The 114,182-nt window shown below is 43.4% G+C and overlaps 1 protein-coding gene across 1 annotated transcript; it reads left to right on the top strand.

The window, feature by feature from the left end:
- Window positions 1-31,745: 31,745 nt before the first annotated feature.
- On the top strand, window positions 31,746-104,105 carry LOC118882004 (SLX4 interacting protein). Its single transcript, XM_036827480.1, is given in 8 exon segments — window positions 31,746-32,160; window positions 36,180-36,269; window positions 40,844-40,964; window positions 77,100-77,177; window positions 81,699-81,787; window positions 98,123-98,223; window positions 99,271-99,736; window positions 99,738-104,105. Coding segments are annotated over 8 exon segments (1,410 nt in total). The 5' UTR covers window positions 31,746-31,944; the 3' UTR covers window positions 99,987-104,105.
- Window positions 104,106-114,182: the final 10,077 nt, after the last annotated feature.

A 114,182-nucleotide genomic window follows, 5' to 3' on the forward strand; every position in this document is an offset into this window, starting at 1 on the left:
AACCAAGATTACTCTACCCGGCAATGAGATCATTTAGATTTGATGGAGAAATCAAAAGCTTTACAGACAAGCAAAAGCTAAGAGAATTCAGCACCACCAAACCAGCTCTACAACAAATGCTAAATGAACTTCTCTAAGTGGGAAACACAAGAGAAGAAAAGGACCTACAAAAACAAACCCAAAACAATTAAGAAAATGGTCATAGGAACATACATATCGATAATTACCTTAAACGTGAATGGATTAAATGCCCCAACCAAAAGACATAGACTGGCTGAATGGATACAAAAACAAGACCCATATATATGCTGTCTACAAGAGACCCACTTTAGACCTAGGGACACATACAGACTGAAAGTGAGGGGATGGAAAAAGATATTCCATGCAAATGGAAATCAAAAGAAAGCTGGAGTAGCTATACTCATATCAGATAAAATAGACTTTAAAATAAAGAATGTTACAAGAGACAAGGAAGGACACTACATAATGATCCAGGGATCAATCCAAGAAGAAGATATAACAATTATAAATATATATGCACCCAACATAGGAGCACCTCAATACATAAGGCAACTGCTAACAGCTATAAAAGAGGAAATCGACAGTAACACAATCATAGTGGGGGACTTTAACACTCCACTTTCACCAATGGACAGATCATCCAAAATGAAAATAAATAAGGAAACAGAAGCTTTAAATGACACAATAGACCAGATAGATTTAATTGATATATATAGGACATTCCATCCAAAAACAGCAGATTACACGTTCTTCTCAAGTGTGCACGGAACATTCTCCAGGATAGATCACATCTTGGGTCACAAATCAAGCCTCAGTAAATTTAAGAAAATTGAAATCATATCAAGCATCTTTTCTGACCACAACGCTATTAGATTAGAAATGAATTACAGGGAAAAAAACGTAAAAAAGACAAACACATGGAGGCTAAACAATACGTTACTAAATAACCAAGAGATCACTGAAGAAATCAAAAAGGAAATCAAAAAATACCTAGAGACAAATGACAATGAAAACACGATGACCTAAAACCTATGGGATGCAGCAAAAGCAGTTCTAAGAGGGAAGTTTGTAGCTATACAAGCCTACCTAAAGAAACAAGAAAAATCTCAAGTAAACAATCTAACCTTACACCTAAAGAAACTAGAGAAAGAAGAACAAACAAAACCCAAAGTTAGCAGAAGGAAAGAAATCATAAAGATCAGAGCAGAAATAAATGAAATAGAAACAAAGAAAACAGTAGCAAAGATCAATAAAACTAAAAGTTGGTTCTTTGAGAAGATAAACAAAATTGATAAGCCATTAGCCAGACTCATCAAGAAAAAGAGGGAGAGGACTCAAATCAATAAAATCAGAAATGAAAAAGGAGAAGTTACAACAGACACCGCAGAAATACAAAGCATCCTAAGAGACTACTACAAGCAACTTCATGCCAATAAAATGGACAACCTGGAAGAAATGGACAAATTCTTAGAAAAGTATAACCTTCCAAGACTGAACCAGGAAGAAACAGAAAATATGAACAGACCAATCACAAGTAATGAAATTGAAACTGTGATTAAAAATCTTCCAACAAACAAAAGTCCAGGACCAGATGGCTTCACAGGTGAATTCTATCAAACATTTAGAGAAGAGCTAACACCCATCCTTCTCAAACTCTTCCAAAAAATTGCAGAGTAAGGAACACTCCCAAACTCATTCTATGAGGCCACCATCACCCTGATACCAAAACCAGACAAAGATACTACAAAAAAAGAAAATTACAGACCAATATCACTGATGAATATAGATGCAAAAATCCTCAACAAAATACTAGCAAACAGAATCCAACAACACATTAAAAGGATCATACACCACGATCAAGTGGGATTTATCCCAGGGATGCAAGGATTCTTCAATATACGCAAATCAATCAATGTGATACACCATATTAACAAATTGAAGAATAAAAACCATATGATCATCTCAGTAGATGCCGAAAAAGCTTTTGACAAAATTCAACACCCATTTCTGATAAAAACTCTCCAGAAAGTGGGCATAGAGGGAACCTACCTCAACATAATAAAGGCCATATTAAAAAAAAAAAAAAAAAAAAAAAAAAAAGAAATCTTTGCCTAACCAAAGTCATGGAGGTTTACACCTATGTTTTCTTCTAAGAGTTTCATAGTTTTAGCTCTAACATTTGGGTCTGTGTTCCATTTTGAGGTAATTTCGGATGTGGTTTGAGGAATACATCCAACTTCATTCTTTTGCATGTGATATCCAATTGTCCCAACACCATCTGTGTTACATGTGTGAACGTGTATTTTCTTTTCTTTCATTTTTAATTCTTTCCCTTTTTAATTCTTTCCCCTGTGTAATTGTCTTGGCATCGCATGATAGACTTTGAAAGAAAAGCAATAGTTCCCTGCTATACCCCCTCCATCCTCTGTTCTCACTCCTCAGAAGTGATCACTCTAAACCCTTTTAGCTGTTTTTTCTGATTTTTACCTCCATATTTCTAAATACCATGCTTACATGGCTATTTCTTGAGTATTATGATAAAACTCAATATATTTAAATTTGAACCATTTTGATATAAATCCATATTGTGTTTCATTATTATGATGATATTTTATATTATTATGACAGTGTTTACTGCTGAGCCAAGTAGTGTACTCTGAGTACATTTCTTTTTTTTCTGTATCATTTTTGTTTTCCTTTGCGTTAATTCCCTGCCTCCCCCCAACCCCCATTTTGTTTGCATTTGCTTGATGTCTCCTGCAGTCTGGTCTATCTGTCCCCCACCCCCCAGCAGGTCTTTAAAGTGCCTGCCAGTCCAGTTCTCCACATGATCAGACCCCACGGGTAATCTTTCTATTCTGTTTTTCCCCTTTGTCTTTCTGTGTTCTTTGTTCTGGGGTTCATCCTTCCTGGAGTCCTCTCTTGCTTTGTTCATTCCAAGCTGGCTGCTCTGTGTATTGCTGTCTCCCAGAGACTCCTATTGCTCTTCTTTTAGGAGTTCCTTTCACTTCTCCTCTATTCTCTGCCTGGGACCCCTGCTTCCTGGATTAGCCAGGGATCCTTTACATACAACTGAGGAACCTGATGTCCAGATTAATGAAATTCCTTACTAATATCCTGTTTCTTTTACTGCTCATGGCTACTGAAAATGAATTAAAAGCAGTTAAGAATCCTGAGTCAAGAACACCTTCCTTACCCAGAACAAAAGTCTTATCCATCAGAACCATAATTCTAGGAACCAGGAGGTTACCTGGAGATACAGAAGTGGTGCTGCGTCCCCAGACATGGCCACTGAAGTCAGACACTTTCCTCACCGTGCCTGTCTTCATCAAATCTGCTTCTCTTTTATATACAGTTCTAAGGTGCTTGGCCGTTTGGCTTTCTAGGGCACGTCAGAGAAGAAGTTGAAAAAATTTTCAATTAGGAGCAAAGGGAGTGCTAGAAACAGGCACACGGTGAGCTGTAACAAGTGCCAGTTAGCTAAGGGACAGAAGGCGGAATTACTTTTAAAATCAGCGTATAATTGGTAGAGACCTGAATTATACATCATTTAATACATAATTTAATGTTATTACAGAAAGTCCTGTAAGAGTCAGGCTCACATAGAGGCGTCGCTTCATTATGGCTGGCCTCCTCCCTCCCCACCCCCCTCCCTCCCCCTTTCCTTTAAAGGAATAAGTTTTAATTTTCTGGAAAGTAATTTTATGTAGAACAATCCATTTGTCACAATTACAAATAAAAAATTATTACCTTATATCCTTATGAGAATAGAATACCTGCTTGGACTTTACCCCCTTTCTCTGCTTTTAAAAGCACAGCCTAATGACTGTCCTTATAAATGGCATTTCTAGCACTAAAACTATTTGTGTTCAATCAGTTAAAAAGAAGTATATATGTACATATATATGTATATAAGTATATCAGTGATATTTTAAAAAATCTTCTTATCTCTCTCTCCCTACCCCCCTCTCCTTTTCTCCTTATGTCTTATTGTAACATCATCTTACTTAACCAGGAAATCTATTATTAGAGCATGTCAAGATTCTAAAAAAGAAAGTTTTGCACAACAGGTTGAAATAAAAACATACTGAATGTGTCCTTTGGGGTACTATCTTTAAGGCTGGCCACTTCTTAGAACCAAAAGTCTGGAAGTGGTTTTAGCCAGTAGCAGGACCGACCCCTTCAGATTGTCCAAAGGAGGAAATTGAGGTTAAGATTTTTCCAGAGAATACAGGACAGAAGTGGAACCAGAACCTCCCTGACTACGCCAGGTCTCTCTAACATCAAGAGGGTGCAGCCTCATTCTGGGGGCTGATCAAGTCCCTGCAAAGTAAATGGAACTAATTAGCACTTCTATTAACCACATTCACAAACATGGAGAAGCCACTGTGGCAAGTGACAGAAATCACGAGGTAGAGTGAGCAGCGGCCACAGGCTGGGGAGAGGCGTGCTTTGTAGTGCAGAGACGCGGAATAGCTGTTTGATTCAATGTGTGGTGACTTACAAGCCTTAGAAATGATTATTAGTAAGAAAAAAAAACTGGAAAATGTTTTGATCTTTTGCTGAATAGAAAATGCAGGTTGTGTTGCAGTCAATGGGAAAGGATTATTAGTTCTCCCTTAGTGTTGCATTTCTCTTGGAATCTTAGATCTTTTGTAAAGGCTTATTAAAGCCCCCTCCCCCAAAGCTCAGTGATCCAAATTGATGTTTTTCATACCTCTTCTCTGTGTCCCCCCCCCCCAGTAGAGTGGAGGTGCCCTGTGGGTGGGAGCTTGTCCTCTCTTCCCCCCACTCCCCGAGGCAGCTCAACAGGGGGCAAAGGGGAGTACGACGGAGGGAGGGACGAGGCTCCTGGCCTCCTGGGCCTGTGGATGAAACCACATGATAGCGTGTGAAACAAAAACCTGGATTTTGCTGATCCGTTGGTCCTCACCTACATGCCTCCCCCCATTAAAATGTCCTTCCCCCACCTGCTCCGGGTGTTCCAGGGGAGGCGGGGTCGTCTCACACGTGCTGTGTTATCAGCCCAGGCGGCTGTTACTGGTCTTCCCCATAGAGCATCCTCCTCGTTCTTGTTCGCTGCCACTGACGCTCTTAACCCGCCCGTGCCACCTCCGCCCAGGTGCAGTGATGCAGGGAGCATCTCTCCTGCTCCATGGCGCCGCCTGTTGGTGGGGAACAGGTCCCACCGCAGGGTTGCTTGGGTCTTTTGTGAACACAGTTTGCTAGAATGGCAGGTCACAGCCACCAGACTGAGCACACAACCCGCTTCCCTTCTGCTGCAAACTCTCACCCAGCCCTGCAGTCTTTCCTTGCCATTTGGCCTCTAAGTCTACAGCCCTCTGTCCCTCCCTAATTTTGCTAGAAGTTCCTGTGTGTGTTTAAACCCCAAGTGCAAGCAGAGCTCAGATCTTTCCTCTGCACCAGACCTCTCGGGAGGACCTCTTGGGATAGTCAATGGGTACAAGCATATGGAGAAGGTGGCAGTCACTGCCTTCCTGGCCGGGTGGATCTCAGCTCAGTTCCACCTGGAAGGGACACTCTGCCACAAGATGCCGTGAGAGTCACTGAGAGGTGGAAATGGTTGATAGCTTTCTCCTCATGGTAGCAGTTTATATTAGATTTGTTTCTAATGATGAAGTTGAACTTAAGCCAGTTTATGGGGAAGTTGAATTCATTCAAGTCACGTTTAACTGGTTTTTATGATACTTGTTAGATTATCTTTTAACCCCCTCTTTTAACGGACCTCTGTACGTGGACATGGTGAAATGCTTTTGTATTTATCTCTCCAAACCTATAGAGGTATGGTTATGTGGAGAGAGATTAATTAATTGTAGGATAAATAAAGTAATAGCCCCTTCACCTTTTTAAATGTTACGTTAAACTCTAAAAACTATTTCTAAAGTTTGACTCTAAGCATCACGGAAGTCGGGGACCACAGCTGCCTATCCCCTTCATCCTCCCCAGCACCTGGCACGATGCCTGGCACCAAGGACCCAGTGCTGCCTTAGCGAACGAATGAAGAATTTACTGCAGGAGATGCTACATTGGAGCCGTCTTGCTAGAGGATGTATTTTGTGAGAAGCTCATGTGAAGCTTTAAAGTCATGAGCAGATTAAGTAGGTGAAGTATTTTTTAAAAAGTGAATCAGTAGGAGGAGGCTGTGATGTTGGGTGGTTTGTGTCTGTTCCTGCCTGACACAGGCCCAGGAGGGCCGGCTGGCTGGTCTAAGGTAGAGACCCAGCAGGCCCACAACCCACAGCAGGCCCATGGGTTGGGAGGTCGGAGGAAGCCCAGCGGCAGCAGGCCGAGGCTAGTCCCAGGGCTGTGTGAGGGAAGAGGCAGGCCTCGTGGGTGTGGTAAAGTGGACTGGCCAAGTCCATTTGGCATTGATTACACAGTTACAGGGCTGGTTCACAGAACTCCGGGCGGGGGATGGAGGGACCCTCTGCATCGTTTCTCATGTCTGCTTCTCTGTGGGCATCAGCTTGGCCCTTCCCAGACTCTGATGCAGCCCCAACGGTTCCCAGGTTTACATGTTACAGGCGTGGCCATGGTGGGAGACGCTCTTGACCACCCGCCTTGCCCTAGTTCCGCGTTGCTGAGCAACATGAAATGATTGTTCCATCCGGTACAGCCAGGCCTGGGGCTGAAGTCAGAAACACACAGGGCTCCCAGGGGCCCACTCAGTGGTAATGAGTAAATAGTCATAGGGAAGAGATTTAATTGGAAATTCAGTTAACTATATATATACAAATGTCTTTGATGTCTAAAATAATTAATATTTTTGCGAGTTGCTTTCAAGTTTTTATTTGACCCAAGGAGGCACAGGATGGTAGTGGAGCTACAAAAGTGTCAGGAAAGATACATACGTTCAGAAGGCAACAAAACACAGTGTCGAGAAGGAGAAGTGGGGACCCACCAATTACTCACCGTTGGATCTTTTCAAAGCCTCCATATTGTAAGATTCTGGTGAAGATTAGGTGGACGTTTTGCCTCAAACTCTCACCTTCTCTCATTCTGTATCCTGTCCCTAGATGTCTTATGTTACTAGCTTCTGTCATTACCTACACACTGATGACCTCAAGTGAGTTCATCAAGCCTAAATTCTCAAGTGAAGCCTTTCCATCAAACATCTGAAGCTCAGTATGTCCAGAAATCTGATCTCTTGCCTTGTTGCACTTGCTTGTTTCTTGGACATTTCTCCCTTCCCCTCTCTTTATTTCTGCTATCATTGTCTTAGTTCAGGCCATCATCTTCTGTTTCCAGTATCTCTTGTAGCCACTTAACTAGTTTCATGCCTTCAGTTTCTCCCTTTGGCACCAATCCTCACCTTTGGAGTCAGGGTGATCTTTGTTATTTATCTGTGTGTGTGTGTGCACGTTTATCCTGTGTGATAAAAAGTCCTTAGCATGTTATTTAAAATAAAAGGAAAGAAAGAAAACGAGAAAATCTTTACAGCCTTGTCCATTCTACCTTGTTTTTTTTCTTTCAAATGTGGTTTCTTTATTGTTGATATTTTTATCATTTCATATATGTATATAGTTTCAAATATCAAATAGCAGTACTACGATTTTATTGAACAGTAGCAGGCCCCTGTTCTCCCATTTCTAGCCATCCCCAAATCCTGTACCCCAGAAGATACTTCTTTTTGGTTGTTTATATTGTAATTTCTTGATTTTCCAGATTTTGACATTATCTATTTACTTCTGTAGATGGGAATTAGGACTGTTATACCTCTTGCTTCCCACTTACCCACATGGAAACTTCCCCTCTTGGTGTCCTCCATAGTTGTATCAAAATGTTTAGTTAAATCTATCTTTAATGTTTATATTATTATAAGTATACAAGTATTTTCATTGCTGTGCCAAACTGTGTTCCATGAATATTTTCTTATTGTTATAATGTTTTGTTTTTCCTGGAGTTTAGAGTTGCTTCTTTTTTTTTGGTTGTTGTTGGTATAGTTTTCTTTGTCTCTGTTTATATCCACAATTATCCAAACGAACTATAAAGTCCTTCCAAAGAGTATTTTCCCACAGTCCACTGGCCCAGGTAGTGTGTCAGGGCATTTCTTTGTCTCTTCCTGCGGTTGTCACCCTGCTGCTTTCTCTGGACTGGTGACATGTAAGGCTCAACACACAGGCATCATCCTCGATTTATCTTCACCCCTCTCCTATGTTAGATCCTCTCTTTCTTACATTACTCTTTTCCACTTTCTTGGTTTATTGTTTGTTTGGTGCAACACACTTCTAATAACTTCCTGAGGAAGAACTGTGAATGTAAGGGGTAAGGGCTCAGGGGTCTTGTGGTAACTGCCTCACTGCCAGGATTCCTGGAGCTGGGCATCCAAAGGGTCTCACTGTTCACTGAAGTCCTGTCCCCGACTCTTTGCCAGACCCACTGGCTTGTCCTGTTTGTTCTTGCTTACATTTAGAGCCTCATCTTTCCAACCATACCCTCCTGCATGGTTCGACATCACTGTGTACTTTCACACCTTTGCATTTGTTGGTGCTATTCCCTTAGCCTGGAGGGCTCTTCTCCAATTTTCTACCTGGTAAAAAAGTATAGTCATCAAACCAGATATCTATTCAGATGATATCGATAAAATTGTAGTTGAGAAAGAACATTTCTACTTTTGTTTGGCAGAGCATGAAATGACAGTTTTATAGCAGGTGTATGGCAATTGTTGGGTTTGGGTTTGTCAACTACCTTGATCCTTCTTGGAATGAACTAGGGTATAATTCACTAACAAATACAGTTAATAATGTTCCCTCAAATAAGATAATTTCAGTGTAGCAGGTAACTTCGGAGACAGTAAGCAGCAAACTAACAAATGCTGACTGTTTGTCTGAAATGTATCTTCAAGATTGCTATTCAGGGGTTGTTTCCATCAAATTATTTTTGATCTTCTGAGATGTTTTTAGTAGACCTCTGTTTATTCTCTCTTAGTTCTGGAAGCCAAAAGTCTGAAATCAAGCCTGAAGTTGGTAGGGCCATGCTCCCTCTGGAGGCTTTGAGGGAGAATCCTTCCTTTGCCTCTACCAGCTTCTAGTGGGGGCCAGCTTCCTTGTCTTGTGGCCACATCTTTCTGCTTTGTCTCTTTGTCACCTTCGCATCTGTGTGTCTGTATACTCTTCTATGTTTCTTTTAAAAGGACACTTATGTTTGGATTAAGGCCTGTTTGGATAATGCAGGATGATCTCGTCATCTCAAGATCCTCAACTTAATAACATCTGCAGAGACCCTTTTTCTAAAATAAGGTAACAGTCACAGGTTCTGGCAATTAGTCCATGCACAATGGGGGTCACCATTCAACCCACGATAGCCTCTGAGGGGAGGTGCCCTTTGAGATATGTGGTGTCCCACGATAATCAAAAGATACATTGTTCTTTGGTCATAATGACCACACCTCAATCAATACGTTGCAGGTTCATTAACAGATAAATGGTACCACAAACCAGGCCCCGTGCCAGGTCCTGGCTTTATAAACACCAACACAGACAGAACCCTGCCCTTCAGTAGCACACAGTGTTGCGGGAAAGGACAGCTTTCCCCAAGGATCCTCATCTATTATTTGGATACATTTCTGAATAACAAGAGAAATAAGGAGTTAGAAATACAAAGAGAAACTCTGGCAAGTATATTATTATTTATTTATTTATTTAATAAATGTGTTTATTTATTTATTTATGGCTGCTTTGGCTCTTTTTTTTTTTTTCAGACACCATCTGTACGGTTTATTATTAACAACTTTGTTGAAATATAATTCACATACCATACAATTCACCCATTTAAAGTGTACAGTTCAGTGGGTTTTAGTATATTCAGAGTTGTGCAACCATCACCACAATCAATTTTAGAACGTTTTCATCACTCCCCCAAAGAAACCGTGTACCCGTTAGCAGTCACTGCTCCTTCCCCAGACACCATTCTCCTTGCTTTGGGTCTTTGTTGCTGCACGCAGGCTTTCTCTAGTCGCAGCAAGCAGGGGCTACTCTTTGTCGCGGTGTGCGGGCTTCTCATTGCAGTGGCTTCTCTTGTTGCGGAGCACGGGCTCTAGGCACGCAGGCTTCAGTAGTTGTGGCTCGCGGGCTCTAGAACGCAGGCTCAGTAGTTGTGGCTCACGGGCTTAGTTGCTCCTCGGCATGCAGGGATCGAACCTGTGTACCCTGCATTGGCAGGCAGATTCTTAACCACTGCGCCACCAGGGAAGTCCTCTGGCAAGTATTTTAGACACATGGAGAAGGTGCAAGAGGGAACTAGTCAAAGGACTAATTTCATGCTTTACCAACCAGAGGTGTCCTGAGCAGACCTCTAGTGTGCAAAGTGGCTTTGTGATAGAAACACAAACCCTTTGGTAAACCCAGACGATGAACTCTCTACAGAATCCTCTGTTTATTTAACATGAGCCCCTTGACTTCTTGCCCTAAAAATTTACTCCATTCTATTCCCAAGAAAGATGTTTTTATAAGGTGCAAAGGAAATGGAAGTTAGTCTTCAGCCTTTGGAAATGCTTTATTGCTTTCATTTGTTTTAGGATACTTGATTGCACTCAAAGTGATTTCTTTCATTTATTCTTATAAGGCTCTCTTGGACTCAGGTAATAAGGAAGAATAACTTACAAATCCAAAATTATCACTTCTATTAGAGGTTCTAATCCAAGGTTTCTTTACAGTGCAATGTGTTTTAGACAGGTTGTTATCACAAATAAAGGACCTAAGTTTGTCAGTGGTTTCTTTACTAGGGAAAAAAAAAGATTGATACACATTTAAGGTTATCCATTAATATAATTACTTATTTTCATTTGCTCTCCATCCTGCATTTTCATTTGGGAGAGAAAAGGGTGGAGGGACAGCTGGTGCCTCTGTAATTGAACATAACCCCCAGCCTGCCTATCTGTGCACTCCCGGGAGTAGGGGTCACAAATGTCACCCTCTGCCTTGCATGTTCCAATAAAACAAAAAGGCTGACAGACCTGGTGGTTCTACCTTCCCTGAGTAATTGATCATTATGGGTTCTGTAGCCATTTATCAGGTAAGAGTAGAACTGATTTTATATTTACCTTTTGAAGCTAATTAAAAAATAGTGTTAAGTTCTTAGAAGATAATTTAAAATGTGCTATTAGGAAATTTTCCAACTTTGTACTGTTCTCACAACTTTTCTAAAGTTTGAAATGATATCAAAACAAAAGAGCATCAAAGCAGTTTGTAGAATCTTTGTGCATATTGCAAGAGCTGGACCCTTCATGGGAATATGACATTAGTCTCATAAACATCATCATTTCTGAAACGGAATTGATTTTCATGGTGAGAGTCATTCAAGTAGGATTTGTACCTTCCATTGTCACTCATCCTCTTGCCCCTCTTTTTCCCTCTCCTTCATCTGATACTCACGAGTAATAACAAAAGCACCAATTACATTTAGGAAGTGGGAAATAATTTTACTAGGTCACCTGGGAGGGTTAAGAGGCTTGTGGACTTAAGCTTCATTGGCCTTGCTCTATTTGTGGAGTTTTCTTTTTTCTTTTTTTTTTAAACTCCTGGGAACTTGCATTATTGTACCAGACTAGGTCTTTAGAGTGAGCCCTCCTTACATCTCAGAACAAGGGAGTAGGGCCCAGATTCCTCAGCCTCAGTCTGAAGACCCAGAAGAGAGAACCCTTGAATCCAGGTTATGACCCACACCGGCTATAGTGGCTGGCCAGTATTTGCCCTACTGGTCCTGTTGCCCTGGCCTGGACGTGTTTGCCTGGTCATGTTAGATGTTCTTGCAATTTGGGATTTTCCTTTTAAACATAGATGTAAACATCTCGATACCCTTAAACTACGTGGCCAAATGCAGCCCAGCTCAAAGGTGAAGCTGTCGGAGATGCCTGGAGCTTTCTGTTATGTTGTGTGACTTACAAACATGGTGCTCTTTATTATTTCATTTTGAGCTGTGCAAAGAAGATACCTGGTGATACATTCGTGATTTGTCTGGATGGATTTCTGAGTCTCTTTGCTTTGAAGTAATAAGTTTAGGATGATGTCTAACCAAAAGTAGATTCAGATTTTGTTCACTGCTTTAACTTTATTAAAAGTCCAGCTTCGGGAGGAGTAGGTGAGTCTAATTTTCCTATCATGCTAATAAGAGATATTTAATTTTTATGTTTATATCATATGTTTTGCTCTTTAGCCTTGTGGAAGAAGAAGATAAAATAAATGGCTCCTTGTTGAAAAGTGATCCTGATCACTCACATTGTTTCTTTTTAATCCCAGCTTTGTTAGAATTCCATATCACTATGAAAGGAGCAACCAAAGCCTTTGCAAATTCAAAGACCCTTTCCCACCATTGCCGTCGTGTAAAATGTTCTCTTCAGTTCTCGTCCACCGGGATATAAATTAACTTAAGCCAACATTAGCAATATTCTTGATGCCAGGAGAATTTCATGAGTTCGGGAAGGCTTTTTGAGTCTCTGCCCTCGGAAAAGTCTCATTTTGGCAGGTGTTTTATTTCTCCACTAATGGAAAGCCCAAAACCACGTGAAGTCCACAGAGCTTTCACCTATGGGACGGGAGTTGGGATCCGCCAGCAGAGCTGGCGTGTGAAGATGCTGGGTCTCTCTGTCACAGTTTTGGCTGCCTTGGCAGTGCTCAGCCACAGAGCACGGTGGTTCTCGGAAGTTTTGGGAATCCATACTGGGATCCAGTTATGAACAGGCTGACACTCTTGTCTACTTAATATTGAATTTAAGTGAAGCCACTTTGTAAAGACCAAAAAAAAAAAAGGGGGTCAAGAAGCTTTGCAGGGAGGTGAATAAAGACTGTTTTTGGAAACAAAAATAGCATAGAAAGACTTTTCCTCTGTTACCTGCCCCAGAGTAAGGCAACGAATACAGTAGTGGAGGTACGACTTTGGAGGTTTGAAGCACAATACTCCACTGGTTGGTACTTTGCTTTATTATGTCTTTATGTTTCTGGTATGAGTTTGTGTGTTTAGATGATTCAGTGAATCTTTGAGCTTTTTTCTTTGTGAGGTCTGTTTACACATTTGGAAATATCAGTGAACATAGTACCCTTGGTGTTTTGTGGCTTTGAGCTTTTGATTTTTTTTCTGAGGCTGCCGCCATGACGTTAACCTTTGATGAAGTCAAGAGCATCAGAGGGTAGAAGAAAATGATTACCAGTGGTTAATAACATCCCAGAGTTTTAGGAGTTTGGGAAGAGTGCCCATTTCCATGAAGGAATCTGAGAGCTCACATGGTGAGAAGCTCCCTGACCACATGTAAATTGAGAAATAGATTTCAAAATCAGTTTTGATTAAAATGGGAATTTGAGCCTGCCGCTGAGAAGCAACCCTCTTGCTATGAATTATTTATGGCATGAGCATAAGGGTTTGGTATAGAGGCTGTAAGCCTTTTTTCCATCTTGCTTCAGAAACTGGTTTGATTATAAAAAGAAAATAATTAATTTTGGTATTGAAACAAATTTTTTAAAGGGGGATTCTGTTCCTACAGTGACTCTAAGTTCGAAAAATAAAGAACAATTACTAATACTTTTCAAAAGAACCAATGTTGGCAGCTGCCTTCTACCTGAAAATGTAAATGGCAGGGTCCTGATTAACACAGTTTACCGTGTTAGATACTTGATGAGATGTTTCTTAAAGTGGGCACATCAGTGGTTTAAGGAGCATATGTTTGCAGAGTCGTCGGCTTTAAACACATCTTTAGGTTGATTCCTGGCTAACTGGGTTCTAGCGTGTCTGTCTCCCTGTTTAGACTGTATGTGGAGAGTCTGCTGAGCAACGTGACACTAGGGTTGGAGGGGCCTAGTAGATGGGTATCGGGCAGTGGCCCAGCCTTTGGCATTGATCCCCTTTCTAGGATCAGAACCCCCACCTCTGGCTGCTGTATCTTGCTATGGGATCAGACCCTCGCCCTCACCTCCTGCCTACAGGGAAGTTCAGATATTTTTTGAAAACTGGAAGTTAAGACTGACAGATCCAGAGACCATTTCGTGAATGTTTCAAAAGATGGTGTATTCTCTGCTTTTATTGTATAGGGTTTGATATATATATATATATATATATATATCAGATATGTGTGTGTGTGTGTGTATATATATATATATATATATATATATTTCAGATCAACATTATGTTTGTAAGTCCTTTTTGGTCTTATTTATGTTTGCTTCCTTGATCCGGCGTGGGCTGAAAGAAGTGGATTCAATCTTCTACAACTCGGGGGTTTCTCTTGTTTTTAAACATTTTATTTATTCATTAAATATTTGTCGCTTGCCTCCCACGTACCAGGAATGGTTCTCAGCTGTGGGGACACAATTTTGAGTAAGACCGACAAGGTCCCTGGTCTCATGGAGGTGACCTTGCAGACGGGGGAAGACAGACGCCGCACAAGGAAAGAAACAAGATAATTTCAGATACGGAGGAGAGTGATGAAGAGAATGAAAGATGGTAGTTTGATGGCAAGGGAGTAGATAGAGGTGGTTCCAGTTTAAGTAGGCAGGTCAGAGAGCCTCTCGCAGGGAGTAGCATTTGAGTGGAAGTCTGAGTAGAAAGAGGGAGGCACCTCCCCAGGGAGCTGTAGCCGAGAGACCTGAGGGGCAAAGGCATCGAGACAGAAACAAACGTGGCGTTTTAGATGAGCGGGTTTTGTGGGGTTTTCTCTCTGCATCTGTGTGCTGTGTGTGACACTGGATTCTCAGGAGAGCTTTCGTTTCCTTGTAGCTTTTATCCTCTGTCACTGTCAGTGTCCCCCCTGGGCTCATTCATCCTCCTGTACGATTTAGCGGTTGCGCGGGCATTGCTGGGTTTGCCCCTGCCGGCGGGGCTGTGCCCGTACTGACTCCCCGGGCTCCTCCGAGTCATCCAGATGCTTCTCCAGTTGACCGCAGCGGTCTCCAGAGTTACGTGTGCGCGCGCGCCAAGGTGGGACTCGGAGGGAGGGAAGTGGCCCACCGTGCTGTAGGGAAAATATTAGAGCTCTTCTCTACATTTAGCATGATAAAAAATTAATCAAAAGATTACCACCAGCACCCTCACTAGGCGGGTGCAGCCGAGGCTCCTCCGTCTGGGAAGGTGGGGTGACGGAGGAAGGGGGCCCCTGTGGAGGGTGTGCCTGGGGGCCCTCACCTGCTGTCACTCTCCTGGCTGGACGCGGTGCGGCACGGGCTTCGGGTGCTGTCGGTGTGGTGGTTTCATAAAACACAACCCGCCCCCACCTCACCCCACCCGCCTTGGTGGGATATTGTGGTGAAAATAACCAATGTGTTGCTTTCACATTGCATAGAGCTTCACACTGTTTAAATGACACCCCCCTCCCCCACCCTCCCCTGCAGATGGGTGGGTGTACCAAGCTGAAATTTGCACTCAGATTTTAATCTATAATGGGTAGAAGTGGAAGGAAAAAAATGGACTTTTATAAGCCACAAGCAATGTCTTTCTGTCAAGAGGGGGAAACTTCAATATTTCTCTTCGGGAAAACTGCTCAGATGAGCCTCATACTTGTGCAAATAAAGCAGAGATCTACTTTGAAATGGAGAGAAGTTTGAGATCACTATGGTAGGGAGAAGAACACTGTTCGGTGCATGAAGCTTGTGACTCGTGGCTTCTGGATGGGTTGATCGTTTTAAATGAAACATCTCTCAGTTTCTTTGAATGCTTTTCGCCTTTAATGCTACCTTGTCCCAATTTTCATCTTGCTGTCCCTTTTTCCTTTGGCTACTGTTTGCCAGGCAGCCCTCTGCTGGGCATGAGAGTCTGTGCAGAGCACAGAGTGCGTCTCAGCTGAGGAGGGGTGACGGTGATGGAGGGGGTGGGGGGCTTCTGCTCCCTGCCCCTCCCCCCCACCAAATAGACGCAGACTTCATCATCTCTTGGAAGAATCTGGCAGTCAGATGAATCACACAGAAGCAGGAAAAATTGCAGCCTTGAACCATTGTTTCAAAGAGAGGCACATGATACTGCTGGCAAGGTGAAGGGTGGGATGCCCTGGGCCTCAGAAGGTTTCCGTGATGAAGAGGCTGAAGGACGCCCCCGTGTGAGCCCAGGGGCAGGTGGGTGCAGGCTGGCTGTGGCCGAGGTCCTGCCTCTTCTGTTCCCTGCCCTGTGTTCAGCTCCTGGCACAGGGCTGGCGTCTGGTGTACAATCAACAAATAAGAGTTAGTGAATAAACGAAGGCCAGCAGAGAGTGCAGGGGACAGTGGAGTGACATGGGGCTGGAGAGGCTGGCAGGGGCCAAGCCTCACAGAGGCTTGTTGCTAAAGAGATCATCTGGGTTGCTGTGAAAATTGGGACAGCTTTTAGATGAAAAGAGGGTACTATTAATAATTATGTTTGAACAGTAGGACGTAAAATGAGACTGACCTGGGCAAACTAGGATGTGTGGTCAGCCTCTTACAGGCCACCATAGGGAGTTTAGTCTCCTTTCGGAGAACAGTGCCAGGCCTCTCGAAGGGGTTTTAGCCTGGGTGCAAGCGTGGAGGAAAGGCAAGACTCGATCGCTCTGGCCACGGCCTGTAACAGATGGGAAGTGATTAGACTTAGGAGATCATGGGACTGTTGCATTTAAGGGCCAGGCAGGGGAGGGTGGCGGCCCGGACTGGAGGCCGGGATGGCGAGGGGGATGGACCACAGGACGTGGTGATGGGTTGCCCGTGGCTGCTGAGCAAGGAGCGGTGTCAGGGTCTCAGAACTGGACAGGTTTTGGTGCCTCTGGTGGAGCTAGAACAGGGAGGAGGAACAGGTCTGGGGATAATGTGCAGTTTGGGACAGGTGGGGAAGTCAAAGTATGAACTTGAGGTTTCATCCTTAGGCTTGTGAATTCCCAAACGAGGAGAAAATAACCAAACTCCACACGTGCTGCTGGACTCATGTCCCACCTCTGTTAAAACTGCCGCAGCCCCTCCCACCCATCCACTACTCGCTTATGCCTAAAATTTTATTAACCAAAAACAAATCCTTTGCTTCATAAAAAGCAAATATTGAGTAAGCCCGCACAACAGAGTGAATAGTTTGTCAGGGAGAGGAGGTTGGAGAATGCTCTTTCCCGAAAAGATCAAAGACGCTGAGCTGGAAAAGCACCGTTTCGGAAGATGAACTCGGAAACATGGTGAGGGAGAGCAGGTAGCAGAACTGAGAGCCCAGCAAAGGGGTCTAAAAAGCCAGGGTACCGCAAGTAAACTGGAGTCTGTATTTAGAACGGCTCTTATGGTCTGTCTAATTTACAGACTTCTAATGTACTATTTACATAATATTCATCTCCATTCAAAGATCTTTAAAGCACCCTCTTGTTTTTAGAATGTGAAGAGTTTTATAGTTGGTATGACCAGAAAGAGATGGTAACTTTAAAATGCTTTGGTTGGGTTGCACTGAACCGTAGTTCCGCATCATCAGTTGGAAACACTGGAATGGTTTGGTCTTGCAGCTGTCTGTTAATTCATCCCAGGAAAAGGAAAGGCAACAACACCTTGCACGCGTGATATGTAGAAGCCTGCGCTTCTTCAGGCTGTTTCCTGAGGTCTGATTCCCTTGGCAAGTTATTACCTTGACTGCAGGTAACTGCCAGGGCTTTGTGTAATGCCAGCTGGGCCGCCATTGCCCTCTTCTGGTAAGGGGCTAACGCTACAAATGTCCTGAGTTTTACAAGGAAGGAAAACTCAAGCTCATTTTTCACTTTTGGTCAACTACACTTTGCCAGCTGGCAGAAATCCCTATAATGAAATGAATGTTTGGTTTAAAATGTTGTAACATATACTCAGACCATGGAACCATGCGAGGGTCTAACCTTATTTACAGTTTTGGCTTGTGGGGGCTACCTTAGACATCCATATCATTTTCCACAGTTGGGCCACTTTCTCTTTGGCAAAAAAATATTTCTTTCAGCCTTTTCTCTGTCTATGAAACCCTGTCTGACTGCTTCATTAGCTCACACACGTGTGAATTAGGATACTGATAATAGCAGCAAATGTAAGGAATATGGTTTTAATAAAATTTTAGTATCTAATATCTCTGGAGCATTAGGGCACAGAACATTATAGGCCTGGGATAAACAATTCATATGCAATAGGGGCATTTTAACATTTCTTGGTGACATATTTACACAGTTTATAATTTAGAGATGAGTTTAAGTTACATGGGAAAACTTAAGAATATATTAAAATAACTAACTCTATTGGGAAGGGGCAATGAGAATATGGGGTTACCGTATATGGTGGTTTAGGCCGTAACTAAAAGACAGTTCCTGTTGTCCTACTGGTGCTTGTTCTTTTCTGATCAATCTTTGATTGGCAACCTGTCTTTCCCTCCCCAACTGGGAAGGAGGTAAGCCCTTGAGTGAGCCACGTGGGCTTTGCTGTTTAAAGGAACCCTGTTGTGAGTACCTGGAATGGAAATACTATTTTGTGAGGCATTTAAGTACTTCCTTAATATAACACCATTTAATAGATTTTTAAATGACCCATTAAGTAGCTATTTGCCATTTAAAACCTGAAGAGTGTCCCAAATCAAAGCTAGCTACCATACTTGTTTTGGTTACTAAGGATCCAAACACATAATGTTGACCTTTTTAAGCTGGATCAGTGTGATATTTGTGGTTCTGTTGACCAGTGTAATTTTTCTAGGAAGTTAATGGTGACAGGACATACATCTAATAGTCATGATCTCAGTATGATATTAATGATGCGTGAGAAAACTCCTTCAGTGTTACCCCATCTACCCCTATGCTGAGACCCTCTGTAAACTGCCCCAAATAAAAATGTCTCTCCAGAGAATGGGCAGTACTGCCATTTAGATTTTTACAAAAGTAGTGATATAGTCGATTTCTAAAATGATACCTGTTCAGAATTCCTGCATTTTTTCATTCATTCATTCATTCATTCCTTAGTTTAGGCCTTTTTCAAAGTTAGTGATGATACAGAATGCTTTATAGAGTGGAGGTAGTCTGTCAGTTGGCCATGTGATGAATCATGGAACAGAACTGTTACCAAACTAAATCTTTAACCTCATTGAAAAAAGCCCTCATTGGCCATGTCTGGCAAGGTCAAGGCTGAGAAGACCCTTTCTGTGTTGTTCTGGGCAGTTGGGAGGAGGAGCCGCAGCCCCAGCTCCCTCCTCGGCTGGGCATTTTGTAGGACTTCTTCAACTCTGGACCCTCAAGCCCTCTGTCTGTTCCTCCTCCCGGCTGGCCTGAGATCCCTGCCAGTTCTCCAGTGCCTGAGAAGTCAGCTGACTTCACGTAGCAGTTTCCAGAGCAGGGTTTCTCTACTTAGGCACTAATGACAGCGTGAACCAGATGATTCTTTGTTGTGGGCTCTTCTGCGTATTGTAGAATGTTTAGCAGCTTTCCTGGACTCTACCCCACTAGATGCCAGTCGTGACAACCCTAAATGTTTCCAGACGTTGCACATTGAGGGGGTGGAGGGGAAGACAGGGGTGGTTTGGCGTCAGAACCACAGTTCTAGATTATGAATTGTATATTCCTTCTTCTTTAGCTTTATCACTTGGAGGTAAATTGCACTGTTACACTTTCTCAGTAGGTGCTGATGTATGGCACATGGTGTATTTTAGCCTGAAGATTCATTAATTTGAGGAATTCAGGATGGGGAATAGGTTTCCTGTTGAGTGCTAATGCTCAAGGCAGAGTTAATCAGGGGGTACATACCAAAAGTAATTCAATTTAGCTTTTTTGTTCTCACCAAAAAAAAATATTTAGTTCCCCAGTTTGTTAAAGGAGGAACAGGCATCATAAAACATTATTTCATAGGAATAACTAACTGTAAACTTCATCCTTGCCATAGGATCCTTGCCATAGGATGAGGAGATGAGGGAAGGGTAGAAGCAGTCAGATGCTATGTAGAGATGAGGAAGAGGAGAATCTGATTTGGAAAGAAGGGAAAGGAATTCGAAGAGAATAGAAAAGATATTTGAGGAAGAAATGTTACATGATTTTGAATGTCTTAAAAATCGTTACCTGCTGCTCATCTAGCTGTAAGGTTCTCATTTCAAAATTTATTACTTGTTACCTACTCTGTTTTCAAATGATTAGTAGATTTATCAGTGTTCATAGATCTTCAGTTGCTCTCATTAGTAAATCGTCAGAGAATTCTTGGAGAGAGAGAGAGAATGTGTGTGTGTGTGTGTGTGTGTGTGTGTGTGTGTTTTGCTAGTACCATGAGGATCATTATATTTTGGCTTGTAGAAAAAAAAGAAATGAACAGTGAAATATCACCTCCAAGAGTTGGTGGAATCAAGCGGATGCCAGGATCTGCCTCCCTGTCTCTAGTTTGTAAGGGTGGATGTAGTCTCCAAATTTAAATGGTTTGAGGCTGATCTTTTCTGCATTGGTTCTCAACCCAGCCAGCATTATTACAATCAGGTAGGGAGATTTTAGAAGAATACTGATATCCAGGCCCCATCCCACTCTCTCCCGGGTCTGATTTAATTGGTCTGGGGTAGAATTAGAACATAGGCTTTCAGTATTCCCCAGGTGATTCTGACGTGCTGCCAGGGTTGCAAACCCCTGTTCTTAGGCTGATGGTTCTCAGAGTGTGGTCTCCAGCAGCAGCAGCATCACCTGGCAGTGTTAGGGGCACATTCTCTGCCCCACCTCCAGCCTGTGAAATAAGAAACTCTGGGGCTGAGCCTTGGCAATCTGCATCTGTCACCTGCTTCCCTGGGGAATCTGATGCACGCTCAAGTTTGAAAAACACTGTTTCAGGCAGTGGGTGGCAGTGCTTGGAAGACATTGAATCCTGAGAATCAAGGGTATGGAATAGTGGCTGGTGGAGATACTACCCTACAGTTGATGAGACTATCTTCAGAATTCAGTCACCTCAGGAGACTTCACTTATCCAAGGAGGACCGCCTGGAAGCTGTAACTTTCCACCGAGAGCCTTCATAAGGCTTAATTGCTAACGTGTAGGTAGCAGCTGATACCGAGTTGTCCCACCCCCCACCCCCCACCCCCGCACTCGTTTCTGCAAAGCTTTCAACCTTGCTCTCAATATTCTTATTTAATGATCTTCAGTTTCTGAAGCCATTTCATCAGTGGTCTCCTGTCCCAGCACGTTGCCCTTTGAGCAGTCCTTGAAGACGGTGTTATTCCCAGCAGTCAATTAGAAAAAGAAAGTCGAGGTGGCTCTAAACAAGTCCTGTGACCAATTAACTGCCTCCCTTCATTACCCTTTGTAGTTCTCTAAAAACGGGTCGGGAAAGAAAAACTCCGGCTCCCCCCAGCAGACCTCGCCTGTGTTTGTCTAACATCCTTCTGTCCCATTTGCTGTTTCAATTTCCTGCCTTAGCCATGAATTGGTTGAAAATTCCCTTTGAACTCGTGTTCATTTTGTAGAAACCTGATGAAGCAGTGATGAAAGTAGTTAGAGGATTGTTTCCTGAGTCCTGAGACGCAGGGCAGAGTTGGAAGGGAAATTCAAGCACCAAATTTTAAGGTTCATTCTCAGTGAAAGCCAAGGGATTAGGAGCAATTATAGTGGCTGCAATAATAACTTTAAGAATTCTCCTTGAATTTTGTTTTCTGATTTGATAAAGCAGGGTCACGGTGAAAGGGGTGAAAGGTGAAGGGAAACTTAAACTTCTTAATCCTCTAATGGCCAGTAACAGCTTTTATGGCTTCATTTTCTCTTTACAAGGAAAACACCTTGAACTAAAACAGTTCTATTGGATCAGCACCGTCCTTGGTAAAGTTCAGAGAAATTTCCCAGGTTAGTCCCTATCATTCCCTCCCATGCCATCCTGAGGAGCCTTCTGGAGTTCCCTGCGGGATGGGAATCCCCTCGCATCACCGGGCACTTCCTATTACGGGTTTCCTGATGTTGTTTGCTCTTTTGGTTTTAGTCTCTCATTAAAATTATAGAACCAGGACTTCCCTGGTGGGGTCCAGTGGTTAAGACTCTGTGCTTCCAATGCAGGGGGCACAGGTTCGATCCCTGGTCAGGGAAGTTCCACAGGCCATGCGGCGTGGACAAAAAAAAAAAAATTATAGAACCAGGATTTCTGAACCAGGAGTCACTTTAGGGAAGTAGCTACACTGTTCAGGAGAGTAGCCACTAGCTACATGTAGCAATTCAAGTTAATTAATAAATTAATTGCTAATAAACCAACTTAATTAGAATTAAATCAAACGCCAAAGTCACACAAGCCTCAATGCAGGTGCTCAGTAGCCACACGTGGCTTGTGGCCAAGGTGTTGGACAGCGAAGATAGAGAACATTTCCATCATCACAGGAAGTTATCAGGCAGCGCTGGTCAGTTTCGTCACCCCCATTATAGTTGGAGTACTGGGACTGCAAATGATGTCATTATTTGTTGACTACTCCCAATTTATTAGTTAACTACTCTTTCTTAACTACTACTCTACTCTATTTTTCCTCTTTGAATTTAATCGTGAGGACATCTAAGGACATAAGGCCTGAGGCCTTACGGCCAGTAAAAGGTACAGCCAGCGGTTGGACGCACACCTGCTTGATTCCAAAAGCCCATGCTTTGTATGTTAAATTGTTTCCGAAGGTAACTTCTCAGATTCTTGAGGTCAGTAAGCCCACATCCTTAGGCATACACTAAAAAAACAAAAACCAGTAACCAGTGCTGCACTGGATGATTGCAGTGGCCAATCAATAAAATGCAGCAAGTCAGTAGCATACCCTTTCCTGTGTCATTTTCGTAACTCCTCACAACTAGCCCAGTGCCCTGTGATAACAAAGCAATATTTATACAGTTGTCCATTTTCATGTGTTTTATGTCAATACAGTGTGATCTCCCGGCTTGGCTGGTGAACATACCACCTCCCATGGCAGATCATTTCCTGGTTGGAAAGCCTGCTGGCCAGGAAGTCTTCCTTATATGGAAGGCAATACCTGTCTCCTTGGGGTTTCTCTGCTCTGTATCCCTTAAGGCCCCAAAGAACTAAAAAGGACCATTCTTCCGCCTTTAAATGTCCCGGTAACATTATTTTATCCTGGTGGTTTTCTTTTTTAGGTAAATCATTCCACTTTTTTCAACTGATCCTCATAACATGATTTTAAGTGTTGGTCTTACCCTGGTCACTCTTATTCTGATACATGATTGTTTGTCTCTGTTTGTGTGTTGAGACTAATTGAGTACTAAATGCCTAAAAAGCATAGCCACCGTAATGCTTATTCTGGCTGCTACTGTTAAGGCAGCCTAAAATGACATTTCCATCATCGACCACAGCATTTTGCTGCCCACTCACAGAGCTTTCTCTTGACCAAGACAACCTCTGTGCTCAGGCTGTTAGTTTTTTTGGAGCCAAATGTTGACCTTTACATATATTCTTGTTAAATTCCATCTTCTTAGGTTGATCTCATCTTTCTGAGTCACAGAGATCCAGGTTTTTTGTTTGTTTCTTGTATTTGTGCCAGATTCAGTTTTTGCTATTCCAGATACTCACTCTCCCCTCCTGTGCAGCTTCATCCATCTAATTTGTGGCATGTCCACCTTCATCATGTCACTGCTAAGAATGTGGACCAAGACCAGGGTCAAGGGAAGAGCTCTTCACCATCTCCTTCCATGCTGTGGTTTGGCCATTAATGACTCTGGGGGTTATGGTTGTTGAGCTAGTTATGAATCCATCTGATTGTCATTTTCACCCATGATGAAATTTTTCTGTTTTATGATGATACTTTTCTGTTTTTTCTTTACTAGGATTCATTTGTTCATTCATAGATTTGTCCAGTTAATATTTATTGAGCTCCTGCTGTGTACCAGGCAGGCTGTCTTGAAGGTAGAACTGTTAGGGTTTGTTAACAGAAAAGCTGTAGAATATGAGAGAAGGAGAGGCATCCAAGGTGACTCCAAGGTTTTGACCTGAAAAGCTGGAAGAGTGGAGTTGTCATTTACCAAGCCAGTTCAACTAAACCTGCTGGGAGCACATTTGAGGGTAAACAGTAGTAGTTTGGGTTTTGAACTTGTGAAATCGTAAATGTCTATTTCACATCGAAGTGGAGATCTGGAGCTGGGAGGAGGTCCAGGCTGGAGCAGAAACACTGGGCATGGTCAGTATCTGAAACCTTGAGACGAACGGGAGTGTAGGTGGAGACAAAGAGGTCGAAGGCCTGAGCTCTGTTTGGATGTTGGTGCAATGGGGACAAGCCTGCACAGGAGACTGAGGAAGAGTGGCCAGTGAGGAGGGAGGAGAACCAGGAAAGCACAGTGGCCCAGAAGCGAGGGTTTCAAGGATCAAGTGAATGAACCACTTTGTTAAGATGGTGCTGAGAGGTCATGTAACGTGAGGACTGAGACCTGTTCATTGGATTGGCTACATGAAGGTCATAGGTAACCTTGACAAAAGCTGCTGTGGTGCAGTGGTTTGGACAAAAGGATGTCATGGGAGAGTCTGCCTGATTCCTGGCTGAGGTTCATGTCTTCTTTGTCAATCACATTTCACCAGTTGTCACAGTCTAGGAACCTCAGCAAAGAAGAAAATGAGATTAGTTTTTCATAACTGGAGTTTTTTTCTGGATCCCATCTGATAATCTATCAGGGATTAAGTTGACTGTTGCAAAATCTATCTTCCTCCCCCTTTTGCAAAGAGCAATGTCGTTTGCCCCTCTCAAGGATCTCATTGCAACTCATCATCCCAGTGGCCAAGCCACGTGCAGAGCCCATCCTCTTTATGCTTTGGGGTGGGTTCCTCTGAGCCCAGTGATCTGAGCTCATTTCAAGGACTTAAGTGCAGTTGTGTGACCTCCCTGTCTGTTTTGGGCTTACAACTTCCTTCCTTTCCATTTCTGGCCTTTCCTTTCCATTTCTTCCTAAGGCTCTACCTTGATCCAGCAGGTAGATTTCCTTTTCCCTTTGGATTTCCATCACCATCATCCTAATCCAGAGGGCAGTTTTTAAGATGCTCAGGGAGGCATTATTATATCTGTGGTTCTCAACCCTAGCTGCACATCACATTTACCTTTGGAGGGTGTTTGTTTTTTCTTTTTAAAGAAAATCATAATTTAAGTTTCTTACAACTCTAAGAGAATTATTTTCTTATCATCATGATAAAATGGTGATGTGTTTTCCTAATGGGTTTTAGAATTGTAATATATTCTGGTGAGCTGTCGCCTTCTCTTGTGGTACATTATGAAACCTAATCAGATTTTTTTTCCCCTTCCTTTTCTAATGTAACCTCCAAAAAATTTCCTCTGTTGTACAGAGCATGCCAGAGTAGTCCTCAAAGAGATATAGTAGCCTACAGCAGTGGTTCTTAGACTTGAACCTGCACCAAAATCATCTGGAGGGCTTGTTAAAACACAGGATACCGAACTCCACACCTAAAATTTCTGATTGGCTAGGTCTGAATTTGCATATCAAACAAGCTCCAGGAGATACTGATGCTGTCGATACTTTGAGAGCTAGATCTCCAGACTCTAGTGGACACATAGCCTTAAGGTTGTACACACAGAGAGCTTTCCTGAACTGGCAGAACCAGGATGATAGCCATGGCCAAGCGCAGAGAGAGGGCTGGCACTTGACTTGGTTGGGCCTCTCTGAGACGTCGGTAACCCTGAGCCCTGCAGAAGTGGAAACTCTTCAGGTGCAGTAGGCCTCAGGAGGTCCTCGCTCTGAGGTGATGTTTCGGTTGCAGCCATATATTTGGATTCTCTTTGCCTTCCTGAAAATGTTACATGTAGCCTTGTCTTTGGCCTGTCAGAGGTGGCTTGGAAAACACTACCCCTATGCAGTTCAGAATAGCAAATGTAAGCCCCCTTTATCAATAGTACCTACACAATATCAATACTCCAGAGAAAATTAAATGACAACTGGATTGAACAGAGGGTGTCTGTCGCAGCTCTGGTGGGCAAGCCCTTTGTTATACTTGAACATAGACGGGAGGATTCCAGAGGAAAAAATACTGATCGTGGGGGATTCCTTAAATTATTTTACATTAACCATACGAACAGAATTCCTCTGAGTCATCCAGAATCTCCAAAGTACTCATCCAAGATTCTTTGGTTCCCCACCCCCTGCTCCCCAGAGAGGTAGGAAAATTGTGCCCCCTGTCTTTTATCTCCCTTCCTCTTTCAAGAAATCTCCCTCCAGGACTGACCACCCTTTAGAATGATCCACAGATTCTAAGCATTGATCACTAAGGGAATATTTACAGGGTTTTTGTTTTTATTTGTGTTTGATTTATTTATAATTTGTCATAAATTTCTTTAACTCATAGGCTGCACTGCTTTTCTCTTGTTCTTCTTGACCGTGAAGAATGTCAAGATTCTTTGGGAATATAAAAGAAGATTTTTTTTTTTTAACGTGTTAATTTTTAGAATTTAAATTGAAACCCACATTCCAAAGCTTCTTGATGACACATGCTGGGTAAAAGTGTGAGCAGAATTTGTAGGGACCAACACCCCTGGTGTCCACCAGATTCCATTTTCAGATTCCTAGATGGTTGGCCGTAATTGCTCCTTAACACTCTCCTGACCAGCCGAAATGTTGCTAAACTGTGAATGTTGCTTGTTTTTCTGGCCACTTAAGACCCTCTCAAGACAAGTTCCCTGTAGACAAGTACAGAATAATTTCTGTCAGACTATCTTTTCCTTTCATGTTCTCTGTTGCAGAAATGTGTGGCAGGAGGGCTCGTTGTAATCTGGTGTGATTACAAGCCATCTGCTGTTCTTCTGAGAAGCAGCGTGTGGCCAGAGTAAAACAGTGGAAAAGAATTAGGAGGCATTTATTAGCTCTTAGGAGAAACAAGGGGAAACCTGCGCCCGACCTGTTTGTAAACCTTAATGGAACTGACAGTTCAGAGTTCATTGAAAATTCTCTGGAATTTGAAACAAATTCTACCTTTGGAGAGAAACAAAACAAAACGACCCATATTTCTTTCTTGAGCCCTTCGGATGTGCTGAAGTCTTGTACCTGAAATCTCTCGTTTAATCCTCAAAACGACTCTGTGCAGCATCTTGCATTATTGGCCCATTTCGCACTGCGGGGACTTACCCGGGGCCTGAGGGTCCGAGGCGCAGGGAGGGGGCTGCGCCAGGTCTGTCCTGCCCCCTCGTCATCCCGACTCCTCACTGCTCACATGCTCTGGACGTGCCACAGGCCGGTCTCCTAGGAATAGTGGCCTGGGGGTTACATTTAAAAGGATAATTTTTGGAAAAATCACTGGGGTTAGTATCTAAAGAAATGAAGGCCGTTCTTATCTTTCAAAGGGAGTGACTGAGAGCCTGTTCCTAACTGCACTCTTCATGCAGTGATGGGTTGTAGAGGCTGTGGTTTGGCCTCGAATACGACTTAAAGGTTCCAGGGGGCATGTGGGAAACTTAAGCGTTGCTTCGTAATACCGCTTTGTTGGCCTTTGCTTCATTCCCAGCAGCACTTTGCTTCCCTTCTCAGATCCTATCCATAGCTTATGTGAAGCACTGTGTGAGCATTTTAGGCAAAAAAACCCCGAAACTCTTTCTGAGCAGGAGACCAGAGACAACTTACTGAAGGACATCAGCCCCTGACTCTATTTGTTTCTCCTTTTAGAAGTTGTCATCACACTCAGTAGCTCTGCTTTTCTGCCGTCTTTTTCTCTCATTCCTTTGTGATCTGCTCCCTGCCCTTTTCCCAACCATAGCAATAAATCTGTTAAGAAAAACAAACGAATGACTGAAAAGACGTACATCCCTGACCTTAGTCAGATTGTCCCAGAGCAGAAACCAAACAGGAGAGAGAAACTCCCTCCCCTCCTGATTCCTTTCCACTTGAGAAAAGTCACACCCTTCCCTGCATCCCTTTCAACCAGAAAAACTTGACCTCAAAGCACTAGCCACCCATTTGCAACCAAGGAAGCCCTATGTAGGTTCCTTCTAATGGGTCTGGATTCATATAATCAGCCAGGGTTTGATTGCAAGATGGGACACTAACCATCTGGCATGCAGCAGTGGCCACCCCTGCCCGTTTTCCCGGGTGATAGTGTTCTGTGCGTGTATGAGGCAACCTTAGTTGTAAACCGTGAGCTTGATTCTGTTCTGAGGACAAGTTGCAGGTGAGAGGGTGGTAATCCCTCCTAGAGAGAGAACAGGGCAGACACTTAAGTAATTTTCATCACTGGTGTATTATTTTCACTTATTGAACACTCTTCCTGGCCATCTCTGTGCCAGGCCCAGTACTAGGCATTGACAACCCAGAGGTAACGGAAAGCAGCTCCTTCTCGCAAGCAGCCCTCGGGAGCGAGCCAGGAAGCATGCAGTCCTGTGCGGACAGCCTGTAAGGAGTCCCACGACAGGAGCATAAATAAAATGCTGTGGCGGCAGAGAAGAGCTCAGTCTCGCCTGCATCTGGTCGGAGAGTGCTCTGGGGGGAAGAGCTCGCTGGTTGCTAAGATTTTTGCCTCAGCCAACTCCACTGAGCTTCTCCATTTCCTGTGGTTTACACCGTGATTTTTAGCCATGAGACTGGTATTTTCTGTCATTGGTTGCCAAGACTAAATCCTGCCCACAGAGGTCAGCCCAGCAGGACATGTGCTCTCCTGTTGTCTATTCCGAAACGACGATGGACTTGCCTGCTGTGCTTGCAGGGCCCATTGTGAACCAATGGAGGATGGTACCAGGTGCCAGACTGAGGGTGGCTCTTTCAGAACCTTTACAGGAGGGCAGACATGACGTGGGCCAATGGAGTCCAGGCAAATGGTTGCAAATCAGAACCCTAAGAGATGGGATCTTAGAGCATAAGGCACCTTGAAGGAGACCTAGTTGTGTCATTTTACAAAGAGGGAAACTGACACCCAGAGAGGGGAGGTGGGACACCCCTCCTAAACTGGGGTGTCACCAGAAGAGATTGCGGCCTTGGACTCCCTGTGCTAGGCCATTCTCCTATTTGTCAGCAGAAGGCTTTCTCCGGGCCCTCTCTGTGTGCTGTGCTCTCGACTTCAGGCTGTGTCTCATTCTGTGACTAAGAATATAGAGTGTTCCTCCTACCTGTCCTGACGAGTATTGCCAGGTTGGCAGGCACCACACCAAACAAAACCCAGCCATGATCACTAGGGATCTTTGATGAGAGAGAGGGAGAGCTCTTAAGCTTCTCAGTGTTTCCAGAATGATGAGTGATAATAGTTTGTGCCTCTCCGGGGCACAGTAAATGCAATAATGCACTGAGAGGGCTTGATGCAGGGCCTGGCACACAGTAAGTGCTCAGCAAATCTTAACTGTTGTGATTGCCAACTTATTTCCCCTTTGGAAGTTTTTGCAATTAGATGAAGGGTGTCCTGTATTCCGATAGTACAACTGTTTATTCTCCTGTCCCCTGACCTAACTGTCTGCGTGTTTATGGCATATGCCGTCCTAAAGGTATGCTGGTTTCTTTTCTCGAATGTAAACTCCGAGCTTGGATTTCTTGGGATTTTAATGAAGAACAGGGGTGAAATGGGGTGGGGGCGGTGAAATTGACAAAATATTTGCATTGACTTTTCTTCAGCCCTGGATGGGGCTGTTCATGTCAGGAGACCTCTTTTCCTGCCCTGCCACCCGACCCCACCTTTGGCGTGACGTGTCACCCTTCTCCTCCTTCCTTCTCCCCACAGCCCTCTTGCCCCACTCTCTCTGCAGTGGGGCTTTCACCTCCACGCTGCACTCTTGCTCCAGCAGGGTACCTACCCCAGTGGCAGCTTTAGGATCTGAGCCCTCGGGGCCTCGCTTCAGCCCAGGGAAGGAAGCTACGGGACCCCGTTCAGAATCCTTGGTTCCATCACCAGGCACCGATGGGGTGGGCCCGCGCAGCTGCCATCACTCACCTTAGAGGGGACAGGAGGCCAGTTCCCAAGTAGAGTGGAGGGGGTTCCAGGCCAGGCAGCCTTAAACGTGCCTCCACGTGGGGTCAGGAAATGAGTCCCGAGGGGCCTTGCACAGTGGGGATATTTCTTCCAAGTAGTGCACACAAGTCGGCTTTGAGGGGTAAAAGATTAGGATTTGATTCCTGGGTCTGTCCTTCGCTGCCTGCGTAATCTTGGACTTGGCCTTTACCGTCTCTGACTCCGCTGCCTTACCTATAAAATGTGAGTAATAGTCGTGCTCCTTCACAGCTTAGTGGCGAGGATTAACTTGAATTCTGTGAATTAAAGTCAGTATTTTAAACTGTGCTCTTTCTTGCAAAATCATGGGACTTTTAAATTTTGTGCTATAACCTATATGCGGTTCGTTTGGATATGAAAATATTTAATATTTTGCTAGAGCCTTTGAGTAAAGTTGTTGCTCCAGGAGGATAATTGCCATGTTTTTTCATGAAGATATTCAGGAGAAACGTCTTTCTAGATTGAGTATCGGGATTGATTGAGTTATCCTCAGCACCGATTTGTTCTCATCTTACGGCCTCTGGCCTCTTGTTTTTCACATTGGCAACTAGCAAACTGAGAGCAGACTCTTGCAGAGACTTAGGACATGGTGGGGCTTTTGTACAGACCTATGAGACCTAGCACTGGCTTCATTTTATCTTTTCACCCTTGTTTTTCTTACTTATTCCCCCATTTTAAATCTTTGCCGTGTTAATCCAGGCTGCCTTAAATCTTTAATAATAGGTGGGTGTACAAGGCCAGTGACAGTGCGACAGACACATATGGAGGAGCTGCCTGTGGGCAGCCCCGGGGCATGGGGGAAGCTGCCCGTGGGCCCTGGGGTCACCCTTGCCCCTCCCCCTCCACACCCAACCGCATGCTCTTGACTCTGTCTTCTGAGTATCCCTCGAATCTGCTCCTTCCTCCCCACCTCAGGATCACCTTCTGCTGCCTCTTGTTTGGGCTCTTGTGGTGGCTTTAAACCTGGATGCCTGGTTCGGGTCATTTCCACCCTCCAGCCTGCAGTCTCCGTGGCCCCTCAGCCCATCCGGGGCTCCTCTGTGCTCTGAGCCCTCCTGCCCTGTTTCCGTGTCGTCAGACTCCACCATCCTCAGGGCATATACCGAGCTCCTTCCTCGGGCCTCTCTCTCGACCACTTGCCACCCTGTTCCTCAGGACTCAGCTGCAGCATCACACCCCCCTCCCTGGCCTCCCTCAGGGAGAGCTGACACTCAGATCCCTTGGGTGTGCACTGTGGTCACACTGCCTGCAGTTCTCTGATACTCGCCCCCGCACCGGCTCTGGCCCAGGGCTCCTGTGAAACTCAGTGGGGAATGAATAAATGAATGAACGAACGAATGAGAGAATGTGGAGAACCTTCCACATAACTCAGAGTTTTGAACCTGCATCTGAGAGAGCTACACGTATGAGAAATGTTAGCGGTTTCACCTTTATTTTACACTTAATGTACAATTAGAGGACAAGATCTCCCACCCCTGAAGACTTGGTAACAGTTAAGTTTCGGCTTTGGAATTCTTAGGAAAGAAATAGGAAAAATCACCAACATGCTTGGTTGGCAGTGAGTTTGGGGTGAGGTAATCCTAGGATCCTTGAATTCCCTTTTTCCAAAATATGGAAAATGAGTGGTTGTCACTGGTGGTGACATAGTTGTCGCCGCTCCAGAATAAGGAGGGAGAAAGTTGTTATATGACACATCAGTGTCCTGGGCTCAGTCAGAGTGACCTTGTCCCCAGAGTGGGCTCGGAGCCCCCAGTTTGCAGATAAGGCTGTGATTGCCCCCCCCTTCCTTCCTCCCTCCCTCCCTTCCTTCCTTCCATCCTTCCTTCCTCCCTCCCTCCCTCCCTCCTTCCCTCCCTCCCTCCCTTCGTCCCTCCCTTCCTTCCACTAAATATTAAGCATCTACTGTGAGCTGGCACTGTGCTGATCCCTGGGATGCAGAGGGACTGAGGTGTGGACCCTGTCTCCACTGAGGAGCTGACCGTCTGGCAGGGGAGGCCCCTACATGGACCAGCCACTGAATGCAGAAATAAGCACGGGAAGCATTGCTGATCCGGAGGAGGGAGTGGCGAACTGTTCGGAAAAGCTCCATGGGGATGGCCGCACTCCTGCGAGGGTTTGAGGATGCGTGAGAGCCCACTGAGCACGGGAGCATCGAGTGCTCTGGCAGCAAAGGGCAAAGAGCATGTGCCCAGGAGCAGCGGGAGACAGTGGGGAGCTGGCCTCATCAGAGACTTGGAGCCTCGGCATCCCGTCTGCGGCAGGCGTGGCTCTGGTGGAGGCTGGGGAGTTCATCCAGGACTCCGAGAAGTGGCCCTGATGTTCCAAGTGGGGGATGACGTGAGCTGGGGAGCCAGAGAGGCGGGGTGTGTTTAGCTCTTGAAGAAGCCAAATCTACCAGGCGTGGTGACTGAGGGTGAGGGAAGGGAGGAGTTAGGGGTGACTCCCAGGTTTTTGGCCGAAACCTCTGGGTGGAGGGGGAGGAAGCCGGACCGGCCCCCAGCCGGTTGGTTCCCAGCCCAGGCGTGGGATGCAGAGCTTCCTCTCGTAGCTGCTGGGCTGTGAGGGAGGTAACGTGGCCTGTGTAGCGTGAGCAGCTCTGGCCTGAGAGCCCAGTGCTGCTGACTGTGCTGCTCTGCCTGGAAGAGCAGAGAAGAAACGGCCCCTAATTAAGGGGCAGGAGGGGCCGGGGCTGTGCTGCCAGCAGCAGTCAGGGGTGGTGTTCTTTTTCGTTTTCTTTTTTTTTTTTTTTTTTTCACTTCTGTTTACTCATGGGAGAAAAGAAGCAAAGCTTTGAGAGCAGGGAACTTCAGAAAGGCAAAATATCTCTGATTACTGTGGGAGCTGGAGAGAGCTCTTGCTGGAAAACTCAGAAGGCTGGCTGCAGAGGGAGAGCCCCGCTGGGGAGCGGGGAGTCTGGCAGGAAGCCCGGGAAGGTTTGAGCACCAGAGTGAGATTCAATGATTTATTTAAAAAAAAAAAAAAAAAAGACATTCTAATCAGTCTTCTTATAATCAAACAGACTAGCTTCTTTGTGATCAGAGCTAAAATGACGAAAAAATACCAAATTGGACCTTACTATTCACTTTTTTAGAAGGATACTATTACATAGTATCAGTTCAGGTTGTTCAAACGTCACTATTTTTTTTTAATTTATAAAATCATCTTTGCTCATGACAAAGGGGTAGCAGAGAACTTGGTTTGACTGAACAGTCAGGATTGAACACCCACAGGAAACCCGGTAGAATGTGCATGAGGCATGTCTCACCTCTTTGGAGGGGCTCTTTTTCTGGGATCCCTGGAGCCTCAACAGGCCCGTGAGAGAATTCAGAGGGTCAGTGAACTTGGATGGGAAAAAAGTTGCATCTTTACTTTGACCAAGTTCTAATAAATTTTGTTTTTATTATGAATGAAGTATTTAGAACACAGTAGTATTAGCAATGTTTGTTACCATTAGAAATCACAGCTCTTTTCATATTGCATTATAATTGTGGCAGATATCTGAAAATGTCATTTATCCTTATCACTACTTTGGATTTATAGTAGTTTTTAGATCCACCACTGTGTGACAAGATCCAATGCCTTATTGAAGTACATCCATTACTATATTACAAATTTTTTTTTAATATGGGTAACTGTACTTCAGTATAATTGGCTTTCTTTTTACTCCTATGCATTGTGTCTCCATGCATTTAAAAACATTATTATGCACAGGTTTCATCAGCTTCACAACTGAACAAAGAGGTCCATGGCACATGAAAGGTTAATAATCCCTGGCTAAGATCCTGTAGTTGTGACATGAGACCTCCACCTGGTGGCAGCATACTCCTTAAAGGTTAAATCGATAATCAACATGGAAGAAACTTTTATTTGAATATGGTTTTCAAACATTCTTGACCACAACCCACAGTGAGAAATAGGCTTTATATCATAATTCAGTACACTCATACCTAAGTTTCACAAAACAAGACTTAACTTTACCATGTGACACATTGATATTTTTTTATCCCATTTCTCTTTCCTTAAAATAAAATGCTGGTTGCAGCTCACTAAACTGTAGTTCTGTGGGTGACATTGCAGTGTTTGACATTGTAGGAGACCATTTTTCATTATACTTTATGATTTATTACCCAGGGAAGTTCACTTTGTTCTCCCCCAAAATACCCACACATTTTCAAGGACATAATACTTACATTTTAAATATCTGTCAACAAATATGAGTATATTTTTACACAGTATTTAAAAAATCGTTTATTATTGATATGTAACGTATATGCAGGGAAACGAACTGATCTTAATTGTATAACAAGACATAGAACGTTCCCCAGTCAATTTCTCCCTAAGCAATCACTGTGCTGATTTCTTTGACCATAGATTTAATTTTGCTTTTCTAGAACTTTATATAAACGGAATCATGCAGTATGTATTTTAGCCTGGCTTTGCTCAGTGCAATGTTATTGATCTTAGTCCATGTTGAGCGGATCAGTAGTTTGGTGAGGAGGGTTCCACTGCATGAATATACCACAATTTGTTTGTTCTCCTGGTGAGAGACTTTCGGGTTGTCTTCCATTTCGATTCTTGCAAATAAAACATCCACACACATTTGTGTACATTTCTTTGTGTGCACATATGTTTCATCTCTCGCAGGTAAATACCTGAGGTGGAACTGCTGGCTCAGCTGGTAAAATAAATATGTGTTTAACTATAGGAAACTGACAAACATTTGCCAGGGTGGTTGAACCATTTTCCATTGCCACTAGCAGTGTGTGAGTTTGGGTCACTCCCCATCCTTACCAACATTTGGTGTGTGTCAGTCTTTTTCACTGCAGTCGTTGTGGTAGGTGTGTAGTTGTATCTCTTGGCAGTGTTAATTTGTATTTGCTTGATAAGCCATGATGTTGTACACTTTTTTTCACGTGCCTATTCACCAGTTGTTTATCTTAATTGTGAAGTGTCTGTTCAAGCTTGTGTTGTTTTGTTTTTTAACGTCAATTTGTAGAAGTATTTTTTACATATTTTGGACACCAGTCCTTTACGTCAGACACGTGCATTTATGAATATTTTCTCCCAGTCTATGGCATCCATATCCATTTTATTAATGGTGTCTTTTGATGAGCAGAAGTTTTTAATTTTGATCAAGTCCAGCGTGCTGATTTTTCTCTTTTATAATTAGTGCTTTCTGGATCCTGTCTAAGAAATCTTTTTCTACCCCAAGTTTGGGAAGATAGATTTGGTTTTTTACGTTTAGGTGTATGATTCATCTCAAATCAATTTCTGTGTACAGTGTGAGGTAGGTGTCGAGTTCCATTTTCTTTCCATATTATATCTGGTATTCTCACGCCGTTTGTTGAGAATATTTTTTTTTTCACCACTGAATTATAGCACAGAATTAAAAAAAAAAAATTGTTTAGCCAAAGAGGTACAAAAATGACTTTCCCTGCTGGCCATAAACCAACCCACGGTGCTTTTCTAAGTTAGTTCATCCACAGTTATCTTGATATTCTCAGATTACTTTACTCATACGGTATGAGGGTTTATGAAGCTACACGTTTTTACAGGGTCTGTAGCCGTGCCGCAGAGCTGCTAGCTACATGTGGCTGTTTAAATTAGATTGAAATTAAATAAAATAAAGAGTTCAGCTTCTCAGTCGCAATAGCCACATTTCAAGTGCCCAGTAACCACATAAGGCTATTGGCTTCCCTACTGAACAGTGCAGATAGAGAAGATTTCCATTTTTTCCAAAGTGCTAGACAGCACTAGCCTATCAAATAAGAAAGGAGACAGGCTTTGTACAGTTTTGTAGCATATTTTAATGAGACTCATTTAGTTTTCGTAACTGGCATTCAGCATCTACCTTCTGCCCTTTGGTTCTTTTTCATTTGTCCGTGCTTCTAGTTCTAGTCCAAGATGTACGGTCCCAGCCAGTCCTTTTGTCTGTCTAAAAATGCAGTAACTTCTGTCTGTTCTCGCCTATCTGGAAGAAAGAATTCCCCTGGCCGTCCACGGACTCATTCTTTTCTGGAGCCTACCTCGTACTGACCTATTTAACTTTTCTCAGTGTTTAATAGCCTTCCAACTGCTGCCAGATTTCTGGGCATCCCCCTTGAAGGTGCGGCCCAGAGATAGATATTTTGTCTTTCCTATCCTGATTAAAATTAAATTTCTCCCTAGCATTTCTAGCGTAAATTATAAACTTGCAAAGAGCATCGGGTTATGAGTTTTACCCTGCCCCGTATTAACGTTTCTGTCCAGTAGTGAACTTTGTTGCCGTTTCATCATGAGCAACCACATAGGAATTTGTGAGATTTTCTCTCATTGTTTGCTGGGCGTGAGCTAACTCTGCCATTAATGTCTTTCAGTGTGGGAATTTTGCTGTCCTGGTGGATCTTCATATATCTCCGCAAGGTTCAAACAAAGATACCAGCTGGTTTTCTGAACAGAAGAAAGAGGTACCAGAAAACTTTTCACTATTTTTTAAAATTGAAGTATAGTTGATTTACGGTGTTTCAGTTGTACAGCAAAGTGATTCAGTTATACATACACACACACACACCCACACGTATTTTTCAGATTCTTTTCCGTTATAGGTTATTACATGATATTTTTTTTAATAAATTCTTTCAGGATTTGTTTATTTCATTAGTAGTGGAATTAATTCATTCTTTTTTTTTTTTTGGCTGCATTGGGTCTTTGTTGCTGTGTGCAGGCTTTCTCTAGTTGCGGCGAGCGGGGGCTACTCTTAGTTGCGGTGCACGGGCTTCTCATTGCAGTGGCTTCTCTTGTTGCAGAGCACAGGCTCTAGGAGCATGGGCTTCAGTAGTTGTGGCACTCGGGCTTCAGTAGTTGCAGCACACGGGCTCTAGAGCGCAGGCTCAGTAGTTGTGGCGCACAGGCTTAGTTGCTCCGCGGCATGTGGGATCTTCTTGGACCAGGGGTCGAACCCGTGTCCCCTGCTTGGCAGGCGGAGTCTTAACCACTGCACCACCAGGGAAGTCCTATTACATGATACTGAATATAGTTCCCTGTGCTATCCCTAAAACTTTTCACTATTTTAAATGCAAGGAGCTGCTCTTAAAAGGAATATTAGCTCTTTTTCCAGCTTTCATTTTCATTAGTGGACAGTAAATCTTGAGTGCTATTTAATCCTTGAAAAACAGTTGTGTTCCCCACAACAGACATACACCTGCTTTTTTGTTGTTGCTGTTCCTTCGGAAACTGACACATCTATCTATTCCCTTTGCTATTCTAGTATTTAAAGCAGAAATTTCCTACCTCTCTGGGGGAAAGGGTTCTTTGTATAAAAAAAGAAGAAGTTAAAGTGACTTTTCCAGGTAAGCAGGGATTGTAATCTTGACTGGCCTTAAAGGATGGACTGAGCACCTGGAGCAGGTGTGGGGTTGACACAAAGCTGGTCTTTCTCACCTGTCTGAAATCCTCTTCTGCACCGTGTGATCCTTTGGCAAAGTGTAGAGATGGTTGATCATGGCCCTCCTCTCGCCGTGGCCAGTCACTAAGCTGATGCTCAGTCAGTAAAGGAAGTGGTCATGTGACAGGGTGGCGACGTTGGACCTCCTGGGGCCCCAGCCTCCTCCTCTGCAGATGAAGGGGTTCTCCCAGACCCTGGCTGAGCCACTCCCAGCTCTCAGTTTCCGAGGTCCCACCCAAGTGCCGCTGTGGCAGAGGGTGAGAAGGTGCCTCTAGCTCTCATCACGTGCTTGGCTCTCTTCTCCAGATCCCTGCTTACGGGAGAGCGGGACAGTGAGCCCGTGGCTTTCACATAACTTTCCAAATGTTAGAGCACTTGGTGTCTGCCATGACATTCATTGGTCACAATAGCTTTTTAGAGCTAGAAATAAAAATATATTTTATTAAAAGGTAGTATATGGAGAAGAAACTAGTGATAGTGGTACTTTTTTATACCACTTTTTTACGCCTTTACTGTGATAACTGTTTTCAGTCAGCTTTGGAGATAACTAGAAAAGAAATCTCCCAAAAGAAAATTTATAAGTGATACATTTTCAGTCAGGAGATAATAATATTATCAGGACTTTGTTGTCCTAATTTTGCAAAGGATACCCCATGGCCTGAAGCTGGAGCAAGAAGGCACAAGATTCTGTATGATGGGATTTTCGTTCAGGTAAATAGCCGTGAATCGTACTCTTCAGGGCTTAACGTTTGATAGGCCAGCATCTCCTTCTACAGCTCACCTCCATGTCATTCCAAGCTTTGGCTTCTCAACACATGTCCCTATGATTCAAAACAGTTAATTCATTTCCCCAAAGTGACTAATATGCACCCCAGGGGACCCCACCCAAAAAGTTTGACTTACATTAACAGCATCCTAGAATCCACCATTCCATTTTCCTCTATCCTCTCCCAGCTCTGCCACCACGGCCTTAGACCTTTTTTGTTGATATTTAGTCAGTTTTGCCAAGATTCAGTTGATTTGTAAGGCTTTACAATAAATCTGTGGGTATGTGACTCACTTCCCAGCCAAAGCGTAAGGCTAGAATTTTCCAGGGTGCCACAAGCAACTGTGCTGCTCCACCTTGTACCTATGTCCGGGCAGCAGGGCGTGACTTAGCAAGATGCTCAGAGCACGATTAGACCTGCAGAGCTCCGATGCAGTGCCAGCAAGCTGAGTGTTCCTCTCAAAGCAAAGTAGATAGTTTGTGGCTTTTACTTGAAGTTGTTCCTTCAAAGTGTGTTCACTGACATTAAAATTGCTCTGGGGTAATTTGTGTGTGTGTGTGTGTATAAGAAAGGAGAAAAGCTAGTTGAGGATATGACTTTAGCCTGTGTTCAGTGTCCCAATGCTTTCATCTTTTTTTAATCATTAGATTATCTCAAGACTGGGATTTCATGAGCAATCAGTTTGATTGCATTTTAATAGTCGCTTTGCATAGTGAAAGTCTTAAGAATATCCAGTTCCTTTTCAGGAAAAGGAACTAATTACATGTATTAAACATGTGTTTATTTTGAGTCCAGCATGAGTAGTCTTTGTACCCAAACAGTTGAACTCAAACTGTTCCGTTTGTAAACCTGGGGAAGCACACATGGACCCGTTAGCCTGGAGATGTTGGGCGCATCTCTCTCTTGCTGCTTGATTGGAACTTGGTCTTCTTGCCACCCCTCCAATTTAGCTGGGAATTTGTCTTTTCTCGCCTTGCTCTGGTTCTGAAGAGAACACTTCGCCAAGTGCAGTGTGGTCAGTTACTAGGGTATCTCGACCACAGCGCACACTATCTACCTTCCATTTGTCAAACCTGACTCATGGAAGGAAAGCCCCGTAACTATAGGGAGAGAGTTTGTGTGTATGGGCCTTGGCTTTATTTTTGTCATACTATTTTTAGTTCTGGCCTTATAGGGCATTTATGGCCAAATTTTAACAATCCTTGTTTCCATGTATGTCTTTCACATATTTTCTAGCTCGGTCATCGTTGAACCCTGCATGTGAAGCAAAATTCTTTAATTGTTAAAACAACAGTATGAGACAAGGCTGCCTTTCTGTTGCGTGAACAATGCCAAAACCCTAACTGTAAACGAATACGGCTGTATTCCACAAGGCACTGCATCTTTGGGCTGCAAAACGAGAGCAGGAGAGAGGAGACCAGTGTTTGTATTTTATCAAGAAACTCATGTTTGTCAATTAAGTCAAGGGTTTTCTGTACTGTTTGAGGAGTACACGTATTTGCAACAAAAGAAAAGTTTGGCTCTCGTTGCCCTTTGAAGCAGCTTACAGCTCTGTCCTCATTTTAATTTATGAAGATTCTAAGAGATCAACCTGAGATGGCATTGCCAGAAACCAGTGAAACAGGTTTGAGGTGACCTGAAAACTCTTGAGCCTTCTGCAGAGTCCTTGGAAACTGAACCAGAATTACCCATCCTTACGCATCAGTTCTTAATCTCAGTTAAGAAATTTAGATTTGTGGGCAATTTTTTCCTTTCCCTACATCAGGTAACATTTTTCTGGTAGTGTAGCTGCAATGGGCAGTGTCATCCCACTGTGTGGCTGGACTTCTAAAGTTTTGTTTTTCTTTTTATCAATAACACCGATACGTAAAACGGTAGCTCCAGAAATTTGCTAGTCGTATGGGATGCTGACATTGAATTAAAACCCTGTGTTTCTGTTGCCTAATAAATATTAGTCTACTTTTGAACAATATAAGAAGTTAAATTATTTTTACCATGAATAGGTGAACATAGTACAGTTTTCACAAAAGCATATACAGTATCATCAACAAGTATGAGAAGAAAATCAGACTCCTGATTTCCAGTTCTCTATTCAACCCACCACTCAGTGCTATTCCTTTTTAGTAGGTTTGTAAATCCCAGAAACTAATGAATTATGGTGGTTAGGTATTAAAAGTTTTTTGAACCAAGTTTGAAAAGTGGGAAATTTTTGTATGAAAATCACTGTCTCTAGTTCCTCTTAAACAAATTGGAAGATCTGGTATCACTGTGCCTTGTGTCCCCATATGAAAGCACGGGGGGCTGCCCCCTGTTGACTGGTTTGGGGTCAGGGTTCCCTCTGACTGTGCCTTGGCTCCCAGCTTCTCCCGGTCCACAGTCCCCACCCAGTGGGCCTGGCTCTGGGGCTCCCATCTCCAGCCAGAGTTGGCTCTGTTTGACTTCTCTCTTCTGTTTGTCACAATCCCACGGGTTGCTATTTACACGAAAACAGTCTTTACCTCTCTGATTTTGTCACCTCATCGCCCTGATTTTTACATTGAAGTGTTTTTATCTTCCTTTTAGAAATGTGAAACTGAGGCAGAGAGAAATGAAATGTATTTCTTATATCACAGAGTAAGCCAACATCATGGTTTCAAGCAAAGCTTAGTGGCAAATTTAAATCTGCAGCATTATCCATGAGCACATATAAGATTCCTTTATTCATTCATAGCTAATTTAAAAAGCAAACAAAATGAAATGTTTGATTTTGGCTTTTAAATATGCATGATATTGACTTTTTTTGCATTGCATTAAATTAGAAAGTTACATCTAATTTTCTGATTTACTTTAGGAAGTCTGTTTACTGTTAAAAGAAACCATTGATTCAAGAGTGAAGGAGTACTTAGGAGTTCGTAAACAGCACAGGCCGTCAAATACAGAATTCACAAGATCCAGTCCCTTGTCCTTAAAAGGTAGGAATGGAGTACTTTGATTTTGGATAAAATTTCTGCTTTGTAGAGATGGCAGTTATGTTTGACTCTGACTGTCACGTTAGTACATTAGTTAGTGATACATTTTAAAAAAATATGTTCTAATGAAGATGCTTTGATTGGGTAAAGAAGATTAACCGGAAAGCCCTGAAGGACTTTTAATGGTAGGCAAAATACATTAAAAATAGAAAATAAAACATTCCTAAGGAAGCTATAAATTCTTTAAAGGATTTTTTTTTTTTTTGACAAGTAGTCTTACAACTGGGTTTACGTTAACACTGACTTGATTTGGGGCTTTATGCTTTTCTAAATGCTTTCATTTATGTCACCCTATTTCAGAAGTTCTCACCTGGGGGTGCTTTTCCCCAGGGGACATTTGGAAATGTCTGCGACAGTCTGGGTTGTCATAGCCATGGCGGGGAGCTGCTACTGGCATCAGGTGGGTAGAGGCCAGGGACGCCACTAAATATCCTACAGTGCCCAGGGCAGCTCCCCGCAGCAAGACAGTATCCCCCAAAATGTCAAGGGCCCTGAGTTTGAAACATCCACTCTGTTATCCTAATAACACTTGGAGAATGGTCATATCCTCGAGTTATGGGTGAAGAAGCTGAGGTTGCGAGGTTAAGGGGGTTGCCCAAATAAAAGATCATCTTCTCGAGGACAAAGATTATGTCGTGTATCTGGCATCTTCCCTTCTCCTCTCCCTGCCCCCAGCACTTAGCTCAGTGCCTGATGCACAGATTCATATTTAGCATATTCAGGGATACGTTGAATATGGAGGAGGACTTGGGAGACAAGCAGCAGAACCTGAACCCCCAGCCCAGTGTTCTCTCCACTCTGTCATTGTGGTGTTCTTAATTTTTTTTATTTTAAGTTAGCATTTCACGGCACTCTTTGTAGTACACATACAGTCAACCCATGTTAATCCTCAGAGGACCGCACTGTAGTGCTGTGAACTAGATTATGCTAATGCAACACCTCTTTAGGGAAAGAATGGTGTCACGTCCTCCCCTTTGAAGGCATACTTAATCTGCACTGTTTACTTGGGCACGACTGATAAGTGGGCAGATAGGTTAAGTTTATTCAAACCGAAAGCCTCAGACAAATAGAATTTTCAGTCCAAACAATATTGTATTAGGTGACGCTTGCTGGCATTTTGCTTAGTAATACTGTAAGTCTTCTTGAGAAAAGCCGTAGGAGCTTGCATCCTTTGTACTCCAGCAGACCTGGCTAGTGTCACTTTCTAACTGGTACGGAAGGAAAAGGAGCAGAGAAAGTTCCAAGACCTCTGTCTCCAGTGTGGTAGTGGCTTAGTCAGTCCTGATCCTCAACTGGCCCCTCCCCTGGCCTCCACTCCGACTGAGGGAAGAGCTAAATACTCACTTTCCCAGCCTCTCTCACAGGCAGGGAACACAGGTGTTCTGGCCCCAAGATGAAACCCAAAGCCTTTCTTGGGCTCACGTGGGCAAGAAGTTTGTTTTTAAACAGAAAAGTGATCTTACTGTACATACAATTTTGTAATCTATTTTTTCCCCACCTAACAATATAAAAGTCCTTTGAAACACATACATCACCATTTTTAAAATTTAATAGATGTGAAGTGGTGTCACATTGTGGTTTGGGTTTGCATTTCTTTAATGATTAGTGATGTTGACCATCTTTTCATGTGCTTATTAACTATTTGTGTATCTTTGGAGAAATGTCTGTTTATGTCCTTGGCCCATTTTTTAATTAGGTTGTTTGCTTATTTGTTTGAGTTGTAGGAATTCTTTATGTATTCTGGATATTAATCTTTTATCAGATATGATTTGCAGATATTTTCTCCCTCCTGAGAGAAATGGAAAAAACAAAGCCTTTGACAATGTCCTTTGACACAAACATTTTTAATTTTGATGTAGCCAGTTGATGTCATATCCAACAAATCATTGCTGGATTCAGTGTCACGAAGCTTGTCCCTATTTTTTTCTTCTAAGAGTTTTATAGACTTAGCTCTTACATTTAGGTCTTTGATTCATTTTGAGTCAATCTTTTATATGGTTTAAGTTAAGGGTCCAACTTTGTTTTTTCACATGTGGATATCCAGTTTTCCCAGTGCCATTTGTTGAAAAGCCTGTCCTTTGCCCCATTGAGTGGCCTTGGCACCGTTATTAAAAATCATTTGACCATAAATATGAGAGTTTATTTCTGGGCTCTCTCTTCTATTCCATTGGTCTATATGTCTGTCTTTATGCCAATACCACACTGTATTGATTACCATAGCTTTGTAGTAGGTTTTGAAATTAGGAAGTGTGACTCTTCTAACTTTGTTCTTGTTTTTCAAGATTGTTTTGGCCATTCGGGGTCCACATCAGTGTTTTTAATGACTGCATAGAATTCCATTGTGTCCATAGTTTGATTTATCAGTGGGACATTTAGGTCACATCTAATATTTTCACTGTTGTAAACAGTGGTACGGTGGACATCTTGATGATCTAGATATTTGCACCCTTCAGTTTCTTTATAATATTTCTCTCTAATGTTCATACATTGTAAGAGCTCCTTAAGGATATTCAAGCTCTGTGTGTTATGTATGTTGCAAGAGATTTTTCTCAGTTTGTCATTTGCCTCTGACTTGGTTTATTTAACATACAACCACAAACGAGAAGCCTTTTTTGCCCCTGGAGCCTCCGATGCCCGCTAGTGGGGGCGAATGCCGGGCTTCTCTGTCAGAGATAAGCAGCGCGGTTGATTGCCCGAGAAAGCAGGAGGGTGCTGATGCAACAGTGTGCTGCTCACGCCTCTCCCTCTTCGAAAGCCAGCTCGGTGTGAAAGCAGCACCTTCCTTCTTTCTGCTTCTGAGAACAGTTAACCTTTGACTGAGCATGTCTTTCGGTGTCCCCACCTGAGCTAGTCCTCTTCTCTGCTGCCACCAAGCAGTCCGTGGTCCCGCCTCAGCTGGACACTCAAACACCTGCAGCAGCACGCTCGCTGGCGCCCTTGCGCTCGCTCTGGCCGATGCCCCACCTGCTGTCAACACTTGAGTTAGTGTAATCCCTTCACGTCACAGGTCTGATCTTCATGCAGAAAGCCCTTCAGGATTTCCCCAGGGCCCCCGTGTGAAGGCCAAGATCCCTGGGGTGGCTGCCTCTCCAGCCTCCTCTTGTGCCCCTTGTTCCTTCTTCCGTGCTTCAGCCACAGCAGCCTCAGTTCCTCTCTTTCAAAGGCCCATTCTTCCACTCATCCTGGGGCCTCTGCCCGTGTTGGAGCCCTGGTCCTCCCCTGCCCCTCTGCCACCTTCAGCTCTCCGCTCACAGCCCACACCCCAGGGAAGCGCATCCTGTCCACAGGTCCCCTGCTTCCAGGCCCAGGAGCATCCTGCACTTTGGTTCACACCATTTGATTGTTGACCTCTCTGCAAATGTGCCGGTCGCCTGAAGACAGGTTCTGCCTCTTTTATGATCCGTGGTATCCCCGGCATGGAGCATATTTTCCGGTTTGCAGTAGGTTCTTAATAAATGTTTGTACAAGTGATTAATTACACACATGGATACATCTTTCCTCTTCCTAGTAAGGTCAAGGCCTGCTGTAACTTACCTCGCCTGCCTTGTCCCTTCCTGCTACTCACTTTTCTATTTCCTGCAAACCTGCCTTCTTTATACCTCTGTGCTTTTACGTTTTCAGGTTTCTCTTTTGTCTGGAAAACTCCTAGTATTCAGCTTTTAAGACCTAACTCAAATATTACTTCTACAAAGTCTTCCTCAATTTCCTGTCTTCCTTGCTCATAGCACTTTTATAACATTGGTCACATTGTATTATAATTGTTTTATAATCAGTTTACCTGCCTTTCTCCCATTCTTTGTTGGTAAAGATTGAGGGGTTGCCACCCCAGAGCCTCTTTTTTTTTTTTTCCTCCAAATGACCGCGCTGCTTAATTCAAGAGCAGAAACCGGTAACTCTGCTTCACCTCCTACTAAACTGTTAATTTCCTAAGGGTCAGAGCACTGTTTGCCCATCTCTACCCCAGGGCTGCCTTCCATATAGGGCCGAGGTGCATCATCTTCTAGGCCGTGCACACCCGCAGGGATGAAGCAGACATACATAGTGATGCCGCCCATCCCAGACTGTTTATTATCAGCATCACTAAAAATGGAAACTGCCTCTTCTCGGCTGCTCCCGTAGTCTTACTTTAAATGCCTTTTTCTTCAAAAGGAATTTCAGAGCCACAAACTGTAATGAAGGCATTGCCTATTTCCTCCTCACTGTTTAGTTCTGTGTCTCATGTTCCCTGAAGATAGAGTTGCTCTTACTGTCTTGGCGACGAGGGTGAATGTGTGTGGTTTTCGCTTTTGTGTAAATTGGGTATCTTCCTTATTTGCGTGAGTTTCTTACCTTTCCCGTTTCCAGATCTGAGTAACGATAACGTGCTTCATCATGGGATAGACACTTAACACCTGATGCTGGGTGAGCTGAAGTCACCAGGCTGGTAACTTTGCTGATTGCTTTAATAAAATTAATATATTTCATCCTCTGAGTTATCTTTATTAAAAAAATAACATAAATGACTTTTAAGCCATTTCCTTAATCATGTAATATTGAGGAATACAAAGAGTAGTGGCAAAAACTCAGTCAGCGAACAGCATAGCACAGACATTTGCCAGTAGCCTCAGCCTTCTTAAGTCACCTGGCATTGTTATTTCAGTGGATTTAGTAAAAATTAATGTTGTAAGAAAGTTTCTATTTTAAAGACTTAGCTTCAGATTCTGTCAACTCTACCTCATTAATATTTTTCCCCTTAGCCTTGCCAATATTTTTTTTTAATTTTTATTTATTTATTTATGGCTGTGTTGGGTCTTCGTTTCCGTGCAAGGGCTTTCTCTAGTTCTGGCAAGTGGGGGCCACTCTTCATCGCAGTGCGCGGGCCTCTCATTATCCCGGCCTCTCTTGTTGCGGAGCACAGGCTCCAGACGCGCAGGCTCAGTAATTGTGGCTCATGGGCCCAGCTGCTCCACGGCATGTGGGATCCTCCCAGACCAGGGCTCGATCCCGTGTCCCCTGCATTGGCAGGCAGATTCTCAACCACTGCGCCACCAGGGAAGCCAGCCTTGCCAATATTGAGTGTTACTGGTATTTTTAATTTTTGCCAGTCAGGCCAAAAATCAAAAAAAGAGATGTCATGCCCTTTGATTTTTATCTTTCTGTTTTTATGTGTTTATTGACTGAACTGCATATTTACAACTATTGCTTACCTTTGTATTGGGTTGTTGCCTTTTTGGTCTTAAATTTTTGTTTTTCCCTGTGTCACTCGCTTGGTCAAGGCCCTTCTTATTAATCAGCTTTTGAATCACTGCCACAGCCTCCTGATTTCCCTTCCAATTCATCCACGCCTCTGCTGCCAGAGTGGGCTTTTGAAAACAAAAATGTGATCGTCTCCAGCTTAAAACCTTTTGTGGTCAGGAACCTTAGTTACCTAATATCCTTTGCTTAATTTCGTTTCTGCTTGAGACTAGCTGGAATTGGTCTGGCTTTTCAGCAGAGAAGAAGTTGATTAAAGATATTAGGTAGTTCAACAGAATCTACCTGTAGGAGGGCCAGGCAGCCCGATTCTGAGTCTACACAGACAGCACAGCCTCAGCCTCAAGATGGGGGGACGGCTTTGGTTCATGAGCCCTTTCAGCTGCCGTCTGCAAAGCCCAGCACTGAGCCTGCGGGAGCCTGACGGCCTGGCCTGTGGCCATGGCGCCGTGCTCCTCCCATGGAGAGGATCCCATGGCTATATCCTAGTTGCAGGTGAGCCAGAGAGTGCAAAATGTTTGGCTTTTACCTTGGGAAAGTGAGACTTAAAAAATGTGGGAAGTTACCAAAACGCAGGGAGGATGGGCAGAAGTTTTGGGTGGGTGGATATGAGTTACAAATATCCACTGAAATTTTCCTGTTGGCTTCCTTCTTCCATAAACTTCCAAACAATAACAACAAGCTTTTACCTGACAATACAACTCTCCCAACTACAGACAAAATATGCTCAGCACCTCCTCCATGAGAGAGAACCCCAAGTCTCACATCCTAGCTCCAAGCCCAAGAGTTCTGAGTGATGTTTATTCCTCCTTTAGTTTATTCACAGCCCATATTGTTTTACTTATTGACTAGATGACAGAGCTAACTATTGCCAACATACCTTGCATAAAAAACCCAAAAAACTTAGTTAATATATGAATATATATGTGGTACAGCAAGGAAGACAATTTAGGAAGATGCTATCGTTCTAACTTCTGTAGTCGGTTACATGAAATAAATAGTTGGTGTTTGTATATTACCTCCTCTAATATTTATTTCATATTCCCTTTGTCTTTAGCCAGTAACTCAGCTGATCAGGTTTCTTGACCTGGCGAGGTGACCGAAACTTTCCTTCCTAAGGGATTTGAGCCCTCAGTGGTCCTGCCTTTCTGAGGTTGCCATAGTTTGCGTTAAGTTTTAGCACTGGATGTGCTCTGCTAGGTCGAACGTGTTATATTCCTTCTGCGTTACCAGTATACCTTGTTACTCTTCTTGTACCATCGTGAGCCAACATTTCAACCGCCCTTTGGTCTCTTTGTCTAGTGGCATGAAGAACCTGAAACAGTTACACGGCGCTTTGAACTTTCAGCCTGACTCATGTTATCCTCTCTGTTCTAGTCTTTTCTCGAGTACTAAAGAAGCAGAGTCATGGGGATGGAAGGCAAACTTTTTGCTGAGGTGGTCACTTCCCACTTCCACTCCCTGGTTCCAGGAACCACATATTCTGGCCAAGGGAATGCATTGTTCTGCTGGTCAGAGCACATAATACATCTTTTAGGGCTTCACCCCAGCTCCACAAGCTCTCCTGCCTTGCAGTTTGTATCATAACTGAATTTTCAGTAGACCTTTTCACCATCGTATAAGGCCAGCTGCATTTGAGCCTGGCTTGATTGCTTGGTAGGACCACTGAATTTTATGAACCCACTGCCTTATTTTGCAAAATGAGTTTCTTGGTCAGAATCACTGCACTGGTGACGGTGAATGAGGCCTTCAGGAAGTGCACGGGTGATGTGGCTGGCAAAAACATGGCAGACATAGAGGGTACATCCAAATCCTGAATAAGGGTCTATTCCAGTGAAGGTAAGCTGTTGCCGCCTCTGTGATGAAAGAGGTCTAATGTAATCCACCCTCCATGGCTAGCCCATCTCCCTGCGGTATGAGAGTTGGTGGGGAGGCTCAGATTAATTGGGCGTTTGGCAGGGCTCAGCCTTGATGCAGTTAAGTCTGTGTTGTTGAGCCCAAGCATAATGTTCATCCTTGCCCCCGTGGCCACATCACTCCTGAGTCCTTGAGCAGGTACTTGGGCAGCTGGGGAAGGAGGCTGGCCAGCACGCATGGGGGCAGGTCATCTGGTCCAGCTTATTGTAAGAACCTCTTAATGGGGCCTTTCAGAGAACATTCACATCAGATGCAAATACTCTCACACTCTGTATAACTTTTCCCCAAATGTCCTTGTCCCGGTCCTTCTGTCATTTGCCGAGTAAATCTATTTCAGTCATATACTCAACAGCTGAGAAGACAACTACAGATTTTCACAGACCTGCTGGGCCCTTTGTCAGATGAATTGAAGCCAGGTTTCTATTTATCCCCCTCTGGTGGGTCACAGTGGCAACCAGAAACCCCAAGACTTAGCACAGTCTCAGAGCTAGTATCCAGTCATCCTCAAAAGTTCTGGGTATTTCCCTTTTCTCACTGTGCAGGTACCCTAGTAAACAATTGCAGATCCCAAGGGGAAAATTTATAGAATGTACTTGTAATATTTTTGAGGGGACCTTACTTGGGTGCCTGGCTGTCTGTTCAAAGAGCTTGGGTCAGAGAACCGACTCAGTTCTGGGTCTGATGAGAAGCTGCGGCTGCCCTTCAAGGTCGCCCACCCAAGTCAGACCCCTATTTACCAGACCTAGATTCTTTTCTATTATACAGAGTACTAGCTTGCTAGGGCTGTCATAACAAAATAACACAGACTGCTAAACAGCAGAAATTTATTTTCTCACACTTCTGGGGGTTGGAAGTTCGAGATCAAGGTGTCAGCAGGGTTGGTTCTTCTGAGGCCTCTCTGCTTGGCTCGCGGATGGCCTTTTCCTCCGTGTCTTCACGCGGTTTTCCCGCTACATGTCTGTGTCCTAAATTCCTCCTCGTATAAAGTCCACCTCTTATACAGTCATATTGGATTAGGGCCCACCCTAATGACCTCATTTTAATTATCTCTTTAAAGATGCTATTTCCAAATATAGTCACATTTTGAGTACCTCTAGGGTGAGGACTTCAACATAAGAATTTTGGAGAGACATGATTCAGCCCATAACATACAGTTTAAGTAGGGCCCAAGTATGTTCTCCATTTTATATGGAGTCATGGACGTATCAGTTAACCAATAAGCCAAAGATGTCTGTCGGTCAAGCCACTGACAGCGTTCCTACCAAGGCTACCACTGGCTCATGGCCCTCTAGTGGACCAAGTGACTCACCCAGCCACAGGCTTTAGTGGACGGCAAATTTCTGGCCACCCCATCACCAGGTGACCCATCCACTCTTCAGCTGTGGTGGTCTACAGATGCCATGTCTGTCCTGGTCATTAGTCCTCCTAGCAACTAGCTCTCAGTCCCCGAAGGGTGTCCCTCAACCCCAGGGTCCACTCAGAAAGAGCTGTGGTGGCAGTGTCCTCCCCATGTTGGGCCCCCACCTGTGCGGAGGGTTCTAGGGAATGCAGGGCATCACTTGGCACAGGCTGACAGTCTCACACGGGATCCTCTGCTCTCTTGCCATCCTGTAGCTGTGTGTGCTTAGCCGGGGTACAGCTCTATGTACCTTGTAGCTGCATTCCAGCAGAGGGACCCCAGTTCCCCCATGATCAACCTTTTTATTAAGCAAGCATGAAAACGACCTTGTGGGGATGGCAGGGAGGGGGGCGGGACATTTTAGTCCCAGTTTCAGGCACTGAGCAGTCAGGCTGTTCGGGAGAACACTGGGCAAGCCAACCGCCCGGTACCCGGAGACTTGGGCGGCCCTCCATCCAGACCTGTGGGAAGCTGGGTTCCGGAGGAGCCCCTCTCCTCTAGGGACAGGGGAGTCATTGGTCCCAGATGGCTTTGGCCAGGGGGGATAAATGATAAACCCTCATTTATCAGCTTGGCACCGTAGCCTAACTGACAGGCCCCCAGAACATCATGTTTTCCCGCCTCTGGGCCTTTGCACATGCTGCTTCCTCTCCCCACAACTCTCTCTTCTCCTTGTTCGCCGCTGGGCCAGCTCCGCATCACCCTGCAGGCCTGTGCGCCCGCGTCATTTCCCTTAAGGAACCTTCTCTGACTTGGTGCGTCTTCGCTCTCAGGGAGCTGCTCCTCCCTTTTCCAGTGGCCTGGACAGTGGCACAGTCATCATTTCCTCCTCCTGGAGGGCAAGGGTCCTGTCCTGGGCAGCACCCAGTGCAGAGCCTGTCACTCAGGAGGAGCCCACGCGTTGGAAGAAGTAAAGGAACGAACTGTAGTTGTGCTCACCGGTCACATTTCATTTGCCGAGGCTTTGTGCGCTGCTTCCATCGTAGCATCTCTCGCCCCTGCAACGAAAGGCAGAGGTAAAAGTGGTCTGCGAGTTACAAGTTATTAGATAGTCTTCCTCATTTGGTTTTGAGAAAGTCAAAACCACATCCTACCCCAGTGTAAGGTGAGCTGCAGTATTTTCTGCCTCTTGTGCAGATGCCTGCCCTCCAGCCCCGCCCATCACAAGTGCCCTCCAACGTTACCACTCCTACTAGTTACTGTTACCAAGATTCAGCCTGATGGGTGCCAGCACTGTGCTGGGGCATCCGCGTGCCCACGGTGGATCCTTGGGGCAGCCCTTTCTAGCAGCATCCTTAACCCTGGTTTTAAGGATGAGAACCAAGCTCAGAGTTCAGGCAACTTGCCCGAGGTCACATAACTAGGAAGTGTCAGAGGCATCATGAAAACATGGCTGTCAAGATGCCTGGCTTCTCTTCACTGCTTCGGCATCCCTATTAAGGGGGGAGAGAGAGAGAGAGAGAGGGAGGGAGAGAGTGTGTGTTCTTTTTTAATAAAATTTTCCTCTAATCATGAAAACAAAGCTGTGTTTAACCATGTGGAAGCCAGGAATGGCATTCTGCTCAAGCTACCATGTGGGTGTCTTTGTTTTAGATTTTGTACCCCCTCCTCTCTGCTCACAAGATAGAAGAGGAGAAGTAGACCCCAAAACAGAGCTCATCTTCCAGCTCCAAGCACTTCCCACAATACACTGTCTAAATATTAGGGCTTTACGACATCTTTGTGTTTGTAGAGCAGTAATCTTTCGTTTTTGTTTTTTTTTTCACTGCCTATTATTCCATTCTGTGTAACCTTTTTCTTGCAGTTAACATGTAAGAAACCCAGTCCTTTGGAAAATGCCGTAAAATAGATTAAATTTTCCTGGGCACTGTGGTTTCTGTCTGCCTTGGCTTTCTATTTGGCTTTTCTTCTAAGCCGAATGCTCCTATAAAATCTTAGCTTAAATCTCCAGCCAGCGTGCAGCTCGTTCTCTTGTGGCATCTGAGGCATCTTCTGTGAATGTTCGGGGCCAGATGAACAGACCTCCTATCTGTCCATCGACACCCACTCAGCATCCTGGTGGGGGGGCACTTTACCACCATGTTAGGAAATCAGCGGGTATGCACACAACAGGAGGAGCACAAGAAAAAGACGAGAATTGCCAAAACAAGCAAGTTCTTCCTATTCTTCCCTCCGTCTGAGAAACGTTCCTCTCCTTTCCCCATCGCCCGATGTGCCGTACCTGCCAAAGAAAGCTTTCTCTCTGCTCTCCAGACACAGGCCCGATTGTGAGCCCTGCTCCCCAGGGGCCCCAGGAGCGCACATTCGCATATTGTGCTGTTTGTTTTGCTTTGTATTTATTTTCCCAGCCCATTGAAAAAAGGGCCTTTTCCTATTTAAAAGAAATTTTGGAAGTGAAACCCTTTTCCGTTTGAGCCCAGCCCTTCCTCCATGTAAACCATCGGGCGTTTGCAGAGAGAACTGTGAAAGCTTGCTCCGAAACGCCGCCCTGACGCAGTCACGTGACCATCCTTTCCTTAGACATTAGGGACAATGAAAGTTACCGTCTTTCCAACAGCTGTCAGCCCTGATGAAACATAGGCCTTTGGCAGAGAGTCCCAGCTTCGGAGTCACCTTGGCCGTGTGTCAGCACCCGCCCCTGCCCTGCCCGGCCGTTGAGGTGGAGCCGTGGGCGGCCGCCGACGCTGCCATGGAAGGGCTTCTCGGCCTGAAACGGGAGGAGCTGGGAGCTCCTGCGCTTTGATACACAGTAAAAAGAACAGCACATTTAAAACAATCTTCCATGCTGCTAAATATTCTTAATATGGAGACATTGTTTTTTTCTATTCACAGCCCTTTACAAAGAGAAATGGATTTCCCTAGATGTGTCCTAGGGCACCATGGAAACATGTGTTTTCTCTTTACACATGTGTTTAAATAGCTTTGGTTATTATTTACATTTCTTCCCATAATGTACTCCATCAAAACATTTGCTCGGCTTTCATCCGCACGGGAAGCTTACAAGGGCAGTAATGGAAGCAAGTGCCCACAAGGCCTCTGGTGAACGTGCCTCAATTTCAGCAAAGATGATTTTTCCAGGAATTGGAAATTTGTAAAACTTTAAGTTTTATACTTTTTACCGTAAATGTGCTAAAGCAGCAATGACAACTCGAGAGGTTTTGCGTCCTCAAAAAACTGGGGAGACTTGTCTAATCATTTATTGCAATAAATGGAAAGAAAGCAAAATCTGTAAACTTTTATGCATCATGTTTCACTTGTTATAGTCACCTGTTATGGACATTGCTGAAGTGGCAATAACTGATCTTTTGTGTATTTTTTTAATTTTATAAGAAATTAAAACACCCAAAAAAAACCTGATGTGCAAAGCCTCAAAAAAAGGTTAGGATTCTTTTCACCACACCAAGAGGTTGTCAAGCGCCAGTTTGAACCACCTAGAAGGGCTTTTCGTTGTTAGTATAAACCTTATTAAATCGACCCTGCTGGCTGGTGAGTCAGCTGCTTCCTCTCCCACCCTGGCCTTCTCCTGAAAGCCCCTGCCCGGCACATAAACAATGATTTTTCCTCATAAAGCGAAGTCTGTGTTGCCATTGCTGAGGTTCAAATTACAATGCCAATTCTCTTGGGGCTTTTATGGTGATGCAACTCCATTTATACTTTAGAGTCTGCTTGGGCTGGTTCACATTTACATCCAGACTTTCTGCTCCCAAATTTCTGCATATTCAGGAACTGGGAAGTTCAGAACAACATTACCAAATCCCCTGGGACTCTTGGATTCTAGAAAGGTCTTTGTCATCAGATGGTGGTTGCAAGAGTTTTTTAAAAGGAGTTGTCCCAATTGGCTGAGAGCCCTGCCCATTTACCAGCTCTATGAAGACTGACTGTTTATTACTAGATCTTCCAAAGACGAGTCCTGCTTGGTGGCAGGTGGGACTGGCCGGCACTCCTGCCCTGCTGGCAGAGAAAGTCACTGCCTTACATTGATAATCGGGGTGAGATAACACCATTCTATTAGTGATCTGTGTGTTTTGTCACAGTGTTTCTAATGGTGACAACTGGATGGGGGACCTGTCGTTCTCACGGTTCACCCAGTGAAAACTGTGGCTCATTCTAGCACGTAGGGAATGTGGCCCTTGGGACACTGGCCTTATATTGTTCAAATGGTTTGGCTGCCACATAGCGTGTGTGTGTGTGTGTGTGTGTGTGTGTGTTAGGAGGGGTGGGGGGGCAGAAGGAGATAGTGAGAGCCTCCCCCCCGACAAAGCTGTACTTTCCTTTGGCAAATCCCAGATGAAGTCTTAAAGAGTGGCACCCTCTCCTGTATTTGACAGGTACTAACGAGGAAAGCTAACACACACATACCCCCTACCTCCCCCCTCAGCCCCGCTTCTCAGAAAGCAGTGGCCTTTTCTCACAGGAGTTGCATATAATTTTTTAATGTGTGAGATGACAAGGTATAGTGGAAACTATTTACCTTGGCATGTACTGTACATTTCTTGGGAGTTTTATGTCCGTTGCCCTATAGTAATAGCCTTTCCTATGTATGGGAAGCGCTTATGGCTTTTACCAGCCTGTCTGTCCCCTTTAAATTCTTTTCCTTTGGCCAGGCCCTCTGATCACAATGCCAAGATTTTAAAATTCGTAGTAATTGAGTTCCACATCACTAATATTAATAGCCATTGGGAAGCTCGAGAGAGAAAATAGATAGTAGTTATCTAACTGATTAAATGTCTAAGAATTCTTTGACTTTGAAGGGTACGGAGGACGTGTGAAGAGGCTCTATCTAGTGGAGGGTAACATGCTGAGGTTTAATGCTTTGGGACTGGGATTTGCTAATTAGTTATCTTGGGAATTTGGGAGCCAGTAGCCCAAGTGATGATTAAAAACCGGAGCGCTTTCGTTTTCAAATTCCCTAACATGACACCCTTTTATTTAGAATAAAAGTGGAGAATCTAAAATTACAGTTGTTGTAGTTAGTATTTGAAGCTTACCACTGCAATTGTCTATAACGAAAACAATTTTATATTCACTGTAATAACGTCTATAAACTGGGCAGGGACTACCTGCTCCCTTTGGTACAGTGGCCATTTATATCACCTCTAAATGAATCCACCACCGTTTTCTGAAGGAGGTGGGCATTTGTGAAGCATTGCAAACCCCCGGGCTATTCCCAGGGAGTTGAGTAGAGGCGTGTTTAATACCTGCTCAGCTACACTTAATTGTGGAGCTGGTTTATATTTGTTGTCGTAGCACAGTGCTGTTACTGCTTAGAGCCTAAACTCCAATCAGCTTCAAATGGATCTCAGATATTTGATCATGAACTATTTCACTAATGGGAAACTTGGCTTAACCTACTGTGTGGAATGTCTTGAGAAAATCATCCATGTCTACATTAAGCAAAACCCAGACTAGGTCCACACGATCCCAAACCTAAAAAAATGAACGCCTGGGAAGAGATGCTAGTTTTAACTTTGAGGCCAAGATCGAATCTCAATTCTGGGGTCATAGGTTGGTGCATATGTGCCCATAATTGTGTATGTTTGTGTGTTTCTGAGTGTCTTTAATGAATAATATAGATACATAAGTTGCTGCTAAGGAAAATAAAAAGTTGCAAGGCTAGAAAGGAGACACCAAAAATATGATTTCCTTCCAAATATTTGCAGGAATTTTACTTAATTGCAACCAGAAGTCTGACCTGGAAGTGTAGTGTTTTGACCTCCTAGCTGTCTGGTTTCCTATTTGCGGTGTTTTGCTCTCCCCCAACTGTGAGAAAATCTATTTTACACGGTTTTAACCCTGTGTATTCTTAGAAACACTGAAGTAGGAATTATTCCCCTGGGGGAAAAGAAATGCTCATTATTTACAAGAATGACTCGTAAAGGTTTCTTTTAAATAGAAAACATTTTTGAAACACTTAACAAATCTTTCTGTATACGATATATTTGAAAATAAAACAGCTTCTAGATTTCCTTTCAAGGTAATGTGAAGTTTTGGAAGACCGTAAGGTTGTTGCATTGTGTAAGCTTATCCTTATTTTAGTAAAATACTAGTTAATAACAAAAGTGTACACTTTAGAAGTAGTCCTCTTGTGAAGAGGCTTTTTCATACTTTTTTTTTCTTTTTCCAGTTCTAACTTAATAAATCTTTTTTCTCTAGCCTTTTAGAAAAGTGAAAATTAGGCTGAATATACTCTGGGGGCCTGTAGTAATATATGGTACTCTGATGGGCCAGAATACACCAATGACGTTTAATTAGGATATGTAGGTCTAGGAGGCCTACTGTTGAAAAACTATAGAATTCACACATCCGATGCTCATCGCTGCATTTGCTGAATCTAGTGAAATGATGGACTGTTGTTTCTGTGTAGCCTTTTAGAATTGGCCAGCATGTCAGCCAGTCATTATTTCCCATTTGGAAAGTCTCAGACATTTTCAGTCAGAGGAAAGCATCATTCTTCCTACTTGATTTAGGGATTTAAGAATGAGAAACACTGACAGTTCCCATCCATTTAGCTGAAGAACATTTCGTCCCGTTCTCCTTTTTTTTTTTTTTAATAATAACTTTCTTGAGATGTAATTCACATACCATATGATTCACTCATTTAACACATACGATTCAGTGGTTTTTATATATTCACAAAGCTGTGCAACCATCACCAGAATAAATTTGAGAACATTTTTGTCACTCTGTAAAGAAGCCCTGTACCCACTAGCCTTTACAATACCCACAAGGTATTGGGGGAACCACTTTCCCCCAATACCTTTCTTACCCTCAGCCTAGGGAACCACCAATTTATGTGTTGTTTCTATCAATTTGCCTATTCTGGACATTTCATATAAACTGAGTCACACAATACGTTGTTTTTGTAACTGACTTTTTAAATTTAGCATAATGTTTTCAAGGTTCATCCATGTTGTAGCATTTATCAGTAGTGTTTCCTTTCTTTTGTACTGTCAAATAATACTCTATTGTATGGATATGTCACATTTCATTTATCCATTCATCAGTTGATAGACATTTGGACTGTTTCCCCTATTTGGCTATTATGAATAATGCTGCTATGAACATTTGTATAGGTTTTTGAGTGGATATTTATTTTAATTTCTTACGAGTATATACCTAAGAAAGGAGTTTCTGGATAATTTTATACCTCTATGTTTAGTATATTGAGGAACTTCTAGCCTGTTTTCCAAAGTGGCTGCGCCATTTTATATTTCCACCAGAAGTGTATGAGGGTTCCTTTTTCTCCACATCCTGTCAATACTTGTTATTACCTGTCATTTTGATTATAGCCATCCTGCTGGGTGTGAAGTGGTATCTCATTGTGGTTTTGATTTTTCCATTTCCCTAATGGCTAATGATGTTTTCCATCTATTCAGATACTTATTAGCCATTTGTGTATCTTCTCTGGAGAAATGTCTTCAAATCCTTTGCCCATTTTTTAAATTGAGTTGCCTTTTTATTAGTGAGTTGTTGTAGGAGTTCTTAACATATTTCAGATACAAGTCCCTTATCAGATACATGGTTTGCAAAATTTTTCTCCTCTTCTAAGGATTGTCTTTTCACTTTCTTAATGGTATCCTTTGAAACGCTAAAGTTTTAAATTTTAATGATGTCCAATTTATCTATTTTTTTTTTCTTTTCATTGCTTGTGCCTTTGGTGTCACATCTAAGAAACAATTACATAATCAGAATCCACAAAGATTTACAAGTATCTATGTTTGTTTCTAAGACTTTTATAGTTTTAGCTTTTACATTTAGGTCATTGATCCATTTTGAATTAATTTTGTATATGATGTGAGGTAAGGGTTCAACTTCATTCTTTTACATGTGGATATCCAGTTATCCCAGTACCATTTGTTGAAAAGACTATTCTATCCCCATTTAATTGTCTTGGCAACCTTGTTGGAAGTCAGTTGACAATAAATAAGAGGGTTCATTTCTGGACTCTCAATTCTATTTCTACACGTCTGTCCTTATGCCAGTGACACACTATTTTAATTACTGTAGCTTCGTAGTAAATTTTAAATCATCCTCCCATTCTTTAACAGAACTATTTCTTCTCATCTTCCCAGCAGGGTTAAAGCTGGCATTTACTAGTCAGGATCAAGAATCTGTTTTATACCAACTTAGTTGGTATAAACTTCACTTTAAATTGTTATAAACACCTGACTTTTAATGAATTAATTAAATACTATTGAATCTGCCAAAGGATTTCTAGGGTTTTAGATTAAACTCTTTTACAGATGTATCAACTCTAATTATTCCATTTTAACTAAATCCATGTAGAGGAAAATGATTCTTGTTATAGTCAAGTCTTCATATTAATGGAAAAGCCTTAGTGAGTTCACAGTATTTGTAAGGTATGACTGGGGACAACTCATGGGTCTCAATAACTCATTAAAATCCTTACTTTAGGTTGTAAAGTTGACTGTGGGTTAAAGTCTGACCTCCTTTGCTTATCCGTCCAACCTCATCCTTCATCTCTCCTTTTCCTTCTGTGCATTCTGAACCCTAAGTCTCGGTCTACTCTACCAGGGTTCCCAGGAGCCAACAGGAGTCGCCTGTGGTTTTACACGAACATGAGTATGATGCCCTCCCATTCTCAGTCCTCTTAGCAGAATCCTCCTGACGCTTCCAGACTCTGCTTGGATATTTCCCTTCCTTGGGGATCCCTCTCCTCCCAATTGAGTTTGTTACTCTCCCTTGTTTAATTAGACACACCCTTTCTTGGCATCCCCAGTTCCCGCACATGTCTTTGTTGTAGCACTTGCATCGTACCTGTTCTCCTTCAACTCTTCTGTCTCTTCTCTGTAGTAGGTGCACGAGCAGCATGAGTTGGATGCCTCTGGTTTGGTTATTACTATTAGAGGAACATCCAGCTTTTGACAGAATAAAAGAATGTATATTTCCTGTTCACACTGGTCCCTATAACTCCTGTCCTGAGATCATTTTCAGGGTCAGAAAGAGTAAGATCCCGCTCAGTAGAATGCCTCACTAATATGGGAAGGCTCCAGTGTGCTGCCAGCCTGCCCACTCTGTGATAGCTCATTGTCAGTGTGATATGTACTGTCATGTTTAACTTCTGTTATATAACTAACATAGAATTCCCAAAGATGTGCAGCCCAAGCTTGTTTAACCCTGTTGGCCTTACTGCCATTTCTAAGGATTTTTTTCTTTTTCCTGAGCTCAGTAAAGTTTTTTTTGTTTGTTTGTTTGTTTAAGAAAGATGTGTTTTGAGAAGAGAGCAGAGAAAAAAATTGTCTTGCTCCGATGCCCTGGGAAGGGGTTTTATTGATGGAAATGAGCAGAGTGGATGGGTGCAGACACAGGTGGATAGGGAAGAGCTGGCCCTCAGAGCATAAGCTTGGGCGCACAGGGCAAGACCAGGGGCGAGGGGTGATGACAGCAGGCATGGGCGGGGCTGGCATGTCGAGGAAAACCCTGAGTAGGGCTAGAGCTTCTTGAAGAACCTGGGCGCTGTAGAGCTGGTGGGAGAGGTGTGCCACTGAGAAAGGACGAAGACAACGTAGTAAACCGGCGAGAAGCGCAAGGCCAGGGAGGGGTGTGGGAGGGACGGTGCATGGCTTGAGGAAGAAGGAAACACATGTGTTCATGCCCTTGCTTGGGTGGCCATTGCTTTGAGACTCACACCTACCCCAGGACACCACTGGGATCCCCAGGACTCCCTGTCTGAGACTCCAAAGCCCTGCAGAGTGTCTAGTACCTTCAAATACCAAGGGGAAAGGCCTCTTATCATGTGGACCTTCTAATAAAACCAATTAAAGGTAGAGAGAAAGTTGCTATGAAAAGAGCGGAGAACTGTGTCTGGAAACATCTCAGATCTCAGTCAAGTGAGTTCAAGCGTGACCTTGAAAACGTGTGCATTTGAATGTGGCGATAGAGAAAGGGCAGGGGCAGGAAAGTGGTTCTGTGGGAGGGTTAGGCAGGAAGCTGGGAGGTTTGGGATAATGAAACGTTATGGGAGGCTTTGTGGAGCCTCAGGGGATGGTCAGTTCTCAGCATTCAACAAAAGAAAAATATACAAGTCGGGCGAGAGTGGGGTTTTCATGGAATGATGGAGCAGCGTCTCCTCCCAGGGCTGGGTGGCGACCGGGATATGGTCAGGGTATACAGCTTTAGTCCTCGCCTGGGTTCGTCTGACCTTCTCCAGAGGCCCTTAGGGTGTCTGCCCATTGGTTTTCTACTCTTGCCTTCTCCATTCCTGGTATTTCCTTGATATTTCCATTTGTCTCGAGCTCAGCTATGTATCAATATTTAAACACGTTTTTTTTTTTTACCTGGATTCTTGTTTTTAGTGGGAAGGTCTCCTTTATCTCAGGCTGCCAGGTTCCTCAGGTTCAGTTTTTAGTAAGGTGCTCTTTTTACTGCAAGCTGTATTATTTAATACTGGTGCACTTTTTACTCCATACTTAACAGGTTGGTAATGTGGCTTGAGTGTGCAAAAGGTATGTAATCTGTGTCTATACCTATCCCTATAACTATATCTGTAATCAGTTATATTTTCAACTTGGACTGCCAATAGTTAAAGAATCTCGAGGTGAAGTTACGATTCCTGTTGTAAGTATAGTAGTGTGCTTATTGAGGCTTCAGGAAGATAAGAGCTTTACAATCACCTGTTGGACCATTTTTGCTTAGGTTGCCTTTTAATCGTTATCTCCTCAGGAAAGATGATTCTAAAGATTATGACTAAATTCACAACATAATAAAAATACTTTTGCATTCTTTATAAATCTTATTTCCAAAGTTAGAAAATTACCTAGAAAATCAAGCTTTAATCAAGATTTATGTTCTGGAGACTTTGGAGAAGGACTTTCTTTGAAACACAAATATTTAAAAAGAAAAAAGTGCATCCTTTTTTAAGATTCTTGAATATTTTCATCAAATGATGGTGCTTCTTTTAAAATTAAGCCTTCTTTAAAAGAAATCTTCACTTTCATTTTGTAAACTTAGAAAATTTCAAATAAGCACAACAATAGAATCATACAACGAACCCCCACTTATCCATCAGCCAGTAATCACATTTTAACATATAGCCAATGTTATTTCATTTATGCTTTTTCCTGCCCCCTCCCCCTGATTTTTTTAAAGTAAATGCTGAATATCGTATTATTTTACACACAAATGATTCAATATGCACAGCTCTAAAAGATGAGGTTGTTTTTTTGTTTGTTTGTTTGTTTGTTTAAATGATCAAAGTGCCGTTAAGGAAAAAAAAAATTCTTGATGTCATCAGATATATAGTCTGTCTTCAGAGTTCTTTGAATAGCTCTTCAATTCTTTTATAGTTGGATTGTTCAAATCAGGGGGTCCAAACAAGGTTGGTCCACACACTGATTGCATTTGGCTGATTCTCTTTACCTTAGATAAATATCTCTTTGAACCTATGGGGACACCCCTCCCAGTTTTTGTTTTTTTTTTCTTGCTGTTTACTTGTTGAAGAAACTGGGTCAAGTGTCCTCTGGAATTTCCCACATTTTGGGTTTGGCTGCATCTGCATGGTGATGTTAACATGCTCTTCCAGCCCTGTATTTCCTGTAACCTGGTGGTGAGGGCTTGATGAGGTCTGGTCCCCTGTTGTTGTTTCTTGTGCAAGAATCCTTTGTGGTGGAGGGGGTGTACTTCCCACTGCATCTCATTGGGCAGCACGTGATGCCTGGTTTTATCTCTCATAATCTCATATTAACAATGTGTATACGGTGAAAATGGAGTTTCTTATGATATTTTTATCAATCAGTATTTTTGATTGGTTCATTTGATATTTATATTATCGGTAAATATTGTGTCAGCAAAACAAAATTTAAAAGACCCCTTTACATATTCTTCTGAACTTTGCCGATAGCATCCATAGCTGGTTCCTTTTTTAACCTGAGCCTATATGAGATCTGGTTTAACGTCTTAATTAAGATCATAAGTTATTGCATACCTATCACTTTAATATTTTACACATCAAAATGATGTAAATTTTATGTTAACTCTAAGGACTTGTGGAAGATAAGAAAAGGAAAAGCATGTGGTGGTTTTTTTTTTTTCTGTGAAAAAGTTTATCTGCAGGCAGTTAAAAAGAGAGAGAGAGAAGAAAACAAAGAAGGCTGAGAGCTGTTCTTTGAAATCCTCCAGAGGTGCGATAATAATAGAGCTAATATGCATTGGCTTCTCATCAATTGCCTTGGTAGTTTGAGCCTTGAGTGCCTTAGAAATTAGCTTTCTCCCCATGCCTCTTCACTGTTGCTATAGTATTCTTGCCAAAGGCCTATCTGTTGTGTTTAAGGAACTCGTGTAATTTCTCTCTTATATTCACTTACAGACTCGAATTTTGTTTTGTCTTCCAACAACTCTGTAAAGTACCACCATTACTCTAGCGAGACTCTTGCTACTAATTTCATTATAACAGACCAGTAAATCAACAAAATAAGATTTAGAGCAGTGACTTCCAAACCTCAGCTGTGCATCACAATCCCCTGGAGCTTTTTTAAAAGAATACAGTTCTCTGGCACCCACCTCAGATCTACATCGGGTTCTCGGATGCAGGGGATACAGGAATCCTATGCATTTGTAAAAGACCCTAGCGTTGGAGATTCAAATTCCTCGAGTGATTTAGATATGGGCAGGGAGCTCATGCTTGGGAGTTGGAAAGACTCTAGACCAGTAGGTGGTCACTTGAACTTCACAGTGTTTTATTTGATAACTGGAAGAAACAGTAGGATTGATGATAAACTTTGGGCATATTTGGTGTTTCATCCATGGCTTGAGTGAATGCATCAAAAATGGCAAAAGGACCTAGCACCTTGTAAAATGGGATACAAATCCCAAGTGACGGTGACAATCCTGAGAGGAATGTTTGTTACAGACAAATGCTGACTAGCAAACATAGAACAGAAAACAGACTACGTCAACACAGAGGAGAAAGCAGTGACCGCATGTCATGAAGGACAGAGCCACAGTAAGGTCCTAACAGAACTCAGTGAGGCAGTGCCTGTCGAGAAAGCCAGCACGAGCCTGGGGAACGGGAACAGGAGTGTGGTCCCAGAGGGACAAACGACGGTTTGCCTTTACTTCAGTAGTTTCCCCTGACACTCCTGTGCTGCCTCCTGCTCCTCCTGTTTGCAGAGTTCCTGGAACAGATGTTTGTCTTTTTGTGCCCTCTTTCTCACCCTCATTCACTCTTCTGCCATGAAGCCACCTCAGAAGTGCTGTCAACCACCTCTTAATTGTCAGCTCCTAGTGTTTTCTACTTCCACCTTTAGTAATGCATTTGACCTTGAAACTCTCTTTACCCTTAACTTCCAAGACCTCACTCCCATGGTTATCCCTTTTCCCGTCTGACCACTCCTGTGGGCACCTCTTTCTCTGCTGACCCTCATCCTCTTTATTTCTCGCTTGGCATGCTCCACCATGGACCTCTTTGCCCTTTGGTCAGAGTTGCCTCAGTATATATCTCCAGACATCACTTCTCCTCTGAAGTCCACACCTTATTTCCATTTGCTTCCCAGACAGCCGCTCCCAGATATCTCATAGGTCCTTCTGTCTAAAGCTTGGTTCATTGTCTTACCAATTCTCCCCACCCTCCCTGTTCCTTAGCAAGCCCCCATTCACCAAGTCAACAAAGCTGGAAACACCGTCGTTGGAATTCACCCTCTCTGCACATGTTGTTTGTTGACCACCAAACCTGTCTCTGCTTCTGTCTCTGAAGTGTCCCTTGAATGTGTCCCTTTCTCATTAGTTCTATCACGACCAATAATCCTCAGCTTCCCCCACTTGGCTTGTTGTAGCTTCTACCAATTTTAGCCACTCTGTGCCATTGTGGAAACGTAGGCCCATGTGCTACATATTCTGATTTTTCAAGCGAAGCTGAAAATACATATTTTCATGTAAACTTGCCCAATCCTTAAAATGTTTGTAACTAATTAAAAAACTTTCATAACACCACGTGCACCTTCATAGGCCACTAGTTTGTGATTTTTGATTTAAACATAAGATAAAAATATTATAAGAAAATGATAATGTAAGTGATTTTGTTGTCTTTTGGCATGGGCAAAAGCTTTATGTCAGAATTTCAAAATAATATATGTGTTTGACTAAATAAAAGTGGAAAATACTTTGGCAAAATAAAAAACACTATAAACAAAGTTAAAATATAAATGATAATATAGGAAGAAAACATGTTCAGATAAAAGGTTAATGTAATTATTGTAAAATTATGCTTACAAATCAGTGAAAAAAAATAAACTAAAAAAAGCTCTGCACCCTAATAGAAATGAACAAAGGACATGTAGAAATACAAATGTATCTGAAATAAAGTTTGTCCTTACTTACAGTTAAAGAACTGGAAATTAAAAAGCCATGAGCCGTGAGCATTAACCTATTAGGCAGGTAAAGGCTGATTGCTCAATGTTGGTATGAATATGGGGAAATGGACATGATGTTATACTCTTGGTGGGAATGTGAATTAGAATTTTTTTTCTGGAATGGAATGTGGCAATATCACATCAGTCAGAGTTTCAGCAGGACCCCGGCAAATTAGGAAAAGAGAAAATGGATTCATCATAAGAAAAATCAAAGTTCCAGAAGAACAGTGAAAAAGGCATTGGAGGTGGGAATTAAAATGAAAAAGACTGACAAATTTCTAAAATGAGTGAAGGATGTATTCTCTGATTTAAGAAATCTCAGCAGATCCCAGCAGGATAAATTTTTCAAAAGATCCTAGATATATTTCAGTAAATTCCCAAATGCCAAAGACTTTAAAAGAGATCTTAAAAGCTGCCAGAAGGAAAAGACAGATCATCTTTTTAAAATCAATCAATTAATTAACAGCAAAAATATAATCCAAGGTACTGGAATGATTTTTTTCAGAGTTCTGAGAAAAAAATAATTGTCGACCTAGGATTCTATATTCTGTGAAGTTGTTTTTCAAGACTGAAGGTGAAATAAAGGCATTTCAAACATAGAGACAACTGAAAAAGCTTGCTACTCACAAAATGTCATTATATGGACTTCCAAAGGCTCTTCTTTAGGAAGCAGGGCATGATCCCAGGAAAGGGGCCGGAGGAGCAGTCAAATGTGAACAAAGAAAATGATAACTATGTGGGTGTAGCAAAGCAACAGAAGTGAATAATTTATAGGATTTATAAAAATCAAGATAAAGCTAAAATCCTGGAAAGCATTGGCAGATACGTAGTGGAAGAGGGGCATGGGTGATTAGTTAAAGCATTCGTAGGTCTTGACTTTTTGGAGGGGGGTAAAAAGGTAGACTAGCTTTAGACTTGTTAGGTTAAATATTCATTTGAAAAATTATAGTGTGACACTGCAAGAAGGAAGAAGGGAAATGGAAAGAAGGGAGGAAAAACAAATAAATCAATCCAAGATGGCAGTGAAAGAGCTTTAAAAAGCAAACAGAGAAAAAGTGAAGCAAATAAAAAAACAATAGCTATTAATCCATATCTATTGATAATTGTGGTCAAATATTTTAAAGACTAGATTGTTAAAGATTTTATTCATGTGTTATTTATAAGAGATATTCCTAAAACATAAGACTCGAGAAAAGTCAAAAGTAAGAGGAAGGAAAAGGGTATACTAGACAAATACCACTGAAAAGCAAGCTGGAGCAGGTATATTAGTATCAAATCAAAAATATTTAAGGCAGAGAACATTACTAAAGTTAAAGAAGACCACTGACTGTTGAGTAAAGGTTCAGTTTATGTTGAACATATAAAAATTCTAAACCTCTGTGTACATAATACAGTTCCTAAAAATATCATGCAAAATGGACAGAACTGAAAAGAAATTGATAAATCCACCATCATAAAGAGAGATCTTAACTCACCATTCACATTACTAAATTGATGAAAAGGATGAAAAGATAAGAAGGATATGAAAGATTTGACCAAAACAAATAACAAGCTTGAACCAGTGGACATATTTTGTAGCCAGAGAATGCTCATATTTATCAAAACATACAGAGAACATTTACAAAACCAGATCACATTAGACTGTTAAGCAAGCCTCAAAAAATTTCACAGAATATGATCATGCAAGATAAATCACATTCTGGGGACTTCCCTGCTGGCACAGTAGCTTAAGAATCTGCCTGCCAATGCAGGGGACACGGGTTCGTGCCCTGGTCTGGGAAGATCCCACATGCCACAGAGCAACTAAGCCTGTGCGCCACAACTACTGAGCCTGTGCTCTAGAGCCTGCAAGCCACAACTACTGAGCCCACATGCCACAACTACTGAAACCCGCGCGCCTAGAGCCTGTGCTCCGCAACAAGAGAAGCCACCACAATGAGAAGCCCATGCACCGCAACGAAGAGCAGCCCCCGCTTGCCACAACTAGAGGTAGCCCACACGCAGCAACGAAGACTCAATGCAGCCAAAAATAAATAAATAAAATTTTTAAAAAAAGATAAATCACATTCTCTAATTTAGAAATTAGTAACAAGGAGATACTTTTGGAAATTAAAAAGCATATTTGTACATAATATGTGGGACAGAAAGGAAATCTGAATTGAAATCAGAAAATTTTTTTTTTTTTTTTTCAGAAAATATTTAAAGCGAATGATAATTAAAAGACTACTTTCCAGAAGTTGTAGGGCATACCTACATAGAGCAATTTGTAGCTTATATTAGAAAAGGGAAAAGGCTGAAAATGAATAAGTTAAGCATCTAGCTTAAGAAGTTAGATAAAGAACAAATTAATAAACTCAAGGAAAATAGAGGAGAGAAATAAAAGAATATAAAGAAATTATACAGAAAATGGATAGTAGAAAGGATTTTTAAAATAGCTCAAATTAAGTTTTTTAAAATAAATTTTCAAGAATAAAAGTGGTCAAAATCAAGGGCGAAAAAAGACGAAGAGAATTACTAGAAGTAGAAATACTAGTAATGAAAAAAAAGATGTAATTAGATGTCAGTGGAAATTAAAAGACTAAAGACTATTAAGAACAACTTTATGCTAATAAATTTGAAAACTTAGATGAAAGGAAAAGAAATCATAGAAAAAGGTAAACTGCAAAGTTGAGCTAAGAATAAAGAGAAAACCTGAATAGATTCAATTAAACAATTTAGACCAATACATCAGAAAGTACCAGGTCTGGATATTTTACCAAGGAATTCCCTCAAAATTTAAGAAGTAGGTAATTCCAGTTTTATATAATTGAATAAGAGTTAACATTTCCAACTCATTTTATGAGGTTAGTATAATTTGACACTAAAACCAGATAAGGACAATAAAAGAGAGGAAAATTACAAGTCAATTTCATTCAAACGTAAAAGCAGAAATCCTAAACTAAATGTCAGCAAACCAAATTTGGCAATGTAGAAAAAAATCATGACATCATGCCAAGTTGGTTCATCATTAGAAAGCCTGTTAGTAGTATTTACAACATTAATACGTTAGAGGAGAACAATGCATATGATAACTAGATGCAGAAAAAGCAGCTGTCATTCATGATAAAAACTCTTGGAAAGGTTAGGATTCTGTCTATAAAAAGTCTACAGCAAATATTGTTCTCAGTGGTGAAACATTAAAAACATTCCTTTTATAACTGAGAGCACCACAAAGATGCTTACTACAATATTCAATAATTACTGGAGGTTCCAGCCCAAACAATAAGACAGGGAAGATAATACAGATGAAATATTGGAAATAAAGAACAAAAGGGTCATTTTGGGGGTAAATGAATACATAGAAAAGTCTAAAGGATATATGCAGACTAATTATTAGAATTAATAAGAGAATTCCATAGGTTTTTCAGCTGCAGGTCCATACACAGAAATCAATTACAATAGCAGACAGTTGGAAAATGTAATTTTTAGGAGCTAACATGTACAATGGCAACAATAAAAAAAATAGGAAGTACCTCATAATAAACCTAATAAAGTATATAGAAAAATGTTAAACTTTATTGAAAGACATTTTAAAAGTCCTTAAAAATAATTGGAAGATCTACCATGTTAAGTGCATAGGAAGTCTCATTATCATCAAGATGTTAGTTTTCTTCACCTTGATCTATAGATTCAAGGCCTTTCTAATCAGACTCCCAACAGGGTTTTTTTTATGCAGCTTGACAAGCTAATAATTAAAAGTTCTATGACAGCATGGAGGGCCAAGAATAACTCCAGGTAATCCTGATGAAGACTAGAAACAGTGTTGGGGAACAGGAGAGGAACGTGCACTCCTGGATATTAAGATTTATTATAAATAAAGCTCAGGTAATTAACACAGTGTGCATTGACTGATAAGTCAATGGAATAAAATAACTCAGAAAGACAGGTCTATGTATGACAGAGCTGGCATTTCAGATCAGTGGGGACTTTCTATTGACTATTCTATTGGTTATTCATTGGGGTAAGAATGAAAGTGGATTCCTCACAGATACCATACACAAAGTCAATGTACACAACATTGAGATTTTTAAAAAAAAATCAGATTATAGGGCTTCCCTGGTGGCGCAGTGGTTGAGAGTCTGCCTGCCAATGCAGGGGACACGGGTTCGAGCCCTGGTCTGGGAAGATCCCGCATGCCACGGAGCAACTGGGTCCGTGAGCCACAATTACTGAGCCTGCGCGTCTGGAGCCTGTGCTCCGCAACAAGAGAGGCCGCGATGGTGAGAGGCCCGCGCACCGCGATGAAGAGTGGTCCCCACTTGCCACAATTAGAGAAAGCCCTCGCAGAGAAACAAAGACCCGACACAGTCATAAATAAATAAATAAATAAATAAATAAATAAATAACCGTGAATTTCTAAAAAAAAAAAAATCAGATTATAAAGCAGCATTAAAAAATCATGTCTCCATCTTTGTAAAAAGAGAATATATATGTGATTATATATCTTGAGAAAAATCTGGAGGGTATCAAAGTCAAGGTGACAAAGTGACTATCTCTGGGTGGTTGGATTGTTGATGATTTAACCTTCTCTTTATGCCTCCTTTTTTTTTTTTTTAATTTTATTTATTTATTTATTTTATTTTTGGCTGTGTTTGGTCTTCGTTTCTGTGCAAGGGCTTTCTCTAGTTGCGGCAAGTGGGGACCACTCTTCATCGCGGTGCGCGGGCCTCTCACTATCGCGGCCTCTCCCGTTGCGGAGCATAGGCTCCAGACGCGCAGGCTCAGTAATTGTGGCTCACGGGCCCAGCTGCTCCGTGGCATGTGGGATCTTCCCAGACCAGGGCTCAAACCCGTGTCCCCTGCATTGGCAGGCGGATTCTTAACCACTGCGCCACCAGGGAAGCCCTATGCCTCCTTTTTGTTTAGTTTTTTTTTTTTAATACATTAAGTATACATTACCTTTAATTTGAAAAAAAAAATTTTTCATTTTCAATTTTTTCCCCTATTTTTACTAGTTTAGTCTTCTTTTAGATTATTTTTTAGAATTCTTTTTGGCAACTTCCAAACTGCCTCTTCCCTTCACACACAAAAATAACATTTTCATTGTGATTTTGGTTGGAATTGTCTGGTGCATAATAGGCACTCAGTACGTTTGTTAAATAAATAAATACGGGAACAATTCACATCTTTATACCGGTTAGCCCTTCCAAACAAGAACATGGTATGTTACTCAAATCTTTTCAAGTCCTTTTTTTTTTTTTTAAATTAATATAAGCTTTGTGATTTTTTGAAATACAGATCTCACACATTCATACAATTATCGTTTTCTAAAATAGTATAATCTTTCCATTTTTCCCCCACCTTGAGTCAAACCGTTAACTGTATATCTTTACCGTCAGGACTTAGAAGTGTCAGAAAGATGATTTAAACGTAGATAAATACATCCTGTGTAGTGAGATTAAGGACCAGGGTTTATTTAGCTTAGAATAAATGACTGTATTGCAGCTGAATGCCTATCTCCAAGCACGTGGTAGTGGCCAGCTTTCCTTCAGCTCTGCCAAAGACAGGACACAAGAAAATGAACTTCAACTAAAGTGTGAGCAATTCAGATTAGAGATTGCAAACTGGCAGTGCGAAGCCAAAGCGGCCCTCAGAAACATTATTTTGGACTGCACGGCATAGTTTAAAAATTTGAATTCATTGCTAATTTAAAATTTGGGACATCTCACATAAAAATTTAGATTTCCAGCTTTTCCGGCAAAGCTTAAAATCTGGTACCCTGCACCCGAGTTTCCAGCGGCAGCTGACGGCTGGAGTTCAGTAGCTGCTGCCCCCTTTAAACCAGGTGTGTGCTTTTTCCAGTTCACCTCTGTCAGAACCCAGCCCTTTCCTGTTACCTGTCTTGCCCCTTAAGCATTTAAGTGTGCAACCTCAATTCAAGTGGTAAGAAGAATGAGTTGTACACGCATAGGCGTGGCATTTTTCATTCAGCCTTTCAGTATTGTTTTTAAAATATGGTTTAAACGAAATTGAGTTATTTGTAGCGAGGTGGAGGGACATAGAGTCTGTCATACAGAGAGAAGTAAGTCAGAAAGAGAAAAACAAACACCGTATGCTAACACATATATATGGAATCTAAAAAAAAAAAAAGGTTCTGATGAACCTAGGGGCAGGACAGGAATAAAGACACAGACATAGAGAATGGACTTCAGGACACGGGGAGGGAGAAGGAAGGGTAAGCTGGGACGAAGTGAGAGAGGCATGGACATATATACACTACCAAATGTAAAATAGATAGCTAGTGGGAAGCAGCTGCGTAGCACAGGGAGCTCAGCTCTGTGCTTTGTGACCACCTAGAGGGATGGGATAGGGAGGGTGGGAGGGAGACGCAAGAAGGAGGGGATATGGGGATATATGTATACATATAGCTGATTCACTTTGTTATACGGCAGAAACTAACACAACATTGTAAAGCAATTATACTCCAATAAAGATGTTAAATAAATAAATAAATAAATATGGTCCTAATAAGCGGAAAGTAGAGTAGGTGACTTCTCAGAGATCTTTCTTGTCCTGTGAGTCTGCGATCCTGTTGGAATAAATCCCATGGTTCAAGAACTCTTTTTCTCAATGTACATGGTCATCAAAGCTGCAGTGGGCCCTGTGCAAGACAAGGAGCCCACAGAGGTCATGCTTCATCTGGCATCCTCGTCTTGGGCACAGGAAGTTTGACAGCTATTGCAGAGGGACCTGCTTCAACAACCAGCAGTTCAAACAACTAGCTACCTCATTTAGAAGGTTTGTTAAAACTCTGTGTTGCTTTTATGCATAGTTATGTAAATGTGAGTGAAGGATTTTGTAGGTAACTTTGAGTTTTATAAGTACTCAGTATCACATCATTCCCATCATTACCGTGGGGACCATCGTTTTGAATATCATTTCATCTGTGCTTGAATGTTATCTAATCATGGTTTTCATATTTAATGTTAAGGGCATATTTTTATAAACAAAATAGTGGGAAAGTGGTATGTGAAAGAAATCTAAAGTGATAGTTTCTCAGTATGTTTTATTCTAATTTTTGTCTGCCCTGAGAAGCTTTCTCATTCAGTGTTAACAATCTCTGATAGATCCTGTAGATAATAAAATTAATAGCACATGCGGCCCGTGGTATTACCTACAAGGTCAGTTAGGTTACAGGTAGAAAATTTGTTTTTTTCTAAGTAAATTTGGCCTCAAGTAATTATTTTGTTCACAGGTTTGTTTTTTTTTTTTAATGGAACTAACCAGTTTGCCCATTTGTTTTGGCATCAAATAGACATAGCTTTATTGTGACTCAGAGTCCAGTTCTGTCCTTATTTAAAGACATGAAATGTTATCTCAAGGGAACTTTTTTGGAGTCTCTAAATGTCTTGGGTAATAAGTGAAACTTTTAGCCCAGGATCAAATATTCCACTTACCCACCCAAATTGTTTCCCAGTTGTGGTCTTAGACTAGGATCCTGTGTGTGTATTCTTAAACTTAGGACAGGACTCTTGTTTTTTGGTTCCCACAGAACAGTTTCTTTCTACAACCCCACCGACATCAGCAATGGTGAAGGTCGCACTTAGGCCTACAAAATGTTTCAAAGGGCTCCATAAAGGCTTTTCAAAGACGGTGTCTCATACTTAGTTTTTCCTTTATGTTTCAAGAGATGGCATCAAGCTTACAATTTCTCTACCCTTGACTATCTGATAAGGACTGGTATGACTTCCCGAATAGGCACAGTTTCAGAAGTCATGAGTTATAACTTCATTTCTCCTGAACTAAATAGCTTTAAAACACACATATTACCCATCTTTTAAATGTATTATATGTTCCTGGCCTAGTCTAGCACCAAGATATTGTCAATACTTGATAGGTATCAGACCCTTCCTTCCTACTGTCTTATTAAATCTCACCCAAGTCTTCAGCTAGTGAATGAGCACTGACTCATGACCTCAGACCGGAGAGTCTCACGTCTGAACTGGTGCACAGTATGGAGCTGCTTCTAGTTCAGCCCATAGTCATCTGATGGCCACCAAGTGCCCTTTCGTAAAACAAATGTAGACCAATATGAGACCACTATCACACCTGCTTAGGTAAGCTTACCTTTGCTGAAAATTGAAGTATCTATAAATTTAAGATTTGGTTTCTTCGAAATCAATTTTAGGACTGAATCTTCATGTCGTGTGTGTTTCAGACTTCGAATTGTAATTATAGCTTTAGTCTGAACCTGCAATTTCCTGCAGCAGCTAAAGAAGCCATCAAAATTAATAAATGACTGGCATTCTAAAATAGCATGCAGGTTGAAAATTTGTATTTAGGCAACTGAGATTTTTTCTTTAAAGTTCAAATCCTGAATGGGGGTCATTCTCCAGAAAAGCTAGCCTGATCTCTTTAAAAGGTCAGAGTTATGGAAAAAAGGAAGAGATTATTTTATTATTCTAGGTGTAAGAGACATAACCAGATGCAATGCATAACCTTTGGTTGGATTCTAGTTCAGGAGGAAAGTCAGTGATATACATTTTGGGGGCATTTTGAGAATTTGAACATGGACTGGCTATTTGAGCAATAATGTCATGTCAGTTATGATCATAGTATTTTGTGATATAGGAGAATGTCATTGTCTGGGAGTCTGTGCTTGCATATTTAGGAGTAAAACGTCATGATGTCTACTCTGAAATGGTATAGCAAGTGGGTATATGAAATATGATACAATATTAACCATTACTGAGTATAGATGGTGGGCTTTTGGGTGTTCATGGCACTGTTTTTCCTCTTTTCTGAGTGTTTGAAATTTTTCATGCTTGTGCGTGATGATACTAAGGAAGCAGTCACCTCCGGGAGAGAAGTGTTGTGGGACACAGTATGTCTTGCTGAGGCTACCCTGTGGTTTGGGAGAAGGCTTTGCTGGAGGGGAGCCATGAAGTGGTGGGCGGAGCCCACTGTGAAGGGTGCTTACCTGCCCGGCTGTCCAGGGGCTCAGCAGGCTGACCCAAGGCAGTTTCCCAGGCTCCCCGTGAATTGGTCTCCTAGTCGCCGTGGGAGAGGGCTTCCCACCATGATGCACTGGACCACAGCTTCCCCTTGGCAGTCTTGGGGAAGCTCAAGTCATGTTGGCCAGGAATCCCCTGGAAAACAAGGGAAGCTGGATAGTTTTACAGTAAAAACTCCATGTTGGATATTTGCTCTTAGTGTCTTGGGACTATGAAATGTAACACCCCAAATAAACGACCACTCCCTTCAAAAGTATTACTCATTGGAGCACAGTACTACTTAAAACTAATCTATTGCCTTGCTAAGCCAGGATGGAATTTGTTCAACTCATATTTGATTTTTTTTGTTTGTTTTTTTCCCTTTCTATTCATGAAATCTCTGAATTTCTAATAAAGCCATTTGGAACAGTTTATTTTAGACAGAATGTGAAATGAAATAGTAGCAGAACTTCGTCCTTAAAACATGGACCACCCTTTCTTTCTCTCACAAATATTACTGACCCCTGCCTCCTTTTTTTCTTGGATACTTAATGTTCTTTGGTGAAGAACAGAAGGAAGTACATGCGGTAACAAGTCGTCATCTGCGGCTTCATTGGGGTTTGCAAGGTTGTCTGTAGAAAGGTAGCCGGAAGTGCAACAGCTCTTTATAAAGTACGGAATGCGGGAGGCACAGGGATGGGAGACTTTTGGGGCTGCTTGGGGACCATGGGAGACGATGGCCTCCTGCTGGTACTGGACATCTCATGACATTAAGCAACGCAGAAATATAAATTATTTCTAGAAGTAGACATACCTGAAGACTCCTGGTGGAAAGGTGCTTCCACTACAAAGCAGTCCTCTCTCTAACCCCAATCTCTTTCTGTGGCTACAGACAGTTTTTTCAAATTAAGGAGGCCCACAGTAGCTCAAAGAAAACAGGCATCCTTAAGCGTGATTTATAAGTGCCTCTGGATCTTGGAATACCATTGCCATGTAGTTTTCAGATGAATATCACTTTATGATTTCCATTTTGCTTCTTCCCCCGCTGGCCCTGACCCTGGTTCCAGGCACTTAGAACATCAGCGTTGCAAGCTGGTGCCCAAGAAGGGGAAGCAGAGGGCCTCCTGGATTCTTTGCCAAGCTGCTATTTAGCTTTCGAGAGTAGTGCAGCTTTACATTAACCCTGGATAAGTACAGAATCTCAGTAGCCTGCTCAAGTCTGTGAAGCCAGTTTCATTAAAGAGCAAAGGTAATGTAGTCTTTATCACTGCCTATTATCTATGGATAAATGAAGTACAACTCCCTAAGCATTGCAGTTCAGTATATTTCAACAGCAGTGAGTTTCTTCGTTTACATATCAAAATTAGTTTGCCATAAGAACTGACATAAATACTTCTTGTGTTTTCTCTCTCTTCAAGTTTCTCTTTAAACAATAAGGTTTCCTACAGCCAGTAGAATTTGAACTAAGCAGGTGCAAATCTCTTTTACATGGTAAACTTACCATTTCTCTTATAGGTGCCATTCGACAGGGTTTTCCACTAAAACCATAACAAGACACCAGCTGAGGAATGATTGCCTTTAACATAATCCTGTCCGGGAGGGTGGGGGACAGAAGAGGAAAGATTTCGATAAACTCATTTCTCCTAGTAATGTCAGTAGTAAAACAGTCAGAATTTGACTTATACTGCTTTATTTTTCTATAGGGGAAAGTGTCCTACTGAGACAGCTGACCAAGCAGGATTTAGTTATTACTCAAGTGGTATCTCCAGATACCAGGCTTCCTGAGCTCGAGCTCGAGCTTTCCTAGTCGACTTCAGATTTAGCCCCTTCCTACTAATAACACTTTATCGCTGGAGATTTTGTACAGGGAAAAGAGTTTTGAAAATTTGAGCATGCCATCGGACTCTTGATCACCTGGAACTATCAGCATTAAGTGTGATCCACCAGCAAAGGCAGAATGACTTCGATATTGCATTTTTGTTGTTGTTGTCAGTCCTTTGGAAGACTTACATGATAAATCATTACTTTGAAAATCACCTTTCTTTGTGTGTTTGTAAATCCCAAATTGTTAAGGACTCCTCTCTCACCATCCCCCTCCCCCAGCAGTAGGACAAATAAACAGATGTGGATGTCACTTCCACTCTCTCGGTGACCTAAGGGCTGAAGTATTTGTTTTAAAGCACTCAGAATAATGCCAGTGGTGTGCATATTTTGTTTGACACTTTAAGCAGAAGAAAGCCACATGACCAAAGTGCAATCCACTTCAAGTATGTTAGGAGAAAATATATTTCATCTCAGTAAATGTGGAGATTATCCCATCATAGATGTCACTGTTACTTCGAAATCCCCGTGACTGAAGCAGTTGTGCTGTCAGAGCCGTAGCTTGTGTAGACAGAACATCAAGTCTGTGGTCACTGATGTTCTGGATCTGTCTACGAGGGTGACAGAAGGATACTTGAATGTAAAACTGGAAACTTTAATTGTATTCTTTATGTACAAGTTATTTCAAAACAATCATAATGATAGTCTTTGGAGAATCCAGTGGGCCTGGAGACCACCTCTTTTAACTCCTGGACCTTCCAATTTCATGAATAAAATACTGTCTTTAAGAGTTAGCAATTTTCTGAGGTTGTTTTAGGACCTGGGAACCCTCACCAATCTTTGGTGGGCCTTTCACTTCTGATTCTTCCACCAAGTACTGGACTGTGTTAACCGGACGTTTTTACTTGATTATTTCAGGAGAGTCATCAACAGAGTAGTTTATACCTGGAGGGGGGCTGGAAGGAAGGAAGGAACTATGCTGGTACTTCCTGTGAGCCACCTGAAATTCCATTGCCACCCTGTAAGGTGAATGGTAATGTCTCCATCATCACAGATGGAATGCACTCCTTTGGACCAGGCTTCTTTCACTTAACATCATGTGTGTGAGATTCAGTTCTGATATTGCCTCTAGTTGTAGCTTATTCATTTTTAGGGGCAGAGTAGGATTGCACTGTGTGACTATTACCTCCTCCCTTTTTTTCAATTAAAAATTCTACTTTTGATGGGTATTTGCATTGGTTCCAGTTTGGGACTATTGTGAAAAGTGCTCTTAATGTTCTGTGTGTTTATGCTTAAGTTCAGCTTTCGATGTTGAAAGAAGCTGTACCATTTCATACTTCCACCAGCAGTGCATGAGAATTCCCATTTGCCCACATTATTGCCAACACTTGGTGCTCTTGGCCTTTTTCAGTTTGGCCATTCTGGTGGATTGGAGAGTTTTCTTTCTGCCTCTTCTCTTTTCTTGGGTTGGGGGGGAGGTTCATGTCCTATTTCTTTTCATCTCATCCTATATAAAGGCTTTACTGTACTTGAATTAGAATAACTTATTTACGGGCGAAATACACCCATCTTCAAATAGGTATGAAACTCTTCTTTCTGTGAGCTGATAAGTAATGAGCATCAGAAGGTGGCCAAGATTGGTGCACCAGCTCAGCCTGAATTAATCCTCCAACCTGGAGGGACTGGTTGTTAGGCCTGTTTGGTCAGACCTCATTTATTCCAATTTACAGATAAAGTAACTGAGCTGCTTCAGGGACTGGAGGCTATTTCAGGTGCCGTGGCCGGGCCTCCTGGAAGAGCTAAGCGTACACTGTTTGTTCACCCCTTCCTCTAAGCGAGGCCCTCTACGGAGTCTCTTCATCTTTTACTCACTAGGTAATCATTGAATGCTTACTGGATGGCAGGCACTGGGCTGGGCCCGTGGGATTCAGTCACAAACAAGCTTATTATCTAATGCTGTCTTCTTTCACTTTACAGGTTTTTGTTTTGTTTTTTTAATTTTTATTGGGGTATACTTGATTTACAAAGTTGTGTTAGTTTCAGGTGTACAGCAAAGTGATTCAGTTACACATAGACACATATTCATTCTTTTTCAGATCCTTTCCCCATATAGGTCATTAAAGAGTATTGAGTAGAGTTCCCTGTGCTGTACATTAGGTCCTTGTTGGTCATCTATTTTATGTATAGTAGTGTGTGTATGTTAATCCCAAGCTCCTAATTTATCCCTCCCCTTCCACATTTCCCCTTTGGTAACCATGGGTTTGTTTTAGAAATCTGTGAGTCTGTTTCTGTTTTGTAAATACGTTCATTTGTATCATTTTTTAAATTAGATTCCACATATGAGTGATATCATATGATATTCACTTTACAGGTTATGGCTTTCAAATCACAGCCTACTTCCTCAAGAGAGGGATACGTCTCCGCTGCCTCGGGGGCTCACAGAATGCAGGTGAGAAGCCGATTTCTTGGGTAGTCAGGCATTCTGTACAATTAATGTGTCCTTAGAGAAGGGGTGAAAACTAAGGAATGAAGATTCCTAGTTGCCTCATAGCCTTCATGACACTTAGTATTTGCAAGCACTTATGATTATTTGTGTTTCATCTTGCACTGTTTACTGCCTGCCTGAGCGCAGTGAGTGGTGCCACGCTCCACTTTCCTTTCCTGCTGCATCTCAGCACTTTCCTTGAGTTTCCAGAGAGACTGGACAGGCAGTTAAACTGTGACTCACTTCACCATTGTCCGTGCACACCAAGGCCCAGGAGTACAGAGCAAGCACGTGCACAAGAAGATGCTTTCCTAGGTGTGTGATGAGGCCTGCTTTCCCCCCGCCCAGCCCCCGTTTCCCCAGGTCAAGACGCCCACTGAGGAAATTATTTCAGACGTGTCCAGCCAACAACAACAGAGTCAGATGCTAACGATCTGAAAGAAAATCTAGCTCAGCTTCCTTGGATGATTTTAGTACATAAGACATGAAACAGACACTTTAAAAATTAACTGTGCGGAGGTTTGCTCTTGGTATCTGCAATTACCTGCACTTACTTTTTTTTTTTAATGCATCTTTATTGGAGTATAATTGCTTCACAATACTGTGTTAGTTTCTGTTGTACAACAAAGTGAATCAACCATGTGCATACATATATCCCCATATTCCCTCGCTCTTGAGCCTCCCTCCCACCCTCCCTATCCCACCTCTCTAGGTCATCGCAAAGCACCGAGCTGATCTCCCTGTGCTATGCTGCTGCTTCCCACTAGCTGACTATCTTACATTTGGTAGTGTCGATGTTACTCTCACTTTGCCCCAGCTTCCCCCTCCGCCCACCCCCCTCCATGTCCTCAAGTCCATTCTCTATGTCTGCGTCTTTATTCCTGCCCTGCCACTAGGTTCATCAGTGCCATTTTTTTTTTTAGATTCCATATATATGCGTTAGCATATGGTATTTGTTTTTCTCTTTCTGACTTAACTTCACTCCGTATGACAGACTGTAGGTCCATCCACCTCACTACAAATAACTCAATTTCATTTCTTTATAATGGTAATATTCCATTGTATATATGTGCCACGTTTTCTTTATCCATTCCTCTGTCGATGGACATTTAGGTTGCTTCCGTGTCCTGGCTATTGTAAATAGTGCTGCAGTGAACACTGTGGTACATGTCTCTCTTTGAATTATGGTTTTCTCAGGGTATATGCCCAGTAGTGGGATTGCTGGGTCATATAGTAGTTCTAATTTTAGTTTTTTAAGGAACCTCCATACTGTTCTCCATAGTGGTTGTATCAATTTACATTTCCACCAACAGTGCAGGAGGGTTCCCTTTCCACCTCAAACTATACTACAAAGCTACAGCAATCAAGACAGTATGGTACTGGCACAAAAATAGAAATATAGATCAGTGGTACAGGATAGAATGCCCAGAGATAAACCCACGCACATATGGTCACCTAATTTATGACAAAGGAAGCAAGAATATACAATGGAGAAATGTCAGCCTCTTCAATAAGTGGTGCTGGGAAAACTGGACAGGTACATGTAAAAGAATGAAATTAGTACACTGCCTAACACCATACACAAAAATAAACTCCAAGTGGATTAAAGACCTAAATGTAAGACCAGACACTATAAAACTCTTAGGGGAAAACATAGGAAAAACACTCTTTGATATAAACCACAGCAAGATCTTTTTTGACCCACCTCCTAGAGTAATGAAAATAAAAACAAAAATAAACAAATGGGACCTAATTAAACTTAAAAGCTTTCGCACAGCAAAGGAAACCATAAACAAGACGAAAAGATAACCCTCAGAATGGGAGAAAATATTTGCAAACAAAACAACAGACAACGGATTAAACTCCAAAAATATGCAAACAGCTCATGGAGCTCAATATCAAAAAACCAAATAATCCAATTAAAAAATGGGCGGAAGGCCTAAATAGACATTTCTCCAAAGAAGACATACACATGGCCAAGAGGCACATGAAAAGATGTTCAACATCACTAATTATTAGAGAAATGCAAATCAAAACTACAATAAGGTATCACCTCACTCCCGTCAGAATGGCCATTATCAAAAAATCTAGAAACAATAAATTCTGGAAGGGTGTGGTGAAAAGGGAACCCTCCTGCACTTGCTTAACTTTAAGTGTCAGTTGACTATGTTACTCTCACAGTGGGGCCTTCCACTCTGTTCAGTTCTCTTAGTAAAATAAACCAGTTAACTTTGTATCTGTTAAAATACAGCCTAGCTACCCTTCCTGGTAGGGACTGCCATTGCCTAAATCTTTACTTTATTTAAATATTGACATAATATAAATCTCAGTTATAACCTAAGCAGAGTGAAAGGGTACATAAGTGGCTTTCTGTTTATATAATACCTGGCACCAAATTGTTTAAAATCTGCCATTCTAGCATTCTTATTTTCTTTTCTTTTTTTTTTTTTTTTAATTTATTTATTTTTGGCTGCATTGGGTCTTTGTTGCTGTGCGCGGGCTTTCTCTAGTTGTGGCGAGCGGGGTCTACTCTTCATTGCGGTGTGCCAGCTTCTCATTGCAGTGGTCTCTCTTGTTGCAGAGCACGGGCTCTAGGCACGCGGGCTTCAGTGATTGTGGCTCGCGGGCTCTAGAGTGCAGGCTCAGTAGTTGTGGTGCATGGGCTTAGTTGCTCCGCGGCATGTGGGATCTTCCCAGACCAGGGCTCGAACCCATGTCCCCTGCATTGGCAGGCGGATTCTTAACCACTGCGCCACCAGGGAAGCCCTAGCGTTCTTATTTTCGGGAGGAATCATTTGATAAAACTGATCATTTTGAATTCTAGTTCTGATCCACTAATGAACTATATTTCAAGATTGTGATATTGGGGGGCAGGGGTGCAAATAATGAATTGTGAGGCTCAGTTTCCCCTTCCATAAAGCAGGAAGTAGACTATTTACCTTTTATCTCAATAAGATATTGGAAGAATTAGTGAATAAATACTAACTGCTTTGTTAACTTTGTTTTTCTGCCTTTTCAATGTCCACCCTAGCCACCTAGCCAGATATAGCACCCATGTGGGTCAAAGTTTAAACACACTAGACCCCCTGAAATAGGGGTTTCTGCATGAGAAGGACTAGAGAGAGTCAGATCAGAATAGCAGGTTAGGCCCCAGTCGTGGAGACTGAATGTTTGCCCGTCGCATGGTGAGCAGTGAGGAGCCAGGGTGGGGTTCTGAGCAGGGTAAGCGGAGCTCTTGTTGGAACTGCTACCCCGCTTGCCCTGAGTAGAATGAATTGGAATAGAGAAGAGTGACCCTCCCAAGGAGACAACAGTGGTCCTGGTGAGGAGAGAGCAGATCCCAGAACATTAGCTTACTAGGCCTTTTGGTATCATTTAACCTCCCCGAGTGGTGTGAGGCGTTAACTGTGCAGAAGTTGTGTGTCTGTGTAACTGACACCTTCACGCTTGGCTTCCGTCACTACCTTCAGTGCTCTCCCGTTGTCATCCGTTGTTGGAAGCGTGCAATGTATGTAAAAGGCTTCACTTTCATGACTCGTAATAAAAATTGGTCACATCTAAGAGGAAGGTTTTCTCTTTTAGAAAAAGATGGCTTTATTTCTGTTATAAATATGATATGTATTATAAAAAATATTCAGGCAATACAACCAAGTAGAAGAAGGGGAGAGAAGACCCTCCCACCCCCACCCCCCAGAAGGTACACTGTTAACATCAGCTAAGCATCCCTCCAAAGATAGGTGGAGGCTGCATGAATGAATGGAGAGATGGATAGACAGGTGGAGGAGGAGGCACACAGGTAGCATTTACCATTTTATAGTCCTTTCATTGAGTGTTGAGAAGTCTGGTTCTGTGATTCATTCAGCCTTCCCCACCCGGAAGTCAGTGGTTTTGCTTTAAGAAGTTGTAATAATAGATCACTGCAACTGTGGTATTGTTGTATCAGCTTTACTATTGCACATTTAACCATTTCCTTAAGTTTGATCATTAATTCCTAATCAGTGACACTGCTGTTTTCATAGCCTGGTTCAGATCAGTTGTAGGGGAACCTCTCCAAGACCAGGTGACCGAGGAGAGGATAAGTAAACTAGTAAGAACACTGTCGAGTCACGTTTTCAGATTTTCGTCATCTTCCTGTGTACGTCTCAGCACTCATTAGTAAACGTTGACCCTATTTCCTAAATGTGAGTTCTGAACAGAAAACAGCAAACTGACACAGAGGGAAAGCTGTAAAGGCCCTGCCTGGGGGTTTCATGTGATATAATGGTCCAGGGGCTCAGGTGGACCAATCTGCAGCCTCCTCGGCCATCCCTAGAGGTTTGTGCTTGCCCCGCAGTATTGATGGCAAACACTGAAATGAGGGGAGGGGGGAAGACACGTGTCTGATACATACACGCTTATTGCTGTAACTCAAAAGTCTGGGACCAAGCATTTCTGTGTTTAGTCTTTTGATACCTTTAGTAATGTGATTTCCTTCATTTTGTACAGAACTCCGGGTATTTCCCGACAGATTTGTGGTCTGCGTAAGTCAGCTTGCATTCAGTCACGATCTTTTGGCAAGTCAGAGTGAAGAGTTGGTACGTATGAAAAAAATTCTGTAAGCAAATAAATCTGCTTAAATGATGAGTTACTATGAAAAATAGAAAAGAGTATTGTCGTCTATTCTCATTCAGCTGTTGAGCCCTCAGTGCATGTTTTAAGGGACCAAAAAGTCTTACCTATTTTGCATGATTAATATTGATTAATTGATGTGCTGCTTCTTTTCTTGAAGGCCCCTTGAAAATTTAGCATGATCAATAGTATCTCTTCCGTAGCAATATAAAAATGAGAAAACATATCACAAAAACTGTGAAAACGCTTATGATAGTATTTAAATGAAATATAAAGCATTCTTTAAATGAAATGAAGCAAAATCCACATGTTTCCACTAGAAGCTTTCATTGGGGTCAGTGGCTTTTGAATTTTATTCCATGGTGAATCACTGACATTTTCATGAGAACCAGTACTTTTCCCCAGTGTGTTATTTCTTAGCTGATAGGGTTTGTTTTCTCTCTCTTTTCTCGTGCTAAGTTTTGAGCTCCATCAGTCCTATTTCTGTTTCGCTGGAGTTCTCTATGCAGACAAATGGATACTGAAAATTCACTCCTAATGTTATAGCTTACAGCTTTGTCTTTTAAGCTTAGCATATACGTTTGAGAGTCTCCTTGGTGTGTGTGTGCGTATCTTGCTGCAGTCACAGCTCAATCTATCAGAACTTACCTCTGTACCAATTTTTTTTTCATATTTTTGGACTTGGACTTGTGACTTGAAACTTTAACAAAGAGGGAAAAAAATCTAATAGACGTTAAACGTGGACATGAAATATGACATGATTATTATGCTTCTAAAATAATTTATAGGGATATTAGATTATCCCTTATGTTTATTATTTTTTAATCCATTTGAAATTTGGCCCACATGGTCTAAAACCAGCTTCTTATCTTATCTTAAATAAATACATAGGAAAAGTGTTTTAGAGACTAGAAGGGTGAACAGAGACCCAGCAAAAGTAAAGAGCAGAGAATGCAGATTTAAATTCAGATACCTTCGTCCGTAGCAGATGAGCCCTTCAGAAAAGCCAGTGAGACCCTTATTTCATCTATCAATTAAACGCTAAGTATACACATTAAGTGAAATAAATGGGGCAGATCTGGTGAAAAGTATTGAAAGTTTATTTGTGAAGTATTTATAGGATGTTGAGTTATCTTAGTAAATTAATAAATACTAAAGTCGTAATGCTGTTGGCAAACAACTATAATGTAATATAGCTTAACTGATTCTCAGACCAATGAAGAAATTGATTTGTGGTTTGAGAAAACAACAATTAATTGTACCACAAAGTACTATTGTTTTCAGATGGAATACAGAAGAAATTAGATCTTGTATGATATGTTATATTAATATGTAATATTTTAAATTATTAAGGGTGAGTTAAAACATCTCCATACAAATGAAATATTATCCTCCTTAGGGGCATTGGTATTTATACAGATGTAAGTTTCCTATAGCTGCTGTCATATAAATCTTATAATCTGGAGGACATCCTAAATGTTAAGAATTGTCATTCTGAAAAGTTGACTGGTCTGAGCCTTTTGCGTGAGCCAGTTCCGTGGTCTCATGTTCAGAATGTTCTGATATCCAGGGATAACACTGTCAGACTGAACCACGTTAGCTTATGAGAAAAGTGCCATTTACATCATGAGGATCTTTCACTGTTTGGAGCGCTTCTCTTTAGATGTGGTCAGTCTCTGTCTCTTGAGCTTCCCTTTTCCCCACCTCTGACCATCTTTCCCATACCCGCTTTCCCAGCCACACGTGTACAAGTCAGCTAACGCCTGGCACCGCCAGATGGCTTCATCCCAGGCGCAGGCTCCGTGCGCCCCTCTGCGTGGCCAGCCTGCCTGTACAGTGGCCCTCCTCACAGGCCTGTCCACCACTTCCTCAAGCTCCTTCTCCCAGAACCGGTAACATACCCAGGTCAAGCAGAGGGCCCTCTCTCCCACAAATGGCCCGTCCAGCCAAGGCCTCAGTCCTTCCATTACAAGTGCCTTGGACTCTGTCCTCATTGATATTTGACGTCTGCAGATCCCTCCAGTCTCAGCTACTTAGGGATCAATAAACAATCCTTCCCTCCCAGAATTGCCTTCTGCCAGAGAGAAGGCAAAGTTACTCCCGTTATTCTTACTCTCCCTCAGATGCCCAAAGCCAGTGAGGTCTGGCTCTCCTCTGAGTATCCCTTGAACTTCCTTAACATTCCTTAAAGCTTCGAATTCTTTTATCACTTTACACTGATACTCACCAAAGGGCCGGATCCATCTCATTTTCTCTTGGTAGTTACTCTCCAGGAATGTCTGACTGGGCGAGGCCTGGGGAATGGGCTTCCTGAGCAGCTGTATCAGAGGTACTTCTTTGGTATAAATTATTTTTCCTATAACTGTTTACTGAACTCCCTCTTCCCCAGCCACGGAAGTGATGGGGGTGAGTCGGTACCTGGGCAGCAGCCAGGGCGCCCTTACTTGTGCTGTTGCCTTGAGTAGAGATGCCCTTTCTCCTGCCTTTTTCCCTTTCCTTTCCTTTCCTTGATCCTCAGTGTCTAAATGACAGTCAGCTAGGAAATCTGGGAGTGCCTATTCAGAGCTGCTCTGCCTGGACACAGGGAAGCCAGATGCACTCAGCTCCCAGGTTCCTAAAGGTGGCCGCACAAAAGAACCACTGTTCCTGATCAGGCGGCCCAGAGGGAGTAATCCCCCTCCTTTGGGGGCAGAAGGAGTGCAGTCAATGCTGCCCCCCACCCCCCAGCACCAGGGAGGTCTGTCACACGCACACCCCCGTGCACCAGGGACTCCGTGCGGGGAGGTGCTCCGTGTTGCAATAGCTCTGCCCTGAGTGCCCACGTGCCAGGGATGTGGGAATCATGATGTGTACTTTGGGAAGAAAGGGCATTATTACGAGATGAGTCATTGTATTTTTCTTACTACAGTTTCTCATAAGAAATCTTGAAGCCCTTATAGCCTGTTTTGGACCTATTGCTAGAAATGGAGCTGGGAAACCTTTTTGCAAGTTTTTACCTTTAGTTTCATAGTTTTGTTTTCCCTTCACCTTATTTTCCTTAGAAATACCAAGAGCAGAAAGTAAATTTGTATCGTGCTCAGTGTATCCCATTCCAGCAAATGTTTTCTTTCATGTTTACAAACCCAGGTCCCCATGTAAAGACTGCTTTCTTCCTCAGATGTAAAGCCCAGGGGGGCTTTGGGAAATTTAAAATTGTTTATCATTTTATCATTCCTTTATTAAAGGAAATAACGAATCATAACCAAAGTCATAGCTTTACTTTCCGAAGTAATAACTTTATTGTGTAAATAATCACAGAACTCTGTATATATCTGGGACATTTCAGAGTCAGCACAAAGCTGCTGTCTCATAGAACATTGGTTACAGCCGCTCCTAGTCTCTGGAGACCCTTCCCATCTGCTCTCACCATCACATTTTAACATAGTTTGCTGAGTGCTGGCTCTGTGCCAGGAGCTCTGGTAGGCACTGGAGAAACAAAGAAAAAGAAAAACAGTGTTCTTGCCCTCAAGGAGCTTACAGTATGGCAGATCAAGGGTACTGAAGGTGACCCAGGTGACCTAAAAGTTGTAATTCTAATAGAGCCTCCTTTTTTCTTAAAGCCTTACCCGTTCTGTACTTTAATGGTTCATTCAGCTCCTCTCTACAATTCGGGAAGGAAAGTCCAAAATTCTAAGTTACTTTCTTTTAAACCTAAGCTGTAAAAGTCTGTGATTGTTTGGGAAATTAAAAAATGGCATTTAGCACTAGAGCTGCAGAAAAGTGGATGTGTACGTTAAGATATTCAGACTCTCTGCCTCACCTTCATTTGATTTGTGGCCAAGCTGTGAAAACAGCTGTTAAGATTCTTCAGAAAGTGCTAGGCCCTCGCCCAGAGTGGAAGGATTGCTGGCACGCCCTGACAAGAGACAATATTTCAGCACTAAACTGAACACTTCTCTTAGGTCAAACTACTGTTTAATGTTAAAGAATCCTCCTTCTAGTTTATGAGTATAAAACTGAAATGCAAATGAGTCTAAAGAAGCAATAAACTGCCCTAGCCTGGGTTATTTTTAGCTCGGCTGTCGTATTTCTCAGCTGTGCGTAACTGAACCTCTGTGGGCCTTAGCCTTCCTCTCAGTCAAGGGGGAGGGTATCAGATTATCTCAAAAATACTTTCTCACACTGAATTTCTATCAGAGAAAGCAGATGAAAATGTAGCTAAATGAAAACCACAAAATGATTTTGCACAAAAGCATTTTACTCATAGCTTTAAAAATTGTGATTGAAAAAAAAAATTCAGGGGAGAGTTATAGTTTAATCTTAGGAAAGATAAATAGAAATTATAAGGAAACATTTAAGTCCTTAAGTTTTTAGACTAGAAGAAGTAAACAACAATTTGACTGTGCACTAACTTCTGTACCCTGATGACAGAATTATTTAGCTTCCTTGAGGAAACTTCTGCGTAAGTTTAAAACAGATCATTCAAGAGAGGAACACTTTTTTTTGTACCAAAAAAATTAAATAAGTAGTGGATGATTTTTCTAGGTTTCCCTTACTGTATCATAGACTTTAAGAATCCATTCTTCCTATCTTATTGTATTTCCTAAACAATGCTAGTGGTAAATTACATGGAAGCCATTAACAAGAGATTCCTGTAGCACTAGGAAAATTTCCTTGAGTGGGAAGAGGTCATTTCCATATTTCACATTTCCCACAGTGTTCTGAACTTAGTTTTTTACTTAATAACTGCTTACCAAAATCGTACATGTTCATTGTACAAAAGATTTTAGAATCGAAATATATACGAAGAAACTAAAAATTACCCACAACTCCCAACCCAAAGATAACCTCTGTTAATGATCTAGTCTGTACTCCTCTGTAGTTCATACTTGATAACTAAGTTTGGTCTGTATTTATTTTAACTAGGACCCACTCATTTGTGAATTGTCTGTTTATGTCAGTTTTTCTATTGGTATTTTTGTATTTCACAAACTCCTTACTATATAAAAACTTCTTACATAGTAAGGAAAATAACTTTCAGTGAGTTTATCATTTACTTTTCAATTGCATGACGTTTTTGCTGTGTGGTAAGTGTCTGTGTCCTCGGCCGGGCCTGTGGATGGGCTGGATAGGGATGGGAACTATAGCGGCATCCATCACCTGCCTGCCCTTCCCTTGTGTGGACCGGCAGGTGGATGACGCTAACGAAAATGCTGCAGGGTGGGGGCCGCGGGCGATGAAGATGCTCTTGGTTGCTCTGGTCTGTCTAGAATAGTTTTTCTAGACAATGACAGAGACCATAAGAAAATTTTTTCTCTGGGGCAGTCATTTTCTTTTAAGATCAACTATCCTTTGCTTGTATGTTACAGTAAACTGAGGTTTTGTTCTCCCTTCCTAATAATAAAATTCTCCCAAACGATTAGCCAGCAGTACTTGTGAATGAGATGTCTCCTGGCCCCCATCTCCAGCCCTCCAAAAGAACCTGCCCTTTGCTGTGTTAGAACAGGTAGAATAGATAACTTAGGGTAGGGCGTATCTCGGTTAGAATAGTTAGATAGGGTCAGTTAGAATAGGATGTATCTGGGGCCTCTAATCCTTTGTGCCTTTTCCCCATAATGTACCTTTCCTGTGAGAGGCCTATAATCTCCCTTTGATGACTACCTAGATGATCGATTGAATTAAGCAAAACATGGCAGGGAATAGAACAAGTGAAAAAGGAATCAAACGTGAAATTACAAGACTTGACTTTGACCACTGCCTCTCCCCTCACTCACTTGATGACCTTGGACAAGTCATTTGGCTTCTCGGAGCATCCATCCCCAGACTTATTAAGCAGAAGTAAAAGTGATGCCTGCCATGCAAGCCTTCCCAAGGATCAAGTGAGATGATGAATACAAGAATGTAAATCCTAAAGGGCCAATGCAATATTAATTATCATTATCACCATCATTCCCATTCTTCCCCAAAGAGGAGTTAATTTAAATGCCATTAACACCAGAGTAGCAGATAGCTAAACACCTTACCCCCTGTGCCAGAAATGAGAAAAATACTTGTACATGTGATTCTCTCAAGAAGCTCAGCACTCTCATTTTTCATCTCCGTTTGCCAACCCAGCTTCATTTTGCAACTATAAAAACTGAAGTACCAAAGAGTTAAGTGACAAAGCCCCGTTTAGGCAGCAAGTCAGTGACGGACAAAGGGATACAACAAGAGCATAAACTCAAGACCTCCCGTGGGAGCTCTGTTAACCACCATCCAGGGGAGGAGGAGGTAGAGTAGAGACCACCGGTTAAAACGCCTTTCATTTCCAGTAGCTGCCAGTATGCTCCCAGTGAGACATTGCTTTGGAGGAAGGACCCAGTCACTGCTCTGAGGTACAGAGGAGTTGGGAACCAGCAGATCTCTCAGGCCGACTTCCTAAAAGCCACACGGCCATCAGAACACCCACGGCGATAGCACAGACGGAGTCGACATGCAAGGGGATTATGTTGGGAAAGTTCACTAGTGCACAGATGATTTAGAATTCGGTGCTCATTTTCCCAAGGAAGCAATGCCATAAATGGGGCGACGTTCTCAGACGAGTCCACAGAAGTCTGTTACTGTCATGAGACTGGAGACTTGGAAAGGGGGTCTCACTGTCTGTGTTTGAGGGAGATGGGAAGAGCAGTTCCTTCTGCATCCCTGGGCAGAGGGCCAGTTCTGAGCAGAATTGTGAAATCAGACAGTCATCTGCGGTGTCTTCGCTCTGACTCTCACGCCTCTTCCCACCGGCAACCAGGGCCACAGTGGGCCCTCCCTGGCCAGTCCTGCCACCTGCCTGGCGGCCCTGCACATTTACCCACCTCTCTCCTCTCCCATCCTGTCCAGACCCACATGCTCGGCCACGGGAGATGTCAGGGAAAAGATCACCACCACGAACGAAGGGCTGGCAACCTTCCTGTGGGTGTTGGCAGTTTTCAACCACAGGCCTCTGAGGGAAGGTATTTTTGAATAAGGAGACCTCCAAGGGTTAGGGTAGTTCTGCCTGGGGTAATTGCCGTTAAGTTTCTCTCTATTTTTCACAGCTATTTCCCTTCAGCTTTTAAACCGGACATTATTAACCTATGATTCATGAATTATCTGAAATTTTTTTAAAGAGTGGTATGCATTTTTATGTTTTTCTGGCCAAAGTGAAATAGCTCTCTTCAATTCTCAGAGTGGTCAGTGAGTACTCTCCCTTCTTAAGAAGCACTGGCCCCAAACCTACAAATTCTTTCAAGCACCCAAGTTTTCTCACAGTTGTGTGGCACCAGAGACTCCACCGTGGGGCCCAAGGCTGTTTGGGATTTATTTTTAGGTTCTCGAGGGTTAGGTAAGTGTACACTGGAAAATCCCTATGAAATGTGTACTTCCTGCAAGATCACTTCCTTGATTTTTTTTTTTTTTTCACTGATTTCATTTTCAGGTTAACATTCTTTTCAGCTATTTTATTGGTACTTCCCTAGATCTGCACAAGATAGTTTCACTGTCATCAATTCACAAGAAATGAAAACTTTAAAAAAATTATTAAAAAAAAACACGCTAGGGTATCTTAGGGTATCTGCTGCTAACCCAAGTGGCAGCATCATCAGCCAGGCTGTGCTCCTCTTCTCCTTAGAGACTTGTCCCTTCGTGGGAGGGCAGAGAGGTGGAGGGCCTGGGGGCCAGAGGACCCCAGTGAAGCGGAAAGGCTTGTCCCTTGGGAATCGGGCAGATGACATGGCCTCTTGGGTGTCACTTTCCTCGCCTCTGTGATGGGGGAGGTCATGTCTGCCTGGCGGGTGCCTCATGAGGACTGGTCCCTATACCAAGGGCTTTGTCTGCGGCATCTCAGTACAGACGTCCTCCAGCGTTATCACCTGCAGGGAAAACGCCTCAGGCCACGGTGGGATTCTTGAGATACCACTTTCCTTTTCATGTACCTCTTTTTGCTCTGGTTCCTTTGAGCCGATACACACATGTATGTTTCTATACTTTCTTTTAACTGTTCGTTACTGCTCTGTCCCATCTGTTTTGTCCTTTTCACTTCCTTCACTTATTAAATATCAAATAATTTAAGAAAATCTTAGAAGTCAAATTTGGGAAAGAGAGACCTCTTCATTTGAAGACGTGTGGTTTCTGCATGACCAGGTTGCATCACCGTCTAAGACTGTGGTCACTGTCGTATTTCATGCTCTACTTGGGCTGCTTTTCTGTGAGCAGCTCCTTTTGTGTCAGGTCACATTTCACCATGCTGGTGCTCCTGGAAGTCATCAGGCATCACACCAAACTAGGAGGATAACTTCTTTTTGCCTTATTATTATAAAGTCATGAAGAACTGAAAGTAGTTCCAGTTTTTTTTTTTTTTTTAATTTATTTATCTATTTTTGGCTGTGTTGGGTCTTCGTTTCTGTGCGAGGGCTTTCTCTAGTTGCGGCGAGCGGGGGCCACTCTTCATCGCGATGCATGGGCCTCTCACTATCGCGGCCTCTCTTGTCTCGGAGCACAGGCTCCAGATGCACAGGCTCAGTAGTTGTGGTTCACGGGCCCAGTTGCTCCGTGGCATGTGGGATCTTCCCAGACCAGGGCTCGAACCCGTGTCCCCTGCATTGGCAGGCAGATTCTCAACCACTGCGCCACCACGGAAGCCCAGTAGTTCCAGTGTTTTACTTTAGTATTAGTATTTGCCCCTCCCCCAGAATAAGCTGATAATATATTACCTTTGTGCTGCTTTTATTGTTTGCAAAAGGCTTTTATGTTTGCTGAGTGTTGTCACATACAATAACTTGTTAAGTGCAACAAACCTGAGAAGAGATGGTATCAGTCTTGAACCTTTTAGTTTTCAAGGGACAGGAAGGCCACCTCTAAATGGCTTAGGGAAAAAAGGGCGGTTTTTGGCTCATGCGCCTCAAAAGCCCAGACTTCAGGTATGTTGATCAGAGGACAAAGACTTTCATCAGGACTGTTTCTCACCATCTGTCGGCTCTGCCTTCCACTGTTTGGCTTCATGGTCAGCCTCCACATGGTGGTTGGTCCTGGTGGCTGCAGGTTCATGGGAAAAGAGAGCAGGCCCCTTCCTGGGCCACTGTAGCCCCTGCATCTCTATGAGGCTCATGAATTCTGAACTCCGATTCACCTGGCCTGGGTCACAGGCCCACTTCTGGAGTCAGGCTTGGAGATGAGTCCTCCTGAAAGGCATGGACTTTGGATGGACAGTGGGGACACGACTCCCTAGAAGAAAATCTGTGTATTGTTTCCAGGAGATGGGTGAGGGCCCCCTATATAGCTATTATCACCTCCCCCCCTGTTTTTAAAAATAGATGAGGAAACTGATGTTCGGAGAAGATAAGGGGCTTGTCCAGATGCCACAGTGAGATAGTGACCTAGGGAAGCTGGGCCCACGGACTTCGGGCTCAGTGTTCCGTACTCTTCCTCCGTCTCCATCTCCAACCAAGATGGCAAATGACCCCCTGGGCACAGTGGGGAGAGTGCTGCACCAGGGCCAGGCCTTCTCGGCTCAATCCTGCCCCCAGCTAAACGTGTGGCCTTAGACGCTTAGTCTCCTGGGTCTCGTTCTGTCAAATAGGGACACTACCTGTCTGCCAAATACTCAGTGAGGCCCCAGTGAGATGTGGGGAAAGAATTTAATCATGTAAGTTTCCTACAGATGCAAAGCATCCTTCGCCTTCTTAAAAACCCATGTGGTCTGCGCAGGCGTCAGATTTTCTTTCACAACCATGTCAAGAAAATGTACTCGATGCTTTCCAGTTTCCAAAGTGTGTTTCATACCTCTTGCTGCATTTAAATTCCCCAAACAATCATGAACCAACTATGAGGGGCTTAAGGAACTGGCTCTGGGAAAAGCCACCAAGGAATGCCATTCCTTGGCCTCTGTCTCCCTCACCTCTGTGCTCCACCTTGCATCCCAGGAGCGTTAACCTGATCTGATCAATTCTGGGTGTGTCGTTCTGAGCAGATGTGATCACAAGGAATTCAGATACAGTCACATTATGAATGTGATTTAACAGCTATGTATTCTAATATTCTATGAATTACTTTTAAAATATCCTGGTTGGGTTATTAGCTGTTTTCATTTGGAGTAAACAAAACAGAATCAGAAGAAACTCATGTATATAACCATGAGAAAATAGATCCAACTCTCAAAAGATAAAGACTGAGAGTACCGTATTACTGCATTAAGTGCCTCTGTGAGAAAAATCTTAACAGCATTGAGAATCTTTTTTTTTCCCCTTCTCCCGTTACTGCCTTCATATCTGGCAGAATGTTCTACAATCCTGGAAACAAGAGTTTGGCGGGATAACTTCTGCCATACCTTCCACCCAGGGCTGTAAGGGGGGCCAGTGCACCAGGCTGCGGCAGGCAGTAGCTGGCCTGAGCTGTGACGCCGGTGCCCACACAGGGTCTGCCGGCATCATGGCCCCCAGGATCTATCCACCCTGGACTGATACTGATATCCCGGGGGCCTGCAGCCAGGTGCCAGGGGCCTGGCAGGAACATGTTCCCAAGAAGCCGTGCTGTCCGATGAGCAGTGGGATTGCATTCGTGCTGCTGGACCACGAATGCGGCGTGGTAATGAGAAAACTCCCTGCCTCCCCAAGCTGTTTTGAGGGTGACATTGCTGAATACATGCAAAGCTGCTGAAACAGTGCCTGGAACTCAGTTGCAGGTTGACACGTGGTGGCTGATCACATCCCACCAAATATGCCTGTTGCAGGGTCATCCCAGACTCACCCTCCATTACCCACCTCGCCCAGTCCAGCTACCACCCAGCTTCTCCGCTCCCCCTTTACTGCAGAACTCTTCAAGAGTGTTGTCCGCACCCATGCTGGCCAGTACCGTGGCCACTGGCCACATCTGGCTATTAAGCATTTGAAGTGTGGCGGGTCAGAAATGATATACTAGAAGTGTAGAATCCACCCCAGATTTCAAAGGCAGCACAAAAATATAAACTCTCTCAATAATTGTGTATGGATCACACGTTGTAAAGGTAACATTTGGAGTTAAATAATGCATTATTGAAGTCTAATGTCACCAGTTTCCTATTACTTTTTCATGGGTCCCTGGAAGATTTAAAGTCACCTGTACAGCACAGGTCATATCTCCACTGGAGAGTGCTGGTCTCCACTCTGCCTCCACTTCACTCTTGGACACATTCCAGGTATGCTTGGGTCCCAGCGCTTCACCAAAAATAGCTTTCGTCAACTCACCTTCCACGGGTCAGTTTTCACTCCTGAAGACTCAGCAGCTTTTGACACGGTTGTCACTTTTAATGAAGCCATTTCTCCTCCTGCCTCCAGGAACACCATTTTATGTTGACTCTTCTCCTTCCTCACTAACGATCCCCTCTTAGTCTTCCTTCCTGAGTCCTCCTCATCTTCTCAACTTCTTTTTTCTCATCCAAATGCACTCCCCCCGGAGCTCATCCAGACAGATGCCTTTAAGCACCGTCTCTGTGGACTTCCCAGCTTTGTGTCTGCAGACAGAACTCTCTCTCTTCCTAGAAGCTGTAGCTGAGCCACCTGCTCCGCATCTCCATTCTTCATCCAGGACAGCTCCTAAAGCTTACATACCTAGAACGGATTTCTTGGTTTCGCTTCCCCAAGCCCGCCCCTCCCCCAGTACTTCCAGTATTGGTAAAGGGTAACTTCCTTCGTCCAGCTGTTTAAAGCACGGATCATGGAGTTATCCCCAATTTTTTTCTTCCGCTCACTCTCTATATCCAAGCCATCAGCTCATTCTGTTGGGTCTCCCTTCAAATTGTATCTCCCGTCAGACTACTTCTCACCACCACCTGCCTCCTCCAAGACCCACCATCCTTGAATGGACCGCTGCAGTAGCCTCATCACTGGTCTCCCTGCTTCCACCCTTGTCCCGCTGTTATACCCAAGGTGATCCATTTAAAATACCAAGTCACTTTTCTTCTTGGAACCTTCCAATGGCCTTACCATCATCAACACACACACACATACACACACTCACATACACACACACACACACACACAGGCACCTCTTACCTGCTCCCTGACCCCTCCCCGGGTTTGAAATGTTCTTCTCAGGTGCTTGTGCAGCCCATCCTCCACTCAGGTCTGTGGGTAGAGCTTACCTTGTTACCTCCCACAGCCTTCCCTGACCACCGTATGTAACACTGCACCCCAGCAACCCTTTAGAGGTTCATTTCTCCTCATAACATCATCACCACCTGACATTGTATGGTTTTTTGTTTGTTGTCTTCCCCACTGGGATGGAGACTCCATGAGAGGAAGAACATTTTCTGTGGGTCCATGTCCGTCTCTGCAAGGACCTCAGACAATGCTTGGTGCAGAGTTCAGTGGTGCCTGATTGGATGACTCTGCTTGGTTTTCAATTCCATGCCCCTAAGAACAGAAGTTTATTAACTCTGCTGGGTATCAGAATCACTGGGGAACTTGCTAAAATGCGCATGCCCTGATACCGCCACCCCCTCACCCCCGAAACCCAAATGCAGTAGATTCTGGGGTAGAATCCTGGACGTTTTTGAACAAGCTCCCCAGGTGATTTTGATGCTGCACACCTGGGCTGCTCTCTGCCAGATGCTGCCTTGGTGTGCCAGTTTACATTTGTGTACCTGCTGCTCTGCTCTGTTGAGCTTTGTTTCATGCACATCAGCAGTCCTTGAATCACCTGGGAGCCTAAATATAGATCTCCTAGCCCCAGCCCAGATCTTGTGACTCAGAACTTCCAGGGATGGGTCCCAAGAATCAATATTTTTGAAAAGATCCCCCTGTGCCTCTGATAGCAGCTAATCTTCCCACTAGCCTTTGGGAGGCCTGGGTATGTTTTATGGACTCCTTGAGGAGGATATAAACTTAAGAGCGGGTATTTTTAATGTCTTTTTTAGGCCGCCTTCACTCCCCATCCCTCATTAATCCAACAGTGTTCTGTTCAAAAGTAGTACTCAGTAAGTCACTGTGGAGTGAATAAATCCTTGATTTATCCACAATTGCAACTTGCTTTGTAACTTGAACATCCGCTAGTATTTCTAACTACATTTCAACCCAGCTCATTCTGGTGGGTATTCTCTTTGTAGTCCTTTCTGTCCAGGAATTTAAAATATGTTTCCCAGGTCAGACCAGACAGCATTGGGGGTAATACCCACCCCCATCATACTTAGACACTCACCTGCTCTGCCTCCCCATTGGACCTGTGCTGGGGCGCATGGGCTTTGGCTGTCCTTGACGTACGGTGCATCCACTGGTCTCCAGAGCATCCCCAGGAACGGAGGTGGGCCTGACCCCTTGCTCTGGGTGCAGAGGAGGGTATCTCCCTAATTAGACTTCTGGGGCCGGTAGCCTTGCCCCACTTCGGTTTGGTTTCTCCCTGGAACTGTATATAGACACACCTTTACAGGTGGACGTTTTTATTTTATTTTATTTTATTTTTAATTTATTTATTTCATTTATTTATTTTTGGCTGTGTTGGGTCTTCGTTGCTGCGCACGGGCTTTCTCTAGTTGCGGCGAGCGGGGGCTACTCTTCGTTGTGGTGCACGGGCTTCTCATTGCAGTGGCTTCTCTTGTGGAGCACGGGCTCTAGGCACGCGGGCTTCAGTAGTTGTGGCTCACGGGCTCTAGAGCGCAGGCTTAGTAGTTGTGGTGCCCGGGCTTAGTTGCTCCACGGCATGTGGGATCTTCCCGGACCAGGGATCAAACCCGTGTCCCCTACATTGGCAGGTGGATTCTTAACCACTGCGCCACCAGGGAAGTCCCTACAGGTGGACATTTTTAAAAGCAAAATCCTCAAAGTATTACCAAAGGTAAATAAATGAATGGGGTGGGGAGAGGTGACCAGGGAAAGATAGTTGCAGCATTTTCTTCCCTAGCTAGACTCAGAGCTAGCGTCCAGGTTGTGAAGAATCACTGGTGATTGATGATGATCCATAGCAATCCTCTTGGTTAACCTGTTTCTTAAATCCTGAGTCCCCGTGGAGTGCTCACTCTGGACTTTGGATGGCCTGCCGGTAGCCTTCTTGAATATGTTGGGTTTGTCTGTATTCCTTGCAGAAGATGTCAGGGTCGTTAGTCACACACAGAATCTGAAAAAGCAGCAGTGTCATCCGGGTAAGCCCTGGAGGCATTTGCCACCTCAGCCTTAAGACTTTTGCTTCTGGATAAGCCACGGTTGCATTTTGGTGCCAGATGTGAGAAGCCATTAGTAATCAGGACAAGTCCCTTGGGAAATCCTGCTCCCAGGTGATAGCTGCTTCCTCTGGAATACTTGTTTGGGGGGCACCGGAGGCTGCGATTTAGTGACAAAGGGGAGTGAATTAACCCTAAAATGTAAGAGTGAGAGATTTCTAATGAGATCTGACAGTTCAAGGGCTGAAGGAGTCTAATCTCTTTTCTCCCCTGCCCACCCAGTCTTCATACAAATGTAAATATGCCTCCTTCAACAAATTGCCAAATGTGGTTTTAATTTGGAAGCCGGAGACCCTGCCTCACCTTTTTCTTTCTTCTTTTTCTTTTCTTTCCTTCTTTCTTTCTTTTTTTTTTTTTTTTTTAACACAAAGTCACAGGTTTTGCACTTTTTGAGCTGGACATTTCCTTCTGTCACTCTGTCACTCTTTCTGTTGTTGTTTTCTTCCAAGGACATTTCCCTCATTGTTTGTTGTCAGAGGAATTCGGGAGGAGAGTCAATTGTCCTGTATTTTTTAGAGATGTTTTTCAAGTTCCCATAGGAAATGCAGAGTGCTCTTTAAGCTTAAAAAATAAATAAATAAATAAATAAAGGCAGCGGTTGAATCGAATATGAGATGCAAAGAGTGTCGCTATCACAGCATCGTATGTTATGTGGTCTGTGCAGTATCCATTGTTGTTATTTATGACCCTGTCTGCCTCCATTGTGGACTTCTTCCAGCCTTGGGGAATTTACATCATTCCTAATAGCAAAAGGCTTTCTGGTTCCCACAGAGTTGTTCAAAGCCTGACTCATGCTCCTTATGTTAATTGTTCAGCTCCGAAAATACAGCACTTACAGGGTGTGGTTGTAAGGGGGAGATCTACTGTACTTATAGGGCATGTTTAGAAGTGTTTCACACATAAATCTCAATCTCTCTCTCTCCCTGTCATTTAACTTTTAAACTAGCCCTTTTTGGTCATCTAGTAAGTCTTAGGGGAAAGAAAAGGGACAAGCATCAAAATGCAGTATAATCCAATAAAACCGATTGTATTCTATTCACTGACTCTTAAAACTGACTTGGGTCATAACTGGACATGACTCTGAGTGACATTGGTCCAGGTCTGAACCATAGGCAGAGTTAGTGAGAGCTAAAGGCTGGTGCTCAGTGGCGCAGGGCAGTGACTGGACGAAGCTCATGGCATCGCTCTGTGGGACACCCGGGCATCACACTGATGGCTGCCACCTACCAGGCTCTCTGGGGCTGTCATTCTGAATTCCAGTGTAGGTCTAAAGCAAGGACCTGCTGGTACCTCACCAACACCATTCCTTGTGGCAGCAACATTTTACTGTGGAATTGGATGGAGAAGGGTACTTAGAAATGTACCAGAAAATAAAAGAAGTTAACACCTTTTCTGAATGATCTACGTGCTAACAAAAAGGAAACAACTTTCCAAAAGTAAGAAATGGGTCAATGTTGGTGATGGTTGGGAGGTTTTTACGTTTTGTAATTGCTTCCTTATGAAGCTTCCATGGGAATATATAAGGATAGATAGATAGATTACCTAAGAATTATCTAAAACCATGTTAGTGCTGTCAGTTTAAGGAAAAAAAAAAACCTCCCAGTTTTTTTTTTTGTAACCAAGATTACAAACTCCAGTTTTCAAAGTACCCGTATTGAAAGGCTTAACTCTTGACACTGTCTTGAGTATTGCAAAAGCCATATTTTGCATTTTTGTCAATAGAGAAAATGTAAGAATTCTGAGGCTCATCAGGGTACAGACCACTGTGCCACCGGGTCTCTCCGGAAGGTCAGGCCCACGGTCACACGGCTGCCTGGTTCCTGACTCTGGGCGTCGTCACAGGGCCACAGAGATACCAGATGGTGGCCGAGAGTTCCCAGATGGCTTGGAATCACCGCCTTGCACGTTTGTGGTGCACGCTCGTGTATGAAACGTGTGCTGGGAATCCAAGGGAAGTGACAATTTACCAAAAATTTCTAAACTAAAAAACATTAGAATAGCTTAACACGACGTAGTTTCATCCAGTCCTCACCAAATGAAATCTGTTCACTGGGGCATTTGGAGTGGAACTGTTTTTCCTCCTGTTCAGCTAATAGATTTCTGGTTGAACTTTTGTTATCTTTTGGAATAGCCGGGAAGAGCTCTCCAAGGAGCGTCGGAGGATCGTGCAGCGTGCGTGGAGAGGCCGCTTCTTCCTGGCGCAGAGCTCAGGAGAAACGCTCTGCAAGACCTGTAGGTCCCACGAGTTTCCTTTTCCTCCCTCTGGACTGTCTGTATGGACTGGCACATAACACGAGGTCTAGAATTCAGCAGGAGTGCTCGGACCCTAATCACAGAAGCCCCTCTGGCGCTGACCCTACTCTAAGTCACGGACTGGCTTTTCCTCCTTCCAAACTCTTTTTCTCTCGCTTTCTGGACAGTGGGGAGCAAGGCCTTGCTTCACAGGTGTGTTGCAGAGAGTAATTAATGACGAGCGCTTTGAAGATGAAAAGCACCTGTTGAGGGTATTTCGTACAACTTTCCGAGCAACCCCAGACAGATCTGAAAAAATACACTCCTTTCCTAAAGGTGCCTATTCTGACCCTCGTGTCATTGTGATAATCCTCGGGCCCCTCAAAGCAACAGTAAGAACACAGACATACGTATTGGTTCCCAGACTAAAGCTTAGCCTAAAGAAATATTTCAGTCTCAATATTTCGGGTTTGGTGGTTTAAGAAACTTCTTGCCATTCACAAGGCTCCAGTCTCTGAATTCTCCCTGGGCAGCTTCTATCCTGCTCCTCCAAGTGAATTTCACACTTACTTAGAGTGCAGTTTGCATTATCAGTTGTATGTGTGTTGTAGAAAAGGGGTTTGTGTATGTACAGGCATGTTCTTATACATACACACACACAGAGAGAGCCTGTGCTTTGGATGTATTTGAGCATTTACTTCTGGGAAAAAAATCAATGTATTAAATGTAGGCAATATTGATCTTTAACATCTGAAATGAATGCCTCTCAGCCTTAGTTAAAATATGAACTCCATCATAACTCCATTGATAACCCAGTGATCGATAAATAAAGTGTGTCCTCGTGTACTGGAAAATGTGATGGCTCTTGCTTGATCCGGTCTGCATGTAAATATACACTTGGGGATGTTCCTAGATTGGCCGAGGGGTGAGGAGAAAGGAGAGTAGCACATGCGTCCTGCTTCAAGTGTAAGAAGTGTGACAAGGGGGATCTGGAGGAAACCTGGCCATTACAGCTTTACAAAACCAAAAAATCTTTCTTTGTTTTAGTGTGAACAGAACTGAAACAAAAAGGAGCGTCGTGAGCAGATCACAGAGCAGCAGGAACAGTGTGGGAACATCCAGTGGCTCAGTGATTGCAGAGGTAGCACGGAAGAGGGGGGACAGCGAGGCCCCATCCAGTCCCCCGGCCGCGGGACAGGCGAAGGCTTTCATAAACGCAGCTGAGAGCCACCGGGGGCTTCCTGTTCCGAAGCTGGAGAGAGTTCATCAGTCCACGCCAGCAGGCACCAGCAGCCAGCAGAAACCTCATCCTGGGGCGCGGTTAGGGACGGGGCTTCCTCGCGGGAGCCCCGTCTGTAGCTGTGAGTCAGCATCGCCGGGTCCAAAACAAAGTCCACGAGGGGCCGGAGCGCAACAGAAACGCAGGAGCCGCGGCTCTGTGGAAGACGCCGACCACCGCAAGAGAGCTTCTCTTGGAAGTGATCGATTAGTCCCGAGGGAAATAATAGTGGAAAAAAAGCAAAGCTGTCAAGGTTTTGCCAACTTCGGAGCTGTCAGATCCGGGGTTACTTCTGAAACGAGATTTGGCAGAAACCGCGTCTAATGAAGAGTTGCATGCTTTGGAAAATCTCTCCTCCAGACATCTTATGAAAAATAAGCCAGGGCAGGCACGGCAAACCGGCTCAGCCACAAACACTGAAAGATTAGCTACGACTCAGGGCAACCCAAGCAAGAAAAGAAAGAAGTACGAAAGAGGCCACTAACTTACGGAAGAAGATTGCAAACTCGTAGTTGAGGATATAGTGGCCAAGCCTGTGACAAACAAGCAGTGTGTCTAGATGCCGTGACTTTAAAGGAATTCGGATGATTGTTTCAAATAGAAAATATATACCTGCGTTGGGGTCAGCTTTCAAAGCAGCGGCCTCCAGGAGCCTACATGCTTGTTCTGACAGCATTGCTACTTTCTCATTCACACTTTATAACTGTCTTCAGAAATTTACTTTAATGATAAATAGCCACTCGCTTTGTTGGCAGTGACAGTGTCCATGGAGGAACCGCATGAAGAAACCAGTCTTGTGCCTCCTTGTCACATCCCTGTACGGACCACACGACGGGCCACGGTGCTGCTGGTCAGGTCTCCTGCCCTTCAGGCTGAGGAGGGCAGCAGTGGAGGAACAGGCTAGCGGTTCACACTATCTGCCTGTGGCACCAGCATCATGGTCTGAATCTGTGGAAGAAATGCAGAGCCTGGGTCCCACCCAGACCTACAGAATGAGAAACTCGGGGGGGGATTCTGAAACCTGCCCACGTTCGAGAACCACCGGGTTAATTGGAGACTCCCTAGTGTTGATCTCCTCCAGCCTGGCAATTCTGGCCTCCAGCGCATCAGCAGGGGCCCACGTGTGGACATGCACCCATCATGCTCCCTCAAACCTGTAAAGCACCTGGGTTCAGTGTATGAGTCACTGTGTTCCCAGCTGCTTAAGCAGGGCGGCCACAGAGCCCAGGGAGCTGTGACTTTATCCTAAGAGTTGCAGGACATTTACATACAATTCAGCCCAACATTAGGGGAAGATGTGGGAGAAGCTTGTTCTTGCTTGTAGCTCAGGCATGTCCCTGCCCTTGCCGCCACCTCTAAGATTCTGGTTTAAGTTCAGGACAGACCAGAACCCAAGTGGAACTCAGCAGCCAGAGTTTGCAGTTTTCCACTTGGAAGGCTTCACAGGCAGTTTAAATTTCAAACCAGGAGCCTTCCATTTGCAGTATCACCCACTGTTGTCTCCAGTGGGCTTGCTGAAATGTCACATAGTGAATCATAGCAATGACTTATTTTGGATGGACACCTACAGTAGATTTTCTTAACCCAGTTTCATTCTAAAATAAGGAAGAAACCATATGCAAAGGCCACCCATCAAATGTATCTTTTTTCCTGCTCAACATTGGGTGGTCCTTTGAAGTAGTACCTCCCTAGTAACAAGGAAAATCAAGTATATTCCCCAAAGTGTAGGAGTTAGCAAAAAATAACCCAGAAAAAGCCCAACAATATGAAAGAATATGGAAGTAGACACAGTGTAAGTTCATGCTTAAGATTAATTAGTGGTTTCTCCCAGCTCATTGTGTCCTTCCCCACTCTCCTTTCCCCTCTTAGATTGCAGGGCAAGGCTCATTAAGAGGCAGCCATATTTCATGGCATCATTTTGCATCATGAAGCTAAGTCTTGCTTGCCATACCTGGCCGTGGATACAGGTGCTAGGCCTTTGATGTTCCAGACTCTCCTGGTAGCCTGTTCCCTTCCTATGGTCCCAGCCTCACCACCCCCACCAGGAACACGGCCCCGCCCACTGATGCCCCTTCCTCTTCCCACTTAGCTTTTTTCCTGCCCCAGGTGATTCCAGTCACAGGATTCTATAGGAGAGGGAGCCCAACAGAATACCAACCACAGTGGAGCAGATTCTGCTCCTCCAATAGGGGCAGACTACACAGGGTGGAAACCTCCTGAGAAGGTGGTAGAACATGGCCCATCCTGGGCCCCTCTCTCAGAGCGATGCTATTCTCGGTGTGCGCTTCACTAAAGACAGAACCACAGTGTGTCATTGAGTCTCCTTAAACAATTACTGGAACAGTTTAAGCAGAGAGGGCACAGATAGTAACCCAGGGAATAGGCCAAGAAACAATGAGCTCCCTGGAAGAGTCTGGAATTAAAAAGAGCCATTCCAATAGCTGCTGCCTACCCCAGAACTAGGAGATATTTGAACTGGAGGCACCAGAGAAAGTTTTTATCGAGTTTTTATTTCATTAGTTAACCTAGGCCTGGTGGTTAAAGCCAATACTTAATACGCTTAGTGATCGTCCTTCAAGAAAAGTCTTGTTTTAGAGTTTGGTGTATTTGTGGATGTAACAATGACTGTGATCTAGAGGGAAAATAGCACCTTTGGCTGTAGATAGATAGGGTCTTTCTCACAGCCATCATGTACATGGGATTTTTATCAGGATTCACAGAGGGAACAGCTCTCTGCTTCCGCAATAGGGCATGTGTTTGAGGAATTTCACCTTTAAGCATTTTCCTTCCACATGTCTGAAACACCCCTGGATCTCTTGTTACTTGAGTGATGCTTTGATTCTTTGGATATTTGGAAGTACGGAGTGGAAAAGGGCTGCCAGGTTTTTTTTGTTGCTTATTAGGTGGGAAATGAAGAGTTGGTTCTCTACTGCCAGAAGTGGGTGTGTTTTGATATTCTTAATTATCTTAATAATTTCCAGCATCTGAAAATCTGAGACCTTGTCAGTATTCTTAGTTAAAAAGAATAAGTTCTTCAACCACTTACTTAATAAAGCAAATTAAATGTATAGTCAAGTTCCCGTAAGTCTGATGCTTGGAAGAAATATGGATCCAATTTGATTAATGTTATAACTTTGAACTCCCTAACTTTCTCGATGTCATGGCTTCTACGTCACCTCCAAGTGCTTTCAAATGACTTTTTAATAGATTGGTGTTGGTTGTTTTTTTTTTTTTTAATGTCCACAAATGTCTGAGAACAGTCAGTGTGACTTTCCTTACACATTTTTCTTTTCTTTGCCTCTGGAGGTTAACTGTCATCCAGATATGCATATAAATTGCTAACTGCAAAGGAGCAAACGTTTGGGGAGAGAGGAGTAAATGCTGCAGCTTTTGTGCTCACTTATTTTAAACGAAAAAAATAGGAAAAATGTATTTCATTTTATAAAAAGCAAGAGTCACAAAAACTCTCTGTATTTTGATTTTTGGAGAATATAGCTTCTTTCTGAATGAGATATCTCAGGGTATATCTTGGGGACAACAATGGGATCACAGTTAATTTGTTTGCTCTCAGTGTCATGTTTGGACTTTAGCATGAATTGTTGTGCCTATCAGTGGCCTTTGATTTCAGAAAGAGCTCAGAGAGAGCAGAGCACGTAAGGGAAGGAAACCTCTGTACCCAAGAGAGTGGCCTGGGATCACGGTGTGGCCGTTCCCAGTTTCCTTGAATTCCTTCTTGGCAGGACCCACTGTAATATCTCCACAAAATTCTGGTGAGTGGCCTTCCTTTGGCTTTCCTAAGAGCCAAAACCTCTCTATTCAGTGTGCTGTGCTGTGGCTTGAGTATGGGAATCCTTTTAATTTCTTCTTTTCTCTTATGAGGAAATTTCCACGCTTGGTTTGTCCAGACAAGAGACTTCAAACGTTGTTATTGAAACACAAATGAATTGAAACGCGTTGCAACAAGTAAGAAATCAAAGTTAAGCTGATTTCTGTTAAACAGTTTAAAGTCTTCCTTGGTACAAAATAAATTAAGCGTTGTAAAATGAAGTTAATTCAGAAAATCAGGGCAGAAGTCTAACCATGTATATCATTGGTGTTACAATTCATGATGCAATTAAATTCTCAGAAATCTGCAGAACTCCCTCTAATTTGGTTTCTTTGTTTACTTAACAAGGCAAGGAACAAATACATGTCAACGTGTAGCTTAACAGAGGGAACTTGAGTGGATGAAATTATTGCCTTTAATTGTCGAGAACTGCTCAGTACCGGGGTTGGATTTAATCACATAAGTTGTATTATGCAGCATGATCTTACCTGATGATTGCTGTTACAGTTACTTATCAAAAATCTTGTTAATTAAACAAAAATCAGTGAAACCATACATTTGATCCCCAAGCACCTGACCAGGCAACTAAAGGTATGGATTTGACAGATCCCCAGAATAAACTTTCTTCAGTCAAGGTAGGAAGCCAAACACTGCAGACATCACCAGGAGAGCTCCCTTCTCCCATTAGCCTTATCCTCTCATTTGTTTTGTTTAAACTGCTAAAATAGTTTAAATAGTTGTGCATGCCTAGGGGATGAAACTAGTATGTAGCGTAAATGAGCCTGTTTTATGAATAAAAAGTAAAATTGTTTTAAAAAAGTAAATTAGTGTATGTCACTTTTCTTTAAAGCGAGTGAATTAACCCCAAGGAATATACATTCAAAATGCCCTTTTCTGAACATGCTATTTATAAAATTATGTTCTATTGGTTGGAGACTTTTTCCGCCTTGAAGCAATTCTGAGGTTTTGAAGACTGTGTTAAAATAATCAAAGGGGCTCTTCATTTGAACCATTGGCCCTAAAGATTTAGGTCTGGAACATCCTGTGCGGGATGTTGTGATTAAATTGGCCCGTAAGACTTGGGGTGGTCTCTACACTGCAGCTATGTTACCGCTTCTGCTCCCAGTTGTGAGCCAAGATAGACTCCTCTCGTGAGGGGTTAAAGTATGTGACCTTGACTCCTTTCCAGAGAATCTTGACATTTCCCAAGTGGATTCATTTCCATTTTCGAAGTGAATTTAGTCCTAGTTCAGCACCGAATGAAGCCCTGGGCTGACTCTTTCTCTGCACTGCCTTTTATGACAGGATCCCAGGCCTCTCTGGTTGCTTGTAAATATATTTCCCCTCAGATCCTGTACATAATTTTTCAGAAGCATTTCAATATCAGGTTGGAATGATACATCTGAAAGCTGTACGTGAAATGCTGAGAACCGCTGCACTCGACAAAGCAAAGCCCATTTCTTCTTGCCGTTTTGGTCATGGGTGCCGTGTGGCCGGCCCAGGAAAGCTGCCCTGCCCTGCCTGGTGCTGCTGACAGCCCTGCTGTTTTACCACCAATTGGTTCATGTATTTGGGGACAAGTCACTTAACCTCCCGGGCCTCAGTTTCTTCATCTGTCAAATAATCTCTGATAGTTTAAGTACGACACTTGGCTCCATAGAGCCCCGAGGTAAGCGTACCACTCCGTGTATTAATTTCACCATCCGTTTAAAAATGGGTTCTTGACACTGAAATTGGAATTACCTGGGTAGCTTCTATTGGCCTAGGCATTGGCAGTTTTAAAAGCTCCTCAAGTTCTCATGAGATGCCATAGTTAAGAACTATTGTTTAAAAGCGCAGGTAGGGACTTCCCTGGCCATTCAGTGGTTAAGACTCCGCGCTTCCACTGCAGGGGTCACGGGTTGGACCCCTGGTTGGGGAACTAAGATCCTGCAAGCCGTGAGATGTGGCCAAAAAATAAATAAAAGTGGCGGTGGAGGTTTGAGTGTGTTTAACTGGATGTTAAAAGAGGCAGGGTCTGCGAAGAGCTGAGTATCCTTTAGAAGAGAGGCTTTCTGCAAATGAGAAATGGGCCTACTTTCAAACAAATGGGAAGGGCTTAGGTGACAAGGTATCAATAGGCGTAAGTTTTAATCCTACAAGGGACGTGTTCTCTTTTCTCTCGAAGGCCCCCTACGTTACTTCTGCTGCTTTAGACCCGACACATGAGGCTACCTTCATCTTTGCCAGCACTGAGAAATTGTTACCCTCGTACAGAAGATGAGTTTTTAAAGCACCTAAATAATTGTCTGGGGTTTGCCTTTGATCCACGATCATTAATATCGTTAATAAGCTCTCGAAAAGTGCGTGTGAATCTCAAGTTCACATTTGGCAGGGTAGTGGAAGAAAGAACGCTTTTAAAATAGTTTGGCTCAGAAAGCGCATCTGAAATAACCCTGTGGGAAAATCAGGAGAATTTCTCATCCTCTAAAGGATTACCTAGGATGAGATGCTGACCTTGTATTTTAAGTTCAGTTACATTTCTTAAAACCTCATTCATTACCCACACTGATTTATTTTAGGTGGTGAAGCAGGCTGTGGGAGGAGACTCCGGTGATGTACAGCTTTCATGTTTGCTTTCTGTTCTTTCCACAGTTCCCCAAAGATCATAACGTGCATATATTTCTTTAAAAAAAAAAAAAACACAGCTTCTTCACGAGATTTACTATAGCTTTTTCTCTCAGAAATTAGAGCTGAAGAATTCTCTCCTCTGTGGGCTTCCAAGGCGATCCAGCCCCAGAAGGCGAGGTGCCCAGGGTGAGCAGAGCCCTGACCTCTGCGGGGGAGAGGTCAGTTCAGCAAGAAGACTCAAAAGGGAGGAAGAAAAAGCAGCTTCTCAGCAGGGAGTTTGACTTGCTTCAGGGCAGAAGAGCTTTTATAAATAAGGGCCCAGTCTCCCACGCCCTCTTGCCTGTTCTTCTGTTACCAGTCCTGTCTCTGCGCTTAGACACACACATCGACGCACACACTCACGGACACACACAGACACACACTTGTGGACACGCACTCATAGACATACACACGGACACGTACACATATCGACGCACACACGGACACACACACATGGATACACACACTGGTGGACACACACACACTCCGGGACACAGCCTCAGCCCTCACTTCCCCCACTGCCTCACACCCCTCTCTCCACCTGCCCCTGGATTTGCAGGATGGACAGGCAGACCCTTCTCCAGAGGAGGCAGGTGATGGATTGGCTAGGGGGTTTTTCTGGGCCCAGTGGCTCCTAAGGCCTTTTCAGTTCCTCCTTCACATGCTCAGCTGGTGAGAAGAATGTGGAGGGCTCTTTCCCAAACCCACTGTGGGTGCCTGGGAGGACTAAGACCAGCCTATCCGTTCCTGTTGTCGGTGGGAGGAGGGGGAATGGTAAATTAGGGCGACCTCCAGGCCTGACGTGACACACGGGCTGTGCATTTGGGATGTGTCCCAGTGGGAGGGGCCTGGAAGACCTTCCCGAAATGATGTCAGCACGAATGGGGGCTTGTGAAACAGCAACCCTGCTTTGCTTTGTGTAATGTATTCTCCTTAAAATGCTTGCCTGTGAGCCTTTACCCAGCGCCTCCTGCTCAGCTCAGCGACCTGTAGAGCAGGGTGGAGCCTACCTGGGCAGAGCCCGGGGCAGCTAGAAAAGCATCCTCAGGTAGCTCTCCAGTGGGAAGAAGTGCTCTCTGTGTCAGAACTGCAGGGGGTGTGCTGTTGGAGTTCTTGTTTTGATGCTAATAAGAATCTCCAGCTGGAAGAACCTTCTGGATCTCACCTGAAGTCTCTGTACAGGCTCAAAGACAAGCAGACTCTCAGTCCGTCTGTGAATTTTCTACATCAAATTGGCCTTCCTTTCTCTTGAAGACAGTGTTTCTCGGTACCAGTTTATCAAATCGCATGTTCTGGGTCCTGGTTGTAGAAACGACTCTGGCTGTTGTTCCTCATGTTCGTAAGGTCTAATTCTAGGTCCTAGTAATGTTTTAGAAAAGCGCACCATACTTGAGAGAATCTTCACTTTCTGCCACTGGCTTTGCATGCCCACCCAGGCCAGCGCCCACCATCAGAGCACAAACTGAGGAGAGAGGAGATGGTGGGAGAGAAAGTTGGGCTCGACATTTAGCCCCTTTCAGTGCAGAGGAGAGGGTCACAGCTCAGTGAGGACAGCCAGGGAAGGAATATCCCTACAGGGGAAGGCATTACGAAGTGATCCTGAGACGTCCAGTCCACTGAAAGCATCAGCAAGGAAACAGGAGTCAGACATTATCACGTTTCATGAGGAGAGAAAACTGGCCCAAGACGGTGTGTCCTGGAGTCCTGCAAGGCCAGGCACCTGAGCTTACCTTGTTTGGCCTTAATCTTATAAAACAGTGAAGAGGATGGATATGGAAGAACTATGTTCTATTAGTATGGTTTAGAGGCTATAGTGAGTCATCTACATTCTCAGACCACACACTGTTGTAGAATTTAATTGGGCACCAAGATTTTTTGTGATCCTGTAGTTTATTCTTGTCTTAAATGAGCTTTTCTATCTGCAACACTGGTAGCAGACACTGAACTGATCCAGGAAAAAGTCCACGATTTATATAGTCAGAACCAAATACGGTATAGCACCCACACCAGACACAGCCTGGTGCCATCCCCTTTACAAGAGGCCTGCATTGGTTTGCTGTTGCTGCGTAACAAATTACCACAAACTAGCAGCTTCAAACAACACATAGTTATTATCTCGGTTCCTGACACCTTTTAGCTGGGTCCTCCGCTTTGGGTCTCAGAAGGCTGGAATCAAGGTGTCAGCTGGGCTGTGTCCTCACCTGGAGGCTCGACTAGTGAAAGACCCACTTCCAGGCTCCTTTGGGTTGTTGGCAGCTGTGAGACTAAGAGCCCTGGGGTCCTGCTGGTGGTTGGCCAGGGGGTTTGCTCAGCATCTCCTGGCTGTTCTCAGGACCTTGCCACATGCCTACCCCTCCATCTCAGTAATGGAGAAACCCCTTGTGCTGAATCTCTTTCATATTTTGAATCTCTCTGACTTCTCCTTCTGTGACCAGCCTGAGAAAACTCCCTGCTTTTAAAGCTCCTGTGATTAGGTCAGCCCCACTGGGATAATCTCCATATTTTAAGGCTAACTGAATTTGGGGCTTTAATTAGGTCTGAAAAATCCCTTCACAGTAGGACTTAGATTAGGGTTTGGTCAAAGAACCAGGGACCAGGAGTCTTTGGGAGCCATCTACCACCAGATCCAGCAGCCCTTGGCTCTTCTCTGACAGGGGCCCAGTTCAATGGTGAGAGCGGAGGCTGTCACTGAAATCTAGCTGGATTCCTTCATCTTTTAATGGACTCTCTGGTCTCATGGGATGCTAAGAGAAATACCGAGAGCAGCGTTCTTTCTTCCTGCGGCCCTTTTTCATGAATACTAACAACAGTGGCACACATTTCTTATCACCATTTCACAGTTGGGGAAACTGAGGCACAGAGAATTTTGGAAACTTTCCCCGAGTTGGTAAGTGGCAGAGCCTAGAATCCAGGCCTGTCCAAACCCAAAGCCCAGAAATTGCTGTTGGGCCGCTCTAGTGTGCGCCTCACGCCACCCAGGCAGAAAATACTAACGCCAGGAGTTGGGAAGGAATAGCTGCAGGGGAATCAACGAAGTGCGACTTCAGAGTGCAGGCCCCTGACGGCTCAGTGCTCAGCCTGGCCCTGTGCCCGAGAAGGTGAAAGTGACAGGCCCAGTTGGAGGCAGAGCACCCAGGAGGAGATGTTTGGGCCTTTCTATCTATTTAAATTGAACTATAGTTGACTTATAATATTGTGTTAGTTTCAGGTGTACAGCTTCAGATGCTTTTCCATTATAGGTTATTACAAGATATTGAATATAGTTCCCTGTGCTATACGGTAAATCCTTGTTGTTTATCTATTTTATATATAGTGGTATGTATCTTTTAATCGTATACTCCTAATTTATCCCTCCCTCTTCCCTTTCGCCTTTAGTAACCATAAGTTTCTTTCCTATGTCTGTGAGTCTGTTTCTGTTTTGCAAATAAGTTGATTTGTATTATTTTTTTTAGATTTCACATATAAGTGATATCATATGATATTTGTCTTTCTCTGTCTGACTTATTTCACTTAGTGTGATAATCTCTAGGTCCATCCATGTTGCTGCAAATGACAATATTTCATTCTTTTTTGTGGCTGAGTAATATTCCATTGCATATATATACACCATGTCTGCTTTATCCATTCATCTGTTGGACACTTAGGTTGCTTCCATGTCTTGGATGTTGTAAATAGTGCTGCTATGAACATTTAGGTGCATGTATCTTTTCGAATTAGAGTTTTCATCTTTTCCAGATGTATGCCCAGGAGTAAGATTGCTGGATCATATGGTTAGCTCTATTTTTAGTTTTTTAAGGAACCTCCAGACTGTTTTCCATAGTGGCTGCATCAATTTACATTCTGTTCAGGGCCTCTTTTGTTGAGTGTTGGACCGAGAATGCACAGGAAGCAAAGGCCGAGTTACCGGCCTTAGGTGCTGGGAGGGCAGAGTGGGTGGGGAGGCCTGACTCGCCCCTCCCACTCCCTTTCCTTCACATCTCAGCCACCATGTCCTTAGTTTTGTGCAAAACTGTAGCTGTTTCACATTTGTGCCCTTCCTTTCTGTTTTGTGCCTTGGATTCTTTCAAAAACACTTCCAAAAACCATCCCTGCCAAGCCAGAGAGCCCCCTGAGGGTATCTGGTTGTCCATGTCCTGAACTTGGAGGGGTGACATTTCTGTCCCCAGGATGGAGTTTTCCCGAATTGGTCGGCGCTGGTGCCTCAGCGCATAGGAAACTTTAGCATACTACGCCTAATTCTGGCCTCCCCAACATGACAAACAGGTTAGAGATGTGGGACCCGCTCCCATCCCTCCTTGGTGGGTGGGGAGAGCACAGGTGTTGGTGGAAGAGGCAGAGCGGCCCACGGGCGGTTCCAGAAACTCCCAGGTGCGTCTGTGCCAGCCCCGCTGCACCCCATCATGGCGTGACTGCACCCCGTCGTGGCGTGGCATCATGTTCAACTGCCTTGGCTTTTCATCTTTTTAGCTGCTCAGGGGCTTTTTGCTCCATAACCTGGACGTAGCCTGCCCAGGAGGCAAGCGTGGTTAGGGGGTGTGAGAGGAGGCCTGTTGTAATTGCAAATCACCTGACAGTGGCCGGCACCCTCCCAACTGCCTCAGACACTGAGAGCGTCGTGATCATCCTGAAAACCCCTGTGGAAGGGCGTGCACATGTGTGCAACGCACAGGGAGGAGTAGGATATAGGGGGCTGTCACTTGCTTTCCTTTCTGAGCCTCTCTTCCTGCGATTCATCTTCTAATTCTATGAAGCAGAAACTAAAAAGGACATGTGAAGCTGCCCAAGAACAAGGAAATCACCTCCAAAGGGATGCGTCTTCATCTGCCTTTGGTTTGGAAAATATCTGTTGCTCACGGATTTATAAAGATGTCACTTTCTAGGCAAAGCCCAGAGAAGGCACAGCTCAGATCAACGCCACTGTCTTTACAGCAGCTTCCTGCAGCCTCCCTTTTTGTTAGTTGCTGATCTCCCAATTCTTTACCTTTGAAAATCACATCCAGGGCAGGATCTGGACATAAACCTGGCAAATCCCCGGAAGACGCAGAAAACGCAGCAGCCCAGCTAGCAGGAGCCCCAGGTTCTAGTCCTGGCTGTTGCTAACTCTGTGTGGCCTGGGACAGGTCCCTGATCCTCTCTAGGCCTCAGCTTCCCCTTCTGGGAAAGTAAGGAGGGATGGATCCTTTCACTGGTAAGGTCACCGATTGCATTAATAGCTGGCGAGTCTCCAGTGAAGGCTTTTCAACTGCACATTTCTCAGAAAGGATGAAGGAAAGCAGCTTTTCACTCTTCAGGTGCAAAACAGAGCCGAGGGCCAACCCGTCTGGGTGCTGAGTAGTCATTAGGAAGCCAGCTGCTAACTTGTGTTCCCCTGGGGATCGTGGAGGAGCCCCACTGTCCCTGCCAGAAGAGCTTCTCTTTGAAACAAAGCTGTTACTTTCATGTTGCTGGCATCTGCTTTTGCTCTCGGCGTAATTCAACCCTTGGGTGTCCTGATGTGGACAGTTGCAGGGGGCGGGGCGGGGCGGCGGGGAGGCCTCGATTCAAGGTTCTCATTGGGTTTAAGAGCCTTTACTCTCCAAGTTAATTTCCCCAACTTTCATATCACAGGTTAATACTGGGCCCATGCATAATGATACAGAATTTAAGACTTGTAAAAGCCGCCTGGGACTTGAAAGAAACACACTGTCAGCCAGGAGGCTGTGCCTGGCATGCGGGAGCAAGTGACACAGGTAGAATTCATGTCCAAAGCCAGGGAGCCGCACCCTCGTGACACGATCTCAGAGGGTGCCATGCAGGTGTGCAGGCCCGTCTGTGCCAGGCAGCGGTACCCACAGCCCTGCGAGCATCACCCCCACTTGCCCTTACTTTTAACCACCATCAGAAGGCAGTTGTTCCCGAAAGGAAATTCGTTATTCTTAATAGACCCAGGAATATCTCATGGACTTAAAGTGACACAACACGATTGCCCTAATGGTTTCTAAACTTTGTTTTTAAGACTTCTGGGGCCAGAACCCCACGGAACGGCCTCGGGGCACCCTCCTACCTCTGATGACCAAGCTGTCTGTTGGCATTGTTGGAGCCTGACATAGCCCGAGCCGGCACGTTTAGCTGCTTGTGGGATGGAAAAAAAAATGCTAAGAAAAATAATTGTTGTTTTTGCAAACTATCTATTTAAAAACAGAACCTCAGGAAGCAGATTTCTGTTTCAATGCTCAGATGAATCAGAGTTTACAAAGTATAAATACACATTAGCAGGAGGAGACTTCCCATAACCCAGTACTTGTGTGTCTTCCCAGCCCGGGAACCTCTGAACTCCTGTTTCTCATTCCCAGTAGAGGCAAGAAAGAAAGCCGCCGTCGAAGCGGAAACTTTGCTGGAACTTTGCTCAGCACAAGTTGCAAACCTCTGCAGGCCGGTGGGACTTTTTCTTTTTTTTTCTTTAAAGGCAACTGGTTTTTAGCCGCACACTTGCTCACTTTGGGGTCGACAGGTGTATGCCGTTCAGAAATGTGGGAAACCCACAATCTGGTTCCTTGGGCTCTTTGCTACCTAAGAAATTTTACCAAATAAGTTAACTTTGACTCACTGACCCCCTCAGATCAGCCAATAAAATGAAGCTCTTACACCACAACTTGTTCAAGGGGCGGTGTCATTAATTTACTTAAAAATGATGTCAGGTGGCAATTGAGCAACAAACCAGCTTCCAGACTACTTAATTCAGTTTAACAAGGAGGAAAAGCCTTGGAATTAATGGAAGAGCTTGTACTTTAGTATGTTAGTGAAGCTGTTCTCAAAGTTTGCTGTACCTAAACCAGGGAGGATTGGGGGAGGAGGGGACAGCTTGTTGAAAATACAGGTTCCCAGGCCGCGCTTATGAATCATGGGCCAGGCCTGGGACTCTGCATTTAAGAGAAACCCCCGCCCCAGCTTAGAAGTTCCGCTTCTGCTCATCACCCAGTCTCACTGGGCTTTTAGTTAAGATATACCCCCCTGTTCTAACTCCGTGTTACATAAGTCTAGAATCCCAGGACAGTGTCCCGTCCTAAAGCAACCAACTTTGAGCTGATGCTTTCCCGGAGTTTCATGGTATATATATGTTCTAATGCTGGAGTTCTAGTTAGCCATGTTTCTGGACGGAAAATTCTTCCTTTTCCAGGGCCTGCTTACAGAGGGCACAGAACATTCCCAGGGGATGGGGAAGGTTCTAAGTCCCTTCTTTTGCACATTCTTGCCCCCAGGATAACCAGGGCCTGGAGAGAAAGGGGAAAACCGCCCTTAACGACCAAGGTCCTGGCTTTGAGCTGTGTCCAGATGAGACCATCTCATCCTTTCCACTACCCAGCGTGTCCTGCATAGAAGGCTCCTTAAAAATAACAATCACAAGATCATTTCCCTCCTGGAATAAAGAATTGCAGAGGCTCATTAAACTTTCTTCTTGGCACACAAGCCTTTGGCAACTACCCAGGGAATTCTGGGTCCTGCAGAATCCAAGTTTACAAACCACCAGGGCAAGGTAGCATTTGAACTTAGACTGTCCTGCTCGTGGGGTCTGGAGCGGGAAAGCACTGCTCCCTCCCTCTGACCCGACCCCCGCAGAGCAGTGATGCGGGGGGGGGGGGGGGGGGGGGGGGAGGGCGCCGTAGCAGGACAGGGAGACACCGTGGAAACCCAGACCCGTCACAGTCCAGGTCCTTCGCGCTCCCTCCCCAAGCCAAAACTCTGTCCCAGACTGATTCCCCTGGTGGCCTCCGCTCGTGCACAAGGAACCAGGGACACTTCAACCCGCCATCCGTTCTTAACCAAGATGCCCATCGGGACACACCTCCTAGCCTGGTAGAAAGAGAAGCTTCCCGAGAATGAAGAAAGATAAACATCCCCGTAGCTTTTCCCTCCGCTCAGTTTGTCCCTCCAGCTGGAGTTATCCTATGAAGACTGGAGGCGGGTGACTGCCTAGGTGTCACAGCTCCGAGGAGGGTAAGCTATGGCTTCCTAACCAGAGGAGGGAACTCCTGGCAACTCCTCAAAGCTGCTGGAAGCTGTCCACGTGCCTGTCACTGGCGGTTCATCCCTCAGTGCCGAGATGCCAGAGGCAAAGCTTCCCCCACTCCACCCCGCCCCGCCACGTGGGGCAGGCTTGTTGGCCTCTGGCCCCAGCAGCCACGAGCAATAACCACGGCTTACCTGCCCTTTAGAGGTAGGAACAGC

The sequence above is a fragment of the Balaenoptera musculus genome, chromosome 15 (assembly GCF_009873245.2).
Source record: "Balaenoptera musculus isolate JJ_BM4_2016_0621 chromosome 15, mBalMus1.pri.v3, whole genome shotgun sequence".
In the NCBI taxonomy this organism is placed as follows: Eukaryota; Metazoa; Chordata; class Mammalia; order Artiodactyla; family Balaenopteridae; genus Balaenoptera; species Balaenoptera musculus.